At 45.6% G+C, this 121,896-nt stretch overlaps 3 protein-coding genes across 7 annotated transcripts; 1 reads left to right on the top strand and 2 right to left on the bottom strand.

The window, feature by feature from the left end:
- Positions 1-7,797: 7,797 nt before the first annotated feature.
- On the bottom strand, positions 7,798-53,160 carry LOC144113975 (tetratricopeptide repeat protein 5-like). 4 transcript variants are annotated; one of them, XM_077647394.1, is made up of 10 exons: positions 53,067-53,160; positions 52,799-52,931; positions 49,233-49,450; positions 48,968-49,115; positions 48,774-48,865; positions 48,107-48,160; positions 40,232-40,378; positions 22,352-22,521; positions 13,491-13,635; positions 7,798-10,161 (listed from the first exon to the last, which is right to left on the bottom strand). In XM_077647394.1, the coding sequence occupies exons 1-10, from the start codon at positions 53,142-53,144 to the stop codon at positions 10,042-10,044; spliced, it is 1,305 nt and encodes a 434-aa protein (XP_077503520.1). In that variant the 5' UTR covers positions 53,145-53,160; the 3' UTR covers positions 7,798-10,041. The 4 variants fall into 4 exon arrangements, with proteins under 4 accessions (XP_077503520.1, XP_077503521.1, XP_077503523.1 ...); XM_077647395.1 differs by lacking the exon at positions 40,232-40,378; XM_077647397.1 differs by lacking the exons at positions 52,799-52,931; positions 53,067-53,160 and adding an exon at positions 51,644-52,755.
- Positions 53,161-53,494: 334 nt separating this feature from the next.
- Positions 53,495-68,567, top strand: galla-2 (MIP18 family protein galla-2). Of its 2 annotated transcripts, none has more exons than XM_077647393.1 (4): positions 53,495-53,845; positions 60,880-60,950; positions 65,584-65,755; positions 68,400-68,567. In XM_077647393.1, exons 1-4 carry the CDS (start codon positions 53,719-53,721, stop codon positions 68,492-68,494), a joined length of 465 nt encoding a protein of 154 aa, XP_077503519.1. In that variant the 5' UTR covers positions 53,495-53,718; the 3' UTR covers positions 68,495-68,567. The 2 variants fall into 2 exon arrangements, with proteins under 2 accessions (XP_077503519.1, XP_077503518.1); XM_077647392.1 differs by having other exon boundaries at positions 53,496-53,847; positions 60,873-60,950.
- A 4,039-nt stretch (positions 68,568-72,606) lies between these two features.
- Positions 72,607-88,305, bottom strand: LOC144113973 (uncharacterized). The gene is made up of 2 exons (XM_077647391.1): positions 87,705-88,305; positions 72,607-75,174 (listed from the first exon to the last, which is right to left on the bottom strand). The coding sequence occupies exons 1-2, from the start codon at positions 88,200-88,202 to the stop codon at positions 73,651-73,653; spliced, it is 2,022 nt and encodes a 673-aa protein (XP_077503517.1). The 5' UTR covers positions 88,203-88,305; the 3' UTR covers positions 72,607-73,650.
- Between the last annotated feature and the right edge of the window lie 33,591 nt (positions 88,306-121,896).

Genomic DNA, 121,896 nt, shown 5'->3' with positions numbered 1-121,896 from the left:
TAAACGGTCTCTAACAATCCTTACAGACTCACAAACGGCGTGCCGCAACTACCTACGCGGCAGATAGGGCACGGAGCGCTCCGCATAATCCGCTCCGGAGACCATATGACACAACCAAACGAAGAACCAATTAGGCATAGGTATGGACGGCGGGACACACGGGAGTGACAGAGAACCAAGAGGCGGACAGGATAGCTCGAGGGTACACTTATTACCGAGCATCCAACGTAAGCGACCTCGAGGGGACCGAACCTGTACCCTAAGACTACTCGGCGATACTAAATTACTACAAGGGCTGCAGAAAGCGGTATCCACCATCGCACAACTCCCCAAGAAGGTCTGATTCGGCGAGCACAACTGGCAGCAGCATCCAGAGGAGCCCTGGAATAAGGGCAACCGACCGTTGTGCAAGATGATGGACGAAGCCATCTGAAGACCGCAGAAGACCAGCGAAAATATAGCTCAATGAAGTTTTTCACTCACACTCCCCAGGTAGTCGAAATTATTCCGGAGCCCTCCACTACGGCACCTCTTTCTTCTTTCACTCCCTCCTTTAACCCTCCCCTTACGCGGTTCAGGTATTCGCCGAAATGTGAGACAGATACTGCCCCATTTCCTTAAAAAAATACAACTTACAACAACGAGCCCGCAAGTTCACCCGCGAAGAACCCCCGCTAGAATCACCCGCAAGTTCACGTCATGCAGCCAGGTTCATCTCATCCGATTACCGGAAACGTTCTTCCGTTACTAATATGCTGAGGCAGCATAAGTTGGAGCCGCTCCAGATTGCCAGGTTAAAATTTTTGCACTTACTATATCATAACAAAACAGGATAAATCCACGTGATTCGTATTTACTTTGTGCACCACAAAGATCATCAAGGCTGAACCACACAAAGTGATAAGGCCATACAATGCCAGGACTAAGCAGTTCCAAAAATCTTTTTTCCCATGCACAATCGAACAATGGAATCGCCTGCCTGCTTCGGTTGTTGAATGTACTAACATTAATACCGTTTAGCGTTCTTTGCAAGCTTACTTTTTGTAACCCTCTCCTGCCTGGGCAGCACTGCTGCCTGCAGTATTTTGAAATAAATAAACGACAGCAACGACAAATCCTAGCGTGGTCTACTGTGGCGCCACCTTGTGTCGGCGCCGCGAAGCAGAAGCCTGTCGACATTCGCGGGGCCACCCCTCCCCATTGAGCCGCTGCGGAGTGAACACACTACTTTAGTGAGTATTCTCGTTCACTATGCACACTAACCAATATTCTAGTTCATTGTAGTCTCGCCATGCCCTGCTCCCATGGTTACCAGCCAGAGGTTGGTTCCCATGGTAGCCACCTTCCGGTAGCGCATTCCAAACCATCCTCCGGTTACGCACAACTTGCTTGCAGTATCACGTTATTCACGCTTCCCGCTTTACGCGACAGCCTTAAGGCTCCTGTTCTGCAGAAAATACGGCGTCGCCATCGTCAGTGTTGTGCGCGAAAAATCCCCGAAGAAACCTAGGTGGCCCACTTAGATCACGTGACCCTGTAGCGTCATCGCAACCTGCCCACCGGATTATGAGCAAACTGACTACCGTGACAGTTGATTGGTCGCTCGGGAAGAGCAACCTGGGTCGAACAGACCCCAACCGGGGGCAGCTGCCATCGCAGGGCACTGACGCATGTAAAGCCGAGAATGACCAGTTCCACATGTGTATTTGCCCATTAACGCTATCGCGTCATACCCTAATAAGGCCAAGCATAAGTGTCCCCTCCAATTCTTTCCACCCTATCCTTTCATCTCGTTTGGTTGTTCGTGTGAAATGCGAGAAACTGTACCCTACTGCTGTGTACTGTAAAGGGAGTGAGAACCTCTCAAGTGCCCATCTTTTATTCTCACTAGCTAGCTCCACGTACCATCACCCTGCGCCCATGAAAGTAAAGACTATTATTCATATTACTACAACTACAATGACGCGAAACCAAGGGAAAGGGCCTTTAAGGGAGCTCTGAAACAACTTCCGAGGAGAGCAAATCAAATCGCTCAATCACTGCATTGGATTGTCATGAACACCTGAGCTAAATAATACACTTCTAGAACGCAAAGCAGAGAACCCACAATCACGCGCGAAAGTTGGCGAGCCCTTCCCGGAGACTTTTCAGCCTCGCACTCCTCCTCACTCGCTCCTGCGTATACAAGTTGAGAAATCGCTATTGGTATAGATTCTTCCATATGTCAAGCAGCTACCAAGGCCGCGTAGCTCTGCCTCAGGAGGTGGGGGAGGAGCGCCTACCTTCCTGTGTGCAAAAAAATAATAATAATTGGTTTTTGGGGAAAGGAAATGGCGCAGTAACTGTTATATATATGGGGACACCTGAACTGCGCCGTAAGAAAAGGGAAGGGATAAAGGAGGGAGTGAAAGAAGAGGTGCCGTAGTGGAGGGCTCCGGAATAATTTTGACCACCTGGGGATCTTTAACGTGCACTCAAATATTACAGCACATGGGTGCCTTAGTGTTTTGCCTCCATAAAAACGCAAAAAGTAAGGCAACCGTGTGCTGTGAGATGTCAGTGCACGTGAAATATCCCCAGGTGGTCGAAACTATTCCGGAGCCCTCCACTACGGCGCCTTTCTTCTTTTACTCCCTCCTTTATCCCTCCCCTTATGGCCCGGCTCAGATGTCCGCCGATATGCGAGAGAGATGCTCCATTTCCTTTCCCAGAAAGGCAATTTAAACCATAATGTCCCGTAAAATGCTTGCCTTTACTGCGCTCGAACGTGCATTTCCTATTCTAGAACTCTCTATTAGCTGTTGAAGCGCCCTGCACTACGATTGATCGTGTGTAATGCCTGGCAGCGTGAAACCGCTCATGTGCACTCATGGGACTCAATTTGCAGTCGTAGTTCGTCGGCACATCGTTCTCGACAAACCCGATGCCACGAACGCCAGCATAGCTTCCGCGCCGAACGAACGGGCAGCAGTTAAGCCGCAAGCTTCATGGTGAACACGCCTTGGATGTGCGCTGCGTTGTTCGCCGCTCACCGCGATTCCTGCGTGCCCGCACGGCCCCACTGCGCCCGAATGAGAGATGTCAGGCGCGTCACTTCATTTGCTCTCGTGTTAACAAAGCGCTTTCGTTCGAAGGCGAAATGCCCGCAGTTAGCAGGGCTGCAGTAGCGCGAGGACGACGCTCGTGGTAGCTGCCACCTTGCGTTCGACGCCGATCATCGCGCTTCGGGTCAAATTCAGGCTAAAATCCAACTCACTAAAATTCAGATCTGTTGATTCAGATCGGTCGCTTGATTAATGTGCACAAGCCGCACATCGCACAATCGCCGAGCGACTGTGGCACTAATAAATCTACTGAATGATAAGCAAATGGGCCCTGGAGAGTCGTGTGCGACAGCAGTACTGCAGAGCACACAGAAAAGTGGTATTGTCATGCTCAGTATGACTGCTGAGACCACCAACATGCGAGCTACCGCAGCGCGCTTTCCAACTTGAGCATCCATCATCTTTGCGCTTCACAGTGATAAGGACGGTTCTATTCTCGTGCTGCTCGGCACCCCTTCGGTGCAAGTATTAACGGCGTTTACATGCAGCCGGCAGGATCAGGCTGAACTTCTCATGACTTAAGTGGAGAACCTGATGCTGGGTTTGTGTAAACATTGCCAGGTTGAGCACTGAGCAAATACCTGTCGCTGTGAAACTGAATATGAAACATGATTTGTGGTGCCACAGCAGTAGCAAGAGCATGCCTCGAGGTGTAGTATCATCCTTCATGACAATTAAGCAGCCTAAAAAAGCTGGGAACGAAAGTAACTTTCTGCCTTCAGCATGATACAAGCAGCACTAGGCATGCACTGCCTCATTATCTGGCTATCAACTGCAGCCTGCACACTGCAAGGCATACTGAACACCAGCACCGCGTGGCAAAAGTGCAACTGCAGACACCCACGTAGTGAGTGAAAGGCACAACCCGATAAGCATAATGAAATTAGCCCAGCAGCAGCACCTCAAACAGGCAATAACGGCAATCAAGCCAACACACTCACAAAAAAGTAACATGTAAAAAATGACAAATCTATGGCTTGTTTTATTGGGGTTTAACGTCCCAAAGCGACTCAGGCTATGAGGGACGCCGTAGTGAAGGGCTCTGGAAATTTCGACCACCTAGGGTTCTTTAACATGCCCTGACATCGCACAGTACACGGGCCTCTAGAATTTCACCTCCATTGAAATTGCACCGCCGCGGCCAGGATCGAACCCAAGTCTTTCGGGTCAGTAGCCGAGCGTCATAACCACTGAGTCACCGCGGCGACTTGACAGAAATCTATGTTCGTGCCTATAAGTACACAGTGTCTTACGATGTTGAACTAATTGATCTCAAGTAGTTTTCCATGTCAGACTTGATAAGCCATGTTTCAAAGGCAACTTATTGAAACACTTGATACTTTAACAAGTGTTCTCGTCTCCCACCCTGAAGAAAGAGGGTGAGAGAAGTTGCTGCACTACTTTCAGTTCACAGCCAGCATGAACATGAGGCTAACACTTGAAAAATGTGATTGAAAAATTCTGTAAGCGCACATACCAACCTGTAGTAAAGCTTATAAAACAGTCATATGGAGTGGAAAAAAAAAAAGAAACATGCCATTTTCAGGTGGCAGTAATCTCTAAAACATCCTTGTTCAATAAAGTTGGCATTGCTAGACAAAAAAGAAAAAAAAGAAAAACAATGTATGGTACATGGTGCTTGGATTGCACAGATGAGACTGGTCCTACAAGAGCAGCTGGAAAAGAAATGTCTCCTGGAGAAAAACAACAAAATAGTGAAACTTTTCAGGTAAATAAAATTTAATAATCAGTGGAATGGAAGCACCTCACCAAGAGAGAAAGCAGCTACTTCTTTCAAGAGTTCCTCGAAAATATTTTGACTGCCCAGTTCCATTTACCATTAATTTAAACACAGTATGGCTACAGGAGTATTATTTACGCCAGGTATGATAAGGTTTCCAACACAAAGTGCTGCAGCATGAAATTAGCTGAGAAGCACCTCTTCAGGCAGCCCATAATGAAAACCATTTTTACGTTCAACGTATCTGCAAAAAGAAAAAAAAACCTTGGTACTGTTTTTATGTGGCCTCAAGTGACACCTTTAAGATGGTTTCACACACTGAATGGGTGAAAAAAAAATGTTCTTGCTTTGCACACTAAAAAAAAGAAAAACCCTGAAAATGGAGTAGACAACTTGGATTTTACAAAAACAAAAGAACTGATACATGAAAGGAACTATTTTTGCATGCAAAACAAGCCATCAAACCTTCCTCAGCAAATGTTATGACACAGACCACTCTGGCAAAATGTAGTTTTTTTTCAACAAGTGCATCACCAGAATAACAATTAAATTATATATGGCAATAACTGCATTCTGAAAAGTGGTCATAACTGCACTGTATGTGCAGCAAAGCTCTTGCATGAGCACTGCCAGGAGTTCATGACTGCGTCATATTTGCACGAATATAACACGAGGGGGGCAATTCCAGCCTCCAGGAAGATGAAAAAAATATTGTGGTTATAATGCAAGCTCAAAATGTTCAGGCCAACCATAGCCGAGGACTTTGTGTGAACACGGCATTGTCTTCCGCGTTGTCAATGTTATTCAAAAGGCTGCACATCATATGACAAAATCGAGCACCGCAAAGCCTCCAGAGTTTCACGAAACAGCGGCAGCCATGTCTCCGCACCTCCGCTTGTTGCCACCACTGCTACATACTGCATGCTGCACAGATCCGTGTCTGCTCTTCTATATTACCCTTCCCTACTCCACACTGCTTTTTCTGGCCCCCCCCTTCTATCAACAGCCTGAGCCACCTCCTTCCCGTGTCTGTGCCACTCTCTTTCTTGGCAAAGCATGCAACGAGTTTTGCATCAACAAATCAAGTTCGTCCAGAAGTTGGCTTCTCCTCGCAGCTCATGAGGCTGGTGGTTGAGCTTGCTGTAAATATCTCGAAGACGAGTGAAAAAAAACAAAAAAACTTGGTTTTACTGCGCTTGCAAATACTGAGTGTTGCGTTGCTCAGAGAAAACCGAAGAAAAATTTTTGTGGCCGAAACGCTGTCTTATGCACACTCAAAATTCACATGGAGGTGGCATGTGACAATAGGCTTTGCTTCAGTCTATATTTGGGTCGTGTACGTTTGAATCAGTGAGAATTATTCGAAAGTCTGCATCGTATGCAGCAATGATGGACCAAAAAGAATGTCAACAGCTGGACTGGCAGTGCCAGCTACTTTTGGCAGCAGAATGACAAAAGCAGACAAACGAGAGATGTCAAACGAAGAGCGCTCCCCAACCTTTCGGGAGCAAGAGATGGTGCTGCTCACAGAGCTGTTGCAATGCTGTCTTTTTTGGTCTGGCACCGCTCACCAATTCAGACAAGGAACGACCCAGACGTTGTACAAAAAAAAGAAAAAAAAAACTTGCAGCAAAATTCCACATGTATTTGGGCCTGCGCAGGTGAACTAACCCAACAGAATTTTCTTTTGATTTTTGATGAGCGACGCAACACTCAGTATAATGCAATGTGAGCTTGTAAGCAGGTGATGAGAGTAAAGAAACTGACATTATATTCGTGTAAATACAGCATTCAAAGAAATAAATGCAACTTTTTCAGAATGTACACTAAAGTACAAATCATAAAACATACAAAACACAAAAAATGGGATGAGAATACAGATAAGCACTGTTGTGCTGCAGTACTTTTACTCAAGACTACAAACATACAAAGATACCAAACACTGTGACCAGCTTCCTTGCTGGTAACTATGAAGTATGCAAAAAAAAAACAATACAAGTTATGCATTTTATGGTAAGGTGATGGAATGAGAAATGACAGATGCACCTGAATCCTCATAGCCTTGCTAGTGGCCATTATAAGGAAAACAAAAATAGAGCAAAGGAGAAAAATACTGACAAACGGTCATCTATACAACTAGGGCAGAGATTTGTGAAAGACAGTGCAGTGTACAGCAACCAAACATATAAAGGGGTGCTGAAGGTTGTCTTGTGAAAATATGAGTATTTTCCAATGATGACACAGCCTGGTTAAACCTTTGACACGCTATGTACACAATTGTGTACAAAGCAAACTTGCAGCTTTTTTTGGAGAGTGGCCAGTGCCTAGCAGTGATTTCTTTGTTTCACGTGATGCAAATAAGGTGGTTTTTATGCCAATTAGCAAATGCAGTAAATAGTATTTCGCCAAACAGCGAGCAGTGTAGCACTCTGGAATCACCTCTGGAATGGTCATCTGCTAAAATTTTCAGAAGACTCATTAACAGCAGAATTACAGCCAATCAAACGATTTCGCCACCGTTCTCTTTGCCATGCTTGTACTTCAAATTAGTTTCTGTTACCCGCCTCATTGGTAAGTTTTTGCAAGCAGAATTTCCCTTCATCCTGCATTTTGAGAGGTGCACCGTATGTCAGATGACTCTATGTCATGACCCCACCTTGCCAAGTATTTTTAATTGCTTTTTGGTTCCTGGTGTCATGGTATGTGTGAAACACACTCACTAGTTTTGGAAGGCGAGGGCATAGAAACACGTGAAGAATTTTCTGACGAGATGGTGTACCCACGTCCACAGTAATAGTAAAAGAGGTATGTTGTTGGGCGAGTCGGTCGCACATCGTTGAGTAAAGGTACTGCGCAAAATAATACAAACATGGACGAGAAGGGCACAAGGACGGGCGCAAGGAAGGCTGCGCCCGTCCTTGTGCCCTTCTCGTCCATGTTTGTATTATTTTGCGCAGTACCTTTACTCAACGATGTAAAAGAGGTAGAAATGAACAAAGTGATCAACAAGTGGAGGACACAGTAGAACCCATACCACCTAGAGACATAAATGACCCAGGTCAAAGAAATAATTTTTTTTTTTTTACAGCAATAGCTGTTAGGCGACCGTCCCTGGCTTTCGCGTTACCGTCGTCGCTGTTAGCGTAACAGGTGGATGCGCTAGCACCCATTGGTTACACCGGTCAATCTGGGTCGCATAAGCCTAGGGGTGGTTCTGTTTGGAATAGTTGCCTGCCACTGCAGGGGAGCATCACGTGACTACTACACCAGTCGCCAGGACTATATACCCAAAACTAAACGTCTAAACAGCTATCGCTGAATCTCTCATTACACAGTCGTAACCGTCCCATGTATTTTTTTGCAGTACAACAAAGTTGAGCTAGTTGGTACATCTTTGAATACAAAAACAGCGCTACAAAAGGAGATGAAGAAGAAAGGGCAAGAGCTTGTCCTTCCTTCTTTGTCCCCTGTCACTGCGCTGTTTTTGTATTCAGATATTTTTTTTTGCACCAAAACGAGTGGTGAAACAAAAAAAAGCGAGAGCAACTAGCCGACGACGAGACATTGTCTGCCATTCATTCACTTGTCAACCAGAATCATGGACTAATGAAGTGCAGTTCACTGCAGTGTCACTGCGAAGTCTTGGATGCCAGCATTGAGGATCAGGAAGTTGGCTTTGTTTGAAGAGCGTGAACAGGTTTTAATTAGTTTTCCCTGCTTTACAGGGCACGCACTAGGGCTTTAATATTCTGCACCTACGATCAATGCCCTGGACTTGTTTATTTTAAATCTCCAAGCCTGGTCAGGGGCCCTTTGAAGTCAGAAGCAGCTCGCAGGGGAGGGTGGCGAGCAGACGTGTGCTACAAAAGTGGGAGTTTCATACCATTAACATTTATTACTAGGGGCTAAACATTCCTCCTTTTAACCCCAGTGCAGTGTAGCCAATTAGTACATCCAGGCCGATGCTTACCATTCCGATTTCCTATCAATAAATTTATATCATTAAATTTTTAATAAAGATGAATGCAAGAATAGTTTGATTAATAAAGATTTAAAGGGACCCAGGAAGGGGGTCTCAATAAAGGTGCGATATGTCTGGGATGTTAAAAGACGACGGTTCATAATTACCCTCCAGCAAGAATTATTTTAATGCGTTTTGTGGAAGCTGAGTAATATGCAGACAAAATTTGACTTCCGCGCTTTCGCGCCTTCCCTCTCCTCTCGCACTCCAAAACAGCGGCACTCCTCCGCCGGCCACACTCACTCGGCCCTAACCCTGACTCCGCCGGCTGCGGTGCGCGCGGAGTGGCCTCGGCCGCGGTAGTGCGTGACGTCTGAAAGAATTTGGCGCTGTGAACCAATGCTAACCCCCGGCTGCTGACATCATTTGCAAGACGTGACGTCGTCTGCCACGTTTTCGTGCGAAAGACCGGCACTGCGCGTCGCCGCGAGGTGCGAAAGCGGGAATTTTAAAAAATGCTTTGTAAATTTCCCGCTCCCTTTTGAGGTCTCGTACGCGGCATGGACGCTCGGTGGCCTGTACTCTACATAGTGCAAGCATTTTAAAGCCAAGCTCAAACACCCCTTTCTGTGGCCGTTTAAAGATGAAAAAAATCAAGCATTAAGCAAAATAAAGCAACCTTTTGCTTCCTCTAAGAAAACTAAAGGAGTTAACGTAGCAGTATGCTGCAAGCATTGCTGTGCACAGCATTAGTAAATATATATACACATGGCGGTATTTTATGTACAGAGTTCTCCAGTTAGTTGGAACACTGTACATTATACACATATTAAACATTTTTATTTTGGAATTTTTCTCTCAGGTAAGCCACATATGAATATGACAAACTCATTGAGAAGTCTGCCCACCAAATGATCAGAGTGAAATAAACTTAGCTGTGACATTTCAACATGTTACATTCCACGAAAACAACATTCTCACTGCACCAGGCAATATTTTCATGTGACATTCAAACAAAATACAATACACTAGACTCAAACAGCACCTTCTTCAACATGGCCTGCAGAAAGCACATGTAGCTGTCATGAATGTTGATAGACAGCAACTCTGCAAGCAGCTCCAATCAGTCAGTGTACTGCACACACAAACACAGTTGTCTGGACTTGCAATATCCACAAACCAGCCAGCCAGCTGGCTAGTGTTTGTTCTGAATAATGCTGCAACAACAAACAGCATTAGTCCTTCTTAATCTCTACTTCAAGCCGAAGCGGTGCCCTGCTCTCACTACTTAGGGCTTTTCCATTGACAATGAGGTCCAGGGGAGTGTCAACACGAATGCTTGGAAAGGACAGTTCCTGCAAAAACAAGCATGACACAGTTTCTGAATTCAGCTGTATGGAACTAAGACTTTTAACCTCATCAGGCTGCTAAAGTGTGCACCATGTATCAGCATGAAGTAATTTTTTTTCAGCAGGACTGCTTCAATGCCTTACAAGTCACCCATTCACCCCCTTAACTCTGGTACATACCTACTCTCATTCTTCTAGCTAGTTCTCTGTCATGGCCTTGACCTGCAGTCACTACTTGGTGCATTCACAACTCCCTTCAATGCAGTCATTACCCCCTTACCACTTCCAGTACTTCACTGCCTATCATGAATTGCTGTTCCCTTCCCAGAATGCTAAAAATTACTTCAATTTTCTTCACGCTGAACTTTCAGTCTTACCATTGCGCTTTGGGTGTTTAGGTTCTCAAGCATGAAATGCAGTTCTCCCATCAGCTACATAGCATAGCCATATCAACAGCATATCAGAGGTTACTGAGGCATTCTCCATTAACTCTTACCCCTGGTTCTCCCCAAACCAACCCTGCGAAAACGTCTAGTAAATATGCAGTGAACAGCAGTGGAGAGACTACGTGACCTTGTCCAATAATTTTCACTATGCAGTCCCTACAGACATTTTGTAGCTGCTTTATGTATGCTTTCTCCATTCCCCAGTTATGCAATGCTTGCACGACTGCCGACACTCCGAATGGTTAAAATCTCCACACTTCTCTATAGCCTGCCCGACAGTGCGAATATGGTCTACTGTTGAGCGCCCTTTCTGAAAACCAGCCTTTCCCCTTGGCTGAATAAAGTCTACCGTTGCCCTGTTTTTATTAATGCCTACCTTAGTGAATATCTAGAAAATAACAGACATTAACTCTTTCGTTACCACGGAAAAAATGACTGTTTTTGATAGGTCTGAGACAATTTTTTCCTGCAAAATATGCAAGCTATAAAAGAGCGAAACTTACATGAACATGATGGAAATAGAACACCCTTTCAGAAGACATTTATTTCAGCACAAATACTTTGTGGGAATATTTAAAAAAAAAATTGAAAAACACAAAAAAGTTGAAAATTTAGAAAAAAAATTGTATTGACAAGAGAAAAAATAATAAAACATTCTGGAACATATAAAATGTTTAAATTTATTTATTAACTAGCCCCCAAAAGTTCGAGTTCATAACAAAAAAAAACTCTTCCAGCTAAATTTCTTTTCCTGACACTACATGAAAAAAAAAAGCAGTTTTCAAGGTATCTTTGAAATAAATTTTTGTAAAATGTAATACATCAAAATACAGTGTGATAAACATACTTTTCGACATTATAATTTTGAGCTAAATATGTTTCTAAACAAGCCGAAAAAAAAATTGCAGAAGCACAAAAAGTGTATCTGCCATACCATTTGTGATGATCTACTCACATGAAAATCATAAAGGTAATACAGTGGTACCTCCTTATAGTGATTAGATAAAAACTATAAATGATTTGACATATCCAAATTTGAGTCATAAAATTTCTCTAAAAACCAATGCTTGAAAAGCAAAATTTAGTGAGCCAAAGAACAGCAACTGGGAGACACTTCTCCGCAGGTTTATCACCATATTGAAGCCGCTCGTGGCGATTGCAGAGACCGCAAAAAAAAGAGTGGCAAACGTGAGCTATGTTGGCTTCTCTGCAAAGCACTTCAGTACACAATGATGGCAGGTGAAATGCCAGCTAGGGTGGCTTTCTCACATTACAGCAGTCCTATGCAAAAAATTGGAGGCCAGGATGAAAGTTATTGTTGTCACTACCACCGCTCCTTGACAGTTGACGTGAGCAGAGGATGGCTGCTGGAAAGTTATGAGAACTGACCATGTCACTGGCTCCGAGGCACTCAGGTGCGAGAGGCACAAACGGGTGCTGACCAAATTCGTTACCAGCTGTTTTCACAATCATCTCTCTCGCAGTGTTGTTGGAAAAAGTGAGATAAAGAGTGAAATGTGGTACTAACGCTTGTCGGTCCACCACTATGCACTTAGGTAGTGAGGGAAAGCCTGCTGCCTATCACCCGAGCGGGCACAGCTTGGCACTCAGTAGTTCGATTTGTAAGTTTTATGGAAAACCACGTCCGATATATATAAAGTAAGAAATGCATGTGTTTGTTGAAAACATTCAGGAACACTTTGATATAACCAATAATCCATACTATCTGTGCTTGTTACAAGGAGATTTGACTGCAAATTGCTTGAAAATGCTCCACAATGCTTTGATTTTACAAGAAACCATTTCGGCAGAAATTTCGGACGATTTAGGACCAGTGTGAAGACATCCACACCTTTCAAGAACAGCTTTAGGCTATTACGAAGCGTTAAGTTGGTACCCTGATTTCTAGGAGGCCTGGAGGCTATTCTTTTTTTTTGACAGGTGGAAGTAAAACTTGCCCATATGATGTCGAGACACTACAGAAATGAGACATATCATTCATTACATCAGTGTGATCTGTAAACAGTTCCATGAGCGAAAAAACATAAAAGAAGCGGAAAATGAAGGCTACGGGTGGATAGGTGGGCACGTTTCGTGCTGAAGTTGCGCAGTTTCTTTTCCAGAGTCAAATTCCGACGAAGTAATATTATCGTCAGAGACACTGCTGCTTGAAGCACTGAAAAAATCTGCTACAGATGCAACAGAATTGCACAAAACGAGATTTTTCTGAGCGCACGCCGTTTCTATGGCTGACACCGTCCCGTGAGCGCACTATACCGGAAAATCCACTTCAAAGGCGTTTCAAAAACCACTGCCTTGAGAGAAAAATATAAACTATGCAAGAGTGTGTACACAACGAATTAGATAGTGCAAAAAAATCCTCAACGGCCCCGGCAGCGCTGCAATCGTGCTTCGAATCTGTTAATCACCAGTGGCCGATGCATGATGGCATGGTAACGAAAGAGTCAAGCTAATCCTCCTTTCGTGCATTAGTGTAATGTTGGTAGCCTTCAAATTGCGATATGCTTGAGGGCATGTGGCATTGCGTACACAGGATGACAAGCCTTTCTAGTGCATCTCCAGTGCGCTTTCAAAGATGATCCTCACCTGCTACTTTCCCCTCTGCACTTCATGGCATGTCAGGCTTTTGCCACTCCCTCCACACAGATGTCAGTGCCTGCACTACCTTGAACTTATACTTGTTACTAAGCTTCAGTACAATAATGCAAACCCCTCCTTTAAGCTGAAGAATTCGTGAATGTTGCCAGTTTTATATCCTCCTTTGCTATGTAGCGCACATCAATGTCCTATTGCCAACTTAAGGACAACACATGTCAGTCCTTGGTAGCCACAAACAGCTGGATTTTATGAGCAATCAACAATACTTACACAGCCTTGATGATTAACTTTAATATGATGCAAGTTTGGCCGAGGAATCACAACAAAATCTCCCGTCACAAATCCTCGTCCTTCAGCCATATTGTAGACATTCACAGCAAGACAGGCAGCAGCTTCATCCAGGACGCACATTGTGCTGGAAGCAAACAGGTTAAGCATTTAATTTGCATTAGTTGCTCCAACAAAATTCAAAAAATTTTTTTTTTACTTTCAAATTTCTTCACTAAAAGGCTTTGATAAAGCTTAAGGAACCTCTGGTGGTTGTGATTAATCTGCAACCCTCCACAAGTGTCCACCCCATAGTGCACATGTAGTTTTTGTCCATAATACCTGTCCATGCCTTTTCTTTTTCCAAACACTAACAAAACTTTCTATTTAAAGCTTTGTTGCCTATCCAAAATACAATTTCAAATTTTAAATTGAGTTTGAACACACACAGTAAGACAACACAATTTTCAAGACTATCAAGTGTAAGATCAGCAGAACAATTGGATACAGTCCCAAAAGTTAAAAGACTATAGACACCTAATTTTGGTGGCATGTTTTCTTTCCTACAATGATGCAGAAAACACTACAACACTTGAATCACCCTGTGGTATTTGCCTATGAACGCTAAATAATTTATAATCCAATTTTTCTGCCATGTTGTTCCGGTTTCAACAGCCGACCGATGGCTGTGACATTAAAGTGTGGTTATATGTCATGTGAGGCATGGAAAAACAGCAATATAATCGCTGCTTCATCGTTTTAGTTCACTACAGTGCTGAAGCCAGCTTTCTTCAAGAGCCGGAATGACAACGAATGTAGAAGCAGCAATTATATTGCAGTTTTTTCATGCCTCACGTGACCTATAACCATACTTTGACGCCACAGCCCTCTTTCAGCTGTTGAAACCAAAACAGCACGAGAAAGAAATTCGATTACAAATCTTTCAGCAGCCATACGAGAATACCACATGGTAATCCATGTATAGTAATGCCTTACGCATCATTACAAACAAGAAAACATGCACCCAAAAGTGAGGTGTCTATACTCTTTAATCAGAATGCAAAACCAGTCAGGGCACAATAAATGATTATAAATCCACTGCGTGAACAGTTCAGAATGAGTTTGTCTAACAAGAAAAAAGGAAAAGAAAAAGCAGACAAGAAAAAATTGCAGTCTCTTTCATTGCAGAGATTAGGTGTAAGCATGAAATGCTTTGCAGGACCAGCCTAGCATATTCTAGGACATGTCACAGACGGTGATAATTGGGCACTCTGAATGCATCTCGACCAGCCAACATGACTGTTTGATCAGCCACTGTCTTGGCTACCGCTGCTTTGTAGAGGTGGCCAGCACGCTCGGCTTCCCAGGTTACTTTCTTAGCTTCAAGTGCTGCTGCCATCAGTTGCTCGCCATCTTCTGGCTGCGCATACACTCAGTGTCCATCACTGCTTACATTGCTTTACGTGCCATTGGCCCAGTCACTTTTTCAACGACCTTGGTGACGTGTTGGGCAGCCTCTGCTGCCTTCTAAACTTCATGTGCAGCTGTAAAAACTGGAATTGTCGACACAGCAAAGCACATTTCTCTTCTGGTATCAATCTCACAAAGTATATTTCATCCTAGAAGATGCTTCCCAACTGTGAAATCATCCTTCTCCATTGCTAAGGCTAAACCACTAAAGCCGCCAAGCACACCAGAGTTCTCCCCTCAGTGGGCAGCAGTGGCTTTGCCACCCACCAGTCTGGCTAGTTGGCCGTGTCTGTCATCACTTTCTCTTCACTTGATTAAGTCATGGCTGGATTAGAAAGCACCTAGAACCTGGAAATGCACACTGCGCAGATTTGTCCTGCTCGGCAGCCTTGCTAACTAATGATAAAAACCACTGCGACTTCATTGCCACCGTGGTAGCTGCAGTGCATGCAGGAAAGCATTTAATTGTAGCCATGTTAACACTCACGATGTGGACAAGAGCATTTGTTTCATTTTTGTTTTTAGCTTGGCAATCAGGTGCCTCCACCCTCACGAGGACGAGAAAGTAGCAAAGATAATGACCATGCTGCTCGCCTTTCCTGTGTGGTCTTCATAAAAATGAAACTGTGCCACGAGAGAGACAGAATGCAGGCAGTGCTGTACGAGATGCAGTGTAAGTTGGTTAGCTCCAATGCTTTTGCTTTTTCCACCCACTTTTTCTTGTCCCCTGCGGCTTGCTGATTCTAACAGATTACATAATAGTTTGTTTATTCCAACAGAGGATACCTAACTGTGTTGGATTAAAGCGGGCAATGTGAACCGCGCCGAAGCACACATGTGCAGCAGCTTCGCTTGCTCCGTAGACTCAGCGCTGCCTCCCTTCTATGGACAGCTGCTCTGGCAGATGAGGATAACCATCGCAAAATGTTCAGGACGTTTTGTGCACACAGAACTATTGTGTATGACAATTGTGCGAGCCAAATAGTCTTGGAAACACGTCTCGGATAAGCACGTTGCCACTGGCAACAAATAATGAAAAAAAAGTAGGACACATTGATATATGCATGATTTTTTCCCACGTTGCAGTTGAAATGAACTTGCATTTAATTCATTGCTACTCCTTCACTTTTCAATGTGTTTGGCTATGTTGCCCAGTTCCTACATTTTTTCCTCCCTGGGCCCCATGAAGAATATAAGAGCATGGTTCTATTCCACTATTACCACTGCTTTTAATAAAAAATTGCAGCCTTCTCCTGGTGTAATTTTTGCAGTGGTAAGCCCCCTAGACGATTTCTCGGCTGAGCTTGACAACACACAATTATCCCCTCCCCCCGTCGGTTGACAACTACCGTATAGCATATGTGCCGAATATAAGTCGACCCCCCTAACTTGCAACCCCCTTGGACAAAAAAAAGTTTGACCCTAAATATAGGTCGACACTGCCTCACCTGCGGCCCTTGCTCACCAGTAAGTTTTTCAGAAGACTGAGTCGTGCAAAGAAAGATTTATTTGTCCACGAGACATCTCTTGGCAACCATACGGCTACAAAGGAAAGCTATACAGCTTTCTCAAAAACTATGCAGTTTCCCACTTCGAGTTCTTGATCAATTCGCTCTCGCCCTACCATAAGCTTGCCGTCCCTGTTAGCTCAGTTGGTAGAGCGACTGCTCTGGTGTGCGGCGGTCTCGGGTTCGAGCCCCGGACCAGGACGAATTTTGCTTTAACTGCGAATTTTCTGAGAAAGCTGTACAGCTTTCCTTTGTAGCTGTATGGCTGCGCTTGGGTTGGTGCCAATGAGTAATTACTCCTGTATTTTAAATCTACTTCATCTTGGGGCATTCCCCTAAACATTTGACCGAGACACCTCTTATGGCTTGTTGCCGTTGCTGAGAAGAAAGCAGTCACGGCTATCACCATCTTGTGAGCCACAGCTGCTGCTGGCAGTCTGAAGCAGTGCCAAGATGCCGCAAGTGGAAAACGCTGCACAGACCATGTTGGTTTGTAGCCCATACCAGGCATCGCCGACTCATTGCTCCACTTCACTCAAAGAAGTGCGCTTCAGCCGCCCTGTCAGTGTCTTCGGGTTTTCCTGTTGGAGCCATTCATTGTAGAACACACTAATGCGGTCTTTGAATGGCCAGTTCAGTGCCACGTCCATTGGCTGAAGAAAAGATGTTAATCTGCCTGGAATGATGACCAGGTCACATCCAGCATCCGCTATGGTCTTTTTCATACATTTAGTGACGTGACCACAAAAGTACAGGATGAGCATATTGCGGGGCTTTAGCAGTGCTCCCGGATGCCTGCACCACATGAGACAAAACCATTCAAGGACAGTTTCGTCATTAAAAAACCCTTTCCATTAACCCACGCGATAACTTTAGGCTGTGGGAAACCTGTTTCCCCCTCTGTCTCGAGGCAGCCGACCATCTTTACCATCATGCATTGGAACAGCGCCGGCTGGGCAAGGAGGAAAGCTCCCTCATGGAGGAAGTGGAAGCAGCGACGTGAGCGCCACCTTGAAGGCTAAGCGGAACTCTGCAGAGCCGGTGAGTCTCGTCGGATTCCTGCCAGCGTCAAGAATGGTTGTGGCCACACGCTCTCATCACATTTTCGCCTCCCGTGGCAGGTGCATGGCAAGTCCGTGGCATCCAACCGCTGATCTTCTAGTTCAGGGCAGCCAAGACAGTGCAGGAAATGTGGTTGCTTGTTTTATATCACGGTGGAAAAAATAGACGTGCTTCAATGACGTGGCCATGCTGACGTACGAAAACCAGCACTTACTGTGACCAGAAGTGAGCGCCACCACTAGGAGCAGCACCTATTGAGGGGAGCTATCCTCTCCTCCAATTCCGCATGCTTTCCTATGGAGCAGCGGCACAAGCACATAAATTTGCGACCTCAGTCAGCGTTAAACACCCCAAACTAAGCAGGAAGCTTTCATACTGCTTACTCTCCAAATACTCTGATTTCCAACTGTAGAAATGCCCCGCCGCGGTGGCTCAGTGGTTAGGGCGCTCGACTACTGATCCGGAGTTCCCGGGTTCGAACCCGACCGCGGCGGCTGCGTTTTTATGGAGGAAAAACGCTAAGGCGCCCGTGTGCTGTGCGATGTCAGTGCACGTTAAAGATCCCCAGGTGGTCGAAATTATTCCGGAGCCCTCCACTACGGACCTATTCGTTCCTATCTTCTTTCACTCCCTCCTTTATCCCTTCCCTTACGACGCGGTTCAGGTGTCCAACGATATATGAGACAGATACTGCGCCATTTCCATTCCACCAAAAACCAATTATTATTATTATTATCAACTGTAGAAATGCGTTGTATGCTAGAGCAGACAATGCACCCCCTACCCCATACCCAGCCTTTCAACAAAGGCACATCAGAACGAACAACACCCTCTCGGCAGGCATGCTGACTTTGGGTACCTGCCGCTTGATGCGTGCCCCGTCACCTTGCTGCTCATGGGATGACCCTGGCACCCCACATGTACGAGCTGTCCTTCAGATATCATCGCAACGCACGTGTGAACTTCCTCGATGACATCGATGGGGAAGTTGTCCAGCAACTGTAGGCCAACATTTAAGGAGGGAGGGGTGTGGAAAACCTGTTTCCTCCTCAGTCTCGAAGCGGCCGACCATCATCCCCATTATGCGTCGGAACAGCGCCGGCTGGGCAAGGAGGAAAGCTCCCTCATGGGGGAAGCGGAAGCACTGATGTGAGCGGCACCTCGAAGGCTACGCGGTACTCCGCGGAGCCGGCGAGTCTCGTCGGATTCCGGCCAGTGTCACGAGCGGTTGCAGCTGCATATGCTTGTCGCCTCCCACGACAGGCTCACAGAAGGTACGTGGCGTTCACCACTGGTCTTGTGGTTCTGGGCAGCGAAGAGAGCACCCAAACATGCGCTCTTGCCACCTCCGTAGGCAAATGCACAGGGATGGCTTTGTCGTATGAATGCGGCACGCACAGGAAGACCTGGCCGCCACGGCATGCGCAAACGTTCACCGCTGGTACCTCCCGAGTCTTGCCCCTGCCCCAGCCGGTAAGTCGGAAGGCCTTCTTATGTAGTGTTCTACTTCTGAGGAGTGCCTCGATGTTTTGTACCTAGCTGGCCCGCTCTGTGTATTATTTGCGAATGTGATAAATAGCATATGAGTGGTCATGTTTTGTCGTTCCTCACTTTGTTCCCTCAAGCACGAACCCTTCTGCGTGGTTAGCGAGAGAAGACGCTACAGCTGCGGAGTGGGAGTGCGGGGCGGAAGACTTCTCCCCATAGCTTTCACAAGGCGGAAACTTCTCCTTGGTCAGCATCGTTTTCCACTTGAACAGAAGAAAGGGTGCTGGCTTGTGCCCATCTGAAGTGCAGCACAACGTGACCATGAAACGGTTGTGCGTGCTGCCCATGGTCAGCAGGTGAACCTGGCGCTCCCCTTTCCCGAAGACAGTTCTCATATTAGGCCTGTCAGACCAGACCATGGTCTGGTCGACACTGCCGATTTGACCAGGCACGAACAAATGTTTTGCCCTCAGGTCACTCACGTAGTACAGAAGCACACGCTGCTTCTCTTTGTATGCTTCAGGCAACCTTTGGCATATGGTCATGAGTTGCCTTAGGCTCAGGCCAATCCATTTCATGAAATTCAGTGCACGGGATGCATATCTCCTCCGCGACACAGCATGCTTTCACTTCAATGCTGTCATAGCAAACACTAAGGCTCCCACTTCTTTGGTCATGAACCCAATCTTGAACCACCTCTTCAACAGCAAGGTATCATCCGGACTTTCCGGGCTTCGGTCCATGAAAAAATAGTGTGTTGCAGCAGATGCAAAAATCTTGCTTTTTTGCTTTCTCCATTCCCTCACGCACTCTTCTCACGCACAATCAAACATCTGCCCTGCGGCAACGTTGTTTTCTGACTCAACGTGGAGGATTGCTTGTAGTTTAAAAGCCGCGCTGTATTGTTGCCGAGGTTGCGGTAGCATCCTTGGTGTCTGCTGGGCAGAGACACAAACGACACACACCACTGCTAGTAACTATTACCTCGGTGAAGTGAAATCCAGAAATGGCAAAAAAGCATGCAAAAATGTGCAAAAATGCTTCTGCGCGCCTAGGACTGGTCATGTGGTTTACCGTATTTACTGGCCTAGTTTGAGCACCCCTAATTTATGGCCAGGGTTTATATAAAAAAAAAAAACTTTTACTCACATATTTTGCACGCAAGGCAGGATTGGGAATATATTGGTGCGACCGCGTTGCCGTGTGCTTCAGGTAAACTACAGTACAGAAATCTGAAATTACTGAACTGTAAACTGTTTCTGTTTGCTGCTAGTCAGCTGGCCCGCGCATGACAGCTGGCTCTGACTGCTGGCTTTGTGCATTAACAGTTGAGCCCACTTATAACGAACCTGGCGGTCAAGTGGATTCCGCCCGTTATATCCGATGTTCGTAGTAAGTGGACTCTCCATATAACTGCCAAAAATATTAAGTCCACTAGAAGTGGTGTTTAGTTCTTGAAAAACACTGCGTTATGAACGTCTGCTTATTAAAAGCAGGTGCTACCGCGCCTCTTTCCAGGCTCTCCAGGGTGATTTGCTGCCAACAATCAACTTTAGGGATGGGATACAACTAACCGCGGTTGAAGCATCCACGGCAACTGCTGACAGGTCGGCTACAATAATCAGATTCCTAGCGGTAGGTGAGTGCTCATACTTGGCATAAGACGGCTTCGTCGGAACATGCGGCTCTGTGATGCCATGGTCCTCACGAACGTAGTCATCTCAGGAAACATCTGGCCAGCTACGCATCAACGATGCGTTGCCACAGATCTATCTGAGATCATGTGCGTTTTCCAGAGCTTCATCTACCGTTCCTAGGCCTATGCAGAGACGAAAGTAGCACAGTGCTTGCCACAAAGAATGTATCAGCTACACTGTGCACTGTCTGACGCTGGCTCCATGTAGTAGGAGCGCAAAAGATTGAGCCGACTGGGCGTGACCAGCATGGCATTCGAGCTTCTCATATCACTGCTGTTAATTGATCCACGAACACAGGCAGTAGCTTTGCCTGACGTTGCTTTCAACGATGCCCCTGTGTCGTGCCCACCGCGCTTCTTTTTCCATTTAGGATGCTTTGCCCAGCCGGCCAACATGCGGGGAGTGATTGCCCTCGTAGGCCATCGGCATACGCTTGGCCAGCGGTTAGTTACTGTTTTAGTGCCAACTTTTTATTGAATTTCTGGGTCGACATGTTCTTTCTGGGGCGGTGTCGTGAGCACTGAGAGACGCTCTTCGATATCTGCGCTTGCTGGAAATGCGACCACTTCATGTTCGTGGGAGTTTACAGCGCTTTCTCGTTCACTATAACCGTGTGGTGCAGCCAAAGTTGTTTGTTGTATCTGAGACTAACTGCCATTGCTCTAATGTATTTTTTGATGGTAGCACCTCACGCGTTTGTAATAAACAAGCATTCGTTATATCTGCGGCTGTTATAAGTGGGCACGACTGTGTTGCTTTGAGCTGCGCATTCTTGTTAAAATTCTTTAAGCAGACTCCCTTTCGCACAGTGTCTGACAACTATTACACAATTATGCATGCACGGGGTCTGATATTATCCGCGGCTCGGTTGAAACTACTTTTGACCCTGCACATAGGTTGACTCCGATTATAAGTCAACCCCCTACCTTTGGAAGGTTATTTTTCAAGAAAAGAAAAAAAAAAAATCAACTTATAATTGGCAATATACAGTACGTATACCTCTCAAGAATTTCTGAAGAGAACCCCGATGACGTGGAAGCACAGAAGGAACACATGTATACGTCATGAAGGGTGATGGATGACAACGAAGGTAATGGCTTCTGTTCTCCTTGTGTCAGTTTGCTAGAGTGACCATAGCAGGCAAAGAATGATGAATATGATAACGATGACAAATGCTGTTCCCCTTTGTTTCAATGCATTAGGTGACTGTCTATGATTTCACGCAGCAGCTACGAGCATGCTGAAAGTGGCGCAACCTATTACAAGTACACCAGCTTGGCTGCTAATGGTTGCTCTCCACCCTAGAAATGCCAAATGCAATTATTGTGACAAATGCAACAATGCACATGTGGCTGTGGTGATGGCCAAGTGCTCTAAGGTGTCAGGCCATGGAGCTGCTCAATTTGCACCAGCATAAGTTTAATTCCTGCTCAGAGTGCTTGCATGGTGAAGTTTTTTCTGCTGCATACAAGTAACACAAAGTTCAGCTTTGAAGACTGTTGGGTTCAGCACAAATTACATCACAATTGTGGGACATGTTCAACTGAGTCAGCCAAGAATGGGTGCAAAAAGCACTTCATGCTGAAAAAGGCTTGACAAAAATGCTATGAAGAATGTGGAGTTCATATAAATGTCTTACAAAGGGAAGCGTTCCTGTGAGAGCACACTGCAAGCCACTTTAACAGAAAGGACACAGTTGCTGTTTTTCCCTGGACTCAGGTCCTGTAACTTTGCTGGCACAAGGCCTGCCACTGGTTGAGCCTTGAGGTTGCTTAGCAAAGCCTTGAGCTTGCGTGGCTTGAGGTGGCCCTGCAAGTAAAAAGAGTTAATGTGTATGCATTTCCACAGCATCGGTTAATCTCACTGTCCAACCACTTTCAAGCGATATGCAGAAAAGGCAAAAAAACGACAAGTTCATAGTGCAGCAAGTATATGCAAGTGCCAGCAAAATGCTTAACAGAGACACCAAATTTTTCAGTCAGTACTTTTTTTTCTTTGAAATGGTGTGTGCGACACTGATGTGCATGAACACCAAGTAGAATTTGTTTACACCCACTAAATAAATTTTTCTCTTGAGCTGTTTTAGTTTCAACAACCGGACGATGGCCATGACAACACGGACAAGCTGGGACAATGTTAACGTCATGTGAGCCATACGAAAAGTGCAATAAAATCACTGCCTTACCATTTTAATTCACCCCACCTATTACAGTCACCAAATGATTTTTTGGACTCTGGGGACCGTGAAAATGTCCAAAAATAAAGTTTCATCATAAAAATTACTTGCCATCAACTTCTTATTGCCAGTGCTGAAAAGGAAGGGGTCAGCAGTTTTGTGCACATTCTGAAGCCCCACATGATTCTACATTTCACCGGGCGTTACAGCTAAGCAGTCCATTGGCATTGGACTACATACGTCATTAGGCCTAGCAACTATACCTGCAAAACTATCTCGAAACTGGCGGTATGTTATTGTACGCACCCTGCGATGGCTAGCGTTTAATGAGAGGCATTTTGCCTGTCATCAATATGCAAGTTTTGATAGTATGGTGATAGAACAGTTGGAGCTGAGGTGTGTATTTTCGCTGGTACGCACTCATTTTGAAAAGCACAGCGATTTTTTTTCCACTCACCATCTCCACAAAGTCGTACACCTCCCATGTGCTCCGCTGCTGCCTTTGTGTATTTTGGACAAAAGTACTCAACTGCCATGTTATGTAATCATGGAGGCTACGTACGAACCTTACGAATGTTGCCACACATACTGACCGTGTAGCGGGGTGCTGAACCCTCCATCCTGTACAGACCAATTGCGGCAGCATGCTGTGTGACATCCGTGTGAGCTGTTTTTCAATTGAATTTTATTCAACATCTTGAAGCTGTTGGGTGCGCCGACAAAAAGCCAGAAAAAAAGGCTTGAGAGAGGTCAACGCACCCTACAATGAGTTCACAGCAGTATGCACGAACAATTCATCATAATATTAGTTACATAAGCATAAACAGATATATACATTACAATAATAGCAATTACATATAAAAATATGGCATACAACAACAGCACATGAACGCTAAGAGTAACAATAACAAAAAAGCAAGTACATTCACAGTGACAGACGCAACATTGTTGGTAGTGCTTAGGTATGCATCTGTCTAGTGCAATATTTGGTTCAAGTTTTAGGCACAGTCCGTATAAAACGAGCGCGAGTAGAATATTTCTGTTCTTTTGCTTGTAAAAGGAACAGCTATGTCATGAATGAGCTATGTTTTAAAATACTAGTCTTTTACCTCCTTAAAAGTATGGCGTCATACAGCTGGGAAACGGAGGTGATGCCAAGTGCCGCAAGGATCAGTTCAGTATGTTCAAATCGTGGGGCATTAGTAATACTGTGAAAAATTCTCTTCTGAAGTAGATGCAGCCGTTTAATATTAGTAAAGGATGCGGTAACCCACACCAAGTAACAATAATTAAGAAGAGAAGAAAACAGTGCCTTGCACAAAATTTGCCTAATACGCTGTGGTAATAAATGTCACATTCGAGACACGACACCAAAAACCTTAGACAATTTGTCCCCGAGCATTTCGACGTGCTCATCCCATGACATGTTTTTATTAAAGGGCCCTGCGACAGAGATTAAGCATGAGGTCTTTATTCTTTGTATGCAGAGTATGTGACTCCTGAATGCCCAAAGAGATAGCTAAAATCGTAATATTTAATACCGTAATCTTCTCTAGAAATGCCCGTTTCGAGCTGACGGTGTCGCAATGCAGCGGTCATTTTCGGCAGCGGAAATGAGGTGGCATCCAGACTGGGTGCTGCCTTTCTGATTGGGTGGCCGTCCGGTTTGCATATTGTTTCTTTATACTCGCGAAACAGACCCAAAATACTATGTCTCTGAATATGGAAAGCTTTTTGCATGCCACAAAAACTGGAAAGAAGCAGTGAAACTGAACGAAAACTAATAAGAATATGTTAGGGGCGACACTTTCCATTCAGCTTCAAACTTTCCTGGTGGCGAGCACCATTCAAACCACACCAAGAAGGCAGCGAAAAAAAAAAAAAAAAGCCAGTCGAGCCACTTTGCTCACAAATGTGAGGAGAAAGGCCGGACAGGAGACGGGAGGCGAGTTTGGGGCGGGGACAGCGACAGCCTTCCAATCCTACCAACAAAGAAAGATGGGGAAGCTTCCTTTGTTGTTAGTTACCCCTGCCCTGTCTAGGGCTCCATGTACACAGAGAGACCACGCTGTCAAATCAAATCAAGTCAAAATGCACGGCTGTGGACTGCCCTGACAAAGCAACAAATGCATGCAAGCTTCCACTGTGTGTGCGCTAGGTGTGGTTCTGATTGGTAGCGCCCAATCTTAGTACTGGGCGAGTGAAATGGATGAGTGAAATAAGGTTTCGCCTGATTTTTTATTTTAAATTTTCAAAGTGGAATAACTTTCGTTTGCATGCTCCAATTTCAATATTTTTTTTCACTCGTCTCTGGAATGCACGATATGTCTATTTAATGATATTAATATTAAAAGCATCACAGTGCTCCTTTAAGAAGCGCCCCTAAAATTTTTATCGCATGAACTATTTGAATTAGCGATGAACCAATGTTTAGGGAAAGGGGTGGCTAAGAAATCAGCTTATTGCAAGGTCTAAAAAGTACAGCCCTGGTTTTTTCAGTGTTTGTAATTAGCAAATTGCATTGAGACAATTCGTAAAGTAGGTACAGACTACCTATAGCTTGCTGTTCAAGATTTTGCACGCGGCTTTGAAATATGGAGTGGTGTCCTCTGTGTAAATTACTAAACTTGCGATCTTACTTATGCAGACAATGTCATTGACATAAAGGAGGAAAAGTAACGGCCCCAAAACTCTGTTCTGCGGAATGCCAGAGGAGAGGCATTTAAAATTTGATAAATCATTGTTTACTCTCACTTGCTGCACACGGGAACTGAGGTAGGATCAAACCATTTCAAGAAATTCAAGAAAACCATAGTGTTTGAGTTCAGCCAAAATTGTTTTGTGATTGATTCGATCAAACGCTTTTGAAAAGTCAACAAAAATGCCTAGAGCAAGAAGTTTCTTTTCAAAGGACTCTACAATTAGTTCTTTTTGGGTTACAAATGCTGTCTCTATCGAAAAGTTCTTCCTAAACCATGTTGACAGGAGGTTAGTATGCTATATTTCTCACAAAAACTGGACATTCGCCTGTACAGAATTTTTCACATTTCGAAAAAATGGGCAGAATATATAATGGACGATAATTTGACAGCTGATTTTTGCTCCACCTGGATTTTTGCTCCACTTTGGCAATCTTCATTCCTTTGGGAAACTCTGCATGTTCAAGGCAGCAATTAAAGATGTATCCTAGGACAGGGCTAATTACATCGACTGCATGTTTTACCAGCAGAATTTTAAAATCATCTATGTCCCGTGACCTGCTGTTGTGCAGAGCCAACAGGCAATTCTTCAGAGGCAACAGGCAATTCAGTGGAAGGAGAGCTCTACTATGCTATGTTTCGCCAAGGTGATCGGGTGTTGCAGTTTGACCTTCTGCAGGAGGTGCGCCGGAGGTGTGGCTGTGACATCAGACCACGTGACTCGCCGTAGCTGCAGCCGTCGTGCCACTGCTTCGACGGCAGTGCGCTATCTGCCGTTTCGCCAGATGTGGTCATGTGATCATGTACGTGACTCGGCAATCGCTTAAGGAGGCAATGCCGCTCTTGCATGAAGTGTCGCCATGGATGAGAGTGCGGCTGACAGTGAGCCTGGAATACCTGCGAGGCATTTCAAGCGTCTAACGAAGCGCAGCCAAGTGTAATGGAGCTTTCGCTCTGTCTAACTAGGTTTAGAAAAGTTAAACCACTGCCAATTTTTTGGAACAGTCATCGAATAAAACTACGGCTAGCATTTTCGGAACTTTGTGCCAATTATACAAAACGTATTTGAAATCTTGAGATCATATTTGATTCATTTCAAATGATTTTCAACATACACTATTTGATTCGTTCAACAAATCGAATAGGAGGATATTTGATTCACTATATGAAAATTTCAAATATTTGCACAGCCCTACTCCAATGCAGTCAAGTAACATAATGTCTTTCTGCCAACATACACACACCTCTGGCTGCCACAGACTTTATACCAACATGGAATGACAATCAGCACACCTGTGTGAAAACAAGCAGCTAGGTGTCCAGTAGATGACAATGAAAAAATGGTTAAGTTGAAAGTGCCTTATACCATTTGTAACCTTCATTAAACAATGTAAACTGCCTGCAATGGCCATATACAGGATGTCCCAGCCAACTTTAGCCAAGGTATAAAAATATGCCGCGGCACTCTAAGACGACGTGACCAAATGCATGTTGCTGTATATTGTATGGAGCAACTCGCACTATTTTTGTATAGTGCTTAATTGCATAATTAGTCGAGATTAATTAACCAACTTCGCAAGCAATGAAGATAGGCGAAAAAGTCCAATGAGAAAGTTGTAGAACGGTCCACGAAACGCCCAAATGAACAGTTTCTAACTTTCCATCTATTACGTATCAGCTTTTTTTCACTCTCTGCAGATGCCTGCGAAATAAAAAAATATACCACGTGACATGCCCACTTACGTGCCGCAATTGCAGTGCTCTCAAACGTTCCACGCAGGAAAAACAGATCATTTAGCCCGGTGTGCTGCTGCTTAAAAGGGGACAGGGCTGTGATGCCGGCGCTGGCTGCGTGATTTACGCGAGCGCAAGCATTAAGGACTATGTCTGCTTGTCGCTATCAAGTGCCCTCAGGGAAGCATACCGCTGGCCTTTATCACACAGCCAACTGCTGCATCGCTGCCCTGTCCCCTTTTAAGTGGCAGCACACCGGGCTAAATGATCTGTTCGTTCCTACACGGAACGTTTGAGAGCACTGCAATCGAGGGCGCACAAGCGGGCATGTCATGTGGTATTTTTTTTTGTATTTCGCAGGCATCTGCCATGAGTGAAAAAAAGCCGATACGTAATAGACGGAAAGTTAAAAACTTCATTTGGACGTTTCGCAAACCATTCTACAACTTTCTCATTGGACTTTTTCGCCTATCTTCATTGCTTGCAAAGATAATTAATCTAAACTAATTATACAATTAAGCACAATACAAAAAATAGTGTGACTTGTTACATACAATAGCCAGCAGCATGCATTTGGTTGGGCCGACTTAAAATACCTCGGCGTATTTTTAAACCATGGCTAAAGTTAGTTGGGACACCGTGTATATGACTTAATATTGCCGTGAATCTTTGCAGTGTTTGTTTGTTCACTCTTCAAAGCTGCCAGTACGCCACTTTATCGCTTTGTTTGCGATGCAAGACGCCTCCAGATTTATCTCGATTGATGGCATCCAAGCAAAGCTGATTCTACGTTGTTCCAGAATGTTCTAGTAACTTTGCACGCTTTATCTCGAAAGTTCGCGATCAACTTTAAATTGAGCACGGCCGGCAGCAGCGGGCGTTATGTTCAACGACCGTCAAGCACGCTTGTTGCTATGCCACTGCCGAGTGATTCAGTCCATTGTGGGTACAAGTCATGCCAAATAAAGAGCTTTGTTTAGACACCATTTTAGTAGCTTTTCTGCTCTCTGGACTGCAGTCACCTGGTGACATCTGGTGGCGGTGCTGGGTAGCCTTCCATGTACTGGACACCCTCTTCAAGTCGTGACGCCAGCCCTCTGCGCTTTGCACCCGAGGATGAGCCAGCAGCTCAGCGAGCCAGCCGACGTCTGCAGGGAGAGGAGCCCGAGTTCGGGAAACTGCCGGACCGCACCAGACAGCGAAAAGACGCTGCTACGAGCACCGCAACCTCGCCGAAGATGTCGACACCGATCATACTACAGCAGCCGCGGGTGCCGCCAACTTTCAATGGATCCCTAAGCGAAGACCCCGAAAAATGGTTGGACCAATCTGAGCATGTGGCATCATTCAACAAGTGGGATGATGCGGCAAAAATTGGCCATTTTTCTCACAGGAGGGCTCAGCACGTACGTGGTACGAAAACCACGAGTCGCCCCTAACGACATGGGAGCTTTTCAAGAAGGAACTTTTGAAGGTATTCACCAGCGTCGTGAGGAAAGAAAGAGCCGAACGACTCCTCGAGCCCAGGATCCAGCTACCGAATGAGCCCGTCCGCGGTTACGCTGAAGAGATGAAGCGCCTCTTTCGCCGCGCCGACCCTGAGATGGCCGAGGAAAAGAAAGTTAAGTTTTTAATGCAGGGTGTAAAACAACTCTTTGGCAGCCTCGTCTGCCAGCCGCCAAAAACAGCCAACGAATTCATGCAAGAAGCCTGCATGATCGAGAAGACCCTCGACATCCGGGCTTGGCAGTACTGCCGCCCTTCCTCTGTTTGTGCGATCTGTCCGGACACGACGACCACCACCAGCGACAGCTTGCGGGAAGTTATCCGCGAAATCATCCGCGAGGAGCTATGACGACTGCTGCCATCCTCCGCACAGCCACAAGCAGCGACTCTCATGAATCTGGTGCGGGAAGAAGTGCAACAAGTACTTGGCACCCCGGTGACCACAGAACCCCAGTGACCACAGAACCCCAGTGACCACAGAATTTAAGCCGCGACTCCGCATCCACAACGAAACCCCTTACGTCCTCTCCGAGATGAGCCACTTGTTCCAGACCGCCGCCTCCCTGCCCCCGCCCGCCCAGCCTATGAACGACGCCCAAGCCCCAGGAAATGCGACGCCTGGAGGACTTCCGACAACCAACCGTTGTGCTTCCATTGCGGTGAGGCCGGCCATATTCTTCGTCACTGCCCGTACCAATGTATCGGTCTTCGTGGATTTGCCGTTGACACACCACAACCACGCTTCAGCTAACGTCCGCAAGAAATCGACGAGTACCTACGTCGAGAGGAGTACTTGCCAAACCGCCTTTCGCGCTTTGCGTCGCCACGCCTCAGCTAGGCAGCTGCAGTACGAGGAAGGTCTCCCAGCCCACGTAGGGGAAACTAAAAACAGCAACCTTTGGAGGTGAGGTTGTTCCCGAGCGAAACACCGAAGATCCTCCAACGACCATTCTGTACGAAGATGTTACCCCCGACACGCCGACGGCGCATACAATGACAACCTCAACCACGACGCGAACTGCCTTCAAAATGACGCCGCTACCGAGAAAAGCTTTGAAGACGCATTCTACCCACGATTCCCATACCCGACGAAGCCGTGACCCGACGCCTAGGACGATGCGCAACGCAAGAGCCTGGACATCCGACTTAAAAGTAGTTATCGACGGCTGGAAAGTTACCGCTCTGGTCGACACAGGAGCCGATTACTCGGTGATGAATGGAACATTCACATGCATTTGCTTCACATGCAGTTGCTTCTAGACCGAGGAATCAGCATCACAAGAGGCATCGCACATTCCGCAATGACCAGGCCGAAGTACTGCTAATTTCAGCGAAGAATACCGGCACATTAACAGAGGAACGGTGATTGCTTTCTTCGACGAAATATCCGACGTATGAGACTCCTCTGCCCTCTCTGACCCATCCGCAGAGGATTCGCCTGACCAAGAGGACTCTCCCACTTTCAACATCAACTCTCCCCTAGCCCCGGAACAGACAAGACCAGATCCGCAATCTGCTTCGAAGCTACAGCAAGTGTTTTTCGTCATCGCCAAAGGTCTGACAAACTTCAATTGCCAAGCATCACATTATAACCGACCAGCACGCCCGACCTCTATGCCAAAGTCCCAAATGTGTGTCAGCGCGAGAACAACAAGCCATCCGGGACCAAGTGAAAAAAATGCTTAACGACGACATCATCCAGCCTTCAAACAGCCCATGGGCGGCACCGGTTGTTCTAGTAAGAAAGACGGCGCACTTCGATTCTGTGTTGATTACCGCCGCTTGAACAACATAACAAAGAAGTGCGTCTACACCCTCCTCTGCATCGACGACACACTGGACCGGCTCTGCAACGCCAAGTATTTCTCATCGATAGACCCTCAAGAGTGGTTACTAAAAAACTGAGGTCGATGAAAGAAATCGCGAGAAAGACTGCATTCATCACACAGGATGGCCTCTTCAAGGTGATGCCATTTGGTCTGTGTTCTGCACCAGCGATGTTTCAGCGAGTGATGGTACAGTGCTGGCAGGCCTAAAGTGGCAAATTTGTCAGGTATATTTAAAATGACGTCATCGTCTTCGTCTCGAACTTTGAAGAGCACCTCAAAAGACTTCGATCAGTACTAGACGCCATCAAGTCTGGCCTAACCTTGAAAGCAGAGAAGTGCCACTTTGCCTATGAAGAGCTGCTGTTTCTAGGCCACATTATTAGCAAGGAGGGAGTATGCCCAGACCCACAGAAAACAGCTGCTATTGAACAGTTTCCACCACCAGCCGATAAGAAAGCAGTGCGCAGATTCCTCTGACTGTGCGCATATTACCGACGATTTGTGAAAAACTTTTCGCGCATCGCCGAGCCCCTGACCCAACTGACGAAGGCAGACGTGCCATTTAAATGGGAAGCACCACAAACAGAAGCCTTCAAAGAACTTCAGCGTTGTTCACAGTCCCCACTGATACTCGCGCATTTTGATGAAAATGCCGATACTGAAGTTCATACCAACACAAGCAGCATGGGCCTAGGCGCAGTCCTCGTTCAAAAAAGTGACAGGCTGGGAGAAAGTCGTCGCATATACTAGCCGTTCCCTTTCCAAGGCCGTGGCTAACTATTCAACAACTGAGAAGGAGTGCCTTGCCATCATCTGGGCTACGTCGAACTTCCGCCTCTACCTGTACGGACAACAGTTCAAGGTGGTCAGCAATCACCACGTACTGTGCTGGTTTGCCAATTTGAAGGACCCCTCTGGCCACCTCGCTCGATGGAGTCTGCGCCTCCAGGAGTCACCGTACGCAAGCACTCTAACGCCGATTGCCTCTCACGAGCCCCTGTAGATGCACCGCCACCGGACGAAGATGAGGACGCTTTCCTGGGACCCATCAGCCCCAGCTTTTTCCACAGCAGCAAAGCTCAGACCCCCGACCTAAAAACGCCTCATCGAGTACTTGGAAGGCAAGGTTTCTTCACCTCATGTCTCACTCAAGAGAGGACTGCCTTCCTTCTGTGTACAGAATGATGTCCTCGTGAAGAACTTCGCAGTGAACAAAACAGCCTACCTCCTTGTTGTGCCTGCTTTGTCTCCGCAATGAAGTTCTACAGTGTTCACACGACGAGCCGACAGCTGAACATCTCGAGTTTTCTCACCCTCCGTCACATTCGAGACAAGTATTACTGGCCCTGACTGACTGCTGATGTCGCACATGATGTGAAAACCTGCTGAGATTCTCAGCGACGAAAGACCCGTCCCACCCAACCAGCAGGATTTCTGAACCCCATTAAACCCCCCTCAAGGCCCTTTCAGCAGATCGGCATGGACTTGCTTGGTCCTTTCCCAAAGTCAACGTCTGGAAATAAGTGGCTCATCATAGCGACCTACTACATGACCCGCTACGCTGAGGCAAAAGCCCTACCAAACGAAACAGCAGTAGAGGTCACCAAATTTTTCGTGGAGTGCATTCTTCTGTGACACGGCGTCCCCAATGTGCTCATCATGGACAGAGAAACAGCATTCATGGCGCAACTAACGCAAGCCATCCTGCATTACGGCCAAACCAGCCACCGGAGGACAACTGCATACCATCCACAGACCAACGGGCTGATTCGAGCACCTGAACAAAACCATCGCCAATATGCTCGCCATGTATGTCGATGCCGAACACAAGACCTGGGACGTCATCCTGCCTTGCGTCGTCTACGCCTACAACACCGCAGTGCAGGAGACCACCCAGATGACACCTTTTAGGCTCGTCCATGGCAGGGAGGCAACGACCACGCTAGACGCCATGCTGCCCAACGTTACCGAAGAAGAGAACGTCAATGTCACCACCTACCTTCAATGCGCAGAAGCCCGAAGACCTCCGTACCGTTCAGTTTATTTATTTCTTGCTACAGAGAGCAGTGGGCCCCGGGAAAAAAAGCCATAGCTTGACAAGCTCCCGGGGCCCACAACATCCAGCAACTGTGGCGTTATTGGCCACATGCAAACAAGAAAGGCATACATAAACCTAAGGCATAATTCACAATCTATGAATGAACAGCGGAAACACAAACTAAGCGCGCGATATAACATAAAGGACAAGTAATATACAAAATTCAAAGCATGCACTGAAAGCATTATTTAAACATTCTATATACAGAGATTATAGCACTTAATTTTACTGCAGTGAACACACATTGACAATGCATAAAAAAGAACAATTTTCAACGTACATGAATGAAGACAACATGATATGATATTGGCGTGCTGACGGGTTACGCTAAGCATTCCACGAGCCTGCATATTTTGACCGTATAGAAATACATAACAACCACAAACCATAAAAAAAGAGAATTATTCAGTGAAAGAACGCCCGGAGGTCAGCATTGCTGCATTTATTAATGTCAATGCCTGCGTCAAAGGGACGGTTGAGTAGTGCGGGAAGATATCTAAGCATCTGTAGCCCGTAGTTAGTTCATGGCATGTTGAGGGTGTAGTGCCGTGGATGGCGCAGAGGGTATGTAGGCACTAGGAGCTCAAGCTTGGCGATTTGATATATTGCTGAAATTTTTGTCCCGTGTTTCCTGTTTGTAGCGCAAAGACAGATGTATATCATAGAGACTAAATATTCTTGGCACGTTACTATTGTAAAAAAGGGCTGCGGAAGGATAATCATATGGTTGGTTGAAAATAATTATTAAGGCCTTCTTTTGAAGGAGGTAAATATTTTGAAGAGTGGTCTTTGGAGCAGTTCCCCAAACTAGGTTGCAGTAATGCAAATATGACATGAAGAGAGTTTTAAACAGAAGCAGTTTAATTGAAGTAGAGAAAAAAATGGTGATACCGTGATAGTACGCCAACTACACGAGCAACCTAAAGGTATATATGATCAACATGTGCGTCCCAGAGCAGTTTTTTCGTAAACCAGATTCCTAATGTTTTAAAGCTGTTAACAATTTCTATACTACTCGAGGCATAGCAAAGTTGTCTGGAGAAACTTAATATTTTTCCTTTCGGACGAAAGAACATTGCTTTCGTTTTCGAAACATTTATCTGTAGAGCATTAGAGTTCACCCAGCGGACAAGAGCTGAAAGCGTCTTATTTGCAAGGATAATGAGGCCATAGGGTTGTAACCACTGAAGAATATGCTTGTGTCGTCCGCATATATTATAAAGCATGCATTCTTATTCATAGTGGTAATATCATTGATGTATAAATTAAACAGAAGTGGACCTAAGTTTTGATTTGAGTCATGTGCAAGGAGCATCCATTGATATCAACATGTTGATATCTGAGCGAAAGATAAGAACGAATTAGCTCAAGCACATGGCCCCTGATATCATAGCTTTGAATTTTCGCAAGAAGAGTGCCATGACTAATGCTGTCGATTGCTTTTTTAAAGTCTATGAAAACCCCAAGTGTAATCTTTTTTTCTTCAAAGTTTTCTAAGATAAATTCTTTTTGGGCCACCAATGCAGTTTCAGTAGAAAGGCCTTTCTGAAAACCGTGCTGAGAGCGGGTGATAATAACGTGGCGATCCAAAAATTGGTGCAGGCGTTTAGCGACCACTTTTTCAAGACCTTTGGAAAACACTGGTAGAAGGGATATTGGTTTATAGTTGGCAATATTATTGCGATCACCTTTTTTAAATACAGGCAGTACTCTAGCAACCTGCATCTCCATGGGAAACGTACCAGTTCTAAGACATAGATTAAAGATATGAGTCAGTGAGGGTGAAATAACGTCTATAACATACTTAACAGGAGAAATTCGAAGTCCGTCCACATCACGAGATGGGCTAGTGTGTAGTTCCCTGAAGATTGATCGAACTTCTTCATTGTCAACTACAGTAAGAAAAACACTCTGCGGGTTGTTAGTGTCAAGAAATTCGATCGCTTCCGGGTCATATTGTGACCGCGAGTTATCAAGGAAGGAATCATTAACCTATCCAAGGCATTAGCCAAGTCGAACCTACTCATCTCAACACGATTAACTGCTAAAATATTAGGAGCTTTAGTAATACGTGAAGGGTTAATGATGTTGGAAAGCTGTTTCCACAATATATCCGTACGACCACCGCTGCTCTCAAAGATATCACTGCAGTAACAGTCCTTAGTGCTTCTAATATCGCGGTTTAATTGGTTGCGATAAGCTTTGTACTGTGCCCAGTCATCAGGCTCATAAAGTTTGTTTTTTACCTCGATGCGACGCAACAAAGACGATGAGATCCATGGCTTCCTAATTCTTCTTCGTTTTGTTACCTTCGTAAGGGGGAAATTATTTTGATACAGAGCGCTAAACTTGCGTAAAAAAGTGTGGTATGCGCTATTAGGACATATTATAGAACAAATATCATCCCATGTCTCATTTTCTACTGCTCTGCGGAAGGTGTTCAGTCTATGCTCAGTGATTATTTGGTGGTAATAAGGGTGATCAGGCAACCTCTTTGTACGATGTTTTTTTTCACACATATAAATTCCCATGTGGTCACTAATGTTGCAGCAGATTACACCACTCTTAATGTGGGCTATATCAAAATTAGTAATAAAAAGATCAAGCAACGTTGCCGTATTGGAGGTAATGCGAGTGGGTTCTCTTATTATGTTTGAGCAGCCATGTGAGGAAAGAAGGATTTCAAAACTGTTCTGAATAGTATTATTACACAACATATCAATGTTAAAATCACCACCCCATACAATGTTATACTTCTTATCATCAATTAAATGAAAAAGGGAGCCCAGACATTCCAGGAAAGCATTCTCATCACCACTGGGAGGGTGGTAAAAAACTGAGAAAACAGTACAGTTGCTGAGAACTGTGAGAACTTCGCAACAATCAGTTATGAAGCTTAGCTCTGGGAGCAGTTCACACTTCACGGATTGATTCACCAGCAGGGACGCACCACCACCTTTCCATCCATTTTGACGATTTAGGAAAAAAGTTTCGTATGAGGGAAGCGTGAACACATGGTCATTTACATACCACGTCTCGGATATCATGAGTACATCAAAGTCGAAACCAAAACTTGCCAGTAGCATGAAAAATTGATCAAATTTATTGCAAAGAGACCAGGCATTAATATGAAAGCATTTCAGGGGAGAGTCGAAAAGATAGTCAATTCCAAGGTGGGTTTTTAAATCTGTGGGAAGGACTGGGACAGGCATTTTGGTGTTTGTCGAAGTTTTCTACAGCTGCCACCCATTTTACCTCATGAGGAGTCTACAGTTGCGGGAGAGTCTACGGTTGCAGACATTATGAGATCCAAATCACACATTGACGTTATGCGTAGAACCATTGATGTTTCGCTTTGCCTTGCAAGAATTTTGCCATTGCTCGTCCAAACAAACTTCCAGCCTGCTGCCTTCTTACGAGAAATAGCAGCACCAAGCAGCACTTTATTTGTTTGAGTGAGATGTTCATTAACAAAAACTGACTTGCTTGGGCCATCATATCCAAGGGACTCCGTTGTTAGGCACGTCTTCTGTGCCTTTGCCAAGATGCTATTTCTCTTTGACCGGCGAGTGAAGCGGATGATTACGTTTTTATCACTGGAATTCGCACTTCCAACCTTGTGGCATATGTCAATATCGGCACCTGTCAGTTCCTCACCCAGTGTTTCAGCTATGGTTTTAACTGCAGCCACTTCATTACAGCTTTTAGGTAGTCCTTTGATTTCTAGATTGTTCGACCTTTGGTACTGTTCTAGTTCGTCAACTCGAGCCTGCAAGGCCAGATTTTTCTCTTCAAGTTCTCTATTTCCGAATGAGTTGTTTCATGTCGTCCTTCAGTTCTTTTGATGTCTTTCTGAATTTCTATCACATTATCACAAGTGTCCGAGTAAAACTTGACACTGTCCTTCAGTGTGCGCATTTCAACGCGCATCTCTCTTCGGAATTCATCAAGCTGCTTTGATAAGTCTTTCGAATCTTTCATCATCAGATTTCAGCACAACAAGAAAGAACAAAAAAAGATGCAAATATAGTGCACTATTCGGCAGCGGCGCACAAGTAGTAAAGTAAAGAAAGTGATTAGAACAAATTTGCTCACCTGCAAAAGCAGGAATACGTTTTAAAGTCTGTGCCTGCCGGTGCACCGCTGCCGAACTGAGCAAGCCGATTCCGCGCTCCGCTTTTTATGGCGTCAGCAGGCGCCTGTCGATGCGCAGTCGTCGTTGTCGAGCTCCTGATGCGCAGCAGAGCCAGTTGATACCAGAAGATGCGTAGATGGCCCGCCCGGTAGACAATCTGGTCAGGGTAGGTGTCACTGCGCTGTCAGCTGCAAAAGCAGGAATATGTTTTAGGTGTGTGCCCGCTGGTGCACCGCTGCCGAACTGAGCAAGCCGATTCCGCGCTGCGCTTTTTATGGCATCAGCAGGCGCCTGTCAATGTGCAGTCGTCGTTGTCGAGCTCCTGATGCGCAGCAGAGCTAGTAGATACTAGAAGATGCGTAGATGGCCCGGCCCGGTAGACAATCCAGTCAGGGTAGGTGTCACTGCGCTGTCAGCTGCAAAAGTGGGAATATGTTTTAAGGTGTGTGCCCGCCGGTGCACCGCTGCCGAACTGATTAAGGATCAAAGACCAGCAGCGAACCGATGCTAGACACTACAGCCTACGAAGACGCAACATGGAATACAAGCCAGGAGACCAAGTCTGGGTTTGGACACCCATTCACCGCTGTGGATTGAGCGAAAAGCTTTTGTGCCGCTATTTCGGCCCGTACAAGGTTCTTCGTCGGCTAGGTGAACTGGATTACGAAGTCATCCCTGACGCAATGACTGCATCCCAGCGACACCGCGTATGACCAGAAGTTGTCCATGTCGTCCGTCTGAAGCCCTATTATGCGCTAAAGGACACTGTGTTTGCACATTCTGTGTTTATTTTTGCACGATCCGTTTTATTTGTTGTTGCTGCCTTATTTGTTTTAATGCATCGGGTCGTTGTTTCTTTGAGAGAGGAGTAATGTCGCGAATCTTTGCAGTGTTTGTTTGTTCATTCTTCAAAGCTGCCGGCACAGCGCTTTATCACTTTGTTTGCAATGCAAGACACCACCAGATCTATTTCGATTGATCGCATACAAGCAGAGCTCATTCTACGTTGTTCCAAAATGTTCCAGTAACTTTGCACGCTTTATCTCGAAAGTTCGCTAACAGCTTTAAATAGAGCACGGCCAACAGCGGCGGGCATTCTGTTCGACGACCGCCGAGCACGCTTGTTGCTATGCCGCCGCTGAGTGATTCAGTCCATTGTGGGTGCAAGTCAACCCAAATAAATAATTTTTTTTAGACACCATTTTCGCAGCCTTTCTGCTATCCGGACTGCAGTCACCTGGTGACAATATGTTAGCCTAGCTGTCTCTCGTGCAATGCATGCTTGCCCACAACAGCCGTTGTAAAATGCAAAGAACCGAGAAAGCTAACGATTTTGAGAATGAGGTTGGCCCAGCTAGCATAGAGCTGAATGAAAGCAAGCCAGCTGAAGGTGTTGGGCGTCAGAAAAAAGAACACAAGACAAAGCTAGGGTCTAGTGCTATCTTGAGTCCTTTTCATAGTGTCTCATCTTTAGATGCCATTGAACCATGACAACACTACCCCACTGCGAATAAAGTAGATAGCATTTGCTAATAAGCAGCTTCTGGAAAAATTTATTACAGTTTATACTTTAGCTTTAATAAAGCTTCAAATGGGGCTAGTTGGTGTGATTGCACGGCGTTAAAATTGTGCTGGCTTTTTTAAAAACACTTCACTTGTACGCATGTGTCATCCTTCCATGAAGACCCATTTCTTGGAGCTAGTGCTGTTTGAACATTTGGAATCTATCTTTCCTTTATGGAATTACCTCACAAAGAGCACAAACCTTTTTGAATGGCACAGACCACTTGCATTACCCACAAACTGAGTAATAATCCATGGGCCAGCACTTTTTTCAAAAGTAGCCAGGTAGGCATATTTGTATCTCAAAAGAAAAAAAAGTTGCTGCTAGCTATAGCTGTGAAAAGGGATAAGAACGTTTGTTCTTGAATATGAACTGCACATTATCATCATCATAACCAGACTGACTACGCCCATTGCAGGGCAAAGGCCTCTCCCATGTCTCTCCAACCCTGCCCTTTGCCAGCTGCGGCCACCGTATCCCCACAAACTTCTTAATTTCAGGCGCCCACCTAACTTTCTGACAGCCCCTGCTACGCTTGCCTTCTCTTGGAACAGATTCATTACCCTTAAGGACCAGCGGTTATCTTGCCTTCGCAGTAGATGTATAGATGTATTCCCTTACCACTTCCAGCAACTCGTTACCAATTATGAACTGCTGTCCCCTTGCGAGACTGTTGAACATTAATTTGATTTTCTGCATGTTAATTTTTAGACCAAGCGTTCTGCTCTGCCTGTCTAACTCACTGATCATGATTTGCAGTTCTCCTGAGTGACTTAGCAGGCCAATGTCATCAGCGAATCGCAAATTGCTTAGGTATCCTCCATTAACTCTTATCCTCAACTGTTCCCAATTCAGGCCTCAGAACAATTCCTGTAAACAGGCGGTGAATAACATTGGTGAGATCAAGTCTTGCCTGACACCATTCGTTATTGGAATTTTATTGCTGACCTCATGGAGGACTATTGTACCTGTGCAGTTGTTAAAGAGACCTTCCAGTATTTTCATGTAAGAGTATTCTACTCCCCAGGAATAATGCTCTGGTCCGTTCGTGAGAGCTACCACTGCCTGTTGCAGTGACAGCACGATGTCCCAATGGTCTGTGAAACTGCTGATGCTCATACCACACTATACTCCTGAAGAAAATGGCAAGGACTGACCAGGTGCTGCCACCAAGAAATGAGGTGAAGATGGAGGAGGCACATTCACTGACGCCACATGCTAGAGCAGTATACAAGCTCCCCACACTGCGCTTGGCAGCAGGAGTGATGTCAAACTGCCAGGCACGCTTTAAACAGTCGGCATGTGCACTTTTTAACACTGGGTATCAACTGATGATACAACGGGTACAAGCTTTCCCCTGGCCTGGTGCTCATCTTAATTAGGGTGAAATGCTTGGGAAATGGGTTTTTGACCCTATCTTGAGTAAAAAAAAACACCTTATGCCATGGCACTCTTTGGCCAAAAATGCCTTTGCATCATAAAAATTCATCATTATCATGGTACACTTTGTAACAGAGTCCTTTCCATTTTAGTGCGTGCAACTAAATAAGCAACCCAATGTTAGAAGCACGCAAATGGCTCTGGCTCATTCTGAGACACCCATAAGCAATGCCAGTATTTTTTTTTTTTACTCTCTTCCTTTGATCCATGGATATACAAGACCTCATTCATGGCTCATTCTGCGACACCCATAAGCCATGCCAGAGCGTTTTTTTTTTTTGTACTCTCTTCCTTTGATCCATGGATATACAAGACCTCTACTGAGACAGACAATGTACCTTGTGGGCAATGGCATCAGACACTCGTTGCAGGTGCGCAATCAGGTTCTGGGCTTTCTCACGGGGTTGAGCCCAATGTGGCTCCAAGGAGCACGCACGCTCCAGTTGCTCCAGGGCACACTGGTAGTCCTCCTCATGCTGCAAGGCCTGCAGTTGTTGCCACCATGGGACACCTCAGCTTGAAAAGTGTCATGCGCTCAGCAAAATCAAAGCCTTTGTGCACCAAAAACTGAGTGCTAAAACAAGCCTTCTTATGTTTTGCCAGCAGTGCCTTGTCCGTCCGATAATCGACCACTAACATCACTCCACCAGTAACGAGACACATGCATGGCAACCTTGCAATGTTTCAGGACAGCATTCAGTAAGCTCTTGTCATGTAAGCGTTAAGTCAAGCTGTGATAATAGACTTTTCACTGAATGTAATAAAAAGAAATGTAAACAGGGTATTAGTCTACAAAATAAAGTTTATTACTTTTACTATTATGTGACTGCTCTCCCCTCCCTTCTTATTTAATGCCTGGTATTCCTCATAGGTACAGTAAATTTATGTTGATGATGGGTTTTTCGAAAACAAAATTTGTTTGCAATATTTCTGTTTCTGTTCATAGCTGTGCTTTTACAGAAAAGCATCTGTCTTAGTTTGAACCACCTGCACTAATATTTGAAATTATTCGAAAATATTTGTTTCGATTTGCAGCCAATTTTATTATTCATATTCACTTCCGAAATCCAAAATTTGATATTTGCACATCTTTAATATTTAAAAAAATTGGACACAGTGGAAAGGTCAGAATTGCCAGACTTATTTTATGACAAATGAGTACACACGAGTTCTCAGCTTCCCAAACCGACAGAACCCTTGGGTTTCTTGAACACTGTCAGTTCCTTGAGCACTTAAATCCATGCTTGCCTCAACCCTCACCCTTCTTTTACCAGTATTAATTTGAGTTTACTCATGCTCTAATTGCTTATGCTGTAATTGCTTACAGCAGACTTTCAATGCTGTAATTGCTTACAGCAGACTTTCACTAAAAACCTTTCCAACCTGATTGCCGCCATATTCTTTTGCACCTGGCTTTACCAATCCACCGAGCCTGTGGGTTGGGCGCTGTCGGTCAGGTTGGAAAGGCCTATACAGCCACTCATTAATACCTGAATGTGGGCATTTTTTTGTGGGTCTGTGCATCTGGATGCCTTTTTTTGCCCTTTTTTGTGTCCATGTTAGGCAGGATGGGAAGCCAGAAGAGGTAGGGTTCCTCCACACTCTTTGAAAGGCATTGGAGTAGACTGAGACTAAAAAGACTGAGAACTTCTGGAATGTATGATGCTGATATAAAATCTTAAAACTTTCACCACCTTACACACTAGTGAAACAGGAATAACCTGCACACAGCAGTTCATGCAAAAGCGAAAATGTGCTTTCTGAGCAGTGATCACCTTTTGGTGTAGGCAGAATCAGGCATTAACAAGATAGGAAGTTGGTAACAAGATGGTTTTGACCCATTTCAATTGAAAGGCAATGCAAAAAAAAAAAAAAGGCATGGCAACAACCCTAAGTGCATGTGTCATCATCCCCCTTTGTGTACAGAAATGTTTTGCACTGCTTTACAATCAAGATGGATAAGCTGATTTCAGATCTTTGCAATGCTATTAAAATATCACGTAAGATATCCCCTTTAGGCGTTGTGTCCACATATGCGGAAGCGACCTAAGCCTGCTCGTAATTTCGTATACAAGGTGTATTTCCACCTTTGAATTCCGTGCCCTTATCAATTTAACCCTCCCCGTCAAGTATGCGGCGCCACCTCTTGCAACTACAGCGATATGTGTTTGTGAAAAACAAGAAAAGATCGTCATCACGACGTTTTTCGCAGGACGAGTGAACAGCTTTTTATTTGGCATGCTATGTTTTCAAATGATCGTAAATGAAGCAATTTACCGTTCGGAATGTGTCAATAGGTTAATGTAGAAACGGCACACCAATTTTCAGTCATAGATGAAGAAAAAGTGCTGCGGTAGGGTGAGGACGAAATTTCCTCTCATCATCGAATGACTTGGCATGCTGATGATGCGAAAAGAACAATGCTGCATGGCCGAGAAGCAAACTGCGTGGGCTGCATATTTTTGAGAAATGCTCTACAGCAGCACGAGCCAACCGGTGAGGCTAAATCCACAATCGTGGACATGGTGCCTTAATGCCATAAATATCAAAGTGGTGTTTACTGCCCACTATGGGCTTTTTTTTTTTTTGAGCAATTGTGGTACAAAATGGGCTTATTGCTTACAGGCATTGAAAACTATGTTTCCACAAGGAGAAAGTTGTTCGTGAAAACTGCCAATGGAGAAGCACCTCCAAAGAAGCGCGGCAGACCAAGCAATGAAGACCTGCAGATGGTTGCAAAGAACCGTCACTACGCCGAGCCACTGCCGACAAACACAGCGCACGATTATCAGTGCTTAAAGTCCAGAGAGACATGGAGGGTCTTAGGCCCCCTACCAATATTGACAAGGTATCCGAGCCCCCATGCTAGAATGTAGACTGCAAGAATCCAAAGCAAGAAACATTTTTATGCTTTTATCAGTGGTGATCTGAACATTTCTTATGTATCGTTTTTAAAATTTTGCTGTGTTCTTTACCAAGAATCATTACCACGCTTATAAAACTCAAGACGGTGGGGACAGTTTGTTTCAGGTCTCTGACATGCGCAAACTCAGACCTTTAAAAATGATTTCTCCTGTTTGTAAAAACCATGTGTAAAACATGTCACAAGCTGCTCTCTCTCTCTTCTTCTCCACCTATGCTGAGATCATATGAGGCCCCTTCTATGGAGGCAGACTTTAAGCACTGGCTATGACGCAAGCAACCTCTGGCCCCAACTTCTAAACACGTTAATTGCACAATTACACCACGGCGCCAACGTGAAGGCTGCACATCTAAAAGCCACGTTTGGTGTCAGGAATGCCTAATTTTCCTCTGCCTGGACGACAGGCAGAGGAAAATTCGGCATTACTTTTCTTGGTAATTTGTAATGTAATTCATTACTTTTCTGGGCTGGTAATTTAGTAACGTAATGAATTATTTTAGAGCAGTAATTTCATGCAAAAGTAATTAATTACTAGCAAAATTACTTTTGCTGAGTAATGAGTCCAAGCTCCTCCTTGTATCAGCCATGCTCTGGCCCCGCGCTTGCGGGGTTGAGTGTCTACAAAGCAAGAAAAACACACAGCCAGCAGTAGCCAGCACTCCAGCGAAGCGGCGCACGCGGGCTAGAGGCGAAGTGCGTGAGCATCGGCATTGCCTGGGTGATAAGTCTACTTAATAGGACTTCTACGCATCTTCCAGCACTGCGTGCGGTCGCACACATAGATGCGCCGTAGTGCCACCGGGAGAGTTCCATGGCAATGACATGCTGTATTGCACCTTCCCACAGACTTGCTGCGAGTGCTTGAGCGAGAAGTTCCCTTTAGACTGCTGCATATATATTGTCGCATCACCACATTGATAAATCTCAAATAACATCTAACAAACTAGGTTGTGAGTTCAAGGAAAAACTAGTTTTTGTGGTCGGATATGAGGTCGTATTTTTAACTCAAGGGCAATATGGACGACAGCGGCACCACAATATGATATTTTTTTCCGCCAACGTACCTCCAGAACAAGTCTATTTAACAGCAGAAATGGCAGCTTGCTTGCCTGCACCCTGATGCATTTCCAGGACAATGAGTGTCAACAAGCAGTCGATGCATTCCCACTGTTTACGTGTACGATGAATTCTTCAAAATCAAGAGGGTGGGACCATACTGTGCACTGAATGATTGACTTCTGATTCCAGAGTGATGCGAGCATTAAATTTTGCGATTTAAGTTGACCTCATCTACATCAGTAAAGCAACTGTTCAATGGACTAGGGCTACCTTTATTGAAAGAGGGGCAAAATTTTCAGTGCCCACTTTGAAGCTCAGTGGCGGTGCAAACAAAGAAATATGAAAATTTTGTAGGAACTATGACCAATGCAGAACGTTTTGTGTTGAAACTAAAAATTAAAAGTATACTTTTTGGGAAGTAATTGTAATGTAATGTCATTACTTTTTGAGAGCAGTAATTTGTAATGTAATTTAGTTACTTTTTAGAGATTTCTACGAAAGTAATTAGTAATGTAATTAAATTGCTTTTCAAAGTAATTTTGACATGCATGAGTCATGAACAAAAGAATAATCCTCTGAAGCGTATATTCTCACAGAACATTTATCAATACCTTATGACCAGTTAGAAAACGCAAGCAAATGTTGCAATGTTTACTACCAAGTAGCAGCTTTGAGGCACTATGTCCACATGTGTGGACACGAAAAAAGATGCTCAAATATAAAAATTTTTGTGTCATTTTTTGCACTTCACTTTTGCTTGACCTACTGATCGTGATTTATGCAAAATAAGATTTTTTTCTTTCAGCAGGTTTAATTGGTGCCTGATGGGAATATTTGCTTCTGAAGGTGCGCAACATACATTGCTAAACAGCGCAGTAAGTATATCCCCTTCAGGCACTAATTAAATCTGCTGAAAGGGAATTTTTTTTTCATAAATCATGATCAGTAGACCGAGCAGAAGTCAAGTGTAAAAAAATTACAAAAGAATTTTCACATTTGAGCACATTTTATTCGCATCCACATATGTGGACATAGTGCCTTAAAGCTACTACATGAACATAAACACTGCAACATTTTCTTGCCTTTTCCATCTGATTGTTACACATAAATAAATGTTTGGCTGCAAGAACATATACTTCAGATAATTATTCTTCAGTTAATGATTTATGAAACAGATAAAAAAAGAGTCATTCTGTGATGACCGGCAGTGGAAAATCTCGCATTTCCGGCACTGGACACGGCGTTTAGATGGGCAGCCTTCCCGTCTCTACCACTGTGCATTTAACATGTTCTGAAGTTGGGGCCAATAATTGCTGCTATCATAGCGAGCGCTTGAAGTATGGCTCCATCCAAATGGTCTCTAGTGATCTGAACTAAGGTGGAGAGGGAGAGAGAGTGCAAGCATGGTGCCCAACATAGTGACCTCTTTTTGCATCGACCCTGTTCAGCAGCAACAGTGTTTTCACGATTTAGCAGCATCGACACAACTTGAGTCGGTAGATACATGCGACAGCTCTATCCACAACGACAACACTCTTTTGTCTTATTATAGAGTTCAGACGGAGATGATTGTTCCTCTCAGCTCGGACTATCAACATGCGCCCTCAGTAACTTTGATTTCTGCCACTGCTGAGGAAATTCACTACTTTCAGGGCCTCTCTGAAGGTACCTGGCATGTACTGAATGATTTTGTGCCACCAGCAGTATAGCGGACATAGTTATCTCAAAGACAGCCCGTGGTCAACCTTGGCACTGCACTGCGGAGTAGCCCAAAGTGCTGAATGCAAGAAATTATTTTTTTTTTCTCACCAGGAGTTTTATCACAAAGAGTTCTGTAACTCTGAATACTATTTTTTAGCATTGTAACATATGAAACGTATATTCTAGACTTTTTATTACTGGATATGTTTAATAATTGTAACTTTTTGCGTGAGTCTCTCAACACTCAACATTTTCCAATCACAAATTTTTTTTACGTCAGCAACATACTGTTTTTTTCTTTGTATTATTGAAAAAGATATTAGCTACACTACAATTTGCTGCAGTAAAGAAAGATTTTGCAATTAATGAGTGAAAAAAATTTTATGTGCACCACCTTAAAACTGCCTGTTTTCCTGCAGTAAGGAAAGAGTTAATAGGCTCAGGAAACTAACACTTAACGCTCTATAACTGAACCCATTACACATTGCAACCAATATACTAGACATTTACCAGCCATAAAATCGACGTAAACAATGTTTACGGCATGTACACAATGTCTAGCACAAAAATAGCCCGAGGAAAATATTAGTCTCGTGAACCTTTTAACAGACTGCGCCACTAGCAGTCATACTTTGCCTACATGGCAATATATGTCAAGTTTTCATTATATCAGTATGCCGAGTTATTCCTTCCAGCTTTACTTTAAGCAAATGCAATAGTGGCAAGTTCTAAAGCTTTGCCACAGTTGGAAGTTAGCTGAACTTCACAAAGGCACTCCATAGCAAACCGAAATAATGCTTTGCCCAGGCTAGCTCAAATGGAGCTACCACTCTGTTTACATTAACTTGCACTAAACTGCCAGGATCGTGATGTACAGCCATGTTGCAGAGTATCGTCTTTTACAGACCTTTACAAACGAGGGTGAAAGGAGGAATGAACAAGACATTTGCTAACCAGAAAATGCTGGCTTATAATCCCTAGAATAGAAAAATGCGCAACAAAACAAGCATGACAGATGCACTGAAACATAAGAACAACCAATGTGGTAAGATGAAGTGTAAGCCTGACATGATGACATCTCTACTAACTGCAACTACTGTGCAAGCTCTTCATTTGGAACAGACAGTGAGTGCGGTCATGCATATATGCCCCCTGAGAGTATATTTTCCAATAATCTCAATAATTTCTTTTGTCACATGGTCTAAGTTTTTGCAATAATAAAATGTTTTTCAAGCAGCAGATCGCAATCACAATCCCTGAAGTCTATACTCAAGTGCCCTGACATATATTTCCAAAGGTTATAGTGACGTTCTTGCAGTCTATCATTTTGCACCTCCCCGATCATTTAACCATTTTCTTACCACACCTATTCAGATTGTTCAGTTTGAACGATGACACAAAATGACCGATCTTGCGATCCAGGCCACTTCTGGACAAGTAAAACCATTACAATTGCAATTCAGTATGTTGCAAAATAACTGTACTTCAGTTTCGGATTCAGGTATTTTATCAGCAGTATGATGGAGTATTTTTAAACTGCTCGTGAAACCTGTCAACGTGGAGTGACCTCAGCGAGCACGGCGTCCAAGGTGGTGTCCTCGTCTCACATCGACCGAGCTCAGCTGCGGCGGTGTTCTCGCAATTCCGCAGTATGGATGCTGGACTTTTTCAATGCAAGTGATTGCTTTGTGTGGAAAAGTGATGTCGATTAGTGTGATTTTAGTTCGGACAAAGATGACTGCTCCACCCAGCCCTGACTATCGACAAGTGCTCGTCTGAAACTTTCGTTTTTGCTGCTGCTGAGGAGATTCGCTGCTTTCCTAGCCTTTCTCAAGATACCAGGCATGTTCTGAACCATTTCATGCCACCAGCAGTGTAGCAGATCGGCTTTTCTCTTAAGATGAGCTGGGGTCAACCGTGGAGCCTCATGCGGAGTAGCCGTGCTTCGCATGCGTGAGCAATCTTTTTTCTTTTCATGATCGAAAAGTTTATTGTGAAAATTTCTGCAACTCTGAATACTCATTTCTGACACCGTAACACATGAAATACATATATGTACTGGATTTTTTATTCTCCTATTTTCTAACTGAATATATTTAATGATTTCAAGAAGTTTTGTTAAAATTTTTTTCCCTAAAAGCCGTGATTTGAGAAATAAAATTTTGTTGTTAAACATGAAACACTGTAACGAAATTATATCAGCTTCACTTTGATGCGTTGCATTAAATTGTAAATATGATAGTTCTTGGACCAAAAAAAATAACGAAAACCCACAAAAACAGCCATTTTGACTATAGCAGTGAATGCGTCATAGACGTTCAGTTGGCAGCCAGTGTTTTTCATGCCCATTCCTTACTTCTATCCTTGCTAATGAGCGTTACACAGGACAGACAAATGAAGTACCAGCCAACCAAAAACCCACACGTATTGAACTGAAGTATGGAGCACTGTGGTCGCACTGAATCAAAGCTCTTACGTAAGTACTGAGGTCATACCAAACAATAATGCGGACACTATGAATGCTTCTTACCACAGCCCGGTTGTGAAACAGGTCAGAGCAGCACAGCATTCGTGGATCTTCGAGCTGGAAAAAGGCAGAGAGGGAAAGGAAATCCATGATGACAGGAAGAGGTGAGAAAGGCTGAAGCCAGTAACGTTTTTAGGTTTTGAGCAAAAGCAAAAAAAAAAAAAAAATGCACAAAATTTGCTATGATAAACAGAAAAATATATAGTCACAAGATTACGAGGTAATTAGGAACAAGAACTGCAATTATCAGCAAAAGATGAAATCCAAGCAAAGAGGTGCAAGTTTGTGCACATGGTTTGATTTATATGATATAGTCCAGTTGTAATACGTTTCTTAGGAAATAACATTCACATTAAAATGTACACAAAAGCCTCAAAATTTCTCATCTCATTACACGACCAAAACCTTCTTTTTTTGTGAATTCACGTGATATAATTTTTTCTCATGGCTTAGTACTCAGCACTCATTAATTTGATAGGGAAGATTCAGTACTTCAAACGCCTGTGAACATTAAGCTGTAGAGCACGTTAACAGCCATAGTTTGGGTATATTTGCTCAGATCCAATAAAACAGAAGTATGGTCCGCGTTGCCAAAACACGCACGTTAGGGTTTTCCAATTTATATCTGCAGTCAGGAATGACTTGTAGAGCACAAAACAAAAATACTTACAGCCCTTGCGTATGCTGCCAGAGCTTGTTGCAATGACTTGACATTTTGTGCACCAGAAAAGTACACAGTCAGGTATGCATTGCCAAGTATACCTTCACAAGAAAATAATCACAAATTTCAGATCACCAACACTTGAATATCAACACAGTTTGAAATCACTAAACACGTTCCTTTTTTTTCATGTTTCAACTTACTCCATGACTTTCCGTCTGCAATGTCGAGCTGTAATGCTTCTTTGGCTTTTGTAACACTTTCAAGAACGTTGTGAAGCCTCTCCTCTTCAGTTTCCCCAACTTGCCGAAGAACCATTGACAGGTTTCGCAATGACACTTTGTCTTTTGTCTGTAACACAAAGCGGGTATTATGGGCAACCTGTTCAACAAAAGCAATCTTGCCGGCTTCATGTTGGGCTTAGCACGTCAGTATGTCTTACACAAAAAGAGAAAATGAAGAGCGTACCACTTTCAAGACCCCTTCAAAGCAGTTGCGTGCTTTAGTAATGTGTCCTTTCTTCCAGTAGCATTCTCCAAGCTCATTCCATGCTTCGGCCAGTTTGGGGTTGAACTTCACAGCTTTAGAAAGTGCTTCATGTGCTTCTGGATCATAATCTTCCCGAATGTTAAGTGCTTTACCTTTCAGCATTTGAAACGTGGCTCGATCAGTCTTTTCTAGTACTCCTGCACAAAAATAGAAGCCAGACCATCAATTAAATACCAGCACGAAACAGGGTGGGTAGAGAAGCTGTGGCTACTTCTGAGCAAAAGGAAATGAAAATAAGAAGCTCACAAACTTGATCCCTATGAAAAAGGGGAAGGTGAACTGATGTCACAAGAAAGTTAAATTCAACATCCCTGAAAATTTCTGTGTATGATTATGCTGTAAGCTCTTTGCAATTTGTCAAGAAGGAAAATATAGCACTGTGCATTATGACCCTTCTTTTGCTCATCACAGCCAAGTTCACTTAGTACTGGCACAGAAATATTTCGAAGTGTGACAGTATGCCTTAAAGGAGCAAGCAAATGCCGCCGGAAAGGAGTCTCCAACTTTCGCGCATGATTTTGAGTTCCCTGCTGCGTGCAGAAGTGCATTATGGTAAAAGCCTTTCTTGGTTCATGAGTGTGCGCAAGACCTGTCCGCAGCAAACGTGTACAAGAAGTGTCTGCTGCATCTGCCAATCAAACGAAATGACAGAAATTAAAAAGAGAAGAAAAATTAAAATAATAATTTAAAGGTAAAAATAAAAAATAAGAATACAGAAAAATTATTAACAATTAAAGAAAATCAAAAAAATGAAAAATGGAGGGTGAAAGAGAGGATAGGGAAAGGCTTTCCAATTTACACTCCTAAGCAGACTGTGCGAATGAATTTTTATTTGTCTCAGGGGTTCAAGACTGAAGAATCTAGTTACTGAGATAGTATATGTACTCCCCTCAGAAAGTGTTTCAAAGCCCCTTTAATGCCTGTCTACATCTGTTTATACTGGTAATACATAAGGTTAAGCCATACATGAATACTCTGGTAAAGAGCAAGGAGTCGTGCAAATGATGCCAAGGACATCCACACATCTTTAGAACATCTGCCCAAAGTGATACTCATTAAATGTTACATGGAAGGGATTTCTCTCACTTTCACTTGTTTCACAGAACACATCTAACAGGGGCTGGGCTAAGATGATATTGCCTACATACTCTAGTTTAAAGAAAAAAATGAAAAGGAAAATTGGTTTTTGAGGAAAGGAAATGGTGCAGTAACTGTCTCACATATTTCCCTGGACACCCAAACAGCACCATAAGGGAAGGGATAAAGGAGGGAGTGAAAGAAGAAAGGAAGAAAGAGGTGCTGTAGTGGAGGTCTCCAGAATAATTTCGACCCCCTGGGGATCTTTAACGTGCACTGACATCCACAGCCTGAAACGCACCACAGCGGTTGGGTTCGAACCCGGGTACTCCGGCTCAGTAGACGAGCGCCTTAACCACTGAGCCACCACTGCGGATAATTTACAGAGGCCAATACTCGCCAATCTTCGATCTCTTGCTTTTCGACAAATGACAACCATGCACAAGAAAGCAGCAAAAACATGTTAGAACAAACAGGCACAGATGTAATGTAAATTAATGAAGGCATGAGTGACACTGTTGGAGTGACATTACTACCAAAGTTGAAAAACCAAAGAAGTGGGCACAGAACACTTCAATGTACCACAGAACAATATACACTAGTAGAAGATTCTACAGGCGATGCTGTAAGAACAGCTCAAAACAAAAGTATAAATTCCTTTGATCAAACAGGCCCACATTAGAACTCGCAAATCATGCACGTGAGATTGGTCAGCTCAGGGTGTGCTGTGCTTTCATCGAGCTTTCACACAGAATTAAAGCATACAACTGGGCTATTTGGCATCCGTAGTGCTGAATAGCAGCAGGAAAAACACAAACTTGGAAGGAAACACACAGCACCTGCCTGAATGTGCCTCCACTCTTCAGTGTTTTGTTGTTTTTACACCAGCTTTGAATACGAATTGGCAGATAGAATTGTGACAAACTGGTGGAGCACAATATAAATGCACGATCAGTATAGATGCAGGTACTTCCACATCAAGTCAGCCAATACTACAGCACCAGTGGCACTGTACATGAGCTGCGCTGCCCGACGCTACAATTTGTGGCAATATATGGCTACGTGGTAAGGGTGCAAGAAAAAATGTCCCCGGGAAAAAAAGTTCTCGGGCGAAAAATTACGCAAACAATCACAAAAAGTTACCCTCTTTATTGCACTGTTCCTTGACTTCGAGAATATAAGCTATGAAGTGTTCTGCAGTACCAGATCACACTATGGTCACGCAGTGCAGGTCATGCCAAGAAAAGCCATACCACAAAGCACTTTCGCCGGTGACTTCAGTGAAGTGCCCAATGATCCAGAGACGCACTTGTCCTCAGCCACTCCCTTTCCACCGTCATCATTTTTTTTTTATGGACGCCCTGAGGTGGGTGGGTGGTGGTTGAGGTGGTATTGGCAGTGTGAATGTACAGGCAGGGTTAGACTTGGCCTGTTGGCAATTCTGAGTCACTGATTTAAATGATTGAGGCTCTACCACTGTTCCATAAGGCCAATGTCCTCTGAAAACTTAAAAGAGTGATTGTGACACTGATCGCCGCTCAGTTCGGGACCACTCAGGGTACTCGATGACAGCTATTACATGTCTCAGCATCAGTGGGGGGATGAACGCCCGGAATATGTTCCCTGGAAAGTTACTATGCTTTAGCTCTGTCAATCCGCCTGTAGGTACCGGGAACATATCATGTGCCGAAGTAGTCTAGAGCTTCTCGGGCAGCATCTGGCATTAGTCTCCCGGTGAACGGTCCACAATTAAGGCACTTCTGCAGCCATTACGTTTAGCACAGCACCAGCGGGGACAAGTATCCAGTTTAGAGTGCACTGCATACTGGTACTGCACATAATAATGTATGATAAGCTGAGCACCAGGTAAGGGGAAAGCTTGTGTCCATCAGAAAACTGGTGGGTACCCGGCGACAATGGGGATCGAACACCCCGCCTTCCGCATGCGAGGCGGATGCTCAAATCACGGGGTTACGGGACGTTTGGTGGAACCCATTTAGGGACATTTTTTCCTACTTCGAAAATGGGGACTTTTTTTACGGGGACGTTCTTTCCTGAGCCCACATGGCAGAGCGAAGAAAGCGCGTTACGTTAAGCAGAACTTAGGAGGCACACAGAACAAGCTTTCCAGAATACACGCCGAGGTCTGCTGAAAACAACGCTATGTGCTCTACCAACAAGCATGCCACTGCTTTAATTGTATTTAGGGAATGTCCATTCAAAAAAGCAGTATTCACTGATGCGAAACCAGCATCAGGCGCATGACAGATTATAAGCAATGAGACACTAATTCAACATTCTTTTCACCGTCTCCTAAGTAAATATGCGCACAACGTTGAGCTACTAATACATCCCGTGTGCAGACACAAATATGACAGCAAGCGCACCTGAACCGCTCATTCACTCACCTCCGTGGGCGTCAAGTTCGTTAAGAACCTTCGTAAGCTTCTCCTCAACATCCTCGGTTCTTTGCTTTTGAGAGGCATTCGGGTTTTTCACGTAATAGTTGTCTCGAAATGTGTACAACTCGTCCACGGCCTCCTAAAAGAGCACGCGCGATAGCAAAGCAAAAACACCTGTTCACTTAACTAGATCCACTAAGACAATCTCAACACTTGTTAGAAGAGGGTGCTCAACAAGTAAATATATCACATTAAAAAACCACACTAAAACTACCTTCAGAGACTTCAGACAAAATGAATCGCCGTTATTTTCATTTCGCTGCTTCGACGACTCGGCTTGGTCGTCTGCCATTTTTAGAGAAGAATAACAAGCCGCTGACGCTTCGCCGCAAAGTCGAATGTCCACTGTAAACAAAACTAAACTAAACCTTAACATACTATACAATTAGTATGTATAATAAGCATAATAAAAATAAAATTACTTAGAGATAAGTAGCATTGGAATGACTACAATTGTATACGAAAATGCGGCGCAGTGCGATTTACCCTAAATATGATTTTTTTTTTCATTTCCTTGGCATGTTGGAAGCACGCACTGCGCTAAGGCAGCTAAGGGGCGAACCGCGCGTGCGGCGCTGCGCCAGCGCCGATGATTTGCTTTTGCTTGTGTGGTTTTTTTAGTTTTCCAAACCGCCGCCGCGAACAGTGGCGCTAATGTTCACCCCGTCGCGCGCCGCCGTAGGCGACCACGGGATGCGCAGGTCGCCCTTTATGCAGTCGGTCGTGGTTGGAAAAGTCATAGTGGTGCGTTATGCTACTGTTGGTAGCGTGCTGTTGCTGCCGTAAATGTTACGGCTAAGCATTTCTGTTTGTTCCTGCATGCGTCTATCGTGCGTGCGCTGAAGGGTAAAACAATTCTGAACAGTATGGCTCGCGGTGACAGCTTGGATAATATTGCTCCTTCAACCTACGAAAAGGCGAAGGACAGAGTGACAACAGCTGATGAGCTGAACGATGACATTGAAGATGCAATAGACGCGCGAGAGATTTTTGATATCCTTTCGAGCTACTCATGCTTCATGAGGCAGCTCCTGCATGCTAAACGAGCGTAGCATACCTTCTGTAGCCACTGCTGTTGTTTGTCTAAATGTGTTAATCATGCTGCCCTTCGTAGCCATAAACGTATGTATGTTGTCGCTATTGAAGGAAGTGCATGTCGTGTCTGCAATATTAACATGTTCTGAAATCAATATCTCTGATAATTATAAAATGGGCGGGTTTAACGTCGATAAGCGGTCTGTGTGAAGTTGATTATGCCTTCAGGTTGCCTCTGCACCTTTATACCGCTGCCATAGGATTTAGAAACGCTAGATTTAATTTCGTTTCGAAATTGACGATGGCTAGTGTTCCGTCCAGGAGTAACAGAAATCGCTCTCAGTTACGTCTACACGAAACAGTGACCGTCACTTAGGTTCTCATAACCAGGGGCCAAACCTGACAAAATTAAAAGCGCGCAGCAGTGAATATTTGTACGTCTTCCGATACTATGCACTGGTAGGTCTGGACAGAACTCTAACAGCAGTATTATTGTTTCGTCTGGGAGAACACAAGGCATTCTGAAAAACAATTAACCACTCTAGGAGTTATGTCCAGAAAAACAGCTCCGTGACAGCGAACCTTACCCTAACTAAAGCAAACCTAACCAATTTAGGTGCAAAGGGTATCAAAACAAACCACACAGCAGTACACCATCGTACATGCTGTGATGTTATGTACTGGTGCTAGTCTGATCAAAACCTGATAGGACATTTGACACTAGGGGTTGCTCCGAAAAGGAACGAGGGGTCTGGTACATACGGATGGAACTGCAATGTCAGTAAATGCTGTGTTTGGACGAACTCTTGCAGCAGTCACGTCATTCTGTCTGGGCAGAATGCTAGACACTCCATTCAAAATTTCACTAGACTTTAAGTCAACCCGACCTGACGGAACTCTTCTAGCTCTTTCTCTAGAGTGGGCTTTGCAAGGTCACTCCTGATAAGTGTCTGTTTTGTGCATACATCATGCATGCATGGCCACTCAGTAGACCGGATCAGCAGTTGCAGTCAATTACATTGCAATTGTATAACATACATCAACCCCTCGTGGTGGCATGTTAACTATGATGTTTGGCTGCAGAGTCCATGGTCACGAAATCGTATCCTTGTCGTGGCGACTGCATTTTGATAAGGGTGAAATGCAAAACGCCTGTGCGCTGTGTGACGTCAGGGCATGTTATTTATTTATACATACTGTCGGTCCAACGAGGGCCAAGATAGGAGTAGGTACAAGCATTAAATTGTGGCAGGCCAGTACACTAAAACATAGTCAGTACAGTAATACAAAGCAATACAAAGATTCCCTGGTGGTCGAAATTAATTCAGAGCCCTCCACTATGGCATCTCTCATAGCCTATGTGCAGCTTTGGGACGTTGAGCACGACATACCATACCAGCATATACAAGGTTATGCAGAAAGCATGTTGCGTAGTTTGTGATGGAAGCCACATCTGGCATTGGTAAATGCTGACATTTTTTGCTGAATGCTAGAAAGCATGACAAGCAAGTTTAAATGACAATATGTAGTGAAGCTATATTTCTTTTTTTAGATGGCCAGTACTCATTAAAAGGAACTCCAGCATGTATATTTAATGAAAACATTTCTTACAGGAATAACTCTCATAAGATTATACATGGAAATATTATGAGATTTATTGTACTCAACTGTCAAGATTCATTAGCAACAAATTGAACCATTCTACTGTTACGAAATTCCAAAGGGATGAGTGATAGCAATTGCAGAAAAAGTGAAAGCTGAAGAAATTAAATTTAATATTTATTGCCATGGTTGCCACGTTTATTGCTTCGTGCACTTTTGGATTTGGTCAAAGAAATGCGGCATTCCAACCAGTGGAAGCTCTGATCCCTCCTCTTCACAGTGATACTAAGATGGCAGTGCTCCATTGTCACAAAGCCACGGAATACGCGATGCTCCGGGACCATCAGAAGCATGATTCGCTCAATTATTAACGACCACATGTAAAGAAAACAACATTTAAAATTTTTGTGTTCAATACTTGGTTATATTTTTCATCACGGGAAGAAGACCAAAGGATCACGAAAAATAAATTGAGAAATCAAACATTTTGACCAGATCAGCTATTTGATTTGCTCCTTTCAACCCTTAAGTTTGTTGAAGTCATTGTTTTCAAAGTTGGTGCTACACATCCAGATTTTATGTAATTTTACTTATGTCGCAATAATGCCTGCAGGCCAGTTAAAATTTACTTGATTTTAAATAGTGCTTTTAAGCATGGACTCCCATCAATCTTGTTAAAATGTTACAAATTATCTTGTAGAAATGGTGCCGTTTTTGGTTGACAAGTCGAAAAAGTATCCATAACTCCTGTGCCGGTACACAAGCCAAGAGTGTCAGTCGCAAGGGCCGGTAAAAATGGTGCCTTTTGCAAAAAAATGTAGTAGAGGTGCCTCATCTGACTGAAAGTTATGAGAAAACATTTGCTGCTTGATAGAAGGCTATTTCTAACAAAGTTGCCTGCATATCTATGTGAGGAATGGGGACGAGAGTGGGCATTTGTTTGGCAAATGAGTCGTATTGAACTTGGCAGGTTGCAAATGGCATTAAGTAATGTCATTAAATTTTTCACTGTGGCAGGGGTATAAGTCACAACAGCAGTCATATTTCAATGAGGTAACAACTTTGCTGTGAGATCTGCTGTCATTTTACACAGAAATGGAGCACCACACAATTCCCAGTTGAAACATGCTGTAGTGACTCAGTGGCTGCGGCGTTCTGCTGTTCAGCATGAGCTTATACTTAGGATTCCTAGCTGTATCTTGATGGGGTTGAAATTTTGAAATACCCCTGTACTGTGATTGTGGGGTATGTTTGGGAGCTCCAGGCTGTTTAAAGTTAGCCTGTCTGCTGCAGTTTGCTTATATAGCTCAGGTGTGGCTGTGGCACGTAAAAATGAATTTTTCTTCTTTCCAAGTTATGATGGGGAAGAGTGGTTTTCTTGTCAGTATGCATTCAAATAAGGAAAAGTTTTGTGTAAGTAGAACTTAGTCCCATATTTGCACGGCTGAAGATAGTTTCAGTACCTGTGTAAATACTAAACTGTGAAAATTATGTGGACTTTCACACAGAAGTAATACAGGCTGAAAAGCGCTTGTGGGCAGCTGTACATGCCCTCCTATTAGAGGTGAGTGATGTGTTGAACTTATTAAACGCTGTCTTAAAGTAGAGTATATTTATTTATTTCAAAATACTGCTGGCAAATATATTGGCCCATGCAGGAGGTGCTATACAAGGCATTTAACATGACGAATGCCAAAGGGATACATGTGGTTACAATCGATAAGCAAAAAAAAAAATACAACACACATTCGCTCAAGAAAATTCTTCTAGAGAGTTTTACTGAAATTGGAGGACTGGGAAATGGCCTCGGGAAGAGAGTTCCAGTCGGAAATAGTCCGTGGAAAAAAGCTGTGCTTGAAGGAGTCAGTCCTTGCAAAAATGGGGTCGAGCAAGTGAATTCATGAATGGTGTGTTCGGCGCAACGATTGTTTGAAAATCGTGGGGCGGGGTATGTTTAATTTATGTGTTAGAAGGTTATGCAGAAACAATGGACGGGAAATTTTTCTGCATACTTCAAGTAGTGGAATATGATTGGCTTTCATTAGTGCTGTAGGTGAGTCTAACCTCCTGTATTTGTTATAAATAAACCTAAACGCTTTCCTTTTGCAACATCTTTATCTGGTAAATGCCTTTCTTTATTAATGGATCCCACAAAACTGAAGCAAACTCTAATTTGGACCTAATAAATCTTGTGTATGCAAGGAGTTTGACTTTACTTGGGGCATCTTTAAGCTTCTGCCTTAATTAGCAAAGCTTAGAAAAAGACGAGGAGCAAATGTCTGCAATGTGGGAAGTCCATGTTAAGTCATGTGTTAGCGTTACCCGTAAATATTTCTGTGCAACCTCATGGATTAAATGATTCAGCAGGCTATAAGTGAAAGTACTAAAATGTTTTCTTTTACACGAAATTCGCAAGAGGACAGTTTTATCAAGGTTTAATTGCATATCCCATTTTACACACCAATGATGAACAGCTAGAAGCGCATTTTGCAAGATGTAGTGATCATTCTGTTCATTTATTGTCCTAAAAAGTATGCAATCGTCAGCAAAAAGCTTTAAAGAGATATTCGCGGGGATAGAAACTGACAGATCATTTATGTAGAGTAGGAAAAGCAGTGGGTCCAAGACGCTCCCTTGGGGTACACCTGAAGTGACTGGAAGCTCGTTAGATGTGGAGCAATTAACCTCAACATATTGTTTCCTGTGTTAATCCAATTAACAAGGTAAGTAGGGGCACCAGTACTATCTAATTTATAAATGAATTTACTATGAGAAACTGTGCCAGAAGCCTTGCGGAAGTCTAAAAAAAGAGCATCAACCTGCCCTAATTTATCAAGAACTACTTGGAATTCATTAACCGTAGTAATCAACTGTGTCACAGTGGGCATACCCTTTCTGAAGTCTTGTTGCAAAGGAGATAAAATGTTATTTTCACTTATAAACGAATTAAGGTAACCAGAGACTAGGTGTTCTATTAACTTGCAACAAGAAGAAGTGATTGAAATTAGTCGGTAGTTAGATATAGTTACCTTACCTCCTTTTTTATGGATTGGTACAACATGGCCAATTTTCCAGCCCTCCGGTACTTCACCAGAAAGTAAGGAAACTTGAGATATCTGAGTTAAAACATGGATAATTGTGCTGCAAAACATTTAAAAAAAGCATTTGCAAGCCCATCAGGACCAGAACTTTTTTGTTTCTGTATATGTAAGTGAAATCGATAAATTTTGTCTATTCAGCCATTGTCTGTTAGAGAACATGCAAATGTGAGGAAAAGTGTAGTGTAGTTCAGTCGTATGTTGCCAGCTAATGAAAAAAGTGAATGTTTTTCTTGCATTCTGGTTTTTGTTTTCCAAAATATATATTGTTTTCCTTAGCCTCCAATTTAAATTCTGAAGAGCACCTAAAAGGCTGAAAAGCTTATCAAACATAATTTTAGCTATTTAGAACATTGGCAGGTCATATATCTAGTTTATGTAAGGAGTTAAATTTACATATCTTTTACGAGAGCCTTTTACACTGCATTATATATGTTGTAGCTCTAAAGAAACCTCTGTTGTATTTCAGACAAGAGCTGCACAAATGATTGAATAAAGTTGAGAATAGTGTGATGTGTGAAAGGAGCCTTCTGCACAAGTGCAGTAGCATGTGTGCACTGGCCCGTCTTATTTTGAGGTAGCAGTCCGTATAAACACATTGGGCTGTGCTGAAAATCTCAGCTGCTTTGATAATTTCATCATATTGCTTTGGAGAGCTTGGGTAACTTGTAAAGACATTGAGGTACTCTGGTTTTTCTAGACTGTTGGAAATGCTGTAAAGCTGTTTTGTTGCACCTTGGCAATTACTAATAAATATGAACCGTCGTTTTTGGGTAAAACCCGATTTCTCCCGACGCTTGCACCCTGAACATATTTCTTAAAAATTGGGTTAAACCCATTTTATCCTGTAAATGAGTCTCCTGGACGATGTTTTTCAGTTCACAAAGCTGAAGACACCGCAAGAAAAATTTGTGGATATCTAGTGCTTATTCCAGATAGGTGTCTTCAGTCAACTGGAGATCTTAAACCTCCTAACAGTTTAAAATCCCCAGGTGTATGAATTTGAGGATAAGTTCAAGAATGGAGATTTAGAAGTGAGAGGTCAAAACATGGCCACTGACCAGGCGTCTTATCGGAGTCACTGTATTAAGCGCTATCCATGTTAATGGCACCCTAATCCAAGGACCTTGTCTGTTTAAAGTGCTTGCTGTGGATGTTGAATGTTTTTGCACTGTACAAATAAATGCAAGCCAGTCTTGCTGTGATGCGGGAGTGCTCTGTAGGAGATCAGTAACACATGCTAAAAAATATTTGCAATAGATTAAGAAAAAAATTCTTAATTAGTGAACAATTTTTTTTAGTGAAACCCGCAACTTCCATGTTGTTTGTGAAAGAATGAACAAAAAATAGGGCAACCTATGTCTAGCAGAAAAACAAACTGTTATAGTAAACTGTCCTGTGCTGTAAAAAACCCCTAAAAAACCCAAAGTACAGAAATTTTTTTGAATAACCTGATTTGTATCTGAACTCAAGCTTGAAAAATATCACTCGATTATTCCCCCCTAATTCCGAAAAAAATTTATCCCGGAAACAAAGGGCCCTATGTATAAACCCAGTAAAAAATTGTTTGTTTAGGCACTCAATTAATTTAAGTGAAACCACTGCTTGCCGCACTGGGTTTTTGCTGAAGAAGGTTTTATTTTCTTTTTTTTCAAATGCAAAAGTATTCTATGTCCCATTAGCACAAAAACTGGCGTCTGTCGCTGTCCATGGCACGAAATTCCACCACCATCTATGGCACGAAATTTGGATGATACAGTACGCCCGCCCCCGTGTACAGTGCCACAACACGTGTAAGCAAACATGTGTAGTCATGAAAGTTGAAACAACATACTGTGACCTCTGAAAATCATGACTTGTAGCCTAGTCATTCTGCAACATATCATGACTCGGCAATTTAAAAGTAACCTAATGTAAGGGGCATAAAGTTTGTACTAAGTGTGCAAGTCATGGTGCATAGTCATAGCCATGACTCATAATCATTCTTTAATGTAACATGACTCGGCACTTTACAAGTAACATAAAGGAAGGTGGGCAGAGTTTGTACTCGTGGTGCCCGACTCAGCACTTTATTTCTGCCATGTAGCATGACTCAGCACTTTACAAATAAGGTAATGGAAGGTTTATTGACTTAGTACAAATGTTATGCATGGTCATGACTCGGTCATTCTACAACATAGCATGACTCAGCACTCTCACATGTAAGCAGTCTTCATTGTCTCTGCCGATTTTTTTTTTGTAATGTCTACTTTATAACTAGGTATCAGCCTTAACTTCCTGCACATCATATACGATCCATTAATGATCCTGAGCATCCACTCACTTTGGAAGAATTGAATGTAGTCGACGAGAAGAACATTATGGTAAGCATAACTCATTTCATGCGGTTAGGTGTATGTGTGTACCTTTTTGCTGTAATATAAAATGTTAATATATAATATTGTAGCTTAAGTTTGCCCTTCGGAGTGTGTGACTGAAAGTGGTGGCCACATGTGCTTGAATACAAGGACATTGACATAATCAGAATACAAAATAAGGATGGTTTATTAGGTGACATTGAATTCATTGCCAAGTTTAGTGTTGGCAAGAAATTTATCTGTGGCAGTGACCTGTCTGAATTATTAATCGGTAAATGACATGGAAAGGGACCGAAAGCAGCACAGCTTACATTATAAATGATGCAGATGTACTATATTGTGCTGCTATCAGGTAATGGCATGTCCAAATTGCACCACATACTATTGGGAACTAAAGTTTATGGGTCACGTGAGTGTTAACTAAATGGCAGGCCTGTATCATTTGGTGGCCTTGCATTGTGCTGCATGGAATGTACTTGGCGCATCAATTTTGTGCCTCTAGGCGCATATATCTGACAGTATAGTTTGGTATATATCTGACAGCTTGGGCTTGGTGCAAAAATGTATGCTCGACATAACTTTTATGCTTCACAGCCTGGAGCTCCATTTTCATAAGGTTGCACGTCATGTCAAGGGAACAGAATGTTGTGACGTGAACGCTGCAAGCTAGGCACCCTGTGGACATGAAATGAGGGCACTAAAGGAGGTTGAATAGTACGGCGCCAGACTGCTAGTTAACGTATTGGGGTAGTTCCTTGATGCTTGCATGGTCCTTGAGGTTCACAGTGGCCACATTTTGATGGTGGTGAAATGCTAACACATTCATGTGTTGTGCTGTGTCGGTGCACATTAAAGAATTCTAAGTAGTTAAAATTAATATGGAGCTCTCCACTACGTCATCTCTCATAGCGCATGTACAACTTCAGGACATCAAAGGGACCCAGAAAGGGGCTCTTAACAAATTTGCGATATATCTTGGATGTTAAAAGGATGCCGCTTCATAATTATCCTCCAGCAAGAATTATTTTAATGCATTTTGTGGAAGCTGAGTTATATGGACGCAAAATTTGAACTTCCGCGTCTTTGCGCCTTTCCTTCTCTTGCACGCCAAAACAGCGGCGCTCCTCTGCCGTCCCCACTCCCTTGGCTGTTCCCCTACCTCCGCCAGCTGCGGCGCGCACGGTGTGGCCGCGGCCGTGGTAGCGCATGATGTCTAAAAGAATTGGTGCTGTGAACCAATGATAACCCCCGGCTGCTGACGTCACTTGCACGACGTGACGTCATATGCAAGGCTTTCGCGCGAAAGCCCAGCACTGAACGTCACCGCGAGGTGCGAAAGCGGGAATTTTTAAAAATGTATTATAAATTTCCCGCTCACTTTTGAGATCTTGTACGCTGCATGGATGCTCGGTGGCCTGTACTCTACATAGTGCAAGCATTTTAAAGCCAAGCTCAAACACCCCTTTCTGCGGCCCTTTAAACCCCGCTTATACCTGTGCTACACGGGCACGTTCGAATGACATCTGAGTCGAATGGCATTCGAGACTTGGAATGGCATTCGGACTCGACGGACTTACGCGGCGCTACACGACGCTTTCCAAACGCATTTGAAAATTCCTCAGCTCGTTTTCAGTGTACGATGACGACAGCGGCGGTGGTCACACTAATGCGACAACGACACGGTCAACAGCAGCATATATGATTGTAGTGGGACAAGTAGGCCAACGACACCGACGAATCTGAACGGCGGACGGTCAGCCTTCATGTCCTCAGCAGGCCGGCCGCTGAGGGAAAACACGCTGATGAGGCGACGGTGTGAATATATTCGTCCTTCTACCTTATCCATATAGTTAACAAGCGAAACTAACGGGTATATTTCACATGTGCACACTCAAACAACACTCACCAGCTATAAGCGCTTGCCAAACTAATTTTAATCGATGGCGACTCCCTTCCCTTCTGCGGCGACTAGGCCTAGTGAGTCCGCAGGTTTACGTCTGTGAATTCGGCGGTTGCGAAGAGCGAATTCACAAGTTTAAGCGAATGCAAATGATCAACGAGTGTAGTTTTGACAACAGTGACCAGAAATCAACTATTGCTCACATCGCAGGGAGCTCATACGATGAACGGGAAGCACCGGCGTGACCCAGGCCGCCGAGCACTACGGTCAGGAGCAGTCGTCGCTGTTGCTATTTTATGGATAACAAGTTATGCCGTTTCAATTACCGCGAATGGTCACCAATCATACTTCTGAATAAAGCAGTTTAAAATAAACTACTGATCGTGTCGGAGGAAGTCGGGACAATTAGCGACAAGCGCAGGTCGAAGGCGATGTCAGCAGCCCGGCTGTCAAGTGTTTCTCAGGCGAGCGATCGTATCGGCGATTCCTCCCAGATTGTCGCACTGCGTTAACAAGCACGGGTGAAACCGGTACACATGATATGAGCTTATTTAATAGAACTAAAGCGCGGAATGCGTTTTATGTCATGAAAACGAGCGCTAGCTGGTCGTAGGCAGCGATGTAAACAACAGTATGAGTGCAGCCGTCCTCATCGGCGCACTGCTGGAGAAATTTCATACCCATGCGGTAAATGTTCATTGGTGTACTATTACCTTCAAGCACTTGCGTAGACAGAACATGAGCTATTTTCTAAGCAAAGAGCAGGAAAAAGCGAGCAGCGGGTATCAAAACGAGCAGCCACAGAGCCGAAAGCAGACGCGCGGCTGTGGGCGGTGCGAAGCGATGGCGGCGGCAATGCCTATTGGCCGGTTCGTGCTGTGTTCGCGTTTCGAAGGCATTCCAAAATCTGGAATGTCTCCGCGGAGCTCCGTCGACTCGAATGGCATCTGAACCGAATGCCGTCGAAAAATTTCGTGTAGCAGCTAAGTTCGGCAGTCGAGCCGAATGACATTAGGTTGGAAGGCATTTGAAGCGCCCGTGTAGCACGGGTATTACCTTGCCATACTAAATGCAGAATAGGTTGCCTTTCAGAACGTTAACTTAGTTGTTTGCAGCTGCTTCCTCATAGTTTTCTTGTTTACATTGGAAAGAAAATCCACGTGATAATAAATAAACTTCACCTAATTGCCAGTTATTGTATTGCAGTAATCAAGAAAAGCTTGAGAACACGTTAGCAGTTTGAAATGAATGCACGAATTCCAATGTCACTTATAATAAACTGTATTAGGATCCTACCCCTGTCCTTCACAGCAGCATCGCACATTGGACATTTTTTTACTTTCCTCCAAGACATGGGCCTTTTTAGAAAACCTTTATATACTCTTTTTTTATCACCAACTGGTATGTCCATGCTTAAATTCCTATAGTTATTTTTTTCTTGTTCTCACTTTTTTTAAAATAATTTTCTGCACTGTTTTGTCTCTTTTTGTCTCCAATTCTTCATCCCTTATCTAGAGTAGCATGTTTGTGAGTTCAACATGGTGGCTAGAATCTACCTTTTCATTAACGAGCTCTCTTGCTATGTTGTAGTACTGCCTCCAGTTGAGTTGTGATGAATACATCATTCTCTCATGGCCCCTTGTTGCACAGTTGCACTTTTTTAATGTTTAGTCCATCTTAATTATTTGTATCTTTTAATGTTTAATAGTGTCTATTCATGTCTGTGCAATGTGGCACTTGATTAAAATGATGTATTATAATGGGGCCCACGGCTTGTACAATAGCAAAAAGGTTGGCTCCAAAGATTGCTAACAGATTTTGACGAGGCCTAGTCATTACATTGTGAACTGAGCCTGGCTGCTTAATGCTAAATATCATACATAATCACCTTGAGTGAATTTTTGAATGAAGTAGTCATTGTGCAGAAGTTAATTTCTGTGTCCCCAATTCCTAATATGTTATGCAGAGTAGCATGTTCGCGAGTTCAACATGGTGGCTAAAATCTGCCTTTTCATTAACGAATAGCAAAAAGGGTGGCTCTAAAGATTGTTAACAGATTTTGATGCGGCCTCACATCAAAATCTTTTGTAATGAAGTTTTCATTATGCAGAAGTTAATTTCTCTGTGCTACCCCATGCATCTGGTCCTGTAATACTGCTCATGAGTGGATTCCCATGCTGGGCACTGTTCTTAATAAGCCGACTTGCATTGCTTGAGGTATCTAATGTGTTTGTGTGCCCAACTTGTGTACATAAACCTTGGATACTGTATTGTAACATACCAGGTCATATGTAAAAGCATCCAGAGCTGCTGCTTTTTGGCTGCGAGACAAAGGTCAACATAAAGTGTGCATTGTTGCAGCTTTAAGCATGCTGCAGATATCCAGCCAATGCTTTGCACTAATAGCTGCATAAGAGCCATGATTTCGAGCATAGGCAAAAGTCAATGCTTGGCTTTGGATGCATGAAGAGGTATTGTTGCAATGAAGTAAGAAGTCATATGAGGCTGATTCTCAAAGGTGATATTTTTTGCTTTCTGGTAGCAGTTTTGGTACAATGACGTGCTTGATATTTTTCTTTTTTTCATGCACCAGATGAAAAAGTACATGCTGTTTGGCTTTTGCCATTGAACAGTGTTTTATTTATAACTTATTTTTCTCCAAAAACCATTAAAGCTCCATTGATTAAGACTTGGGCATAGTTCTTCACAGGAGTAGATGTACCTACATGTGTTTTGTAGGTGGACCTAGACAAGTCTGCTATTGATGTGGCCTTCCGTCCTACAATCCCGCACTGTAGCATGGCTACACTTATAGGACTTGCCATAAGAGTGAAGCTGCTTCGTAGCCTGCCCCCAGCGTTCAAGTTGGATGTCCGAATCCTTCCTGGTACTCATGTATCTGAAGCCGCTAGTAAGTACTCGTTTGAACATTATTTATCTCTCTCTGATGTAAAATGCACTTTTACAAAAAGCTTAGACAATTTTGCGAAAAGCCACAGGATTTTTTGTTGCAGTGAGACCGTCGTCTTAGGAAAGAACATACAAAATGCCATCTATCTGATATGAGCAAAGTCATAGCAACGTGAGAAATTCAAGTACAGAATTTTTTTGCCAGGTTAAGCACTTTGGCTGCTTATGGTTTATTTGTATTTTAGTAATTCCCGAGGCAATACAGAGTATTCCTAGGCTGGAAAGATAAAATCAGGAATAAATCCCTGACTGCAGTTTCTACCACGTAAGGCGTAGCTACCGTGACCATTGTGGTGCATAGAACAAAGCAAAGTGGAAAAACTATGCAAAGACATGTGGGAGACAAAAGGCAGCAAATGTCGCAGCAATATTCGTAGCCTCCTGCACTGCAGTTTTGAACAGATATGATGTGGCAGGCGATAGAGCTGGCTGGGCATTACAGAGCATAGATAGACCACATAGACACATAAGAGCATATCTGTTTGGTTCTGTGAAGGATTCCAGGGATGCCCTTACCGTTTTTGGGTAGTTCTGCTTCGACGTTCGCAGCAGTATGTGCGCAGTAGAGCATTGATGGAAATGTCAAAAATAGTCATTGTCATGCTGTTCTCGTGCCAAAAGCAAGTGACCATTGTCCGATCTTTCACCAAATAAATTTACTGTGATGCAAGTGGTCTTTCTCAGTTTTTTCAGCATCATTCGATAATTTCAACTTTCGGATTATTTGAACATCTTTTCCGTCCCCTGAATTAATGAGCTATTATTGTATTGTCCATGTTGTTGCACACTATACCTTCTAGTGTGCCTAGGAAATGTGACATCGTTGTTTGCAAAAAATTAGGTGCAGAATTAACAGCAAAGAAAGCTTTTTGAACCTGAATTTACAAAAAGATGTCATTCAGGTTCTGTGATTCTTCAGTAAGATCGAACTGCCAGAAGCAGAATTGGCATCAGGTTTCAAAAAGTGAAAACCTCGAGTAGTCTGAACACGTCTACTGTCCTGAAGAGGGTGACTTTACAGTTTCATTTTGCTCTGCAAGGGCAATGCATACGGGACGATCTCCATTACATTTTTGGTCGCCAACCATAACAGAACACCTTCTGGGGCTCCTGAACGCTCATGGCTCGAAGGTCGACCTTGTCCTGTAGTTTGCCTTCATCTTTGGAAAAAGTGCTAGGGCTACTTACTCTACATGGAATGCTCAGCTCAAAAGCTGTGCTTGAACTTGATTTTTTAGGCAAATTTTACATTACTGAGGCCAAACAAGTGTCTCGGAAAATCACTTTTTTTATCATTTTGCTGTACGCCGTACTGTAGGCATGTATGCATGTCTTCAAGATCGTCTACTATGTAGATGTGGATTTGGCATCCCTGCTTCCATTCGGCCAAGAACTGTAAGCTGTTGATGGTTCAATCTCCACAATGCTTCCATTGTGGCCACTTACTGTTCCATTGTGGCCACTTAGCCGATGCTTTCAATTGGGCTAATTGGTTGATCATTTGAGGCATCTTGAATAGCACATTCAGACAATGACAAAAGAAGACAGACAGGACTGTCTCCTGTTGTACTCATCTGAATATACTAGTCGGGATGCCTCAAACACTTATTCAGCTTGTGAACCAGGATTTCTCTGGGTGCTTGCTCTGGAAGCTTGATGTTGCCCTCACAGTCGCGAGCATGAGCCCTTTGTTGGTGATGCTTTCAGGGTTCATTCAGGGTGTGCTGCCACCATGTAGAATTAGTATGTACCAAGCATGCTGAGAAAACCTACCCATTCAGTGTTCGGCTTCAAAAGGTGGTTTAGTTTTTCTCCCCATCACCAGAGTGGGGTTTTTGCCATGCAGCCTATTGCGTACATGCCCTGCTTAATGTGTGCGGCTGACTGATAGAATTATTTGATTGATTGATTTATTTATTAAATGATTTTTTGCTTTTTTATTTTTTTATTTAATTGGTTTTTGGGGAAAGGAAGAAAATGGCCCAGTATCTGTCTCATATATTGTTGGACACCTGAACCGCGCTGTAAGGGAAGGGACCAAGGAGGGAGTGAAAGAACAAAGGAAGAAAGAGGTGCCGTAGTGGATGGCTGCGGAATAATTTCGACCACCTGGGGATCTCTAACGTGCACTGACATCGCACAGCACACGGGCGCCTTAGCGTTTTGCCTGCATAAAAACGCAGCCGCCGCGGTCGGGTTCGAACGCGGGAACTCCGGATCAGTAGCCGAGCACCCTAACAACTGAGCCACCGCGGTGGGTCTGCTTTATGAGCACATAAATCATAAATCAATATTTGATGGGTCCATAGCCAGAGATAGTTTTGGCCCATAGTCACGCACGCATGGCAGCACACAGTAATAAACTAGAAATTGAAACAGTGCAAAACTATGTCAGTCATAACACGAAAAAGAGGAAACAAACAAACAAAATAAGAAATGCAACTCATTTGATGCAACCACATAGACATACAAGAGCATGTCTGTGTGGTTCTGTGAAGGGTTCCGGGGATATGCCCTTACCATTTTTGGGCTTACCTCACTGTTGCATGTAAGTAACATTGTTCCATTCCTCTTTTTCTCTTCAGTCAACAAGCAGTTGGATGACAAAGAGAGAGTTGCTGCTGCCTTAGAGAATTCCCATCTCCTTCAAGTTGTCAACAGATGCCTCCTGACACATTGAGAACACGTCTTCGAAAACGTCTTTGGTATGTGCAAACAAATGCACTAGCAATAAAGCATGATGTTATGCTGGAGATCTTGGGAGTGCAAATGTCCTCTTTTATTGGGGTGAGTGGGCTGATGCTTTCTATCTTGGGCGTAACATGTTGCTTAGGTTGGAAAATCAGATTCTTTCAAGGGAGAGATGTCTGATATCAGTGCTCAAAAGTACTGTTTTAAACCTTTGTGAGGCATGAAATGTTATCCTCACATGCATACTGATGGTAGCATTGCACTTTGAATGACTCTAGAAATTGAATGCCATCACTTTCAAGCCGTTTCAACCACTGGTTTTGTGGCGAAAAAAATGGTATGCGTTTACAGTGATGTGATTGCTGCACCAATTGTGCCAAACTGCGCCAAAAGGCAAAGCCTGCTACATGCTGCTACATTAAAACAAATTACGAGTAACCTGCGCCAAGTGTATACCAAAACCGTATTTCCATACAGATAAAATCCTCGGGTGCCACGTGTTATGCTACCTCTGAGTTCTCCGATAATCCTTCAATTGGTCCTTATATATATGCGAGCGGGCATCACATCTTATATATATGCGAGCAGGCACGTTGTCACCTCGCATAATGAAAGCAGAGAAGCGAAATAGGCCTGCAGCATGCTATGATTTACTCTGGTCATCCCGTGGTGTGTAGGGCGCACCAGAAATACACATCTTAAACATTCACCAGCGGCGCCGGTGTTGACTTCCGTGTCCTTGCTTGGCCAAAGTGTGGAAATGGCACGCTACCACGAAGTTCTCAGTGGGCGTTGATTTTGGGGTGCCATTTGTTGCCCTGTCAGAAAGAGGCAGATAGTCTGGGATAATTTTTTTTCGCTCATGTCGAACTGTCTTCCCGCTGTTCGGTTCCCGGAAAATACGGTATATATATCTGCACCAAACACACTTTCTGTGCTAAAAAGTGGTTAGGGCTGCTCCAAAAACTGCTGCAAGTGACTTTGGCCAATCACATCACTGCGTGTACCACTGACTTCGTAACAAGACTTCAAATGTGGTATGTGTTTGCACTGTTTCCCTTCCAATATATAAGAAATTTGCATTAGAACTGAGAATTGCTTCAAGAATTATTATGAGGCAGTTCACTAATGGAAAAGACTAAAAAATTACAATTTTTTTTTTGCACCAAAATGTGTGACATCGAACTGTACACAAGGGGCTTGTCGTAAATAAGAGAGCACCAAAGTATGCTCATTAAGGAAAGATAAGAACATGCCGATTGGTTTGTTTGATATTTTGTTAGTTTAAAGCACCCAAGAATATGATGGTATATAGGTGTACCATTGTCTGTTTGCCAGCGTTTGAAGAAATTGAGACGCGCATCTCACTGTCCGGCTAAGGCTTAACTATGTTCTTACCGGGTAACTGCAAAAAAAGTGTTGTGCACCTCTGAAAAGCTTTCGAAGCATTTTTTTTTTGCAGCAGCAGCTGCATTACAGACTCTCCCTGGGCCAGTGCCATCACTGCTGATGGCAAAGGGTTCATAATATGTATAACTACTGCATTTACCTCCTGCCGGAAGTGGGTGCATTTATGGAGCACAGCATGGGGTGTAACCCAGCTGTCCCCATCACTTTACCCCGAGTGAAGGCGGAAAACTTGTGAGTTTTAAAGCGCAGCTCTTAGGCGCCCGCTCCTGGCTTCCGCATCATAGTCATCGGCGCAGTTGGCTTAACCAGCTGTCCAAGTAGCAGAGCGAAATGCCACCTGGAACTGGAAGGTGGCTGCCACGGGAAGATCCCGGAGGGCGGCGAGCAGCGTAACACGCACCTCCCAGCCGGGAAGAGCTGTAATTCAAATTTCGCATTACCAGCTATCATAATCATCTGTCAATTTTTATTGTGGTAGCTGTATGTGTGGACTTCCTCCAGAGTGAACAGGGTCAGTTCTTCAGTGTGCAGTCAAGGTGAAGCTGCTTCATTTCATCTTTTTTAACTGCTAAGCCTCTCTCGCTGCATCCTGTGACATGACTTTAGGCTGGAGTCACTGGCTGCATCTTCAACTTAAGTCATGGGTGAAATTTTGTTCCTAATGGAAAAGTATTGCCTCTCAGTCTGCCCATAAAACTGATGCCCAGCAATAGTTGAACTAATACGATATAGAAACAGTGGACTTAGCATGTTTACTGTGGCTACTTCAGCCCTTGGGTTGTCATCCCAGATTTTTAGTTCTGAGCTTCGTTGCTACTGATTCTGCAGCTTGGCTTTGCTTATTGCTTTTTCATACAATCTGTGCCCTTTCCAATCTCTCTCTGTACAAAATGGTACCGAAAAGACATTGGTTTTGTTCACCTCATAGGTCCCCCAAGGGCAGCATTTAGTTGCCAGTGCCACCATATCGTCATGGATGGGCTCAGGCCTAGGACCAGCATGTGCACATACTTCCTCTTCACACACTCTTTTGCACTGGTTTATGGGCACATTTTTGAATGTGCGCATCAAAATCGAAGCAGACAAGTTTAGCTATGTGTGTACTATCGGCATCAAATGAAATGCGAATAGCGGAACGCATGGCGAACGGTCCAGCTTAGGCCGTCTGCCTGTCGCTAGCAGCGATAGGCGCCCGCGTCCGGTTATCGACACTTTTGCTTGTTTTCTCTTTGGTTCGTTTTCTTGCTTTGCCACTGGAGCACAACTGGCGCAGCGCAGTTCCTCTGGCGGCAGCGGCTGTCGCCCGCGTATGTAAAGCGAGCGCTGATAGAGCCCTGGCTTGCAGCGCTTCGATTTTTCTGCCATCATCGTGGTGCTAAAGCGCCTGTTCTGCGAAAAAATAAAGGTTGACCAGGGAGATAGGGCCGCTCGCTTCACTCGCTGCCGCCCACGAAACCACGCTGTGCAAGTTGTGATCGGCGAAAAGCATGAATGTGGCGCTCCAGCGGCATAGCAAAGAAGCGAAAGTCAAATAAAACAAAAGAAAACTATCGCAAACCGGAAGAGCGCGCCTGTAATTGATAACGGCAGGCAGACGGCCTAAGCTTGACCGTTTTCCACGCGCTCCGCTGTTCGCATTTCATTTGACGCCGATGTACATATGAGTGGACATCTATCACTTGTTGATCTTTTTTTTCTGCTTTGTGGGCAACCAGAATCTGGCACCTGGTAGCATCAGCTCTTACGACAAAAATAGTAACTGTATTGCTCCAGCAGTATGTAACAAACTTTTTATCTCATCCTTGGTCTTGGCAGCTTCTATGATCGGCTGCTCATTTTGCATATGTAGTGCAGTTTGTTTTCTTGCTCCTAGCCAAGGGACTGTTTTACTAAAGAATATTGATTTTCTACCTTATTTCTTAGTGTCGGGCACTTGCTTTGAACTACAGATGCTGCTTCAATTTGACTTTTGCATGCTACAAAGTCTGCTTATGAAAACTGCCTTCACTACCAGCTGCTGAGAGATAATGTTACCTAGGCAGGCCTGAGCCGCAAGCAATTTGTGGGCTTGGGTATGGGCATTTTCAGGAGTATGCTATGTGCACATGCTCCAGGCAGGACATGAGGGGCAGCACAGCTATTGCTGCAGCTTGTCTTTAGTCAAGATTGTGTCTTGATCCCTAGCTCTGGCTTCGCCGATGTAGTCGCAATTGCATCCCTGTTGCCCACCACCATGAACATGGAGGTGCTTGGAGGCCATGTGATGCATCCACAGTGATTTCTTTTTGCTTGCTGTGCATTGAAATGTTAGCTTTCGTTATATCATTCTTCTAGTTCTCATCACACTCTCCAGCTTCTGTGTACAACACACAGTTTCATCCTGCAAATGGCAGCATGGAATTGTGCCTGTTGCACCTTTGCAGCATTCAGCAAAATCACCAATAGAACTAAGATGTGAAACTAAACATTACTGTCTTGAACATTCTTCTGTGGTGGTAGAAATGTTTACGAAGAACTAGATATTGTGTGGCTCTGGATGGAAATTAGGTTTTTAAGCGGTATTGCAGTAAAACAGTGAGCTGAGCCAAATTAGCGACCCACCTTCTGGGGTCTTAATCTGGCTCAAAGTTGTTCTGACTGAACAATGACATTCATGGGGGGGGAGGGAAATAACATCAGGAAATGAATCATTTATTATCTCTGAAAACAGGAAAATGCACTTCCAAACTTTTGCTCTTCCCACCAGTCTCAGTATGAGCAACATATCAAACACAAAAAGACAAATAAGCCAAACAATATAGCCATTTAGCAGTTGACCGAATCATTCCAAAACAAGTCAGTGTGAAAATTGTGACTGATGAAAAACTCAGAACAGTGGATGTTCTCAGGGTAGATATGACATACAGGATGTTTATATATGTTCTGTATGTAAAAACTCATTGCATAATTGTGCAACAGTACAACAACAAAGTGAAAAGCCAGAGTTTTGACTTGAGCAGTTAAACACACTTCCAAACTTTTGCTCTTCCCACCAGTCTCAGTATGAGCAACATACCAAACACAAAAAGACAAATAAGCCAAACAATATAGCCATTTAGCAGTTGACCGAATCATTCCAAACAAGTCGGCGTGAAAATTGTGACTGATGAAAAACTCGGAACAGTGGATTTTCTCAGATAAGATATACAGGATGTTTATATATGTTCTGTATGTGAAAACCCATTGCATAATTGTGCAACAGTAGAACAAAAAATTGAAAAGCCAGAGTTTTGACTTGAGCAGTTAAACACACTTCCAAACTTAGAAAAACACTTCCAAACTTTTGCTCTTCCCACCAGTCTCAGTATGAGCAACATATCAAACACAAAAAGACAAATAAGCCAAACAATATAGCCATTTAGCAGTTGACCGAATCATTCCAAAACAAGTCGGCGTGAAAATTGTGACTGATGAAAACCTCAAAACAGTGGATGTTCTCAGGTTAGATATGATATACAGGATGTTTATATGTGTTCTGTATGTGAAAACCCATTGCATAATTATGCAACAGTACAACAAAAAAAAGAAAAAAGAAAGAGTTTTGGCTTGAGCAGTTAAAAACAGGACGACAGGTACTGTTTTAACAATCCCTCAACCACTGTGCAGCTTGGTAAGTGATAGAAAGCTTCTGTCCAAGCATTGGCACTGCTAGTAGTGCCTGTTTGAAATCTGGCTACCGATGTCTTTCCTACGAAGTTAGCACTGAGCCTCTGCTGCAACAGGTGCCACAGTTGCTATGTCTACTGCGTGATCGAATATGGCCTGCTGCTTATCCATATTTTGGTCGTCTGTCTGGTGCACAGCTCCTCGCTCGAGGGTCATTTGTTCGAGGGCTACTTGCTCAACGGTTGTTTTTTTGATGGCCACCTTCTTAACTGTCACACACTGGACACCTGCATTCTGGAAAGCTGTGGTCTTGATGGCAGTCTTCACAATTGCCTCGTTCTTGATGACGGTGTTCACGATCGCCATTTTCTTGATAGCCATGTTTATAGCGTCTGTGCACATGAAGCTTGCGTGCTTGGTACTTGCTTGCTGGGAAACTGCAGGCTCAAAGGTCGTGGGCTCGAAAGGCATGGGCACAGAGGCTGCAGGCTCAAAGGTTGCTGGTTGAGAGGCTGCGTGTTCAGAGGCCATGTGTGCAAAGGGTGCATACTCGAAGGCCACAGGCTGAAAAGGTGCATGCTCAGCTTGCTCGAAGGCCACATGGTGGTCAACTTGGTGCTGAATGGCAGGGTGCTGCAGTGCCACGTGCTGGATGGCCATATGCTGTGGAGCCGGATACAGGTTGACCTGTTGGACAGCTGCCTGCTCAGTGGCCGCCTGTTGAGTAGCTGCCTCCTCTATCACTGTGTAATCAAGATCTATGTGCTCGAAGGGTGCGTGCTGTATGGCTGCATGCTGACCATCCTCCCTGCCTGCCTGCTGGGTAGCTATATTCTGAAATCCTGCAAGCTGAACGGCTGGGTACTCAGTGGGTGCTTGTATGGGTACATGTTGATTGGCCGCATTCTGAAAAGCTGCCTGCTCGACTGCATGCTGGAAGGCCGCATTCTGACAGGCTGGGTACTGGGCAGGCATTTGTGGGACTCCTGCTCGCTGGATAACCGAGGGTCGGTGGACAGCCATGGGTCGGTTGGGTGCGTTCGGTACAGCCGGGTTCCAATTCACTGCTTGGAGGACAGCTGGGTGCCAGTTGGCCTCCTGTACAGCTGCATGCGGGAAGGCCACATTCTGGACAACTGGGTGCTGCACGGCAGCTTGGTGGATGGCCTCATGTTGGTTAGCAGCTATGTGCTGTATAGCTGAATGCATGAATTCTGCCTGTTCAGAGAGACATTCATCAATCATTAGGGCGGTGGAGAGTGTGTCTGATGTGCTTTCATCACTCAGGTAGGCATTCATCGAGTTTAGTGTTAAAGATTCCTCGAGTAGTGGGGTTCGTGGGCGTTCGCCCTGGTGGTGCAGCACCACCGTGGGTGCCTGGTCAGGGTCAAGCAGGGCTTTTATGTCTCCGTTAGGTATGTAGCCTTCGTTTCTTCTAGCGCCATGCATGAAGCGCTGCATTGCTGCAGTCATTTCCTCGTTGGTGGTGGTGATTGCGTCGCTGTCTGTCCCCGCCGAGCAGCAGGCCACGGCAGTCAAGGGATTGACCGTTGCAGCTGGTGGCCTCACCGCACGGTTGCACCTCCGTTGGCTGCGACGGGGCAGGCTGCGACCCTGCATGGAAGATGCATGGCTCAGCGCTCTGGCTTCATACTGTCTTGTGTGAATTTGATAAGGCATTGCTAAAGCCGGAATGAAGGTGCTCTTACATGTTGCATTATGGTTTACAGCACACAACACCGTAATCTGCATGTATTCTCACCAACTGATTGAAGGTTATAGCTTGACTGCTTCGTTGTAGAACAGTGTACTACTGCACATATGTTGTATAAATACTAGAAATGAATGTTGAACAAAATCTTTTGTACAGCTGTATACTTGTATGAGCTCTATGACTTTCCGCACATGAGTGTGCACAACTGTATAGCAATGTAGCGCGATCAATAATTTTATCTGTGATTTGCTTACCCTCCGTCTCTCTTTCTGCAGCAAACACTTATATAATGTCCTGCCTAAATACTTGCACCACCTTATCCTCTTCTCATGTCCGTAAGTGGTGTGCTTTAAGGACTGGAATTAGAAAAGAGGATGAAGAAGAGGTATATAAGGGGAACAGGACAAGGGAGCGGTGTATAGAGTTGAAAACGAAGTGGTGAAGTGAAGGGTGTTAGAGAATAAGAAAAAGATGAAGCAAGAACAGTATAAAAAGAAAACTGGGTTGACCTGTATGAGAGAAGACAAGCAAGTGTTCCAGCCAAATACTGTGCCAATGCCGCTTGGCTCAGTATTTCCAGTGATGCATCAATGACTCAATGAAAGTGGCTGCACCACTGGAAGGCCATATACTGGACTGCTGGGCGCTGAACAGATGCTGAACAGTTAACTGCAACTCTTCAGGGCTGAATCAATTTTATTAGTTTGCTGTGCCAGAATTACACAGTAACACCAAGGGCACTCGGGATCCTTTTGAACAGAGCTGTTGAGTACGCAGGCATTCATTGGAACTTGCAATTCCTGCTCAAGTGCATGCAGTTATCTGTAACTCTTCAGGGCTGAATCAATTTCATTAGTGTGGTTTGCCAGAATTACATGGCACTTCCTCATATAAATAACTACCAGGGGCCGCAGTGGAATATGCAGTCGCGACCAATTTTTGAGTGCTCTACGTTTAAGACTAACAAATGAAGCATTAACACATCAATGCAAAAAGACCGATCCAACTAAACCGTATTTGCCTCATGTACAACTTAAGGAAACAAAAAGCAATCGCTGACCCTGTAATGCGATGAGAATCATCATATTATGCCTCCATGTTAAGAGCACTAGCTACTGTACCAGTCTGCCTACTGCCAGAATTTCCTGCCTTCGTTCAAAGAGATATAGAAGAAATCACTGAGATGGATCACCCATTTCATTTCTCTCCTTTGAGATTCTGCGTTGTACCATATTTCCAAATTTCATGGCTGCATTAAGTTTCCTTTTCACAAATGGCGACATAAATGTGCTAATAGCAGCGGCTGAGGAGCACTGATCCATTGGCAAACAACAGTGTGTGTGCAGCCAGACAAACTGTGCAGCCTATTTGTGCAGGAGACTGCTGTGCTCACTTCATGTTCAGGGGTGACCCGATTTTACACCTCACAAATTCACTGCTGCGATACACAACTCAGTTATAGCCTCTTATCAGCCTATGGATGTGTGCATGCTTTTGGATCACGTCTGCTCCTTGATCCTTTGACTGGCAAGCTTATGCATGCTCCTTTGGTCAACATGCATTCATAGTCTCCCATGCAGGATTGTTATGTGAAAATGCTTACTCCTTCAAAAGGCTGCTGTTTGCAAAGTGTTGTACAACTTTGAGCTTCATATACGGAAACCCGCAGATGGGCTATTCTCGCATGAACCAACAGGGTAACCAATTATGCAGTGTGAAGCCCCGTGAGAGTCTGCCACGTTAACACAGCTGGCAGCCAAGTTTCAGAGTGGAGATGAACACGACGAACAGTTTTTATGTGAAAGCATCAGACTGCCTATCGCCACTTGTATAGCAGCATCAACTTGTACTGAAATGGATGAGAGGCCTGATGGCATCCTGTACTACAAAACCAGCCAAAACAGGCATCATCTTCTCTCTCTATGCCACTTAGTGTCCCTGACATGAAACTGAAGAGACTGAAGAAGATATGAAGAGCAGGAAAAGAAAAGGGTCTACAGAATACGAGAAAAAGATGAGGTTAATGAGGGGAGGAATAAAAAGAGGGTATGAGAAAAGCCTGGTTATGTAGAGAGCGGACAAGCAAGTTTTCCAACCTGTCGTTGTGCTACCACCACCCAGCTGGGTAGAGGTTCCACCGGCCTCGCACTGGCCTTGCAGCGTTCTGCTGCATTTTTGTCAGTGCTCCAAAAGCCTCAGAAGCATAATGAAACTAGTTTTATTGTACCCTTCACGTCCACGTGGTAGGGATGAATCCCAGACAAAAAACAACAATTAAGCAGCTTGAGACTGTTTGGGGCCCTATACTATGCTTGCATATGCCTGGAGTGTATGTATTTGCTCTGTGCCAGTTTGCTTCTTGCTGTTTTGCCATCCTTCGTGTTCATAAAGCTCCTGGCACGCTCTCCAATTACGTTGGTCACACACATACTTAATGAGCAAGAGAGAACAGAACAAAAAGTTGACATATAAACAGAGCAATTACATACACTTCATGCACGTGCAAGCACAACCATAACATGCACTCAGATGCTAAAGACATAATAAAGAACTACCAGTGCGTTCCTAATTGAGCGGTATCTCAATGCTCAATCTCTTAGGGAGACTAAACAAAATGGAACGAATGCTTATGGAGCCTTTGGTACATCGCTGGAAGTATAAGGTATTTCATCCATGCTCAAAGTACCCACTGCAGCCGAGATCTTTCAAAGGGCTTCTGAAGGAGCAGCAGAAAGCTGCAGGACTGGTGCGAAGCCAGTGGAGCCTCTATCTAGCTGGGTGGCGTTTGCACACAGTCTCCTCTTTGTATACCCTTTTCCTCTCTCATTTCCTTAATTTCATCATTGTTTTTTTTTTCATTTTCTATGTGCCTTTTTCTTGTCCTGTTCTCCATATCTTTTAGTGTGCTAGCACTAAAGCCCCTACTTGTAAATTTCGCCATTGTCGAATTGTCCGGTCTATTCAAGCTGAATAGCTGCCCACCATGGCAGGTAACTGTCCAATTAATGACTGATTGCGAGAGGCTAGGTCTCAGGAGCCACACTGGTGGCAGCACCTGCCATCGCAGGGCAGTGGCACATCTCTTAACTGCTGCACCACTGCAGTAGGAGTGGTGCGAGGACTCCCAGAGATTCCGCACGTATAGGCAATTCCGCATATGTGGGCATTAACCCATTAACGCTATAGTGTCATACCCTTAAGGCAGAGCCCCAATTCCGATTTCGCTGATCATTATCTGAAGCCTGTTTTAACATGAGAACGTTAAATCTCCCATTGTGCAGCAAATCCGTTGGCGTTGTGAGCAAAAAATTCCCGGAGGAGCAACCAGGTGGGCCACCTTGGCCATGTGACCTTGTGGCATCATCACAACCTACCCAACGGATTGTGAGAAAACCAGCCACAGTGGCAGATGGAAGTTAGAATAATCACACAAGCGCCACCGGTGGCAGCACCTGCCATCGCAGGCCAGTGTCTCGTTGCTTAACAGCTGCACCACTGTGCCAGGAGTGGTATGATTACTCCCAGGGATGTATGAATTTAAAGCTGAGAATGACCAATTCCACATATACGTGCATTAATTAACCGTTACGCTATCGAGGCACACTTTTAAGGCGGAGTTTAAGTGTCCTCTCCAATCTTTAGCTTGAAACCAAGCCTCGAACCGAGACCAAAGTGAAAACCAAAGTGCTAGTGCTCATAATTCACATTTAACCTAACCACGCTAAATTGTTCGTCATTTTGTCTCTTAACTCATGTCTCATGATGGGGACACTAAATGGCATAGAGAGACAGTGTGACATCTGAATTAATTGCCAGGGGCTGTATTCTGGATGTGTCCACCAAGTGGACACATCTAAATAAGCATGGCTTAAACTGGACGTGTTCCGTTGCTCCACCAAAGCAACAACAGCTATCTACTGCCCGTGCAGACCTGCCCTGAATCAAACCTCTTGGTTTCAGCTTACGGAACCTCCTTCGTCCTTTTGTGCTGAGCTTGTTGCAGTTCAAGAAGCACTCTGCTCCGTGGCCGACATAACTATGCTTCCTGCGGCCTGCGTTGTCATACACACTGACACCCTTCAAGTTGTCTGGTTGCTATGACGTGTTAGCTCACGACACGCATCCCACAGCCAGTACGTATTGAGTGGGTCCCAAGGGATCTGCTGACCTATCAAAGCCAGGCAGATTTAGCAAACCGCCTTGCGAATACAAACTCATCACCGCCTCGGCTCCTTAATTTGGACAATTTTACCCTCCTTTCATCAAGAAAGGAACTCCTCCAGCGCCGCACACGTGTTCTCATCCCTCTGTGTGTGGTAACCCTCCCCAGCGGTCTTACCCATGCAGAGGAGGTTGCGCTTAGGAGGATCCGGGTCGGGGTTGCCCTCACACCAGCCGTCACTCAGAAGCGGCCTCAGTACCGAGATTTGTTTCCTCGGCCAGGGTGTCGGATATGTAAACACGAGGACATTGAAGTCGACATACATGACTTACTGTGGGACTGCCCAGCTCTCAAGCCTACAAGGCTTCGGCACCTGATGGTAGCAGGTCTTTCACCAAGCAACCCTGCTTCATACATTGCCTGGACGCAGGGACTGCACCATCGTTCTCTACTGGAATTCATAAAATCGGGTAACCTTTTTCCATTCATTTAATCTCTACTACATCATTCACCACACCTTCACCCATCATTGATGCCCTGGGGCAATAAATTTTGCTTAAAAAAACCCATCACCGGCGTCTTGGAACACATTAGCTGAATAGAAAGCACACACCACATTTAGATCAATTACAGACACCTGTGTATGTGTCACACTAAAATATATATTCAGTAGTGGGACTCTTGCTCCAATTGTACCATTTTGATACAAACACAACGTCTTACTCCAAACTGCGCCAACCACAGAGAAAAGACGAAAATTGCGCCACTGCGCCAGAACGGCCAGAACGATTTCGGCATCTGTGCACCTGCAGCGGTGGTGAACAGCAGGATCATTCGTTTGTCGAAAAGAAAATGCAGCCGTTATATTCTGCGCAGTGGGCGCCTCCCGCACAATTTCTAATAATTTTCATGGTCTTTTAGGCGGTTTTGGAAGCATTTTCGCATAAGTGTCGGTGCGGCGATGTATAGTTCAATGGTAGTGCCACCAGAGTTTTCGGTTTTGTGGGAAAGCCTGCGCCGTGCTGCCATCCAGGCATTTCACCAACACTGTTGAGTCATGAAAGGTATATGAATTGATAAACAAATGTCTTAGCCAACAGTTTGAAATTTCAGATTCATATTTGCAGACTATATACTTTTTCTGCTGGGTATCGCTTTTAAGAAACCTGCAGTGCCTATTACTAAAATTTGCATTCATTAGGCAGTTTCAGTATGGGGTATATCTGCTTCAAAATTAAGCTTATGTACAGTGTTCATATTGGTTTATTTTTTTTTGTGGTTTCAAAGCATGCTTCCATGTTACATTATTCTACTGAAATTTAGATCGGCCTGCTCCAAGCGGTTTCAAGAGCCACCGCGATGGTACAGTGCTTACGGCGCTCACCTGCTGACCCAAAAGACGTAGGTTCAATCCCGGTCAAGGCAGTCGCATTTTTATACAGGTGAGGTGCTATGGCGGCACGTGTATTGTGCGACGTCAGTTCTTAAAGAACTCTCACTACGGCATGCCTCATAATCATAAAGTTGTTTTGACACATAAAACCCCGGCAATAATTATACAAACTGCTTCAAAATTAAATTTTATCTGCTTCAAATTGCTCGAAAATGAAATATAGTTTGCGCAAAGAAGCTCCTTTTGGCTGCGCCAAACTGCTCCAATCTGCAAAATTTGCCTGAGCCATATTGCTGCAAAACACAATTTTACTTGCTCCAAAAATTGCTCCAAAATGACTTTGTGTAGTTTCACCCCTATATATTGTAAGTGCATAGCAAATGTTTCAGCCATATTCACTTTTATGTCACAATTAATAATACTATGGCAAATGCAGCTTCAGCTAAGATGGCGTGACTTGAAACATGCATGATCATTTGTCACACACCTGTCATTTCCGCATTCTTGCTTCGAACCAGGCGGCGCAGACTGAGGTAGACATGTCTACTTAGTTTGCACTTCTAAAATACGAGCCGGTCTCGCATTCATTTCAGTATGAGTTCATGTAGCTAATCAGGTGATAATAGACTGATTCTTTCACATAAATACTGCTCACCCGAATGTATTTGAACATGGCTGCCAGGTATTTCAACATGGCAGAATGACAAGATGAAGACTGTATAGTTTATTACACTGTTAGTTCTCGTGAGGGCAAGCAGATCTTCAAGTTTTTGTGTATGAGGCTCAAAGGTGTACATTATACCTTGTATAAGGCAGCTTTTTGAAGGAGCAGCCACATAAGGGCCTTACTGTACATTCTAGGTTAGAGATTCAAATTGTTCAGGCTAAAAATTAAAATTTTAGCTCACTCATATTCGGGTTCAAATTGACTGGTGCACTCATCTACTGCTTATTGGCGATTAATGTTTAGACTTAAATATTAGAAGGTCAAATTCAGTTAAAATAAAATTCTTGGTCAGTCAGATTGAAACTCGATTTGAGTGGGGCCATGGGATAGTACTGCTGCAAGCTAATAGTTCAATGTTCATAAAAACATAAAAAATATTAAAATGACATCCGGGCTTATAAAGGCAAATAAACTCAAATTTAAGCCTAATGCTGGTCATGTAACTAATGTTACAGGCTAAAACTGAAAGGTCAAATTCAGACTGAAATGTCAAATTGTAAATAACTCAAATTGTACAGGGTACACACACCCCTTATTGCTGTGTGCTATTTACTTCTGTATGCAAAAATTGAAATTCCATCAAACCAAAAATAAAATCACCTAATCAATTCTTGATATGAATGGTGCAACTGAATGAATGGATTTAGGTCACCAATTTAATTCTTTTTTTTTTTCTAAACCCTGATATCTGTGCCTTGTGAGCCTCACTACATGGGTTTTCCGCCCATTGTTTTTTCTGTCCATTTTCTTAGTGATTGACAAGCTTCATATTTGATTAGCTTGCTCTTCAGGATTGCTATATATTGGTGAGCATTATTTTACTAAGCTTTACAGGCAGCGTCTTGACATCTGGCAAGAGCTTAATTAGCAAATTGTTAGGGTGGTTCCCATATGTAAGACTGTTACATTCTACCTCTTCAATAATTGCCACACAATCTATTTAAAAGTGTTCTCTACAAGAGCCTTGAGCATTATATGTATTAAAATGTTATGGATACCTAACCTATTATTAAGTTTAAACTTAAGACCTGTGAAGCAGCTTTTTTAAGTTCATTATGGATAGCCACTGTAGTCGGAAATCGACAGCCCCAAATACTTTTAAATTGCAATAACGCCTTCTATAAGGCCCATAATTTTTACATATTTGCAAAAATATAAGCAATGGCCATTGTTTTGTCTTGCATAACAGGATAAAAAAAACGTTTTTTTAATGCTGCTTATGTGTCCTAATAGACCGTTGTCCATTTCCTTCAGTTTTAGTTCCTTCTGGTCAGTCAAGAGGTCATCCACTACAAGAGTGAACACAGGAATTTGGGATGGGGCTTGATTACAGCTCCGCATTGTGTTACACAAGAGTGATGTCTATGCTATTGTAGATGTGCAAAGGAGCAGGAACCATGTCAGCTCCCCACACTGCCTATGCCTGTTCATTAGTTTGTAACTATCCAAAATGGGGCACATTCATGTTCACTCGAGCAGTAGGCAGCCTTGTACAACGCTCGAGCCACAATTTTTTATTTTACACGCATGATTTCCAATTCTGTACATAATTTGTTAGTCATTTCATAGATGACTGCAAGACTAACCCATGGGAACTCAATCTGATGATGCTCACTTTAAATACAACCTGGATGAAACAGTACATAGTACAGGTCCTTAAAAATAATCAACATTTTTGTGAATAAATATAAGCTATTTTTATGATATAAAATGCCTCTGCATTCAAGTACATGGTTGATAAAAATTTCCGGTCAATATAGTACTATAAAAACATGTATGTACATATGTGTCACCCTTGTACTATCAGGAAATTTGCATATCATTTGTATTTGTAATCTGCTGGCAACATGGTTTGCAAAAGAAACAGGAAGGGCAGAACAGAAGTGATGAATACACATGTACACTTTGCACACATGCAAATTGATCCTTGGCTGAACCAATTGAATTCTCAATGACTAGAGGTATGCAGTTCTGAAAAACATGTAATCAAGTTGCTGAAAAATTTTGCTAATTGATGGAAAATTTAGAATTTAGCATTTTTTCGCTAAAATTTACAACACTATGACGCTGCACCAGAACAATCTATTGTCTCTTTCCATGTCATATCACAAAATTCCTAGAATTGAATGGTTATTATTTCTGATCCAGAGTGCTTTCGTTGCGTAACTTCTAGGGGACACTCCCCGCAGTAAAAAGTGAGAATGAGACCCAAGTGGCCTTAGGGGCTACAAGGATCACTTGGTCCGGGTAGTGTATACGCTTGGTAGCGCGTTGTCAGCGCAAAAGTTTGCGACGCTTGCCCGGGATGTGCGGCAGTCAGCATTTTTCTCTAGTTTGGCGTCTCGCGAACTTTTGGCACCTGCAGAATTATCAGTAGTTCCGCAACCCAGGTGTGCTTGAGCGCTCGGCCATGTGGAACGGTGCTGGCAAAAAGAGGGGTGCTTTCGTGTTTTGCCGCTGGGATTGGCGAATGATTTAAGGAGCTCTTTTTTTTTCGTTTTGCTTGTATGCGCTTTTAGTTCGGTTACAAACTGTATTACATGCATCCCACGCTTGCGCAGTATCCACTAGGCCTCACGGTAGTGGAAGGAAGGGGGAGGATGCCCTTATCATTGCACTTTTATACCTGCCACTTTTTCGCCCCTCGATTGGACGAAAAATTTGGGAGCTAGGCGCTTGTCTACTGAGCCGGAGTACCCGGGTTCAAACCCGACCGCGGCGGCCTCGTTTCGATGGAGGCGAAACGTAAGCTGTATGATTTCAGTGTACGTTAAGATCCCAGGTAGTCGAAATTATTCCGGAGCCCTCCACTACAGCACCTCTTTCTTCCTTTCTTCTTTCACTTCCACCTTTATCCCTCCCCGTATGGCACGGCGAACTGTTTTTGTATTATATGCACCCTACGCTTAGGCGTACCTTAGGCCTGCCACGCCAATGGAATCTAAATTGCTGGCTACGCGGAGACCTCACGAATACGTACTGAAAGCGCATATGGTCGTGGTTATCGTCGTGGCCTCCGTATGTCTTGAACCTCTAGAAGTGGAAGGCTTGGGTTCTTTTATCCTCTTCGGCTTCCTCGGCATCTTGAGTACAGTTGCAGTACAAAGGAAGCTGTCTGAACTGCAGGCTCGACAAGGAGACAGTGACGATTCGGATTCTGTGACGTAACGTTATGGTAGTGGTTATGGTCATTAGCATGTCTACAAATGGATTGCCTGTTACAAATCAAAATTGCCCTTTCGAAAAAAATAAGAAACCGGTTGATGTTTTAACACCTCATTCTATAAATTAAATGGAAAACATCTAGTTTACCGAGTGCTGAGGTTCAATTGGTTTAACTAATTTTTTGCTCTTGCTGTTCACCAAATGTTGCCGTAGCGTACGATTTTAATATGGGTTTATTGGTCCGCCTGGGGTGTAAGGTGTAATGGGAAGCCTTTGCACGTCGTGTAGCGCTTGGTGTTGGACGTGAAACTTTTCACCAGCAGGCAAACTCCCTAGAGAATACGCTTGATTACCACAGCGTGTAGAAACCCACCTCGCAAGCCAGTTCAGCACTAGCTGGCCGAGAGCCGCTTTTGATGCAGCAGGCCAGTGTAAAGAAAGCGGAATGATAAAGTAAACCGGACAAGTAGAAGACTTTTGAAGTGCTGTGGAAACTGGATGGAACTGTGACAAATACGTGTTCTGTGCTCACGTGTTATAGGTGCAATGAGCAGACGTGCGCTTGCATCGCAACATGCGATAGCGAGATTTGCGCTTTCGCGTTACCATGCGTGCGTATACAAGCTGTTCCCATTGCCGCTGTGTTCTGCGTGCTGCATTTAGGGCGTGGAAGGCTACAGGGTGGGCAAACGTTTTGTGTAACTGTGCAGCGTGTGTGCGAGAGAGAGAAAGGAGAAGAGACGCATTTTCAGGAATGCTGGGAAAAGGCGTTTTTTGCAATGTTGCTGCCGGGTAAACAACAGCATGGCGTTTCACTCTATCAGACGAACAACTGCTTATAGATAAAGATGCAACACTTTACTCTCAAGCAGCTCGCTTTAACGGTGGCAGGCATTTTTACATTATAATTTGGCAAAGCATGGAAGCATCGATTTGATTTTGAGATTTGTTGCTTTTTTTGTATAGCTTGAACGGATGTGATATGTCATGGAGTTTCAAAGAAATCTTACATGGATGCCTCCATGCTGTTTCCTGCCCGCTAAATGAACCGTTTTGTGTGGCGGCTCCATGGGATATGCTGAGCAATGGACTTCCAGAAGGAAATACACTCGTTTCCTTAAGCCGCGTCGCATATTGTAGAATTATGTTTTTCTTTTTTTTGCTTCATCACTTCATGGCTAACATTTCGCTACGATAAACACGTTAGTAGCTCTGGTGCTGATGTTCCACTAGGGGCAGTACCGTGGATTTCAATCGCAATATGGGGGATGTGGCCATTGTATTGCGCTTTTGGAAAGATCACATATGTCGCATGTTACTGACACAGGCACCAAACCGTGCTGTCGGCGTACTGTCGCCGGCTTTAGGCAGTGGGTCGAGTTAGGATGAAATTTACCTGTCGTGTTTACGTAAACGCTAACAGGTTTCACTGGGGAACCGATGAGTTGAGCTGAGTGAGTGAGTGGAGGGCGTAGGTTGACTCTTGGCAAGAGAGTAGCAAATCCAGTCGGATCAGGAGCCAGGTCAGCAGGAGGGGAGGGGAGAATAGGAACCTATTTTGTACTACAGGCTCCCAGGTTTCAACCCGGCCGTGTTTCAGTGGAGGTGCCTTTGTGCTGTGCGATGTCAAAATAAGTTAAAGATCTTACACGTGGTCGAAATTATTCCGGAGCCCTCCACAACGGCGCCTCTTCTTTCACCCCCTCACCTTCCTCCCTCTCTTCACGGCGCGGTTGAGGTGTCCACCCAGAAGAGATACATTTACTGCACCTTTCATTTCCTCAAAACCAGTATAAGGGAGCGCGCCGCTACTTTCATGCTCCCACTGCCTTACTCAACGCGGCGTCGTTGCGGGTCATGCTGGGCTTGGGTCACTGACCTTACTCCGGGCTTGGCTCGCTAAGATCGAGCTTATGTAAATGCGCAGTCGTCGAGTCGGGGTAACCTTGCTCAGGCCGGCGCCCTGTCCAGTTCATTTAAACGAACCCATGAACAAGTGCAACGCGTAGTTCGGCGGTTACGGTCGTCTTTGCTAAACATTTCAGCTGTGTTGGGCAAGCCAGGCATCAAGTGGTTACGGCGCTGGGCTACTGTTCCGGAGTTCCCGGGTTCGAACCCGACCGCGGCGGCTGCATTTCGATGTAGGCGAAACGCTAAAGCGCCCATGTGCTGTGCGATGTCAGTGTACGTTAAAGATCCCCAAGTGGTCGAAATTATTCCGGAGCCCTCCACTACGGCACCTCTTTGTTCTTTCACTCTCTCCTTTATCCCTTCCCTTACGGCTCGGTTCAGGTGCCCAACGATATGCGAGACATACTGCGCCATTTCATTTCCACAAAAACCAATTTAATTTTAAACAAATGAATGTCCACGCGCCGCGGATCCGAGGTCGGCAACAAATTCGTATCGAATGGAGCACGAGTCGTAACTTGGCGAGTGTGTGCAGACTGTCGAAAAATTAACGACAGGTCGCGCCGCGTTCGTGGCCCCACGGCGCCATCGGCACGTGCAGGGGCACCGTGTGCCACGAGCGCAGAAGAGAGTCGAGGCACAATCGTGCCCCCCTCCATAGCGCGTATTCTCGAGCGCCACAGAGCACAATGCTTCCACTGAGCAGGGCTAACGTGCGTTTGGGCGCGTCATTATGCTTCAGAACACGCCCAGGCACATTTAAGGCTGAGTGTAAATTCCATTAACGCGTTCGGTAACTCGGCAAGCTCCCGCGATGCTGAAGTGGCAACTCAGCTTCACCCGGCTTAACGAAAATTGTCGCGATGTCAAGCGTTCATGGTAGAATTTTGTTTTTCGCTGCGGTTCGACAGGCGCGTCCGATTCTTGGGTACAAAAAAAGAAGTCCGCTGCAAGCATACCTATTGCAACCTCGCGGGCACAAGAGGGGTTTCAGTGGAACGCGGACATTATCACAATGACGTGCTAAAAAGAACGGCCTGCGCGCGCCGCGTAGCATTGAAGGTCAGCTCACCTGAGCAGAGACACCGCGGACGCCGGCGTCCGTTCCGTGCCCGCGTCTGTTGTGGCGTGGCAGCAGGTTTGCTGAGTCGTCGTCGTCTTCGTGTTGCAGGGCTTTCGGCCTCATCAGTCCGCTCTTGCGAGTCACCCGTGATAGCAGTTCAGGCCGGCCTCGGAGGAACGCCGCGTTCCTAAACACGTGCACGTCGGCTCCGCCGTGCTGGTTGGCACAAATGACCTTGTAGTGAGAGCTCACCTTGCGGAACCCATACAGATTGAGTTGCCTTATGAAGCTGTTGATGTTGTTCGTCTTGAACATCTCCCGTTGTCCGTTCAGGTACTGCTTCTGGAACTTATCGTACTCTATCACTACAGCCTTGCCGTCGGGGGACCAGGAAATAGCACCGGAATTGCATTCGTTCACAATCTTCCACAGCTTCTTGGGGAACCGTACAAATGACATCGAAGACTCTTTAGACAGCTGGAACTTATAGTCTTCGTATGGATGCATGATCGAATGCAACGAGTCAAGGGTCCGAGAACAAAAGAACGCGGAGAAAAAAAACGAACGCGGAGTCGGCTGCTTCGAATCTAGTGCCACGTAGACCTCCTGAAAAATTTTCCGCGCCTTATATACCCCTTCTTTGTAGTCCAGTAGGGGGCGCTCGACACGTTGGTCGCATTGCGCATGCCCCGTGCCCACGGAGCCACGCGCCTTTGCCCAGAGGGGCGCGCGGCTCGACCCGCGGGCCTGCAGCGCATTTGCAGCGCTTTTGGCGGGACCAAAGAAGCAGCTGGCCACCAGGATAGGAGCGCTTGCATTGATTTCGAGAGATGGATAGAGAGAGACGGACACAAACAGGGGAATCCGAGACTCGTTCCCCGCACTACGTTGGTTAGAGTTCTTCCTTAGCGCTCTTGGTCCCTGTAGTCGAGTGCTGGCCGCTTTCTCACTTTATTCGGCACCGTCTTGCGCTAGCACACACTTCGCGCTGCGCTTGCGGCATCTTTTGCACCAACCTCATCGTTATTGTCTTAAACACCTCGAGCTATTGCCTGCGGTGTGTGGGCTTTCTGCTGCGTCATTGATGCCGCTATAGTTGTCCTGCTGAGGGTGGACGCGGTGTTTCCAGCATCTTTTCTCTTTTCCGTCGTGCAGGTTGGCTCTTGATGGCGTCGGTGGAACAGTACATGAAGTAGGTTCGGTGTCCACTGAAAAAAATAAAAAACTTTCTACCTCCGTTGCGTAACGGCACTAGAATTGCATGAAATGGTACAATCCATTGCCATCTCCACGAACGGATTTGTAACGGTCTTAACCTGGGCCCGTATTCCGAGCTTGTGTCGTAATAAAAAGCGTCATAATCTGCCGCAGCGGCCACACCTTATTGGTTGAAACGCCGGAAGCGGGTGTCGGTTCGGTTGCGACTGAGCGGCGGCAGGATGTCACTGAGTTGCGGTTGCCGCAGCGAAACGTCCAGCGTCGCTATTGCTGTTTGCCGAGAAATAGAACGCGACCAATGCGAGAGAGAAAATTTCAGCCACAAGCCGAGTTTCGCATGACATTCCAAAGTAAAGGGGTAATATCAAAGCTGACTTGTTTACCCAGTGGACTTCGACAAATAAAAACAATAGGTTAGGTACTTTCTGTACCGTAAAGTCCGGAGGTGTACTCAAAGAAAATGTTCTACTCAACTACGCATGGCTTTGCAGTGGCAGAAGGCGGCAGCTGCAGCCCTCGAAACGAAACGAAAATTGGTTTTTGAGGAGCCCTAATATAAGGCTCCACCTTCTCTCTTCTTTCACTCCAGCCTTCCTCCCTTTCCTTACGGCGCGGTTCGGGTGTCCATCGAGGTAATGTGACAATTACTGCGCCATTTCCTTCACCAAAAAACCACTATAGAAGAAAGGAAGTGGCGCAGTAATTGTCTGACATATATCGGATCGGAAAAAACATTTATTGAGCTCTAGAAAAGAGATTCGCGGCTTCAGACGGCGTCTTCCATCTTCCGATGGCGTCTTCCGTCTTCATTCACAGGGTTGGTGCCCTAGTCCAAGGCTGCACTGAGTATGGCCATCTCGCGAGCTCGCTCTACTAGGCACCTTTGGCCTGTCAAGCTTACGCTGGAAAGCATACTCTCCCACTGCTCCGCACTCGGGTTTTTCATTCTATGGATAGTTGGAGGCCCAATCTTTTGCTTTTGACAGGCCCATGATATATGGTATAAATCTGGTTTCTCTCCGCACCATGGGCACCTAGCCTCATACTGCGTTGGGAACATTTTACTACGAAAGCTTAGTTTCGGGAAAGTACCCGTCTGCAGCTGTCGCCATGCAACAGCATCCTCTCTGCTTAGATCCTTATGTGAGGGTGGATACTTCAGTCTGACCCCTTAATAATAATTTAGGATATCTGAGTAGCCCATGGGTAGTGACTCTGGTTCCTCAAGGCTGGATGTGTCGGACGCCCGGTTGGTATGCCCTCGAGCTATCCTATCCGCCTCTTGGTTCCCTGTTATGCCAGTGTGCCCTGGTACCCAGATAATGGTATGCTGAACTTTGTTTCCCGGGTCGCTTGAGCAGAGTATGTGGCGAGCTCTGCGCCCAATTCTGCCGTTTGTATAATTACGGCATGCTGCTTGAGAGTCTGCTATTATTGTTAGGGACCTGCCAGATTGGTAGCCCTCCAGTGCTGCCAGAGCTACAGCTGCCTCTTCGGCCCCGACTACCGTGCAGTCCTGTAGTGATGCGCTGGTGATCTCCTTGAGGTCCGAATTAACCACCGACGCCACTGCTCTGCTGCTTTGTCTTCCGTCTTTGACAAACGTTGCCGCGTCCGTATGTATACCTTGTGTTGTCCTTGTTTGCCAGGGTTATCTGCACGTACTCCGCTCTTGCTTCTCTACGCGCCTTGTGCAGGTTCGGGTCCATATTCTTGGGTATCGGCGCGACTCTAAGTGTACTGCGATACTTGTCCGGAATGTCTTCGGTACTTTCGATCTCTTGGATCATGTTGCCGCCGCCGTATCTTCGCATATATCAGTGGACACCGGAACCGCGTCGTAAAGGAAGGGAAGAAAATGGGAGTGTAAGAAGAGAGGTGCCGTAGTGGAGGGCTCCGGAATAATTTCGACCAGCTGGGGGATATTTAACGTGCACTGACATCGCACAGCACACGGGCGCCTATTGCGTTCCGCCTCCATTGAAACACGGCCGCCGCGGTCGGGATCGAATCCGGGTACTCCCGGCTCAGTAGACGAGCGCCTCAACCACTGAGCCACCGCGGTGGGTAACAGCTATCGATCGCCGATGGTAAATAAAACGTAGCTAGCTTGTTCGCTCAGCACGGCATTTTACATTTTTCTTGAGGGTAAAAGGGAACGGAGAAAATTTCTGGCATGCACTCGCTGCACAATGCGCTCTCCGCGTTGTGCTGAACCAAGACGCCGTGACGAGTTGCCGTTTGAAACATCGCTGAACCTAATTTGGTGCTGTGATTTGCGTTTTTAACGCGATAGCGTTAAAGAGCTCGTGTCGCAGAAAAGCCGGTGTCGTCGGCGGCGTTGGCCGTGCGCGATTTTCCTTCCCTTACGGCGCGGCACGGGTGTCCAGCGAGAATTGTGAGACAGCCGTCAATTCCTTTGCTTAAAAAAGCCGCCGCGATGGCTGAGTGGTTATGGCGCTCGGCTGCTGTCCCGAAAGACGCGGGTTCGACCCCGGCCGCGGCGGTCGAATTTCGATGGAGGCGAAATTCTAGAGGCCCGTGTACTGTGCGATGCCAGTGCACGTGAAAGAACCCCAGATAGTTGAAATTTCCGGAGCCCTTCACAACGGCGTCTCTCATAGCCCGAGTCGCTTTAATAATAATTGGTTTTTGGCGAAAGGAAATGGTGCAGTATCTGTCTCGTATATCGTTGGACACCTGAATCGTGCCGTAAGGGAAGGAATAAAGGAGGGAGTGAAAGAAGGAGAAAGTGGTGCCGTAATGGAGGGCTCCGGAATAATTTCGACCACCTGGGGATCTTTGACGTGCACTGACATCGCACAGCACACGGGCGCCTTAGCGTTTCTCCTCCATATACACGAGCCGCCGCGGTCGGGTTCGAACCCGGGAACTCCGGATCAGTAGTCGAACGCTAACCACTGAGCCACCGCGGCGGGTGCCTGAGTCGATTTGGGACGTTAAATCCACATAAACCGAAACCAAACCTTTCCTTAAAACCAATTTTCATTTCATTTTCCTTCCCTTACGGCCTGTTTCGGGTGTCCACCGAGATATGGAGACATGCGTGATTTCCATTTCCTTAAATTGTCTCGAGGGGCCACGCGTCGCGCCGAACGGGTGATGGCGTTCCGTGCACTCCTTGGCAACGCTGCAACGCGCTGTCGCGTCTCACTCTTAAAGACGAAGCTTAAGCGTCCTCCAAATTTTTTCATTTCTTGCAAGAACCGCGAGGTGCCGCTCTTAGGTTTTTAATTTTTTTTCTGCAGGAAATAAAAGGGTTGAGCTAAAGAAACCTTGGTGTGTTTCTCTTCGAAGTTTTCATGGGTTCGCCATGCTACGAAGCGCACGCATACGCACACTGACGCGCGAAAACTAACTTGCAAGCTGACTCGCGAGCTCAGTGCAAAGCCACACCATCGCGGCTATCGAGAATCGTAAGGGACGCCGAAAGACCACCTCTGGCATGTCAAACTCGTCGGTGTAGTAGCGCGCCGCTGGCGACTGACCGTCCGTGCTCATGAGCGGTTTGACGCTGACAGGAATTACACACGATCATGGTGCAGGGCGCTTCAACAGGTAATAGAGAGTTCTAGAATAGGAAATGCACGTTCGAACGCAGTAAACGCAAGCATTTTGCGGGACCTTATGGTTTAAATTGGTTTTCGGGGAAAGGAAATGGCACAGTGTCTGTCTCACATATCGGTGGACACCTGAACCGCGCCGTAAGGGGAAGGATAAAGGAGGGAGTGAAAGAAGAAAGGAAAAAAGAGCGCCCAGCGCTCAGGTGCTGTAATATCAATGCAGGAAGCGCAATCGAGCGTTCGTGTTTAGCGTGCTGACGGCGGTGCATCACGTTCAATATGACATGCAACGCGTCTGGAGTGAACCCGCTTTTTAGCGCTTTATAGTAAAATAATGCTCCCCTATACAGAGCACTCAGGTTGCACAAACATTGAGTGTACATTGTTCCTTGCATCAACAGGTAAGGGCACAAATTTCTAGCAGCGCTGGCTTGGCAGTGCTTCAGGAATTGACTTCCGGCCCCTGTGTTAGCATATCCCACAAAGCAGCAGCCGTCTTGAGCTGCAGAGCAGGGGCAGAATTGTCAAAGTCGCACACAGGTACAGACGGTTCGTGCCTGGCTTAAGCCCTTCGGAAATCATCGCGAACCGAAACGAGCGTGCACCATGACTGGCGCTTGCCTATCGCACAGTCCCCAGGGGTGCTAATTATGTTGATCAGGGATCTATACGAGACACTGGAAACGCCCTCATAGGCTACGTCTGCCAGCCTCTTTTTCATCATGTTGTTGGCGTTAGTTTGATGAAAAAATGATTAAAGGCGGGGTTCTAGTTTGATGATAAAATGATTAAGGGCGGGGTTCAAAATTCAAAAGGGTGTCTGACATTCCACGTCGAACACTTGTCAAGGAACAAGAAGGCATGAAACAAGATTGCAATTTCTGTCATTAATTGTCCTAGGCGTCTTCCGTGCGTCGAAGTATTCAAGGCGCTTGTTTCATCCGTTTCCTTTAAACACCTTACCGTTTGTCAAAATGTTTCTAAGTGCAATCAGCGTATGGCACTGTGGCGGGGGCGCTGCGCAGTGGCCCACTGCTGCTCACTTGCTGCTAACAGCGTGCTCGTTTGCGGCCAGTCAGCTGCGTTCTGCCCACGACTCGGAGCCGGCGGCGGCGGATCCCAGGCGTTCGGCACGAATGCCCGCGCGGCCGGGGTCTGCGCGGTTCTGCGACTGACTGCGAGGAAAACGATGCTTCGATTAATCGGGGCAGCGAAATCCAATGCCACAAATATTGGGCGCGGATGTGGGCTCACTTGCCGGCTGCACTGCTGTTCCAAGAGACGTCGCCGGTACGCTATAGAACGAGGGTGGCGGATTCCAGCGCGGCGTGCTTTCGGGGCTCTACCAATGTACTCCCTCGCAGAACAGCGGTTTCCTGCAAGGGTGCGTAGCCGTCGACGCCACTGCTGCAGTGGTCGCAAATTTGAAAACACTAGAGGGGAGCGGAACCGCCCACCTGTGCGATGTTCGCAGCTGGCTCGTTCCATTTCCACGGTGTCGCGGTCTGTGTTGGTCATCAGCTGCTCCAGTGCGCGCGGTCTTGCCGCCGGCAACGTGCAGACCGTCTCCTGCCTCCGGACCCAAACCTGCAACGTCCTCTGCTCCTGGAAGCCAAGCGTGTTGCTCTCCGCATGGCGCGCATTCGACCGAATGCGTGCGCGAGGAAGAACAGGACGAAACTCGAACAAGTCGAGCGTGCAGCCACGAGCTGATCTTTCTCGACTTTGCATTCGTAACGAGGACAAAGTTTGTGAAAATTAAATGGAAGATGAATGCCGCTGGGGGGTCAACGGCGTGGAAACTGGGGTGCCGTGAGCAATCTACTGTTGCGGGAGGGAGGGGTTTTTCGGTGTCCGTGGTCATCTGCAAACGGAGCCCACTGAAAGACGCAAATACCTCCACGTGTGCTGCTTTAATATTCCATTCTATTATATTTTAGAGGGGTAATGAGACAATGTTTTTGGGCGTCTGATTTTTTTTTTTCCTTGGAAGAGGCCTACGGGCCTAGTAATCATGAAATGAGCTCAGAAAACTGGTGCGCAGAGTGAATAATTGGCAGTTTCGGTTTCGGTCGGCGCCAGCGCTGAAGTCATCTTGACGTCGAAGTCGACCGGCCAACCTGGACTACCACATTCCTGATGACATCGGCGCCGCCGGCAAGCACTGGTTGTTCCTGTGAAGAACCACTGGATACTCGGACAACATACAGAAGCACATTTAAATGTTCCTCTCAATGCCAGCGGCTGAAACTTACTATAAGGCATCTCCTTACGACCATGAAACAAATCATATTGTTCGAACTATATGTTTGCACCCCTTTACAAATAGAATATGTACTGACTGTTGCGTATATTAGGGAAACACGAAAAAAATGCTCTCGGCCTAACCGCTTGCTTGTTCGGGCGCCAATTTAATAATAATAATAATCGGTTTTTGGGGAAAGGAAATGGCGCAGTATCTGTCTCATATATCGGCGGACACCTGAACCGCGCCGTAAGGGAAGGGATATAGAAAGTGAAAGAGAAAAGAGATGCCACAGTGGAGGGCTCCGGAATAATTTCGACCACCTGGGATCTTTAATGTGCACTGACATCGCACAGCACACGGGCACCTTAGCGTTTTGCCTCCATAAAATGCAGCCGCCGCAGTGGGGTTCGAGCCCGGGAACTATGTCTGGATCAGTACACGAGCGCCCTAACCACTGAGCCACTGCGGCGGGCCCTCCAATTTCGCGCAAAAGTGGCATTTTGCGGTCAATTTTGTTTTGCACTCGTTTGGGTGGGATACTTGCCTGATTCGACCAGAATTAATCCGAAAATCTCCAATGTCTGCAGTGACGGCAGACCGAAACGGCAAAATTTCGCAGCATTCGTACCCGTAGCGCCATCTGTGCCCGCAGGAGGAACGAGCGCTCTACCGCTGATCCTTTAGATGAATAAAGTTTCATCAACCCAATGGAGGCTGCAGCGAAACGCAAGTTGGGAGAAAGCGGCTTGCCCCGCCACGGTGGCTCAGTGGTTAGGGCGCTCGACTACTGATCCGGAGTTCCCGGGTTCGAACCCGACCGCGGCGGCTGCGTTTTTATGGAGGCAAAACGCTAAGGCGCCCGTGTGCTGTGCGATGTCAGTGCACGTTAAAGATCCCCAGGTGGTCGAAATTATTCCGGAGCCCTCCACTACGGCACCTCCTTCCTTTCTTCTTTCACTCCCTCCCTTATCCCTTCCCTTACGGCGCGGTTCAGGTGTCCAACGATATATGAGACAGATACTGCGCCATTTCCTTTCCCCAAAAACCAATTAAAAAAAAAAGAAAGCGGCTTCGCGGTTAGTTTGAAAGTGATTTCTTGGCAATTTTTTTTTTCAAAATTGGGCGCAGGAAACTTTGTTGCACGCGACTGCACCCCTCCCAGCACCTTGCATTTCTTCCGCGAGTTTCTCCGCAACCTCCAGCCTCCGTGCACGGTACGGTATAGTGCTCGTTCGTCTGGACGGCGCACGATGGCGCTACCGGCATCATTACTGCGAAAGCTCGCAGCTTTGGTTCACCATCGCCACAGACGATGAAGGTTTCCGAACAATTTTGACCCAACCAGGCAAATACTCCACTCAAACGTAACATAAAACAAAACTGACCGCCAAATGCCACCTTTGTGCAAATTTTGAGCTCTAACAAGCGGGCAGTTAAGCCGAGGGATTTTTTTTGTCAATTTCCTCTGATTGATGCAACAGTCGGTACATAAACACCGATAAGAGTGTTCCTGCACGTTGCGCGAAAAAAAGTAAGGTCTTATCGATATAGCACTCAGAACAGCAATATTAGCGAAGTATTACAAACAATATAAATATTTAGGAATCACTGTTACGAGGAGGCTAACCAGGGGTGCTATATATCTGATCTGTTTTGCTGCATTCTCAAAGCTTTGTTTTTGAGACGGGATTAAAACACGCTGCTAGCAATATTAAGCTCTTGGCTTACAATACTTTCATTAAGTCCAAACTCAAATATGCTTCGGTAATTTGGGATACTCACACTAAAAAGATATCGCCACGATACTTATTTTACCGACGCCCGTATTCTCCAGCACCAAGTTGTTAGTGCAGTCGTCGTCCCTCGAAGCACCTCCACAAATCTACACCAGAAGTTCCCCCTCAACCGATGCACAGACCCTGGTCATAGCGGAGGCGATCACACTTCACAACGACTTCTCCATCATCGCTATACGTTCAGACTCTCAGGCGCATTCGAATCTCAAAAAAATCTATCTGCATATAGATACAATACTTGACCGCCCACCCTACGCTCCATGTACGCCACTGAATGGATTCCTGGTCACCAAGGCAAGCCGGAGAATGAGCTTGCTCACGCTCTCGGCCGTGAAAGAATTCCACCGGGCCTTCCGACTGCCTGACAGCCAGGGCAGACCCTAGGATATATCCTCCTTGGGCAGACCGCGCTGCACACCGAAGGGAACGTCGCGAACACCTTCGCAATTTGCGGCACCTTCCCTTGTGCCGTGCCGATGCCACTCTCATTCGACAGGCACAAACTCCCTTCCCTGTGAACTGTATTCCCACTATATCCTTCCAGCTGCCGCGGTGGCTCAGTGCTTATGGCGCTCGGCTGCTGACCCGAAAGACGCGGGTTCGATCCCGGCCGCGGCGGTCGAATTTAGATGGAGGCGAAATTCTAGACGCTAGTGTGCTGTGCGATGTCAGTGAACGTTAAGGAACCCCAGGTGGTCGAAATTTCCGGTGCCCTTTACTGCGGCGTCCCTCACAACTCGAGTCGCTTTGGAATGTTAAACACCCGTAAACCATAAACCAAAGTACAGAGTACGGAAAAAGTCCTTGCGGTGGTATTTTGGTCGTAAAAACGAAACTGATTGAGATATGGATATGAAATGTGGCAAGTACTTTATTTGAACACTAAGGACAACAACAAAATAGCTGGAGCTCGAAAATTCTACATTTGGCCTAGACGCAGGCCCCCAGACGCTTCGGGAATGCGTCGGCGACGGGATGCAGGTAGTCATCATCGATTTCCTCCCAGGTCTTCTGAAGGGAGACTCCCCAAATTGTTTTGAGGCTTGTTGCAGGCCTTACTCCCAAGCACTGACCACACCGAGTAGTCAAGCGAGTTCATATCAGGCGAGTACGGAGGCCATTGCCTGGAAGAGATGATGTCGGGAAACTGCGCGGCACCACTCCTGAACGACTTTCGCCTTGTCAGCGGGTGCAGAATCCTGTTGGGGTGGGCAGTTCTGACTGCTGAAGTGCATGAACACGGCTCCGGGGTCGCACCACCTTCTCTAGGATGTCGCTTAGGTAGTTCTGGCTGTTCATCTTGACGCCTTGATCCATGAAAACCAGGAGAGTCTCTGCACTCCGGCCCAAACCATGGCAGACGCTGGATGTCATTTGCGAGTAACGTGCCGTCCATGGCCATTTGCTTCTTCAAATGATGCATCAAGGTTTCGGTCGTTCTGACGGTTGAAACTCTGTTCATTTGTGAAGAATTTGTAATTAGTGAAGAGCACGTTCCCGTGGCCTTCCTGGGCAAATCATTTAGGAAGCTGGCGGCATTTTTTCAGTCGAGTTGCGTGGGTCTTCTGGTGTTTGATATAACGCAACCCTAGACGGTGTTTGGCGGTGTGTTGTACCGATTTAGGGCTGATACCAATCTGTTTGGCTACCTTCCTCTGACTTCTCTTCAGATTTCGCTTGATTCATTGTCGGACGATTTTGACTATCTTTTCTGTGTTTGCAGTACGATGTATTCCACTCCTCGCTCGGTCAGCTGGCTGACCAGTGTCACAATATCGGCGGAGTGGGAATTGGATTGTCCTGAGAGGCACGCCAGTGATCGAAGCGATCTTCTTCTTCGGGGTACCGGCCTGGGAGAGCATAACTATCGTGGTTCGCAAGCTTTCATATATCATAATGCTAAAAAAACAAAACAAAAAGTAAGCAGATCAATTAATAACCATGAGGACATAGCATATTAAAATAAAATATGCAATGTGTAGTTATAGTATTCGACGACAACCACCCGAATCGCACCTTGTACAAAACAGCCGCAAGGACATTCTCTGCACCCTGTATATCCTTCAAAAACCTGACAACCCCGCCTGTCTCGTGTGTGGAGAGCGTTCTTCAAACATTCATACATATTGGATATGACCCCGCGCCTCTAACTCTCCCACTATTATAACTCCCTGCCATACCTCTTTCACATCTCATGCCTCCCTCCTATCACAACACGTGGGCCCGACGGGCCGCTCCGCCAACCTCTCTGCGACCCGTCCTCTCGTCGCCCCAGACCGGCACATCCAAGGGACACGCACGTTGTCCTGCTCCGACTCAGCCGCTACGTGGCGCCCATCAAAGGTGCGACTAAGTAGGCTCGGACATGAGCCTCAAAATTAGTTTCCCTCTCTCTCTCTACCGAAGTAAGGCGTGAACTTGGGCTAGTTGGTTACTGAGTTGAGTCATTTTAAAACTGCGCGAAGACGGGACGACAAGACGAGGCACAAACAGGACCACACAGAGCGCATTTTTTTTGTCAGCTTTTGAGACAGAGGCCCCGGCGGCATCAAGTTTCATTTTCTTCAGCAGTTTGACAGCTTGTTTTCTTTGAAGCCCGGCGCAGAAATGAATAGGTCTGAAGTTTTTAGCAGCTGCTCGGGCCTTTTCCTCAAACGTACCTTGTGGCATCACAACGAACCACCCTCCTTGTCAGCTTCCATTATGGACAGTTTGGACAGATACTTTGTCTTTTTTCGCCAGTCTTACTATTTGGTCGTGTATACGCATTGAGCACGAAATGAAACGCATTCCCTGCGTCGTCTGGTTTACTGCTGGCTCTGCCTAAGATCCGAACAGGATCTCGTTTTTCATCATTTCTGTTTGTGACCGAAGCTCTTCTTGGTAAATGCTTTTGAGGTGCGTTGGCGTCTGTGTTATCGTCTTACCACCCTGCACATGGCCCGCATTCGGGGCACATACATTTTGCTTCCCCGTGTTAATATATGCTCTCTGTTCCTTGATGATGTACTGCTTTTGTTAACCCCCCCCCCCCCCCCCCCCCCCCCCACCGCGATGCCAAAAAACTGAGGCTGTGGGTAAAGTGATAAATAAATAAAAATAAATCATTAAACGTAGCCGTTGATTCCATTATTACTGCTTCTGGCATTCTTGTTGCACGAGAGCTTTGCCCTAGCCGTCGCTCTTGGCACTTCTCCTTGGCCGAACGATTTCCGCGTCTCTGATAGGGGATACTTCTGTGATTATCCTCGTTAAAAACAGTGTTCAGGCAACGAGCCCTAGACTTCTCTTTTCGAGGGCCTCTGTTGTCTAAGCGCACGGACACTCATCGTCACTGCCAGGCAAGTCAAGGCTACACACACCGAAGGGCACAAAAAAAACCTCTGCCACTGATATCCCTTCCCCGCGCCAACCACAGCCATCCTATCGCTGCAAATTTCCAAATTCTTATCTCCCCGCCTGCCACCCTGCCACCTCCGGCTACGTGTCCTTGTATCCACTCTGTTACCCGAGCAGAAAATCGCTTTTCTCCGTATCGCATGTCCTGCAAAAGTCCATTTCTTCCTTTTGGTTTCACCCGCCGCGATGGCTCAGTGGTTAGGGCGCTCGGCTACTGATCCGGAGTTCCCGGGATCGAACCCGACCGCGGCGGCTGCGTTTTTATGGACGCAAAACGCTAAGGCGCCCGTGTGCTGGGCGATGTCAGTGCACGTTAAAGATCCCCAGGTGGTTGAAATTATTCCGGAGACCTCCACTATGACACCTCTGTCTTCCTTTCTTCTTTCACTCCCTCCTTTATCCCTTACATTACGGCGCGGTTCAGGTGTCCAACGATATATGAGACAGATACTGCGCCATTTCCTTTCCCCAAAAACCAATTATTATTATTATTATTATTTGGTTTCATCTGCGATACCGTTGCCTTATTACAAACTCTTATTACACTTTCTGACTCTTAATGAGCTGTCGGTCATTTCTATGGCTAGCTGCGCTGTCAGTGCAATTTCAGGCCTTTTCGCTGGCTGCCAAATTTTGGTCTCGCGGGATAGTACTAGCATTATGCAAATCACCTGTCAACTTTTTTTTCTATCGAGTAATATCGATACGCTGCTTTTCGTAACGTGAAGGTTTCATAGCCCGTCAAATGCTATCCAACCCATTTATGCTCTTATTTTTATCCGCTAGAACTTAGACCCCTCAACTCACCGAATTCGCCTCTGTCTTGCGACGCGGGTTGCTCGGTCGCCACTGTCTACCTAGTGACCGCGCGACCATGCACTTCAGCGGGTGGCGCATCGCTTGCCCACTTCACCACTGCTCCAGTAGTGGTATGAGGACCCTTAGCGATCTGTGAATGTGAAGTAGAGAATGACCAATTTCGCATATATGGGCATTAACCCGTTAACGCCATCGTGTCACACCGTTAAGGCGGAGCTTAAGTGTCCTCTTCACGTTTTTTTTTGAGACGCGTGAAAATATACCCTTCGGGCACAGTCGTGGTGATTACATAAATTCGTTCTTTAATGCTTCTACAACGCCAAGTGGACGGAGCACCCTGTTTCATGCTCGCAATTGTAAATGTGTACACCCGGCTTTGACCCGCCGCGGTGGCTCAGTGGTTAGGGCGCTCGACTACTGATCCCGAGTTCCCGGGTTCGAACCCGACCGCGACGGCTGTGTTTTTATGGAGGAAAAACGCCAAGGCGCCCGTGTACTGTGCGATGTCAGTGCACGTTAAAGATCCCCAGGTGGTCGAAATTATTCCGGAGCCCTCCACTACGGCACCTTTCTTCCTTTCTTCTTTCACTCCCTCCTTTATCCCTTCCCTTACGGCGCTGTTCAGGTGTCCAACGATATATGAGACAGATACTGCGCCATTTCCTTTCCCAAAAAACCAATTATTATTATTATTACACCCAGCTTTAAAAACTGAAAAAAATAAAATCAGGAATCAAAAGAACGAGGAATTAAAACCACAATGGCCCACAGTTCTTGCACTCTTTCACTCGTTTGTGAATTACTTTTTTTCATAAGTCTGAGTCCATTCTGATAACCCCGGGTAATAACCTCATCTACAAGTGGTTTCGAAAGCATGGATGAAGATGCAAAGAAACCGGAGTAAAGCTGTCTTCAGTGGACGCTTCTAATAAAAACGAAGAATTTATGTTGGCTGTTTTATGCTTTACTAAAAAAAGGGCAGATACAGGCAGAGCTGTTTTTTTCTTTTTAATGAACATTCAGGAGAGCGTTTGTATTCCTCTCCTCCCATGCTTCTCCCCACTTAACAAAGGTAGTACAAAAACAAAAAAAGAAACGTTCTTATTGAATGACGTTTTTGTTTGGTATTGAAAACACTTATCTCCATACCAACATACCCTTTCTAAAACTTTGTAGTAACACACACTATAGGACGGTTCGTTATTCATTTGTCAGCCTCTATTATGTTTCAACGCGATGAAAAGATGGGCGAGTTGGTGACATATTGTGAACGAACAGCGGGAAGGACGCTGACAGCGGAGGAACACAAGACAAGCGCTGCCTGGGCCTTCCACATTGTTTGGTTACAACTCATTATTTTTCTCCCACGACTGTAAGAGATTGCATTTAAACCAGCCATTGCCTTGTGTTACATTCCATACGAAGGAACCCTCTTTAAGTGCCTGAAATTTTGCATTTATGTGGAGCGAACTAGTGACAGCGATAGCTGCAAACTTGAACTTTTACATATTTTGCATATTTTCTTTTTTCTTTTATGACTTCTTGCAAAATTTCTTTTCCCGCAACTGATCGTTGCGATTGAAATGTTCCGGACGAGTGGTAAATGAGTTGTCGCGTAATTCAGTTATACAAGCCGTTAGTCTTGTATAATTGAATTTTTATGCACCCTGAGCTAGATGTTGGCAATGTCGTTCCTTGTACGTAGCGCCCAAATTTTGGCCGTTCTGGGTCATTGAAGAAGCTATAGTCGTCACCTGCTGCTATTGCCATGAATGTGGGGTATTAACATGCGAAGAAAAACTGGCTGTCTGTACTTTCTGCAGTTTGTTTTGGAACGGAATTAAGAACAAAAGCGTTCTCGTTAGTTTATGACCGCGGCTGGTACTGTTACCGTTGCATTTTTTAAAATTAGAGTTGCGGGAGCTGACCAGAGTGCGGAAATATAAACGTCCAGCACAAGTTTTTTTAATTGGTTTTGGGGGGAAAGGAAATGGCGCAGTATCTGTCTCATATATCGTTGGACACCTGAACCGCGCCGTAAGGGAAGGGTAAAGGAGGGAGTGAAAGAAGAAGGGAAGAGAGGTGCCGTAGTGGAGGGCTCCGGAATAATTTCAACCACCTGGAGATCTTTAACGTGCACTGACATCGCACAGCACACGGGCGCCTTAGCGTTTTTCCTCCATAAAAACGCAGGCGCCGCGGTCGACAAGTTAGATGTCAACATAATGGTAGAAAAGGCACGCTAAAAACAAGTGGAGGCTATGACCTGGATGATGACAGACAAGAAACATGACGCGGGAAAAAATAAACGATTGTGGAGAATAAAGCCGTCCGCTGGATAAACCGCTTCAACAAAAGGAGTCCCCGACGGACGTTTTTGTGGGAGCCCTCGAGGGTGACGTTTCTTCTTGTTCCTGTCGAAGGAGGTGCTTCACGGCGCAGGTCGTCGTGGCTGCAACTTTACTCTGGGGAGACGTTAGTTTTTCGGTGCAGGAAACGTCTCGTCGCAGTGTTTACAAACATAGGTGGTGCTCGCGACGCCCCGAGGCTGCTTGGGGGTATCGGCTCTCTTGGTAAGCGAACGAAACCACGCCGTTTGAGAACTGCAGCGCTGTTTCATGTAGAGCTGTCTAGTCTGGCTAGTTTCAACGACTGTATCAGGGAGCAAATATAGCGCAGTCGGCAGAATGCCGGACTCCACGAGAAACTTACTTGCGCGATTCGGAGAGACGCCCAGCGGATAGGGCACCTTTTGGGAGTATGTCAGGCTTCAAGACATACATATTTCGTGAAGTTTTGAAAGAGTAGCTGCGAAATTATGTAGCATACTTGGTCATAATCTTCTTCAAAGTATTCGCCCACTGTTAAAGAACAGCCGCCTTCATAGGTACTTCTGTGAAACGAGAAAATTATTTCAGAAAGTTTTGTTTTCACAAGGTTCTACGGGCCGCGTTGCCACTTACAACAGGGGGTGACCACCACGCGCACGTATCGGCGATGTTTTGAGAATACGTCGCCTCTGAAATGACGATTCAAAATTTAATATTCGGTTCTAGGATTTACTCGGCTTTTCTTCGTGAACAGATGGCATCGCAGGTGCATTTTGAAACCAGAAAACTCTGTTGAAACCTTTTTTAAACCTTTTTAAACTGTTTAAATGAATTCCTTTGGGCCGTAACCGCAGCCTTTACCCCCAGCCGGCGAAAGCAACACCACCGCATCTTGCTTGTGTATGGGGAGCCGCCTGTATACGGGATTGTAAGCAGGCGTTTCACCAATGACTAACTTTAGAAACAGATTTTTGGAGTTAAAAGAGCGTTTTCTTTGCTATAGTTTTGTCGCTGGCAGCGGCCATCAGAAAACGGCTAAAATATGTTACTAACAAACTGGTTAACTAAAATTCTTATAGTTAACGTCATACCGATTACATTTAGGCATGTACATGATATGCCCAGACCGGGTTTACGAAGTTCCCAGCATGGAGGCGCCGCCATGCGATTGCCTCCCTATTGTTTAGACTTTTATCCGGTGGTGGCACCAGTCTCCTCTGTAAGCTATAATTTTCGACAATCTCAAAATTCTGGAAATTCTGGATTTCACCTCAACCTCAATTCCCGCCGCGGTGGCTCAGTGGTTAGGGCGCTCGACTACTGATCCGGAGTTACCGGGTTCGAACCCGACCGCGGCGGCTGCGTTTTTATGGAGGAAAAACGCTCAGGCGCCCGTGTGCTGTGCGATGTCAGTGCACGTTAAAGATCCCCCAGGTGGTCGAAATTATTCCGGAGCCCCTCCACTACGGCACCTCTTCTTCCTTTCTTCTTTCACTCCCTCCTTATCCGTTCCCTTACGGCGTGGTTCAGGTGTCCAACGATATATGAGACAGATACTGCGCCAATTCCATTCCCCAAAAACCAATTATTATTATTATTAACTCAACCTCAAAAAGAATTTGCCGACCTCACTCAACCTCAACCTACCAGTTGAGGTTGAAGTCTCCTTTGACGCCTTCACCTCACTTTTCCTGAGGCCACTGCTGACCTCGCTCAACCTCACCTCAACCTCAAATTGTGATGTTGAGATCGGCTGCTGGACCTCAAAAAAACAAACGAAAAACAAATAAAAAGCGATTAAGAAGTTTTTTAGTTAAAACAGTTCTGAGAATACTGTGAGACTGGAAAGCCAAAATGAGGATGAAAGGTGGTTTACAGACACTATTGATGTGCACGCAATAGAAGAAGCTTATAATCTGTGATGAACCATCAGAGAGTATATGGCCTGCGGGCAGCGGTGTCCCATACGCGGTTACCTCCAGTACGTCGGTGAGTAGTTTATGCGTCAATATTTGGCAACCTGCTTCGTGTATACTTGTTCGTATTGAAGCCTCTCGCTCATTCACGCACGAACCGGCAATTGACAAATACAGACCTTCTACACCATATACCACAAATTGGGAGGTGGGGTGGGAGGTATTCACGATACGCCTTTCAGGCTTGAGAATAGTTACCGAATATAAAGAAACTGGTCGTCGGTGTACTTTTCAATGCGATGTTTATGCAGACGCATATCAGTATATTTCGATTTTCTAGCTCTATCTCGCATAGCGAAAATGCTCTTCTGATTCCTCTGTATGTTGGCTTCGAAAGCACTTAACAAGCTGCGACTGTAGTACACGAACAGAGGCACGTTGCATTAACGCGACAGCGTTAAGGGCCCCGTGACGCAGAAAAGCCGGTGTCGTCGGCGGCGTTGGCCGTGAGCGAAAAATCCCAGAAGCATTATTAATAAAACCGAGGAATAAATTGATCGAGGTAGGGGGGGGGGGGGTGGGAATCGAGCCAGGGCCTCCGGAGTGCGAGACGAGCTCGCTAGCCACACCGTCACGCCAGCTCGATGGTTTGGAATCAACAAAGGCGCGTCTAGTGAATACGGTGTTGCCTTAGAAAGGTGCTTTTCCTTCACTTACGGCGCAGTTTGGGCGTCCGAGATATGTGAGACAGGTGTCATTTCCTTCCTTAAAACCAATTTTATTTTCATTTTCCTTGCCTGACGGCGTGGTTCGGTGAAAAAGATTATATAATTGGTTTTTTTGGTGGAAAGGAAATGGCGCAGTATCTGTCTCATATATCGTTGGACACCTTAACCGCGCCGTAAGGGAAGGGATAAAGGAGGGAGTGAAAGGAGAAAGGAAGAGAGAGGTGCCGTAGTGGAGGGCTCCGGAATAATTTCGACCACCTGGGGATCTTTAACGTGCACTGACATCGCACAGCACACGGGCGCCTTAGCGTTTTTCCTCCAAGGCGCCCGTGTGCTGTGCGATGTCAGTGCACGTTTAAGATCCCCAGGTGGTCGAAATTATTCCGGAGACCTCAACTACGGACCTATTTGTTCCTCTCTTCTTTCACTCCCTCCTTTATCCCTTCCCTTACGGCGCGGTTAAGGTGTCCAACGATATATGAGACAGATACTGCGCCATTTCCTTTCCACCAAAAACCAATTATATAATCTTTTTCACCCGAACCACGCCGTCAGGCAAGGAAAATGAAAATAAAATTGGTTTTAAGGAAAGGAAATGACACCTGTCTCACATATCTCGGACGCCCAAACTGCGCCGTAAGTGAAGGAAAAGCACCTTCTAATAATAATAATAATAATAATAATAATAATAATAATAATTGGTTTTTGGTGGAAGGAAATGGCGCAGTATCTGTCTCATATATCGTTGGACACCTGAACCGTGCCGTAAGGGAAGGGATAAAGGAGAGAGTGAAAGAAGAGAGGAACAAAGAACTTCGCAGTTTTATAGGCTTATGGTCCTATTTTCGCCGCTTCATCCGCAATTTCGCCTGTATCATTTCCCCTTTACGCAGCTTCTTGCCGGCAGCCCGAACCTCTCGTCTTGGTCACCAGCCTGCGATACAGTGTTCAGCACTTTACGTCGCCTGCTGGTCTCTCCCCCATCCTTCGTCATTTTGATCCCGCCTGCCCGACAGAAAATTCACACTGATGCGAGCGGTATGGGCTTGGGCGCAGTTCTTGCCCAGCGAAAGCCTGGGTATCCGGAATATGTTGTCGCTTACGCCAGCCGCGCCCTCACCAAGGCGGAATAGAACTATTCTTTCACAGAAAAAGAATGTCTTGCCATCATTTGGCGATTGCCAAGTTCCGACCTTATATTTACGGCCGCCCCTTCAATGTCGTCACAGACCATCATGCCCTCTGCTGGCTATCCTTCCTCAAAGATCCTTCTGGTCGACTAACCCGCTGGGCTTTACGTCTCCAAGAGTTTGATATTCACGTCATTTATCGCTCTGGCCGGAAGCACTCGTACGCCGACGCCCTTTCTCGTTCATCGCTCCCATGCGATTCAACCTCTGCCCTCGTCTGTGCTTACGATTTCTCGCCGTTCGACGTCCGTGATATGCTCTCCGAACAATCCGCCTTTTTCACGACGCGACTGCGCATGCGCCATCCCCTGGCGGCGGTGTCGCGAAACATATTGGAAGGGTCGCTCGCTCCACTCGAGACCGGTCGTGGAAGTGTAAAACAAACCGGCTTCCTATGCGGGGTGCGTTGCTGCAGCCGTCGGGCGTTCAGCGCGACGCATTTGGCGATACCTACGAAATGTGTTGCATACGGCAGCAATGCCCAATATGTAAAGGAAGTAAACTCGGATTTTTTCGCTTTCCGAGCGCTTCCCGGGACAGCCTTCGACGCGAAGCGTGGATAAAAGCAGTTCGCCGGCTCGACGATCGTGCCGCCCTTGGACACCGTCAAGCACGTCAAGACTGTGCGGGAATCACTTTGTGACAGGTACGGATTAGGTACTGTGTTTAAATGCGTGTGCAGTCTATCACGAAGTGTTTTATTCATGGGCAGGAAGGCCTCGAATGTCACCGCGGCACCCAGACTTCGTTCCGACGCTTTTTGCTTTCTCAAGCAAGAAGGCCAAATGGGCAAGTGCTGTGAGCCGCTTTCAACGCGCGATGGAGCGGGCAACGAAAAAGAAGCTACGAGAGCATTCACGCATGGTGCTAAAATTTTGTCATAATCTCCTATGGAAATTTCCTTGTTTATGCCACTACACCCTGGCCAATCCCCCCGTGTGGGTATGTGCCATGTATTAAGAGGCAGAAGAAGAAGGTGCGTTATGCGTGTGTTCGAACCATATCCATGATGAAAGAGCTCTGCGTGGTATCGCCGGAATAGATTAATGTGCGCCTCTCGCGCTCGTCTTTAGGGACGCGCATGCTTGTTTAACCTATGCAGCGGTGTGTTGTGGAAAATACAGTGAAATGCTAACAGAGCTGCTTTGTTGCGAGTACGCTTGTGCTTTTATAGCTCGTGTAGCTTTTCTGCAGCGCTTGAGCACAACGATTGCTTGTGAAAACTGTTGTCCCCAATCGTTTTCTGTACTACGGCGTGCACGATGTAGTATCCACCTTTCATGAATAGCAGGCATATACAGCGGAAAACGCCAACCTCACTGATCGGGGATATTTCATTGAACATTATGTTCCGAATGTAGCCTTCATCTCTGAAGCGGCGGCCCTTGCTAGCTGGTGTTCGCATCGCATGCCGGATGATCGGAGATACTGAAGAATTTGATTTTCAATGGGCACTACAGTCTGCCTCGGACTTCGCACCAAGCCATCAGTCAACCCTAGAAATCCTCCAGGTACCAGGTGCTGCCCAGGACACGCCATCGTTGACAGATTCCAACAAAACGTGCTCCGCAGCGGCACTCAGTCTGGCCGGGTTGGGCGCGCAGTACCCTACCAGTGAGCTTCCAGCGTTGTACGCAAGGTGGCAGCACAGGAAAAATAAAAAGGCGGATTGAAGGATCCTTGGATCACCTCGCTGCTCACCTTCCTGAACAACTCCTCGCCGCATTCTTCGTCCCGGACCCTTCGCCGCCAAGCCCACCATTTCGCCGTTCGTGATGGCCTCCTATACCGCCGTATAACTACCTCTCCGACGAGCGGAAGTGGCTGTTGGTGATCCCTCGACACCTCCTTGCTGCCATCTGCGCCTCTTTCCACGCCCCTCCACAATGCGACCACGCTGGTGTACTGAAAACATATGCTCGCCTTCGTCTGCAATATTACTGGCGAGGTATGTACCGCTACATACGTCAGTACATTCGGTCGTGCACCGCCTGCCAACGGCTCAAGAAACCTCTTCACCCCACCGCCGCTCCTTCGCAGCCGTTACATTGCCCTGGCCGTCGCTTTGACCGCGTCGACATTGATCTTTATGGCCCGCTTCCAACTACATCGGCTAACAATCGCTGGGTCATCGTGGCCATTGACCACCTAACACGTTACGCCGAAACGTCAGCTCTCAAATCTGCTACCGCAAACGATGTCGCTCGCTTCATTCTACACAGTCTTGTTCTTCGTCACGGCGCCCCTAAAGAACTGCTAAGTGACTGCGGCCGTGTTTTTCTCTCGGACGCCGTCGAGGCCCTGCTAAAGCAATGCCAAATCGTTCATCGCTGCACCAGCGCCTATTACCCCCAGACCAACGGCATGACTCAGCGGTTCAACCGCACACTCAAGTGACATGCTCGCCATGTACGTTGACACCGCCCACTCCGACTGGGACCAAGTGCTCCCTTTCGTCACGTACGCGTATAATACGGCTACGCAGACAACGACGGGGTTTTCTCCTTTCTTTCTCTTATATGGCCGGGAGCCTACATTTACCATGGACACCATCCTTCCTTATCGCCCTGACCCTTCCGAGACCACATCACTGTCCGAAGCTCACCTGTATGCCGAAGAGTGCCGGCAACTTGCCCGCTCTTTCACTACACAGCTAGCACCAATGGCATCAGAAGCAGCGTCGGAATTCCTCGGACCCTCCCGCATCATACCCATCTGGCGCCCTTGTTTGGCTCTGGGTGCCTTTCTCCACTCCCGGCTTCGCCACAAAACTGCTTTCTCGCTATCACGGACCTTACCGCGTGGTGCAACAAACTTCTCCCGTGAATTACATCGTTGAGCCGCTCGCCCCCTCTGCGGACCACCGTCGCCGGGGGCGCGAAACTGTGCTCGTCGAGCGCATCAAGCCTTATTATGATCCGCCCATGCTTTCCTCCCCGTAAGTCGCCAGGATGGCTCCTTTTTTGGCGAGGAAGTAACTGTTATGGGACCGACTGGCAGGAGTTCAAGCAGCGCAGAGAAGAGGTAGACGAAGTACAGCTGTGATTCTCGAGTGACGCCTGTGAGTGTGTCTGTCGTGCCGCCGTCCGACCAACGCCTACCGACCTGCGGTTCGAATAAACACCTTTACAATAATAATAATAATAATAATAATAATAATAATAATAATAATAATAATAATAATAATAATAATAATAATAATAATAATAATAATAATAATAATAATAATTGGTTTTGGGGGGAAATGACGCAGTATCTGTCTCACATATCGGTGAACACCTGGACCGCGCCGTAAGGGAGGGATAAAGGAGGGAGTGAAAAAAAGGGTGCCGTAGTGGAGGGCTCCGGAATAATTTCGACCACCTGGGGATCTTTAACGTGCACTGACATCGCACAGCACACGGGCGCCTTAGCGTTTCGCCTCCATCGAAACGCAGCCGCCGCGGTTGGGTTCGAACCCGGGAACTCTGGATCAGAAGCCGAGCGCCGTAACCACTGAGCCACCGTGGCGGGTATGGCTCAGTGGTTAGAGCGTTCGCCTACTGATCCGGAGTTCCCGGCTTCGAACCCGACCGCGGTTCCAATAAGGCTGTGAGCGATAGGGGAGCTAATTACGTGTTCCATGTAATGCAGGGATTTACAGACGTATGTGACCACCCGAGGAAGATCAGTGGGGTCTGAGGGGATAAAAGCGTATCCTGGCAGTTGCCTGCAAACATTGGCGCCCTGAATGGCGATAATGTCTGGTGGGGATGACGAACTTGCGATAATTTGCTGCAGAGCATCGCGCTTTCGCCGAAAGCCCCTGCAATTCCACTGAATAATCTGTAAAGAATTAGGGCCCGTCGGAGGAGCCATGTTGTAGGGTAGCGAGGGGAAGGAGGGGTGTGGAGAGTGGGACTGTGGGAGGATAGTCCGTTGAGAATCAAGGAGTGATGCGAGTTTAGCGCTCCTCTACCTTGGTCATGATGCTAGAGATCACTCTATCCATTACACGAGTAATGGTTGCTTCAATCATAAGCTGGCACTGTTCAGTGACCTGCGCAGTTATGCTCTCTGTGAGCCCGGCTTCCAAGTTTTGGGCGAATTCCTCAAGTCCTGAAAAAGCATTCTCAAATGTCGCTGTGAATGCAAAACAAAGTGGGTGCCTTTGTATTGCTTAAAAACCTACACATGTCTTTCTCATTACTATAAAAATAAGGAGATGTGGGAGCCAGTAAAGTGGATTACAGGTAGAAGAAATGCAAGAACCAATTTGGAGGGTTTACATTGCAATGGCTCCTGGCTTAGGCTGGGAAAGAATACTTTGTAGAGTCAGGGAAACAGGATACGATGACCCTATAGTCTGATTATCTCGAGGAAACACTAACATCTCAAGCAGAATTTCCAAAATTGGATTTGCACTATGAGATCTATGATGTTGCACAATAAAAGGAAATAAAAATGAGCCATTTAAGTATGTGACACGCATATATGCGTATGTTCTCTGACACAACTTTAAAGCAATGTTAAAGAGTTATTTTCACTCATTAGTAAAATGTAGACTCATTGAATGTAAAGGTGACCAGTTCCCAATCTAGCTAGCAAAAGTGAGCATTTCTTACTGTTAACTGATGCTTATATCACTCAACATCTTCAGCTAGATACCTATTTCACTGCCAGTCTGGTTTTCAAATAAAGAAATTAATTGAGGCATCGATACGCATCATAAATTTGGAAAATACCAATTTGAAGTTAGGCCAAAGAATGCCGAAAAAAAACAGAAAAGCAGTGATGCCTTTTGTCTTTTCTGGTATCTCTTTGCTGCAACCTGACGTTGACGGCTTTTGTGTTCAAGATGAACCAACGGCCCTCTTAACACTATCCTGAATATATAAAAGTCACATGCATAAACATGCATTCGTAGCATTCTCACTGAGCCATGTTATGATGAGCCAAGGTATGAAGGCCGTGTGTTGCTTAGCTGAAGAGACGATAAGAGCGAAAAACCTAAAAAAATGTGACACAGATAGGCACTAGAATGCATGCTTAGCTTTTCTGTGCACGGGTTCAGCTGGCTAGACCTAGCTTGTGCACAGTGTGCAAGTTAGCGTAAATGCAACTATATACCGTCCGACAAAACTATTGTGTAAATCTGCCCCAATATTGCTTGAAATTGATTGTGAGCAAAGTTCTTACTCATAAGAGAGAATTTTATTGGTTTACCGAGCTGAGCAAGCGGCTAAGAAATTTATTAGAACAATTTATTTTAACATTTATTATATTTAAACAGTACTAAATGACAACACTTGAGTGGTCAGCTTTGACATGATGTGCCAGGTAGGAACTTAATGAGTTTGTAATTTACTAATAAGAAGTAATCAACCATTAGCATCCAAGCACAGCCATACGGCTACAAAGGAAAGCTTCGTAGCTCTTCTTTGTGGCCTCATGGCTGCACTTGGGTGGATGTTAATGAGTATTTACCCCCTTATTACAAATATTCTCGGCCTTGGGGGAATCACTTTAATCAGTGGATGAACATAATCATTTACTGGGTGGATTTTTGCATTGACCAGCTCAAAGGACAAGAGGTTAGTAAGCCTTGTGAGGTGGAAGGCCATTCCAGCCTTCAGTGGCAAAAACAAAAATCAATCTTCAAAATGCAGTGGCATGAGCTAACTGAGGCACAACAGTACAAGTGCGGCTAGTGCAGCAGGAACCATGAGTCAGAATAGATTAGTTGGTTATGTGACGGTAAAGAGTTAAAAAAAAACCGCAGTTTTTGCACGACATGAAGAAATTTGAAGATTCACCTTTGGTGCTGTGACACTGGAGCTTCAACAATAGTCTGAGAAAATAAAACAAGGGCTCAGGTCTGAACTCATTTTAGGATTTTAGTTAGGTTTGTGGCATGTGCCATTAGAACGTCCAATGTGACGCCACACAGGGGATATGAACGCAAGTAACTTAAAAGACGGCGATGCTAAGTACATGTTATGGCGTAAATATCCTAGGTTGTAGGTGGGCGTATAAGCATTATGAGATGAGACCATGCTACGTTGTGAGCCATGTGAATAGCTGAGTGTTTGAACCAGTATGCTGTGAATACACCTTTCTCGGTAACGCCTTATAAGTAGGCAAAATTTAGCTTTGCTGACAATAAAAAAAAAATATTAGTGCATTCTTAGTATCAGTAGCAAACGCGCCATTCTAGAGCATGCAAAATGTTGTTTTGGAGAACTAAAACACGGGTATTTATTGCGAGATGGCAGACACCATATAGCCATCAGTGAAGGCATGTAACAATGCACTGAAGGGAAAGTCATAATGTAGGTAATAAAAAGCTGAGGCCCAAAGGCAATGCCTTGGGGGACGTCCAAGATTGCCGTGAAAGGCAGGATGCATAAGAATTGGCAAGGGAAATCTGCCGACGGCTGGCTGTTTAAGCTTGAATCCAGTTTAGAGCTATTGGATACAAGTTAAAGCACGACAAAAACAGCCGTACATAAATAAGCGAATCACATGCTTTTTCAAAGCCAAGGAAAAAAAAGCATCGAGGGGGATATTGCAGTCAAGCTGCATGTCGTGAAGAACAAGATCAAATTGGCTATTGCAGGAATGTTTTCTAAAAGCTTGCCAATCTGGATGAAACAACTTAATGGGCCATAGCAATCTAGCAGGGCAAGAGTACAAAATGTGTTTTGTGATTTGCAGCACATGGCAATGGCATAAATAGGGCCATAGGTGCTGGGTAATGACGGGTAAGAATCATTGAGGGGCCAAGCTATGATGAGGCAGGAAGCTATCTGCACAGTATGCACTAGATATGCGTACACCGTGCTTCCTGTCCTGTTGATGCTTGCTGCAAATTTCACAAAACTTGATACGAGTATGCTGTCGGGTGAACCGGCGGTAACTTGGCATGTTGAAACTGCGCTAAGGGACGAGGATAACAGAGCAAGAATTGGTACTATGTGCAGTGGTGTTGTTTTCCGCCATCTTTGTTCCTAACATACCTTTACCAGCTCCACAAGGCTCATTTTGCAGTCTGCTGTTTTAAGTGGTGTCAGGTAAAGCCAATCCCTATTCTTCAACCAACAAACTGCTGTGCCATACAACACCATCCTTCTAATCATCTCCATAATTTGCAATGTAAATGTACTTATTTAGTCTTGTATTAAAAATAACACAGATTAATTGCTTGTGGTATCATCAGAACAAAAAAATAACCATAATTTCACATATACAGCCATTCTTCATTAGTGCAGTCCTCGTTAATATGGACTCAAACTATTAACAGTGTTTCTGGGGAAAAAACTTTTTTCAGTGCACTTGCGCTTTGCTAACATAGAAACTTGCTTATCAGAGTGGACGGAGTTAAAATGCGTACGGCCCATTGTCGCATGTGTTCTTGTCCCATTAATGTGCAGAGGGGAAAGACTTAAAACTTTGGATTTGAGCAGATAAATCAAACGCTGCCTGAATCATATACCTTTCTTGCACACTGGAATTGCCATCACAATGCTTGCCCCACTGTCTGCACAGAATGTTATGCTAACCAGTCGACTGCCAGGCACACTGGCTTCTAACCATCTCACACACTTTCTGGTTGCCAAAGCACTTCTCTTTCTAGTGTAAAAATCACTGTCGGGGCTCGGTGACTCACATCCTGGCTTGGATTGCTCATTGCACAAAATGAAATAACCTGCTTAAAATTAAAACAACAGAACCGCTTGCTTACACTATAACCTCACAGATGCCTATCCACAGCCTGCAATGCTAGGTTTGCACTTTTTATAGAGTACACCGCAGAAGAGAAGAAAAATGCAACACTCCTGATTCAGGCATGCGCAGCGGGCAAGAACAGAACTAGGCGCTGCTGCAAAGCGGGGAATCTGCTAATGCAAGCAGCAACAGCCATTTCATTCAATCCGAGGAGTAAAGGAATGGGTTCAAATTAAATGCGGTCTTTGCCTTGACAGCTCAACAGTTCCATTGTTACTACAGGACTCCCAGAAACAGGGCAACGTGGGTATTGCAGAACCAACCATCATGCAACAATGCTTAGCACATTTCAAAGAACTGAAATAAGCGTGGTTATTGCAGATTTGAATGTGTGCAGGAATGGTACTGTCGTGACCACACAAATGTGAATGGATAAGTGGGCCAGGAAACCTAGCCGATCACTGAGGAAAGTGGAGATATGCATCTATATGTCAGCAAAAAATTTTTTGTTAGTGTAAAATGTAAGGAATGTTAAGGAAATCTGGGAAGCGTTCTACACTGCCGACACACAGCTGCTTCTGCTCACCATCGCCGTCACTCAGCAGACAAGTAATCATGTCCGTAGCAAGCAGTCACAGGTAAATGAAGGTAGCAGGGTGCATGTCCATCCATGACATCTCCTTCTCAAGGCTTCGAAACAAACTGCTGTTAAACAAACTGGTGTGGCTGTCCCGGGGAGTGCTGCTGAACAACCGCTTAACACCAGTAAAGCCGAGTTCACGAGCTGCTCTGCAACAATAGCATTGTGCACGCATCCACTTTCGTACCGCTGATCTGCCGATCGAAAGGGACTGTGAGCAAAATCAACAACAAACAGTGTCACTGTCCATGAGGCGCTTCAAGATCACCGCATTTTTCACGAGCTGCTCTGCAACAATAGCATTGTGCACACATCCACTTTCGTATCGCTAATCTCTCGATCGAAAGGGACTGTGAGCAAAATCAACAATAGTGTCACCGTCCATGAGGCGCTTTAAGATCTCCGCATTTTTCTGATTACAATGGAAACCAAGATCCCACTTCAACTTCATATTGCCAAGCATTTGCCAAAGCAAAAAAAGAAAAAAAGCAATGGGAAAGATTTTCCTTATATATATATATATATATATATATATATATATATATATATATATATATATATATATATATATATATATATATATATATATATATATATATATATATATATATATATATATATATCACCCAGACTCGTTATGCTTAACTTGTTCTGTGGACAGTTTTGACCCCATAAGCTGCTGCCAGTTTTTTTTTGCGTAACATAGAGTGGAATGCTTATTGAAAAGTAGACTCACGAGTTAACACATATCTGAGATTCTACACTGTGAACTAGCCGTGATTTAAATGCGGCAATGATTCTTGTTCGTAATCGCGTAATACCATGTTGTCACAACCTAAACTGAAATGGCTGGAGGAAGTGTTCAGTCACCCATTCATCACGCAAATATTTATTGCAGACAAATGTCCGCACAGCGGGCAGGAAATAAAAAGAAATGACGCCCCCGAAGATACATCTGCACTTCACATCGATGTTTTCACACAAGTCACACAACTGCCGGCCACTCGTCACCGGGCACCCGTAACACAACATGTACTGAATGGAGCACCAAGACGCAAAAGGATGGCGGCATTGCTTTTGTCGCCGCAGGAAACAGTCCGACGGCCATGCAGCCAAGATCGTGTCATGTCGCACACACGGCAGCACTCGAGCACAGTGCCCGCATGAATCGCGATCAAAATGGTAATGGATACGCAGCAGAGATATCGTCGTGTGGTCGCGATCACTGCAACCATCGCAACGAATGCGACTAGCTGCGCAACGTCACATTATTTCAGCATTCGGAAAGCACGGCGTCCATCGTGAGCTTTGGCAGGTGCACATTTCGCTGCCTTGACGTAAAAGCACTCGCTCCGATCGCAATCACGCTCACCACGCATACACTTGTCACTGCGCTATCCAGCTCATGCACGCACAAGAAATTCACCGTGAGCAGCTGTTACTCGCCGCTGTCCGTGATGATCCTCGCAAGAATTAGGAACGCTTGCAACAACCACAAACAGCTCCATATAAACACTTCGTGACACCACCAACGCGTAGGTCTTGCGTCGGTTTGAAGAGGCGCTCTGTCAACAACATCAGCGTAGATGATTACAGAATTTTACTGGGGGAACTGTCGCTCGCCACTGCTGCACGCGGCGAAGTTCGCAGTCGCTCTGAACACTCGTAACATCAACAGGTGGCCAATATAAGATGCCTCGCGACAAAACTGCCAGTACCCAGGCCTCGCTCCCCAGTTCAGTCGACGGACGGCCATCTTGACCCGGCAGAAGCGAGACGTCACTGATGTTACGGAAAAAGCAGCCAATAGCTGCAATCCGGTCGCCGGCCGGACCCGCTCGGCCGCTCGAAACTTGAAGTTGACCAACTGTTCATACCCACCGCGGTGGCTCAGTGGTTAGGGCTCTCGGCTACTGATCCGGAGTTCCCGGGTTCGAACCCGACCGCGGCGGCTGCGTTTTTATGGAGGCAAAATGCTAAGGCGTCCGTGTGCTGTGCGATTCCAGTTCACGTTAAAGATCCCCAGGTGGTCGAAATTATTCAGGAGCCCTCCACTACGGCACCTCTTTCTACATCACCCGGGAACTTCGGATCAGTAGTGGAGCGCCCTAACCACTGAGCCACCTCGGCGGGTGAAGTCACCGATCAAAAGCTTCGACGGTGTTGTAGAGGTTTTTCTGGCATCGTGCTTTTTTTAATCAAATCAGCAGGTGTCGTTAGGAACAGCAAGAAATATTCTGTCGCCTTTGCTGACCACTCCAGTTTCTGTTAAGTCAGCTTGTGGTGATAATAATAATACTACTACTACTACTACTAATACTACTAATAATAATAATAATTATAATAAATTTATTTCCACGCAATTGTACATGATAGTAACCAGCCCGCTTAAGCATTGATGCTTGTGAGCGTGGCTGGGCAGTACAGCATGACTGAATCAGGACAAAGCCTTGCACACACAAAAAAAGAAAACATAATATTGAAAGCACGTAAATGTTGAAAAGAAATAAAGAAACACATGTATGTCGCAATGTAGCGAGGGTCAAAACAATGTATTAGTACTGGCATAGTATATGAACAAGACTGTATTTTCCTCAATACACATAAAAAAACCGGACAGGGCATTTTTGCAACTGAATTATCTTTTGAGCACTACATATAAAGAAAGAGCATTGTTCCAAATAAATTGTCTAATAAGGGCAGCATACGAAAGGCACATGGCGTCATTCGTTTGACTGCACAAATGACCGTATAAATGCCTTAATTTTCCGAACAGAGGTGAAGGTGTTGTCGGTTTCAAATTTGTTCAGACATGAAGACACACTATGGCATGGAACCGGATGCCGTTTGGGTGGATGCCGCATGCACGGGCGAGGACGCGGTTGTAGCCATCACGAACACCTCCCTACAACCGATTGCTACCCTTCACATATCTCCCACTGCCACTTCGGAGGAGGCTGCAGAGGCCGCTGTTTCCCTAGCCATCACGCGCACGGAGGCCCGGTATATACAATCGGACTCTAAAACTGCCATACTAAATTTCGCCCGCGGGAGAGTTCACGTCCCTGCATTTCGCATATTGAACTCTCTCGCCGCACACCCGCCCCGCCACATGGAGCTCATATGGGTGCCTGCCCACTCCGGGAATCCCGGAAACGAGGCTACCAATGCTTTAGCCCGAGGTTCTCTCAACCGGGCACCGGCGGCTTCCGATCTGGGGTTCTCACGGGAGCGCATGCATTCCTTCAGTGAACTGACTCAGGCCTGCAAAGCCGAGCGTCGGCTGTACCCCCCACCCCATCCCTCCCTCGACAATTATCATCAGACACTTTGGAGGTGGCTCCAAACACGCACCTTACCCTCCCCTTATATACGCTTGCGCTATCACCAAGTCCACACAAACCCCTCCTGTACCCTCTGCCACTACCCCAAAGCCACTCTCGATCATATTCTTTTCCTCTGCTCGGCGGATCCTCCCCCGCGGGGCATGGAGCACCTTACCACTTGGGAGGCTTGGTAGACCCTACTGCGCTCCGAGGACCCGGCCAAGCAAGCCATCGCCGCAGGCCGGGCTGCCAGCGTTATGAGCCTCCGGGACATGAACGTTTGTTGAGTGCAGTGGGGCCGTGCGGGGGCCCAAGGACCTGCGCGTCCTAAACTCCCCTGTATGTAATAAAGTTTCCACCACCACCAAGACACATAAAATGCGCGGATTCTCTTTCCATAATTAGTGTGCACAGATGGAATACTAAATTTCTCTATGTGAAAAGCAGGATCCACTTTATTCGACTGCAAAGCAAGAGCCATGACGTCAGCGCCGGCAACGAGCATGGACACTAAACAGTCTTGCTTGGAGCCATCCGCGCTGCGACGAATTTATTACGTGCTTGTTGGACTGACCTTATTTGTTAGCGGCATCAAACAAAGCTACCGCGGGTCAACGTGAGTTACGTGCTTTGCGCGCTCCCAGGAGTTTGAGCCGACCGGCAGGCAGCTACGGGTGCTACGCCAGCGGGGCAAGGGGGAGGGAGAGTGGCGTGCTGTGACAGCAGCACTCCTTCCAGGAAGGCCAGATGGGTGCGTCCTCCTGTCGGCTCGGGCTGCACGGACATAACGGCGCAGCACCGAAAGCTAAGAGCAAACTGCGGAATCCTGTTGTCTAAACAGGGGAAACCGAACACCAAGCGTCATTGTATGAACACTGCGGTGATGATGCGCTGCAACTCCGCTTCGGAAGCGGCACTCGTCGGAGTAAGACGTGGCAACTGCAAAAAGTTTTGACCTCAAAGTTTCGCCCTCACTGAATGACGACCTCACTGAACCTCAAACTCACGCGTGAGGTTGAGGTGTGATTTGCTGACCTCACTCAGAAAATTTCGAGCCGTTGCCGACCTCACCTCAACCTCACCTCACGACGTGAGGTTGTGGTCATTTTTAGGTTGAGGTCGACCTCATGAGGTTGAAAACTAATGAGGTCGCCCCCCTGTGGTGGGGTGTGCTGCGAAAAAGATCTCAAAAACTCCCACAAAAAGCGCCTTTGTACACCTTAAAGCGAGACAGCCTCAAATGGGCTCCGCTTCAGACAAAGATTTCGATGCGTTTACCAGTCCCAAACGCTTTCGGCGAGAGATGCAGATTGATGCGTGCTGACGTAGCCTGTTGCGAACGAAGCTGTGCAGCCTCGGGAAAATCGAGTGAAGTAAATACACCCAATGAACTGGCGCATGCAACAGCTTTAGTCGCTGCTGACGGCGCGGGAAGACCGGTGGAGTATCGCCTCTCGAAACCCTCCGCCTAATTTGGCGCATTTATGCTCGTTAGGTAGAAGGTACGGGAACCGCTGCCCCGCAACTGCGGAGGTAACGAGATTACCTTTCAAGAAGCGCCCCGCTGCTCACAACAGTGAAAATATTATTTAAAGCATGAGCAATGTAGCGGATCTATATTGGCTTCCACTCTGCGGGTCAAAGTGCCTCGATGTGCGGAATTTTATCCTGCGCAACGAGTCTTTTTCTTGAAGAAATGGCTGATGCGTGCCGTAAATGAGCGATTTGTCGGTATTTGTCGAGTCAAATATAGCAATTGCGCTTACTTGCCGTTAGAAGTATACGACTAATACTCAGACGAAATGCGCGCAGGCTATTGAATAATTCGGCGGAAATAACCCAGAAGTGGTTTCTACGTATTAGTAGGGGAACTTTGAGTTGGAACCTTGCGAGGAGAGGCAATTTGATGCCTTGATGGCCTAGCTTCTGCAACACTGCGTTTGACGACAGCACTCGGTTGATCAGCGCAAAACTGATTGCCAAATGCGCACTCTAAGGGGCGTTGCGCGACGCATAAGGACACTAGGCAAGGTCCACGTCACGCTCGCTCTACACGGGGACGAGTGACTTTTGCACGTTTCACTGGCGAAGAGTGGAATAGGTGTGGTCCAAGCTTGCCCTGAACCGAGTAGACCATAAATTGTGTCTTGGTGCAGACGAAGGGTCTCGACTGGTTGAGCGAACAAGTTTTATTAGGTAATTTAGTTACGCGAGAGCATGCGTAATAAAATACCCTCAAGCAGCCAACGCTAGCTACTCTTTTCTGGGTTCCATCCTCCACCAGCAATACCACATTACGAATGCCGTCATTGTCTTCAGTTTTACTTGCAACACTTTATTTTCGGAGCACTGCAAACTTGAGAGGGAGAGCGGCACAGCAGGGCGTTTGAAAGCGTTCATCTCTAAAAGAGAGAGAGAGAAAAAAAGTTTATTGTTGGAGAGGAAGTCGTGGCACGCCCCTGGGTCTCCGCACGACCCCACTGCACTCAAGTGTTTATGTCCCTAAGATCCATAACACTGGCAGCCCGGCCGGTGGCGATTGTCTGCACGGCCGGGTCCTCCGAGCGCAGCAGGGTCTCCCAGTCCTCCCAGGTCTTGAGGTCCTCTAGGCCGCGCGGGGGAGGGTCCGCCGGGCAGAGGGAGAGGATGTGGAGGGAAGAGGCGAATGGTTCTGGGCACAAGGTGCAGGCAGGAGTGGGGAAGGAGGGGTGATAGTGGGCTAGGGTCAGGGGTGAGGGGAGTGTCTGTGTCTGTAGTTTGCGCCAGAGTGTTGCGTGTTTGTTATCTAGGGAGGGGTGGGGCGGGGGGTAGAGCTGGCGCGAGGCTCTGTAGGCCTGCGTCATCTCGCTGAACGAGTGCATTCGCTCCCTCGCGAATCCTCGATCCGAGGCCACCTGAACCCGGTTTAAAGAACCTCGGGCTAAAAGGTTGGCGGCCTCGTTTCCGGGATTCCCGGAGTGCGCAGGCACACATATAAGCTCTACATGGCGGGGTGGGGGTGCATCGGTCGAGCCCAGTATGCCAAAAGCAGGGACGTGGACTCGGCCTCCCGCAAAATTTAGAATTGCAGTTTTAGAGTCTGTTAAAATGTACTGGGATTCCGTGCGGGTGATGGCAATTGCGATGGCGGCTTCCTCTGCAGCCTCTGGGGTGGTGTCAGGGGGGAGAGGTAGTGTGAGGAGGGCGGATGAAGAGCAGTCCACCACGGCTGCGGTTGCTTCGTCACCCGTGCAGGCGGCGTCCACCCATACGGCGTCCGGCTCGGAGCCGTACACTCGGTGGAGTGCCTTCGCACGGGCT

Source organism: Amblyomma americanum, chromosome 1, assembly GCF_052857255.1.
Source record: "Amblyomma americanum isolate KBUSLIRL-KWMA chromosome 1, ASM5285725v1, whole genome shotgun sequence".
NCBI classification, from domain to species: Eukaryota; Metazoa; Arthropoda; class Arachnida; order Ixodida; family Ixodidae; genus Amblyomma; species Amblyomma americanum.
Note: the sequence above shows the minus strand (reverse complement) of the source record. Positions and strands in the feature narration are given on the sequence as shown.

Bases quoted from the DNA above. Each gene is read 5' to 3' on its own strand.
- LOC144113975 (XM_077647394.1), bottom strand. From the start codon at position 53,144: ATGGCAGACGACCAAGCCGAGTCGTCGAAGCAGCGAAATGAAAATAAC. The intron at 48,866-48,967 runs GTAAGTTGAAAC...TTTCTTGTGAAG, and splicing joins TGCAGACGGAAAGTCATGGA to GTATACTTGGCAATGCATAC. The intron at 10,162-13,490 runs GTAAGTATTGTT...TTGTTTTTGCAG, and splicing joins AAGTTAATCATCAAGGCTGT to GAACTGTCCTTTCCAAGCAT.
- galla-2 (XM_077647392.1), top strand. From the start codon at position 53,719: ATGGCTCGCGGTGACAGCTTGGATAATATTGCTCCTTCAACCTACGAA. The intron at 53,848-60,872 runs ATCCTTTCGAGC...CTTCCTGCACAT, and splicing joins ACGCGCGAGAGATTTTTGAT to CATATACGATCCATTAATGA. The intron at 65,756-68,399 runs GTAAGTACTCGT...TTTTCTCTTCAG, and splicing joins TCATGTATCTGAAGCCGCTA to TCAACAAGCAGTTGGATGAC.
- LOC144113973 (XM_077647391.1), bottom strand. From the start codon at position 88,202: ATGCATCCATACGAAGACTATAAGTTCCAGCTGTCTAAAGAGTCTTCG. The intron at 75,175-87,704 runs GTGAGCTGACCT...TCTTCCATGCAG, and splicing joins TCCGCGGTGTCTCTGCTCAG to GGTCGCAGCCTGCCCCGTCG.